This window comes from Coturnix japonica, chromosome 2 (assembly GCF_054131305.1).
Source record: "Coturnix japonica strain WE chromosome 2, WE-NBRP24, whole genome shotgun sequence".
Taxonomy (NCBI): Eukaryota; Metazoa; Chordata; class Aves; order Galliformes; family Phasianidae; genus Coturnix; species Coturnix japonica.
Genome location: NC_140664.1, coordinates 48,968,730 through 49,112,908, shown reverse-complemented (window position 1 = coordinate 49,112,908; position 144,179 = coordinate 48,968,730). Strand labels below are relative to the sequence as shown.

At 35.7% G+C, this 144,179-nt stretch overlaps 1 protein-coding gene across 5 annotated transcripts; it reads right to left on the bottom strand.

Moving 5' to 3' along the window:
* Nucleotides 1-33,196: 33,196 nt before the first annotated feature.
* Nucleotides 33,197-122,547, bottom strand: LOC107309986 (cadherin-7). 5 transcript variants are annotated; one of them, XM_015855215.3, is made up of 12 exons: nt 121,997-122,546; nt 112,837-113,232; nt 74,370-74,664; nt 66,906-67,025; nt 63,094-63,261; nt 61,606-61,793; nt 52,395-52,648; nt 48,137-48,273; nt 47,115-47,236; nt 45,192-45,309; nt 42,333-42,584; nt 33,211-38,810 (listed from the first exon to the last, which is right to left on the bottom strand). In XM_015855215.3, exons 2-12 carry the CDS (start codon nt 113,044-113,046, stop codon nt 38,317-38,319), a joined length of 2,358 nt encoding a protein of 785 aa, XP_015710701.1. In that variant the 5' UTR covers nt 113,047-113,232; nt 121,997-122,546; the 3' UTR covers nt 33,211-38,316. The 5 variants fall into 5 exon arrangements, with proteins under 5 accessions (XP_015710700.1, XP_085393659.1, XP_015710701.1 ...); XM_085537534.1 differs by lacking the exon at nt 33,211-38,810 and adding an exon at nt 43,261-43,309 and having other exon boundaries at nt 42,446-42,584; XM_085537533.1 differs by lacking the exons at nt 112,837-113,232; nt 121,997-122,546 and having other exon boundaries at nt 33,207-38,810; nt 66,906-67,043; nt 74,370-74,483.
* Nucleotides 122,548-144,179: the final 21,632 nt, after the last annotated feature.

The window sequence follows — 144,179 nt, the reverse complement described above, 5'->3', positions numbered from 1 at the left end:
AGCTCTTTATTTATATTCTGCCTTAAGCCACTCTGGATTGACAAAGTAATCCACATTTTCATTGCTGTCCAAAAAAACTGCTGACTTACTTAGCTTTTTAATATATAATAATTCCATTATAATCCTAAAGTCCAGTAGTACTAGTTGAATTAGCTAGATTAAAAGCAACACTGAATGAAGTGAAATTATTCTATGTTGGCACAAATATCAAAGGGTTTTAATTAGTAATAAATTAACAGAGCATGTGACAAGGAACTTTTTGATGACAAGGACAAAGAACTAAAAAAAAAAATAAATGCATTTTTATGATGCAGAACAGTAGTATATAATAATGTTTGAGTGCTAATTTTTATATTTGCTTAACTAATTTCCTGTTGTACCTGCAGTGCCTTAAACTGCTTTGATGGATCACAATCAAACAGCATACTAATATTTAGCTATATAAATAGTTTTACATTTCTTTTCACATGTCTAAACCCAATATATGGTTCAGTAGATCAGCGCCATATTTTTTAAAGTTAGTTAATGATCTATTAGTACAATTAAAGACAATTTATCTGGTTTTGTGTATATCCAATAAATAATATCAGGATTTTGTAGCTTATCTGCTTATTCTGTTTTTATCTATGCAGACTGAGTATCAATCTTACTTCGCAAGACCTCCTTTGTCTTTGAAATTTGCTTAACAAGCTGTTCATTCTTTGGTTGAATTCTAAGCACACAAAATGCCAGCCTGCTGATTTTCCCAGAATTTAAGCTGAATCAGCCATTGAAATAACTTTGACATCTACAATACTGGAAATATTATGTCTTGCAAATCCAAACTGAAGGCATCTTCAAGATTATTTTCAGTCTCAAGAATTTGATTCATTACTTTAATTAAATGAACACTATATTTCATTTGAAAATGTTACCTGGAGAACTCCCTCCAGCTTTCAGCTCCCAACCACAAGAAAGGAACCATCAAAAGACAAAACTCAGCAGCTGAGTTAGCCCACCAAGCTGAGCACAAGGAATACAAGGAGAGGCTAAGAGAGCTCTGCAAGTTCAGTCTGGAGGGGAAATAGCTTCAGGGAGCTTTTGCCAGCTTTACACTGCTGACAGCAACTACTTCATCTACGGTTACACACAGGATCCAAACAGACTCTTATTGAAATGTCAATGACAAAAGGCAATGAGTCCAAAGTTAAACATTAAAAATTGTAATGATTATTTTATTTTAGATGATAAGGGCCTAAACAGGTTCTGTTTTGAGGAAGTGAATCTTGAACACCTTTAAGTCTTGAGTCTAGAACCCTTAAGGTGTGGCGGACACAAGTCTGAGCAACCTGCTTTGACTAGGCTTTTCTTAAACATGGGGTCAGACTAAGTGGCATCTGAATGCTTTCAATCTGAATAATTCTATGATTCTACCATATATAACTCTTATTCTTAGATTCATCACATATGTAAATAGAAAAAAAAATACAATATCTTTCATACTGTACTAAGCATTGTTATTTGCTTATGACTCCTGTTTCAATCAAGTAACTGTACAGAATATCATCAGATAAGAATACTTGTTTGGCATTGTGCACATAACTTCCAGTAGAGTGATCATAGTGTACTGTTGAAAATTAGTTGTATTAAGAGCACAGTAACAAATGAATCCATATTTTGATAAAAGTAACTTAATTTCAATTCTTGGGTAGCAAAGATTATAGAATAAAAAATGAAGGAATCACAGAACCAACCTGTGCATCTGTTCTAGAAGCATATCAAGATAAGTGGCAGTGGACAACTAATGTCCTTAATTATGGGCAGAAGTCAGACAGCAAGATCTTCTGAAACTCATCTTATTGGGGTCAGCTGAAGATCCTGCAGTGTACTCAATCTTCCCTGCATGTCAGCAAAACAGAAGCAGGTACCATTCTTTCCGAAGATATTTCCATAAGTTTTCTTTATTTTAAGATACTATAGGTTTTGGTAGAGGGAAGGTTTTCTAACACAGTTCATATAGATTTTGAGGGGCTTTTCACGTAGAGTTTATAGTGAATTAAAAGCCAGCTAAGTGTGTTTGATTTGTCATTGTGTTTTATCTTGCATATTTTGTCTTTTCTATGGCAAGTAACTGAAACATTATCATCAAACACTAGTGCTCACTTTTAGTAGTATTTTTCATTTCCTTACCACTCACTACATCCTGCTTAGTAATATCAAATAAAGTTAAGGACAATAGAGGATAAAGTATTAAAAAAAAAAAAAAAAAATTTTAAAGTTACTACTAATAAAGATAATATTCACTAATAGATGCCAGGCAATTGATTTTTATGATTGATTAGGTATGGCAATTAATTCCTAGTCTGCATAGATGGCTACAGTTTAGTAGCTGACACAACTTGCTATTTATAATGACCACATTATCTTCTTTTGAATGTGGTAGGTATCAAAAGTACCAGTTATGTAGCCCAGCAGCAGCATCTGAACATTCTTGAGTAAAATGCAAATACTCTTTCTAATAACTGCTTGCTTATTTTTGCTGATTGCAATACATCCTGTTCAGAGATTTGGGAAGATTATGTTAGCAACTACTTGTGACATGCTAGTTTAACACTTAGGAATGCCATAAAAAGAAAGAAATGTGCACCAGCTTTCCTTTTTACTTTCAACTCCAGTGTTTGGAAAATTAAGTTTTTAATCAGCTTTGCTCATAATTGTTTTCTAGGGATTTTATTCAGATATATTTAACAGCATGACAAAATGTAGCTGTAAGAGGTATTTGTTGCCAAAAAAAAATTAAATTCTGACATATAATTATAGTTTACCTATTATCTTTCAATGCACAGTATGGCACTGTGCTATGCTTGAAGAAATAAGGAAGATAAGAGAATATAAAGAAGGAATGTCTCCTGTAATGGGATTACAAAATCAGACAGACTCTTATGTAAATTTACTAATTACTACAAGACCCTCCTAAAGTGGAATGTTGAAGAAAACCAATGATTGTTATGTAAGTTTCATTGCTAAATACTGTGTAAGTGTGAAAATTAAGACTAATTTTTAAACAATTTAGATATCTTAACATCATAGATTCTTTTGCTGTTGGCATTAATCATTGAGTCTTTTATTCTACTACAGTCCTATAGCCACTGATGTTCTACTTCCCTTTTCTAGTACAAGTACCTGTGCATGGAGATTGCATTTCATTCTTAAAATACATGTGTAGGGCATTAGTTCTGAAAAGGAGATGGAAGTATTGCTCTGCTTCAAAGGCTAAGTCTTTTTTAAAGAGTGTCTATTTAAATCCACCACAGTACAGTAATTTTCTCCAAGCTCACCTACTTATTGAATGCTTTCTAAATGATTACTGATGTTTCAATCAATGAAAAATGTCATTTAAAAAAAAATGCTTCTTATATGCTAAATGTGGAAATACTTATTAATACATATTGTATTAATATTTCTGATTCCAAATAATTTTTAATTCCCATAGCATTCATAAGCAATGAAACTGAGCCCATTCATAAAAGCTGAAGACAGTCTGTACAAAGAAATACTTTTTATGTACTTATTTACTTTTACAGAGAGTAAACAAAAGGTAACTAGCATTCTGTTCCTATGAGAAAACTACACTGGTTCTTCATTGGGCCCTGATTGGATGCATCCATGTGCACTGAGGTAGAGCTGGTTGCTGAACCACTCTCTATCATGTCTTGGAGAACAGGAGAGGTGCCTGAAGACTAGAAGATACCCAGGGTCAATTTGGTCTTCAAAAAGGGCAAGAAGGAGGATTCAGGAAACTACAGGACAGTTAGCCTCACCTCTGTCTCTGTAAAGGTGATAGAACAGCTTGTTCTAGACATTATCTCCAAGCAATTGGAAGAGAATATGGTCATCAAACATAGTCTGCATGGATTCTTCAAGGGAAAATCATGCTCAACTAAATTCGTAGCCTTCTATGATGGCATCACCAGCCAGGTAGAAGAGAGGAGAGCAGTGGATGTCATCAGCAGTCCAGAGCCTAGTTGGAGACCTGTGACTAGTGGTGTTCCCCAGGGGCTGGTTCTGGGACTGGTCGTGTTCAGTGTTTCCATTGATGACCCTGATGAGAGATGCAGCTGGGAGAAGTGGCTGCCACACCTGCGGGCTGAGCTGCCATTCAGCAAGTCCTGGGCATACTGTAGAGCTGAGATGATGTTAAATAAAATCAAGCGTAGTGTCTTGCACCTGGGAAAGAAGAACCACAAGTATCAGTACAGGCTGGGACGCTACCCGCTGGAGAGGATCTCTGCATAGAAGGACCTGGGGGTCCTGGTGGATGACAGGTTGTCCATGAGCCAGCAGTATGCTCTGGTGGCCAAGAACGCTAATGGGATTCCATGATGCATTAAAGTGGCCAGCAGGTCAAGGGAGATGATCCTCAGCCTCTACCCTCCCCTGGTCACGCCTCACCTAGAATACTGTATCCAGTTCTGGGCACCCCTGCAAAAAAACAGACATGGATTTCCTGGAGAGAGTCCAGCGGAGGGCCACAAAGATGATAGAGGGCCTGGAGCATCTCCCCTATGAGGAAGGCTGAGTAACCTGCGTCTGTTCTTGACTGCCTTGAGAGAAGAAGACTCAGAAGTGATCTTTATGTTTATAAATATCATAAGTGCGAGAGTCAGTGAGACATGGCCAACCCCTGTTCAGTAGTCTGTAGGGAAAGCACAAGGGAAAATGGCCATAAATATGAGCATAGGAAGTTATGAACCAATATGTGAAAGAACTTCTTAACAGTAAAGGTGACAGAGCATTGGAACAGGCTGCCACCCAGGGAGGCTGTGGATTCTCCTTCCCAGGAGATGTTCAAGACCCTTCTGGATACCTACCTGTGCAGCCTGCTGTAGGGAGCCTGATTTGCAGGGGGGTTGGACTCGATGATCTCTGGAGGTCCCTTCCAGCCCCTACAATTCTTTGATTCTGTGATTCAAGAGGGAAAACTGTGAACTGCAATACCACACTTAAGAAAGGAATACAATTTAAGAGTTAACAGAATTTAAGAATTTACAATATAAGAATTAACAGAACAGGGAAGCAGTTATCATGCAGGCTGAGAATTCCTTTACAGTGCCTGACAGCTTCATGTGTTTGCCTTTAAAACTACATTTAGGAATTTACCTCCCCCCAAAAAAACTATTACTTTTTTCAGCTTCTTGTTTTCAGTTACATTCATTTCCTCGTCCAGACACATTCAAATGTGTTTTAGAACCAGTAAGAATTCTTTTTCAGGATGAAATAGGTAAGTAGTGCCAGAATTTCTTTGCCCTATCTGCATTATTTATTAATTCTGGAAATGATTGTGATATATACATATGTAACAGTTCAAAGTAAATGGAAACTGATTTTAAAATATTATTGATAAATTTTGCTATTCCTATCACATGTTTTTTGGGTTCTTCTATGTCTTGCCTTAATTGGATGTAGGGTACAGTGTGTTTATCTATTTTGAGTTCATGTGAAGAACTAATTTATGTTGAAAACAGTATTCTCAATGTAAATAAATGCAATTAAAGAACATATCCAGATTTCTATGTTTCTAGTTAATTATTCATTTGCTCTTACATGATATTGTTATGTGTTCTGTGTATAGTTGTTATTATACAAATTCTTACTATACATTTCTGCAACTGTATCATTTAATACAGTATAAACTGTGTAAAAGAAATAATATAAGAAATATTTGTGCTAAGAAAACCAGCACTCTTCTGTCTGTAAAAGCATAATACATTTTATAGCATTGGCAAAGTTATGATATTTTGAAATATAAAAAATAAAATTTTCTTGTTATTCACCTATTGCAGTAGGGACTACATGGATTTGCCCAAATCCTAACACAGCATTAAGCAGTAATATGGCAGCCTTTGCATATTAACTAAGTTTTATTATTAACTTTTAGTTAATAAATAAATAAAATGAAATGAAATGTTGCTAATGCCAATGTAATTGTTTTGGAAAGAAAGGAGCAAATGACTGTGAAATTCTGGAAATAAACTAAAGATTTTTTCCATAATGTTCATATGTTTCAGATAGTACTCAAGTTCATTAGCTTGCTTTTTTCAAACCTATGGGTTTCAAAAAAATGTGTTATGCAGAAAGAGGCATTTGGATCATATAATTTAGATATGTAAAATCTGATAATTTTCTTCCTCACTAGTTCACTTTCACTTGGGCTTAGTAAAAGTAGAACTGCGTATCAAATATTCATTGTACAATGAACAATTCTATTTTTTGCTAATGCTTAATCGAAAGTGATTGAGAAAGGAAGAGAAATATTCCTTTCATAATGCAATTGGCTTTCTTCACACTCTCCAAAATAATATCAGGGCTTCTAAATTGAGGAACCCCAATCCATAATATGAAACAGGTTTCTAGTTTTATAATACTGTTTAATTATATTTTCTAGAATTTTAAATTAGTAATAGTTAATGAGAAGTTACTGAGAGTTTCCTTATAATTTAGATATATTAGTAGTCAATATTAGCTTAGGGATAGTGCAATAGTCAACTTTATTTTATTTTTTTCTGGAACAGATATTATTGATGGGAAAACTAGCATTAAAGACACATAAACTGCATCAATTGTGATAAAAAATGAAACACTGAAGAATGTTATTCACCTCATACATGTGAACTACAGATTAAACATCTTCTAACTGAAGATTTTTTTTTTCTATATAACTGCAAAAGTGCATTTCTCTGTTTTCTGATTTAGGGTCCTGATACTGTCAATTAAGTTAACGTGAGTTGTAAGCAGCAAATATGGCTGCCTGCCTTCTGCATCCTTTTTCCTCAGTATAGTTATAGCTTTAGACATCCAATTTGCTTATAATTATCACTATATTCAAGTACATATAGGTAATATTGTAAGATTCATATTAATATATCAGATAAGAGGGACAGTTAACCTAATGATAATAATGGAATCACAGGCATAGGTCAAGAATTAGTGATTGAAAATAGAAAAAGATTCACCCTTGAGTAGGAATAGGCAATATTATTAGACTGATTCTCTGTATTTTTAAGTGCCAGCAATAAGAAAGAATAATTAACTTGCATTCAGAAAATTTCTACTCCAAAAATTTTGTAATGGCCATGTTAAATTAAATTTGAAGCATACAATTTCTGAATATTCCATTCAATACTATTTAGGTTAAGGCTACAAGAATCAAGTTGTTTAATTTATTTCATACACATTGCTAGCACTTTCAGTATACACAAAATTATGCACTGAACTGCATTCAACATTTCCCATGCAAATGCTTACATGAAATAATTAATAAAAATGCTTATGATTTTAATATTTTCATCATGACATTTAGAAGTGTATAAACACAGCAAGGTTTTCAAAAAATGAATTAGCATGAAGTACAATTATTTTTAAAATGTCATGACCTAGTCAAATACTGTTTTCATTAATGAGATTGGAAATATACTCCATGCATCAAGGAAGTGAAAACAGAAAATTCTGCCATTTTAAACTAAATTGCTTTTATCATGGACCTCTTTTTAAAAGGAAAATGAAATGCAACAAATTTAAAAGATGAGATTAGTGGAGACAATTCAGATTTGTCAATGCAGTGTTTAAGAAAACTGAGTATTAATGCAAAATTTACCTTACAAAACACAGAATTATAGTGCTGGGCTATACTCTTAAGTAACACACTGGTTTTGTTTACAAAATAGATGGAAGAAAGAAGATACTTCAGAGTTAACACCAGTATCAATTTTCCTAGTAACAAAAAAAAAACGAAGAGAGAAAAACAAGAGCATAGAACTGGAAGGGACTTTTTGATCTGTCAGTTCATCTATACTTTAGATCAAGCACATATGCAAAATTTCTGCAGATTCATCTTGAAATGTTAGAGTTCTGTCAAATGTATTGAAAAAAATATATAAGAAATATTTTTCCCTCATGCTCTGAATTATCATGTAAATGACTGCTCTTGGAGTTCATAGCTAATAAATTTAATTGTTCTATGAAAGGAAACTTGTTAGATGAATCTAGCTCTATCTCTCTTTAATAAATTCATACTGAATGTTATTCTATCTTCCATTTATAACTGTGGTTTTAATTGCTTGATTTTTAGAAATTCTTTCTAAAATGTAGTATATGAATAATATAAAACTAAGTAGCCTTATGTCCCATGGATTAATTTTCTCTGTTTCTAAAGAACATTTTCCTCCCCTTCAGGACATAGTTATGTAAAATACATATGAGAAATTATGTGTTTTTTCTTTCCAAATCCTAAATAAAAACTAATACTTTTTTTTTTTTTGTCTGATTTATTATATTTTTATAATAATCCTTTTTCTTTTCATTCTTGATTTTATATATATATTAAACTTTTGTTGTTTACTATTGGACACTTAAATCTAAAACTTCTGTTATTTCCTTCATCTATCATTTTTTCATTCTTTTTTCTCATACTTAAAGTCACTATTTAAATCAATCTCTTCAATAATCACATCCTTCATAATGTAGTATCAATTCTCTAACATGTTCCTGAGTTAGTCAAATGTTTGCTTTTTCACCAGTCTCCAAAATACACTGTCAAACTCCCCTCTTTAAGAAAAATAAGATCTTTCCAATTCAATGTCACAGTCCTGATTTGAGTTCACAATTTTCATTTCCTGCATACATAGTTCAAGAATGTGTATTTCTTTATCTAGGCTATTGGAAGTTATTTGAGGGCGTATGTCACGGGTTACAAAACCATGACAGCGTATTAATTGCTTCTTAGGTATAACATTAAATTTTTCTATTAACTTTAGTCGTCTTCATGTTAAACATTATGATTCTTTTATAAATTTTTTTCTTTTCTGTATTTACTTGGTCATTTTTTTATCCACATTATTTGTAAACTTGTATAGACTTCAACACTATTCTATATAGCATTATTATTTATTGTGAGAAATATTTTTATTTTGATCTAAGACAGCTAACACAGAAGCCAATAGTATTTTATTTTACATTCTATTAGATGATTTTATGTTTTGAACAGTGTTCCAGCCCAAGAATAAGCCTGCTAAAATCCTCTTAGCGAAGAAAGGTATTCTTGTGTTATGTATTAAAAACAAACATAAAAAATATAAAAGCCTTTATCAAGTTACTTCTTCATATGTGAGTTTTAACTTTCTAGTTGAAGTTGTCCACTAATGAACCACTACACAAAGAAAGTCAGTCTTTGATGTGAGGATGATACAATATATCCTCTATTTTCTTTACAGTTAATTCAAGTCCATTCATAAAGTCTTAATAGAGTTCATTTTATTCATTTATTTGCAGGAATAAAAGAGTAATATGATCTGCAAATTTTAATATATTTGGAAATAATAACTTAGATTTCATTTTATTCAAGAATACTTACTGGGATAAGTATTCAAAAAGAAATTCCAAGGCTATCCATTGATGATGACCAGAACCAAATTTCTTAATAATTGATATATTTCTTTTTCTAACAAGACTCATGTTGACTACAAATATTTCTTCAATAATTCTGTAGTAGTAAAGAAACTTAATTTCATATTCTCATTATTAAACATCTTCAGTTTTGTATGCAATGCATAGAACTTTACACACTGGGGAAATCTTGTATTATAAAAAAATATTTTTTTAGAATTTCTGTTCTCAAAAATGAAAATGTGAAAAAACAAAATCCACATCAGTGGATGGCATCTGTAATAAGTGCGTAGCATTCTGATCAGCTTGATTGGCTGGATCAAATAATTCTTTTTGCTAGTCTCTGAGGGAATTTGTATTATACAGCCAGTACCCCACTTATAAAGCTGTCAGCGTTCACTACTTGCTCAGAGAGTATATTACACCTGGGCAAGGAAAAAATGTCTACAGAGAAATCCTATCTCAATTAATTAATTATTTTTTAAATGTGTGATTCACAATCTAAATGTTTTGTCAAGCTATTTTGTTAATAGGTGCAAATTACCATTAAACAAGCAAATTTATAGGAAAAGATGCCACCAAAAAATCTTGCATCACTGAAAAGACTTTGTGCTAAAGTACTAAAATGTAAATGTTAAGTAGCTAGAGTTCATCATCTACTATTATTCTGAACAGGGCTTTGCAATACTTAAAAAATGAGGTATCCAATCACAGACTACTCATACACTGCTGACCACCATAATTATGCTTCAGTTCTTTTCCATCTGGATGCCACCATGAACTTCTTTCTACTTTCCAGAAGCTTTTTTTGCAGATGAGACTCTTCTCGTACATAGACAGAATGAAGCATAATACACACAGGTTGTCCAAACACAAGGAAGCAGCAAGGGCTGATGGCTCCATGAAGACCTTGATGATCATTGAGGTGATACAGAAAAAATGAGTAATAGCATGGCTGGCAGGGCAGGGATCTCTTAGTTGTGAGATGTCCTAACACTGGAATTTTTTTGAAATATATCAAGAGACTAAATTCCTAAAGCTCCTTTAAGAAAAGCCGTAACAGCAACACAGCTGATGTGACTGGTAATGTTAGCGTTTTGTTAGTGACAGAATGCTGTCATTCTGGTTTCTGCAACAGACTTCCCCAAATTCCCTCTTCAGAAGAATGTCATGTGATTCTCTCATTATTCTTTGCTGTATCTGAAGGAAGAAAAAATGTGTAAAAATGCTAAATGTTAAATAAAAGCTGTGGCAAACCAAATCAAAATCACTGAGGAAGATGGGTTCTGAAGAGGAACTGACTTCTACTGTGTGATCTGTGATGATGTACAACACCACAGAAAGAATTTGGGAGAACAAATAAATAATGCCTAAAGAGTTTGGTGCAGAGAACTGTAAACAAGGACTAACTTTATATTTCATGCACAAAATTCACAAGAGTCAGAGACAGGAGACCTTCTGTCTTCTCCTGGCAGAATTCATGCCAAAACTCTCTGCATTATAATTACTTTCACAATAATAGTTATTATCATGGCAAATGGAACAGTCTGGTCTAAGTTACCCTAAAAATCATAAGTATCTGCTCAAACAAAATGAAGATAATGCATTTCCTATGTTTTGAGGACAAACAAAAATGCATTAGTCTTTAAGAAACTATATTTGAGGTTCCTAGTTCCTTCAAATGTACGTCATTAGGTAACTGGGTCATTTCATAGAAGTTAAAATAGATACACAGTATGGTGTATATTCAGATTCAGTAGAAACACAAATCTCTAATGGAAATATCTGTTGGCATAAGAGAAACAATATGAATCAAATTGAAATATAATGTCAATTTTCCTAATAGAGGCAAACAATGTGGAAGTAAGGTGAAAGCTAAATTAAAATATTTGTCATCCAGCAGCTCTTTTGATAGAATCCGTGCGAGCAGATTGGCAAATTTTTATATTAGACTTGAGTGGCTGAAACAAGATACTCATTTTCAGCAAATATATTAGTAAATGATTAAAAATAAAACATATTTTAATAGTGTCTCATCTCTCTTGGGTTGTAAGGGAGGCGAGTATTTTTTTATTTGCTTTCAATGAGGGCCATACAGTGGTGGGTAACTGTCTCAGCCACTTCAATGACCAGGGGAACACAACAAGATTCATCAAGCAGTTTATTCAGTATACTATCCTCGGTATTCTGTAACCATGAGAGCTACACAAAATTACAAGTTGGGAAAATCTGATAACAGTAAAAATCACACAAACAGCAATGAAATCACATAAAACTGCAAAAACAAGGCAAATTTGGTAATAGCAAAAATCACAAATAACAACAAGGCTTGTTGTATCTAATTAAAAAGAAATACATACAGTCACCACTAAGGGATCCGGTGATGGAGCCTTCAGTTCTTTGGTCTGAGAGAGGAAGGTCAAACTGGAGCCTTTCCTGAGACCAGCTCTGAGTTCTTCTGGGGGGCTCATTCATCACTTAGGTCCAAGGAATTCCTCCAAATGAGTAGGGAGCATTCTTCAAGATCTCAGGTAGTTGACCAAGAAGAGATCTACATAGGATAACTGACCTTTATTTGAACTTGTTCTTATGCATTTTCTGTTGTTTGCTTAGGGTTACATAAGCTGGCACCAGCCTTCAATAGTGCCCATTAACAGAAGTCACTTCCTCACTACAGAATCTGATTTTTATGTTTTGAGACAAGTCCCAACATGTTCCACATACCTATCCTTCAAGAAGTCATTGACAAATAGGCAGGGTTTTTTTCTGCCTTTGGAGTATTTTTGAATACATTTCTTAAACCAGATAAAATATTTGTAACTTCAGATGAATATAGTAACACGAGTTCTGAAGAGAGACCTTAGGATGCCAGTTACTCAAAAAAATGTCCAAAAAGCCCATTTTTGGACTAGCTAACACAGTTATTAAAACAATATATACACATATATTCTTTTTCAGAGATTTTCCAAAATATCAGAATATTTAGATGTTGCTTAAATATATAGTGGTTTCCACCGTGAGCACACAAATGAAGAAAAAAGAAGTTGTTGTAGTTTGCTAATTTTATAGCAGTCAATATGTTCATTTATTAACTTGTTTTTATTTCTCTTTTGAAAACATTTTTCACAAAGAAAATATATGAACCATGGATAAGCCCTGTATAGAAGAAGTAAATATACACATTTGATAAATGTAAATAAAAGAAGACTAGTTTATTATAAAGTTGTATTCCTCTTCCCTCTGTGATTTTTTCTGTCCTGACTTGAGCCTAGAAGCAGAATCAGGACATGAATATTCACGTATAATCTATCGTATTGTCTCTTTTATCACATCACTCTACTTATCATAGAATCATAGAATCACAAGGTTGTAAAGGACCTACAAGATCATCTAGTCCAACTGTCCTCCCATTACCATAGCTACAGCAAACCACTAAACCATATCTCATAGCTCCTCATCCAGACGCTTCTTCAACACTGTCAGGGACAGAGATTCCACCACCTACCTGGGCAGACAATTCCAGCACTTGACCGCTCTCAGAGAGAAAAGATTCCTTTTCATGTCTAGTCTAAAACTCTTCTGGTACTTCTCATGATTTAAATGAGTATTGGGCAATATAATAGGAACTAGTAGGTAATAACCAACTACGGGATGTCACCGTGATATGATCTGTTTATATTTTGTAGCTGAGTTTCATATGAATGTTCCCTGCAGCACTATCATATGATTTATGATTTTATTTAGCATGCTAATATTTATTTTTATGATTTTTTAAAATGTCTTCTTTAGCCTTCTTGTGCCCTTCTGTTAAACAAACAATCAAACAAAATATTTTTTGATAAATTGATACTGAAAGTTTCAAATTCAGGTTTCATATTCTGTGTCTGTGTTGATTTTGTTTCTTTTATATTCTGTTGAAATTCAAATTATTAACTGAGATGCTGAGGCGTTTGAAACAAAACCTTTTGAATTGTTAAGCAAACTACAGGGCAAAATCAGAGGATTCAGTGAAAGTTTGAATCTTAAAAAGACCAATAACAGGTACAACATTTTAATAGCCTTCCGAAGTAACAAATGCACTATTTTGTTTGACTTTAACCTTTTTTATATGCTTCTCTTTGGACTTTCGTCTTTAAGGCAGGGTGCCTCTTAACGACAAGGAGAAGTGATTGTTCCATTTTGGTGAAAATGAACATGGTAGTGTAAGTCAAGGAGGATAAATAGGAAGCAGTATAACAGGTTTGGAAGATATTGATGAAGACAGAAAAGGGAAAGAATGTGGAAATTGATAACAGTCTCCTGGAAACAAACAAACGAACAAAAAGTCATAAAAGAAAAAAACAGTCATGGTTTTATGGTCATTGGTATTCTACATCTTAACATCATGTAGTACACTGGGAACTAAAGTGTTAATGCCCCAGTTCCGCATACCAAGGAGAAGAAACTACATTCCCCAGCAGACTGTTCACTGTGCTATCATTCCTGCACAGGGGGGAATGCATGTAAGGCACTGGCCGGTCATCTGGTGTTCTCTCTTTCCTTTGGCTATCCTCCCTGCTGCTCGACTTGACTGTCGTGTCTACATCTCAGCATCAGCGTAAGGCCTTCTTTTTTTCAGACAGCCTCTTTTTCATTACATCTGATTTGGTCAATCCCAATTCTAATTAATATCTAATAACAAGCTATTATCATCATTGTTGCCACTTTTTTTTTTTTTTTCATATAATTTGGGGTCCCCTGTTTTCTTGTCTCCAGAGGTGTGGTTTCTGAGAAATCCCTTCTCCCCACTCATTACAGAACCAGGCCGAACCAGTCCATAAACCACTGACAAAGTCACTCCCCCAAAAAGTTATCTCTCTAACTTGAGAGATAATTAAATGGTCTAATTGTCTTCTCTGGAGAGTTTCTGAGAAGGCTTAATTTTTGAAGTTATTCCTATGCAAATATGTGTAGAATCAATGAGGAAAACACTCTAACATCACTTCAGGATTTAACACTGGGCAGGAAAATGTGGAAAACTGGAAAAATCTCACTGAACTGCTATGGAAATTTGTTCTGTTTTCTAGTTTGTTTGTTGGTTAGTTGGTTTCTCATTCAGTAATTCCAGCTTTTCTGTCTTTGGAGAGTCATCAGCTCTTGATTCATACTGTTTATGTAGTTCACAAGCTTACTGATAGGTTTGAAAATCTTAATTACTTAAAAGAGAAAAATAAAATTACATTTTTTTACAGCAGATTTAATTAGGAATTTCAGTGTTTACATGAAGATATTTTCTTAGATGATGCAAATGACCATAAATAATTTTATTTATTTTTATTTTTTTTAAACCCTGCTGTCGTTGTACATAAAAAATAAATGATAAATAACTGTGTGATACAATTGGAAATATGTAAACAATATGTCTATTTTCCATGGTCCTCTCTGCTTTGTGATAAATTTTTAATAGTTTTTTTGCACCTGGAAATGAGAAATTACCTGCTATGTGTTAATGTGTATAATGGAATAATTTAAAATTCCATTAAATTCAATTAATTATTTAACTAAAGATTTTTATATGTACTTATCTTCCTGAGAGCAATGAGTCAGAGCATTTCCAGTTTCTGACCAGAAACAACTACAAGTTATACATAAAGTGTTAATGTAGAATAAGGAATAGTTATGAATCTAGAAGTTAAATAGATGAGGGATTCAGTCACAACTGTAGATTTAGCTTGGCATATAATTATGACCCACTAAATTCAAAATATATCTTGAATATGATTTTGAAAATGAATCTGAATGGCTTTTAATTAGGGAAGAATTGACAGAAAGTCTGCAAAAATCTCAGTTCAAAAAACACCTCATCTTTATAGTAGGTTATTTTAATCAGTAGACATATATATATGTCCCTTGCTGGAATGAGTTACAGCACATAGACAGGGGAAACTTCATTATTACTTTATTATACTACCTGATAAGAACTTTTATTTACTTATCATTTTAAAGGACATCAATATTTAACTATGTGCATGGTTTACTTTTTACTATATAGGCTGGATATGAGACAGCCATGTGTGCTTTCAGTGTGGAAGGCCAATACTATCTTGGGCTGCAGAGGGAGGGAGAGGATTATCCCACTCTACTCTGCCAGTGTAAGATCATAGAATCATAGAATCATAGAATCATAGAATGGCTTGGGTTGGAAGAGACCCCAGGGATCATCAAGTTCCAACTCTCCTGCCATAGGCAGAGCCTCCAACCTTCATGTCCAGTAGCCAGATTGTCCCATCCAACCTGGTTGAATACCTCCAGGAAGTGAACATCCACAACCTCTCTGGGCAGCCCATTCCACCACCTCACCACTCTCTCTCTGAAGAACTTTGCTCTGATATCCATTCTATACCCTCAGTCCTTGAGATCAAAACCATTCCCCCTATCCTATCACTGCCTACCCAAGGAAAAACTTGATTCCCCCCCACTTTTAAATACTGGAAGGCTGCTAGGAGGTCTCCTCACAGCCTTCTCTTCTCCAGCCTGAGCAAGCCCAGCTCCCTCTGCTTGTCTTCATGGGGAGGTGTTCAGAGGGCAGCAGCATCTCTCATATGAAGAAAGCTTGACGGAGCTGGGCTTGTTCAGCTGGTAGAGGAGAAGGCTCTGGAGAAACCACATGGTGACTTCCAGTACATAAAGAAAGAGTGCAAGCAAGAAGGAGACCAATTTTTTATGTGATCTGGTTGTGATAGACAAGAAGGAATAGTTTTAAACTGAAAGAAAAGAGGTTTAGATTCAATATTAGGAGGAAGTTTGATATTCAGAGGGCAGGGAGGCGCTGACACAGCTGCCCAGAGAAGTTGTGGTTGCTTCATCTCTGGAGGTGTGCAAGACCTGTATGGGGGTCCTGGGCAGCTGACACTGTGAGTGGCAGCCCTGCCTATGACCGTGAGTGTGGAACTAGGTAGTTTGTATCTCCCTTAAACTATTTCTGTAGTATATATTCCCCAATTTTTTAATCCGTAAACTATGATATTTATAGTTTCCCAGAAGCATAGGTCACTAATTTTCTTTCCGTATCTCTGGGGCTTTTAAAGGCTAATCCAATCAATGGAGATTTGATTAGTTGAAAAATATTGTGTAAAATAATAATAATAATAATAATAATAATAATAATGTTAAAAGAAAGAAGCACAAGAATAAAGTGATAACAGGAGAAGTCTGGTTAAAAAAATACCTGCTGCATAGCTGTCCTTGCTGCTGTATGTATCTTGAAAGGTATGAATCTGCTATGTCTGATGTGGAAAGAAAAGGACAATAAAATCAAAAGCTTGTTAATAAAATTGTTAAGATGTCAGTTCCACAAAGGATAATTCTTTATGGGGAAAATAAATAAATAAATAAATTTGAATGAAAGGTGTTCCTGTCAACAGTAACTGATGAAATTGAGGCAACTGCTTACAGAACATTGTGTCAAAGGAAGAAACATGAAAAAAAAAAAAAAAAAAATTTAAAAAAAATTAGAACTAATATCAGTTTTTTAAATCAAAGGAATGAATGATATACCTAATAATAATTACAGCTATGACTCCATTTATGTTTTTTGGTTATTTTTAAGGAAAAAAAAAATAAATAAAAAAGTCAATCAAACAAAATACTAGGGAAAAAAAAAATATGTTTCCCAAAACCAGAAGTGTAAACCCATTTGAAATGTTAAACCAGAGCCACGTTTGGTAAAAATAAAGAGCTTTAAAGATATACGTAATCCAAAATTTCAAATTTCAGTGTTTGTTTTTTTTTTTTTCCTGGGGGGAAAAAAAAAAATAAAAAAAAAAAAAAGTATTTTTAAATATTTAAAATCTAAAGGTAGATGAATATATTCTTTTTTTACATATGCATTTTTTCCAACCCTTTAGCCAGAATAGATGTTAATGTTTCTCAGGTGATAATTACTTTCCCTGTTATGACAGTCTGTAATACATTTCTTAGTCTCCTCTTGTCTAACCTTTTATTTTGCTTAATACAAATTGAGTCTGAAAATATATTAAAACCAATAATCATAATGAAGTTAAACTCATGGTGTCATCTCCTTGAGTTCTTTGTATGTCAGTTTTTTCTTTCCCGAGGCTTATAATTACTTTAGACATTTTGGCTGATCTGTTTTCTATATTTACTTTCATGGTTGAGGTCTGGCCTTGGCCCAGTTCCCTCCAAGGTGTTGGGGCTGCCCTGGTATTCCCAGCTGCCCTGTGGGATGAGCCTGAATGCAAGGACCTGCACTAATGGACCAGGTTTCAGAAAACCAGAGCACACTGACAGGCTTCTACAGTGGACTGGGAATGAAACAGCAGTACATTGGCCCTGACAGCTTTCAACCTGTTCTTAGGCTGTGCTTCGGCTCTCTGTGGAACTAATATCAAAACTGAATAAACACTGGAGTACAAGAAGATGGGAGTTACTTAATTATTTTCAATTAATTTTATTCCCTGACATTTTAAGCACTAATTTAGTTTCCAAAGTTCTCTCCTCCTCTCTCCCTTGATGACACTGGGACTTCTGCCAGTTTTTTATTGCTTTGGGTCCTCACTGTGTTGTTTGGAAAAAGATAGCATTAGCAGGTGAAAAGTTTGAAATCTATTTTAGTCAAGTGACTACATGGGGGCAGGATAGCATTTGAAAGCCTTGCACTTTATTTGGGGAAGGTAAGAGAGACCAAAGGAGTCAGCTCATCTGCAGTAGACTGAAACTCTGCCAGATTTATGTATGTGTGCTATATATAGACTCTGCAGCCACATACCATGCAAATGTACAAAAAAGCCTTCGTTGCAATGTGAAAAATGAATAAATAAAGAAAAAGCCTACAGAGCCATTTGGATTAATAAAAAGAGGAATGTTTGTCTGCCAAAAAAGGAGGGCTGGTTGTTTTTCTTGCTGCTGCTGTTCTGTTGTTGAAACAGGACAAAGAAATTAAGATAAATCTTATTAGATGAGATAAAAAAAGGCCAGCAGACAGAACTGACAAGAAAAAAAACATGTGGAGTTTTAGATACCATAATCCATTTATAGGTACAGCCATTTTCGGATGAACGTTTCTTAAGAAGTCACTTGCAAACATTTGCAGAACTCCCTGCAGTTGTCAGCTAGATTGGTCCCAGGTACTCTTACCCTTCACTGCATAAATGCTGACACCTTACTTTTTTCTTAAATCCACATGCTATTAATTACTAACAACTTGCCTTCTGCCTCTGTGGTACCTTGGTAACTGAAAGATCTGTTCCAAGTTCAAAATTTGTCATCTAATGTTATGTCAGGGTTTTGCTGCTCCTTTTGTTTGCAATTTAATAATTTAAATATTACAGCTATCTGATCTGAATCAACATTTCTGTTTTGCTCACCATGTACAGCTTGAAATCACAGACAGATTTTTTGGTGCCAGTGTTTTCACCATTATAGTCAGCACAGTCAGTGACTACGCATTAGCCATCTCGATCAAAAACTTTGTGAATCTGTTCTTTTCCTGTCATATGGCTGAAAAAAACAAACTACTACTACTAATAATAAAAACTAGCAACAACAAAATAAAAACCAACAACAGCACAGCTACACACACGCACCAAAAAAACCCTACAACTCATGCTAAAACCTGCTGAATGATTTGTGATGAGTTCACTGAAAATGGTAGCAATTTATATTGATTTTCCTGGAAGGCAGCTTTTTTTATTTATTTTTTTTTTTTTTTTCAATAAACATTAATAAAAATTACAAGACATTCCTGTTTCAAAATCTTGCATTAAAACAGTTAAAAATGATCCTATCAAATGTCCATATTAATGGAAAAAATGGGCACATATGGAACTTAGATAAAAGCACAGCTGGATATTTATGAGGCATCAGTTTTCTATAAATATAGAAATTTGCTAATTATCACTTGTGCAGCTTGTGCAGTTGCAATAAGCACAGCTGGGGAATGCTGGTGTGGCTGTTTCATTGGCTAAAAATCTAAACTTCAGATTTACAGGTCTTTGCTTGTTCTCAGCTGCATCATTATTCTACATGGGGTGGAGTTGTGGAGTCAGAAAGATACAGTTCAATCTCTGCAATTAGTGGTTCATGTTCTAGGGCTAGAGGAGTCATCTTAACTGTGATCCCAGTCTATGCCTTGGGATCAAGTAATGGATAGTTTTCTGAATGGAATCACTTAAAAGACTACACAAAAATGTCAGCATGAAAATAATTTCACATCCCCTCCAAACTACATTTCCTAGCTATTATAATAAAAACCTGGAATTATCAAGTACTTCTTGCTTGTTTTATTGCTTATATCTTTGTTTCTTCTTTCTTCCTTCTTTCCTTCCTCCTTCCCTCTGTCTTTTTACTGTTTAAACTAATGGACAGTATAGTATTGAAGCATAATAAGTATAAAGTGATAAACAGCTAACCTGATATAATACGCAGGAGCTATAATTACTTTAAAATTAGCTGGCTACATAGACATCTGGTGGCTAACATTTAAAATTGACTCCTACTAATTAAATAGGATACATTCATGCTCAAACTTGATTTATAGCTGTGAGAGCTCAAAACAATTTGACTAGACAGAAATTGTAATATAGTTTCAAAAAAAGAGAGGGAGGGAGGGAGGGAGGGAAGGAAGGAAGGAAGGAAGGAAGGAAGGAAGGAAGGAAGGAAGGAAGGAAGGAAGGAAGGAAGGAAGGAAGGAAGGAAGGAAGGAAGGAAGGAAGGAAGGAAGGAAGGAAGGAAGGAAGGAAGGAAGGAAGGAAGGAAGGAAGGAAGGGAGGAAGGGAGGAAGGGAGGAAGGGAGGAAGGGAGGAAGGGAGGAAGGGAGGAAGGGAGGAAGGGAGGAAGGGAGGAAGGGAGGAAGGGAGGAAGGGAGGAAGGGAGGGAGGGAGGGAGGGAGGGAGGGAGGGAGGGAGGGAGGGAGGGAGGGAGGGAGGGAGGGAGGGAGGGAGGGAGGGAAGGAGGGAGGAAAGGAGGGAGGAAACAGGGAGGAAAGGAGGGAGGAAGGGGGGAGGGAAGAGAGGGGGAAAGAGGAAAGGGGGCGGGGAAGTGAAGTGAAGCAAATTGTTTGAAGTATTTCTTTGTAGTTCCTCTCAGTTTGGACTCCTGAACTAACACGGGACTAGTGTTATCTACCGTCCAGTATGCTGTAATCCTTGAAAGGGTCAGATTTGTTTTTCCAATACCTCCATCATGATCTGACACAATTAGCCTTAAATTCAGAATTGTCTTTAACTACATAATTCCTGTTCAAGTAAAGTTGTCTGCACATACTGACTGGAATTGTTGTTGCTTTATATTCACCTTTGAAGATGGCTGGCTGCACCAGGAACAGCTGAATACCAGACTGTGAAAATAACTGTAGATTTATTTCATTTTACTTCCTCTTCCCCTTTTATAATCAAGAGATGTGCTTTTTGAAAATTGTGTAGGTTCATGATCTGTGCCTTAGATCCATTTAAAACATTCTGCAAAATGCATGGCTGGAGAAGTCTTGTAATCACCAACTGAAACCAATCATACTTTTTTTTCACTTTTGATTACAGGGTCCTTTATTCTGATCCATGGTCAATCAATTAGCATCATGATCTGGTAACTTGATATATCTATCAGAACGTTCAAGGCTTTTTTGAATGACATCATTTTCTTGTTATCTAAAATGGCAATGTAGTATTTAAAATTGTTTACATTAAAAATGTTGCCATGTCTCAAAAATACAGAAAAATGTGGGTACTCTACATTCTGCAATTTCATCTAGTCATTCTTGTCACTTATTTGGTTACAAAACTTTAGAACAAAAGGGTATGATTTTTATTTTTTTTTTTTAATACCAAAAGGTATTATCTACCATAACTGAAAGGCTCTGCTTTCAATTTGTGAACAAAAAATATAAGAATGAATGACAAAAAAATTGTTAAGATCATTTTACAAAAGTATACAAAAAAAAAAAAAAGTTACAATAGAATATCTGCAGTCCTTTACTGTAAATTGCCCATAAAGCATGTGACAGACAAATTAAGTTCAGCAAGATAATAAAACCATAGAATCAGAGAATCCTTAGAGTTAAAAGGGACCTCTAAAAGGTCATCTATTTCAGCTCCCAACAGGGAGAATCACAGCTAGACCAGGTTGGCCAGGGCCTTATCCATCCACACCTTCAAAATCTCCAGGGATGAGACATCCACCACATCACTGGGCAACCTGTTCCCGTGCTTCACCACCCTCACTGGAAAAGATCTTTTCCTTAAGTCAAACCTAAATCTACCCTCTTTGAACTTAAAACTCTTTTTCCTTATTCTATCACCACAGACCCAGCTGAAGTCTGTCTCCTGCTTTCCTGTAGCTCCCCTATAGATTGTGAAAGGCAACTGTAAGGTCACCTTGGAGCTGTCTATTCTCCAGACTGGAAAGCCCCAGCTCTTTCAGCCTGTCCTGGTAGGAGAGATGTTCCAACACTTTGATCATTTTTGTGGCCTTCCTCTGGATGCACTCCAACAGGTCCATATCTCTCCTGTACTGGGGACTCCACATCAGATGCAGTACTCCAGGTGAAGCCTCAACTGTGCAGAGTGTAAGGGCAGGATCACTTCCCTTGATCTGTGTTGAATACTTTTATCCCTCAGCTTATATTGATAAGATATACTTAGAGACTATAAAAAATTAAGAAATAGATGTTTTGTATTCATTCTGTGCATTGTTGGATATTTTAGCTCACTAGTACTTTCAGCAATAATAACTAGATACATTAGAGTGCTCAAAAGTGATACAGAAAGAATCTTTTTTTCTAAACCTGTATATAAATTTAAAGTATATTTTCTGCACAGATTATTACGTTACAGCATGTAAAAAATATAATTTCAAGCAGTTTTAAATGCAGTGGCAAACTACTGGAAAAGTAATATATTTGAATATTTTAACACCTGCTTGAATTCATAATTAGAATTTGATTAATGCCATTGCAAACAGTGGATTAAAAAGTGATAGCTCATGCAAATGCATATGCTTGTTATTATTCTATAGTTTCTAACTTCAATATAGAATGTCCTTTTCATTTTCTTTCCTGGTCTGCATTCACACTGCCCTAGGAAATAACTATCTTATGTGCAAAGTGTTAGGATGATCAGAATAGCCATATTTTATACACACTCTGAAAAGCTGTAAAAAAAGTACACTGCCTTCAGGCAGTAGAGAATTGGATTCCCTATCTACTGAGCATTGTACACTACTGGCTAGTGCCCAGTTTCACAAAGGTAAAAGATGAACAAAAGATTTATTGACAGCTGTTTTATCAGTCAATGAAACCTTAATCAAATGCTTTCTCTTGCTCATCCCAACTTTCCAATCAACTCAGTTTTGTTCCTGTTTTTACCAGCATACAGAAACACAGATCATTCTGAAGGAAGCAAAGATGGAGATTGCCAGCAGAGTGCATTTATTTTCCTGGCAAACTTTTTCTTAGTTTTCTTAGTCTAACAAGCTAGAAACCAACTAAAATAACAAACTGCTGATGTTAGAAATGTTATGGGTCTGAATGACTTTCTGCACTGACTCATCCCTTGAAAGTTACACCTGCTTTTGGGAATTACTGTTGAGAAAGGCACATTGTGTTACCTCGGAAACAGCTGTGGCAGCATGTGTATATTTAGATAGAAGGTATTCCACTTCCTTCTCATTTCTGTTTGATATGCCATTTGCTTTTCATTTAAGCTGTTAATGCAGTCAGTCCCTTGCTATCACATCTGCTCCCTTATGCTCTTGAGTTTAGACAGCTGCAGAAGATGGTGCTGTAAGGATGTACATTTGGTGACACAGCACCATTTCTGTTATATCTAAAAGTTCTCCAGAAGAAAGAGAATTATATTATTAACATACTTAGAAGCAGAAAGAAAAATTGTACAGACCATCTTTAGAGGATATAATATTTCATCGAGACAGGTCAACTAATAACATCACACAAGGTGACTTCATTTCCTTTCATTTCACTTCACAATTGAGACCAAGGTTATTTGTCTATAAGACAGATGCTTGGCAGGAATGAGATCTAGACAGGAAAAAAGGAGACTGAAATTATGGAATCTTATTCCTGTTACTGGAATTGAATTGCTGTGTGGCCTTGGGTAAGTCAATTCAACTGTCTGTGCTTCAGGTCTCAGTTTCTTCTGTGTAAATCAAGCTGTATTATCTAGCTAGATGCAATTAAGCTTGAAAAATACTTTGAATTCTTCACTCAGAACATCCAGTAAAAATTTAAAGTTTAATCACAGACTACTATTCTCATTCCACATTAACCTTTCCCCAGTTAAGGGAAACAATTGTATTACTGATTTAAAGGTAACAGGTCAGAAAAAATTAATCTGACATTATAAAACATTCTACTTTCTGTAGATGAGTGAAATTTATTTCAAAAATACATACTTTGTAATGCTATTATGTGTAAATTTCTAAACACTGCTTCAAAAGAAAAACAAAAGAACTGAGAACATATGACCTACAATTCCTGTTACTTCCTTACCAAAATCAATCAGAAAAAGCTGAGGAAGAATCAAGAACTGAGAAATAATATGAAAGAATGGTCATACAATTCTGTATCCATAATGATTTATACTTTCTTCTTTTAGAAAATCAAATATAGGAAAATTGCTCATTGAAATTGTGAAAATCTCATGATTTCTTCTTTGGTATTAATAGTATGATTTGCCTTTGCTTAATCTCAGTTAATCTTCTCTCCTGCCCTCTCTAAACTTGCAACATTTGTTCTCCATTTTTTTCCTGAAACACTATAAAGAAAAATAATGGAACTGCCTTCTAAATTTCTTGTCTCCTATGCCATGCAGCACAGAATAGCAGCAGTTATAACTGAGTAATAAACTCTGTGCATAAATATCGTAAGGCAAGAACCTGTCAGAGTTAGCTGCCTTTTGCCAATTAAGTACTGAGAAAGTGGGTTTGAGTGAAATATAGTTTGAGTGCAATCATATGTTAATAGTAATCCTCCAGAAATGATATAAACTGGGAAACAGTATCAGTACTGAGGGAAAAAAATATGTGTGTGTGTGTATAAAGTTGAAATTGTTTGACTAAAAACAATTATTTGGAAGTTAAGTACACAAGCAGTATTCAAGACCCTCTAACAACTAGACTAGTGCTCTTTCCAATATCAATCTTGCATTTTTAAAATATTACATGTATTTTGTCAACTCTTAAATACTATTTATTCTCTTTATTAATGTTATTTAATGCCTTAAAAAACGAGAAATGAGGTAACTGTAGTATTATCTCTGTTATAAAGTTGGGAAAATAGTCAAGAATACAGATAAAAAACAGATATGGGAACAAATAAGGAACGAAATAGAATCTGTAGGAAAACAAACAAACAAACAAAACTATAGCTGTATAGTCTAGTGTTCATTATAATTATTATTTATACAATATTTAATTGAATGCACACACACAAAAAAAATCTGAATCTGAATGACTCACAAGTCACAACACAATCATTTCAATAAAACACAGCCTCCATTATTTCCATATGAGAAAAAAGCTACAAAATTATATGGAAATATAGCTAAGGTCATCATAGACATTGTAACTTTCTTATTCCACAAATAAATAAATAAATAAATAAAAATGTAGGCACTTGGTACATGAAACCAGGTAGCTAGGTAAACTGCAAAGCAAATGAAACCAGTGTTCCATTGTTTTCTGCCACTAAGCCTTGGCAGTGTCTTCTTGACAACTAGTTTAATGATATGTGATGATCACTGGAGTGTTTGAGCAAGAAATGACAAGAGAGTACTTGAAAAACTTTTAATATTGTTAGAGCTGCTTAAGAACCCTTTACAGTAGCCTTTGACAAGTCTACAAAAGGATGAAAAAGTATGGGAAAAAAAAAAAAAAAAAAAAAAGGTAACAACAGCAACAAAAAAATAAGTATTCATCTAGGAGGCAATCTCAGAGATATGTAACTTCTGTGTAAAGCCAAACAAGTAGGGTTTATATTTTTGGTCATTAAAATTTAAGAATTATTTCAGCAACCTTTGAAAATTTAAATGAGTTGAATAAGGTTACTATCATGATCATTAAGTTTGCTGTATTTTTTTTATATGCATTCCCTTCTTTGGTAATGTTTTCAATCTTTGTGTTAAAAGGAAAATTTTAGAAAAGGTATAACACAACTTTGTTTACGAACAGCCTTCTAATTATGAATTATTAATGACGATGTTCTATGCATATGGCCATGTACAGTGTTGTCTTCTATGACAGATCATTCTTGTTCTTTTTATTATATATATGTATATGTGTATATTTTTATATATGTATGCATATTTGCAAATAAAGTAATGAAGTCTCACTATTAATTTTACTATGTTTTCTAACACTATTTCCAGTCTCATAGTCATGCACAGTCTTCCTCTGCACCTAATGCAGGTTATTTGCACAATTATGAGGCGATTAAGACTGTGTGGAATATTTTGAGTATGATCTTGTAAACGCATTACACAGTGGGAGGAATGTTTTCCCATCACTGCTGAGAATACTGCAAGGCCACTCAGAATCTGTTAGCCTTTTCAGAGGCATGTCACATGTTCTCCCTATGACTCACCAGTGTATTTAGATTTCTGCTTCAGTTACATAAAATTCATATAATTTCTATTTAAACCTAAAGTACATATATTTATATATACTTTACATTATTTACTTCCATTATTTATTCCAGAAGTTCATCTGATTCTTCTAATTGCTGTATTGATTTTTCTGAGTATAGATAATAATTTCTATTTTGTGTTACCTGAAAACCTCAGACTACACATTTACTTCCTGAAGACAGGTCACTAATAAAATTATTAAACAAATGTACCCTAAAAATAACCACTGAGGAAAATCATTCTCTAATTTACTTCCAGTCAGGTCTATTTGATGTAACTGCTGCCAGTCTTCTATTACTAGCCATTTGTAATTTCTGTTGAGTACTGAACTTTTGAAATAGCATGTTCCATAGAGACTGTATCAACTTCTTTCTTAGAATCATAGAATCATAGAATGGCCTGGACTGAAAGGGACCACGATGATTATCTAGTTTCAACCTCCCTGCTATGTGCAGGGTCACCAACAACCAGACGAGGCTGCCCAGAGACACATCCAGCCTGGCTTTAAAAACCAACCAACAACCAACCAACAACAAAAAAACTTTTTTTTTTTTTTTTTTTTTTCCTTAAAGCTAGATAGGTTGGACTGATGGGACTATGATGATCTGATACATCAGCCGTTTAAAAATATGTGTATCTACATGTATTTACAAGCAGATGTATGAAGTAAACCAAATGTGATATCTCTTTAATGTAATTTTGTGACTTGTTCAAGAGTCTGGGAATTTCCATGGATTTGCCAACATTGTCTACAAAATATGTTTGTGCATTTTCCACATTTGGAGAGCATTCCTTTAAAATACATGACTCTCAATTTCAATTGATATCTACTTCAAGGAATAGATTTTTCATGAATAAAGGATAGCAGAGTATTCAGACTTTGTTAGAGTATGCAGTCTAAGCTTTGTCTCCATTTTCTCTCAGATATCCTTATTTCTATCACATCCTCTACCTTTCAATTCCTTTATTTATTTGTTATTTATTTTGGTTACCAATATTTTTCTCTTTAATAGTCACTTAAAATAAATAAATAAATAAATAAATATAAAAAAAAAACTAAAAATAAATCTGAGGCAGAATATTCCTTTGGCAGCTGCAATAGATTAATGTTGATCTGTAACCCTTTCTATTACATACTGCTATTACTTTTCTCTTTTTTCCACCCCATCCACCTTTTTCTATTTTAATCATTATCACTGATCATTGTACTTTTCCTTCAAAAGTTCAACTGAACTGGATTTTGACTACTTTCACTTTATTTTCAAAAACTTCTTGCAGATTCTTCTTTCTTTGTCTTGTCACCTTAACATTCTTTCAGAACTGTTCTTTCATGCAGTAAATCTCATACTTTTCCAATCTCCATTTTTATGCTTTCCTGCTTTGAGTACAAGCTCCTCAAGTACTAAAAAAATACATCTCTAATTTAATAATTATTTTTCACCTGATTTTAGTGTAACTGCTAGAAGTTTTGAAAGACGAGCATGGCATCTTTATAAATATCAGGAAGGTACTATGGCTGATCCTAACTTGAAATATCTTTGCTTAGCCTAAAATTTTCATTTGTTCCTAATGTCCTTATAATAATGTTGGATTAACAGTTTATTAGCATCTGAAGCTTTTGTTGAACTTGCTCTTTTACGGCTTTTGAAGGTTTCCTTCAGTGACATGACTAAAAGAAGAAAACTTACCTCAAGGAAGCATTTTGAAATTATATGGAAATACATTGAATATTTTAGTGTCTATGTTAATTCCATATTTTTCTTTCCTTGATGAGACTGCCAAAAAAGATGTTAATATAATAGTCAGCAGCAATGTGAACACTTATCCTCTGTGAACTTGTTTCAAACCAGAAATCATTTGATGTAGGCTCCTTGACAGACAACCCATAGGTTATGTCTTTTAGAAATTATTGACTAGCATCTTCTTTCCACTCATAACTGTTTACCTAGAGGGAGTGTCTTCCTATTTTATTATTAATTTCATAGAATCAAAGAAACTGTAGGGGTTGGAAAGAACCTCTGGAGATCAGCCAGTCCTACCCCCTGCTAAAGCATGTAATGTAGGGCAAGCTGGGCAGCAAAACATCCAGGCATGTTTTGATCATCTCCAGAGAAGGAGACTCCACAACTTATCTGAGCAGTCTGTGCCAGTTCTCTGTCACTCTCAGAATAAATAAGTTTTTTCTCATATTCAGAAGGAACTTCCTGTGTTCCAGTTTGCTTCCATTTCCCATTGTCCTTTCACTGGACAAGTCACATCCTTTTAGTCTAGCATCATGCCATTTTTCATGTACTCGCTCTTCTGTCTGATGGATGCAAAAATTGTGTTGTATAAGAGCCTTGGATAAGAAGGGTAAAAGCAATATTTTTTCTGTCTTGTAATGTATAGAAAATATTATAGCAAAAGTATATATTAAAAAATAAGATTATTCATGTGATATTACTGCTGTATTCTAAGCCAAGACATCTTGCTATTCTGTACTATGTCTCATTTTATGCCTGAGCTAATAATTCAGTCAAAATGCAAAATTCTTAAAAAAAAAACCAAAAAAACAACAACACATGAAACCACACATGAATAGTTAAAAACAACACAAGACAAAACAAAACAAAACAAAACAAAAAACTACCATATCATTCTTGTTGTAGCACTGAGAGCTAATTGTAGCCTTATTTGCTGAGAGACATCCTGTTCTCTGGGTTGATTCACTGCCATTTTAGTACAAAGTTATTGCCAGCATATTACACCAATCAATGGATGACAAATAAAGTATCCCAATAACTGCTGTAGTTAGAAAAAGTCATCTTTGAGTTCTTTGATCTTACCTTCTATGTCCTTTGTTGACTTTTTTTTTTTTTCTTTTCTTTCATGTTTTTCAATGAAAAACATTCTGTGAGGTTCTAAATAGAACTAAAATGGCTAGAAAATTATTTCAGTATCACAGCATTGGCATTCTTTGCAAGTCACTGATAGCAAAAATTTGAACAGTCCAGGTTTAGGGGCCCAAATCTTGCAAATTATTTAATATAAAACATTGTCAGAGATTTTGATCATGTTTAAAATTGCCAGTGTACCAATTTTGTTTGTATTAACTTACTTATATCACTTCCATCCACCATCAATTAGAAAAGTGACAGAGCAAAACCTATTTTGGTACTGGAGCTGATAACAGCTTACCTATGCTGCCTCCTTTGCACATACAAAAGTACAGTGATTCCTGTTGCATATGTGTAAGAGGTCATGCTTTTTACACTATTGTCTCAAAAGTTTGCTGAAATGGACAAGTTCAGGCAAGTCCTGACCAAGAAATCCCTTGTTCCAGAAATCCCTTTGTCTAAGGCAAACCTTAGACAAGAAATCCCTAGAAATCCCTTTGTTTGAGGGTGACAGATGGACATGTCCAGGAGCTATGAAAGGGAGATAAGATGCTGATGAATGGCTCTAAAATGGTCTTTTTGTGTGGGCTTATCTCAAGGAAGATGGCAATCTTTGAAGTACTTGTGTGCCTCCAGTGGCGCAGTGGTAGGAATGACGCTTTGCAACACCGGGGGCACGGGTTCAAATCCCCCCCCCCCCGTGGCGCAAGTGGTAGAAGTGCCGCTCTGCTACACAGGAGGCTCAAATCCCAGGGGTTGGACTCGATGATCTCTAAGGTCCTGACCAACCCACATGAGACTGTGATACTGTGATACTCACATGACTCAGTCCGAAGCTTCCAGGAATGTCTCGAAGGCTGGATAGAAATAGAATAAAAAGAGCACGGGCAAAACACAAAATTAGGTTTTCTGATGCCTCACTATGGAAACAAGGTTTTCTGTCATCAGATGCCTCACTACATGAACGCCTGCATGCTGAAGAAGATGCCTGCATGCTGAAGAACCTTTTAGGTTTTCTGACCTCAGATTCCTCGGTTGTCCTCCTACTGCCGCCAATGGACTCTCCTAGGCCTACTGTTTGAGACTGCTTCATGAGACCTCGCTACTCCGTGAGACCTTGCTACTCCTTGAGACCCCGCTGCTCCTTTCCACCGATCTGCTGCTTTTGGCTTGCCATTCTGCTGCTGCTCTCCTCTACACCTATTTTGGCCCGGATCAATGAAACAACGTGCAACGGGGCGCTGTTGCATCCAGGTGTTTACTATTCCCCACTTTTAAGCAAATCTTGCCTCTTTCCCTACTTTTTCTATCGCCCACTTTCCCGTCCCCATCACCCTAATTTTGATATTCATCGCTCTCCCTTCCCCATCCCCTCAGCTGTCCATTATTTCTAATAAACTGGTCGGATCAACATTTGAATGTTTTTCTTCTTAATCTCACACCGGGCATAACATATCAAAAGAACCTTGCCTCACTCCTAAATCGGAGTGAGACAACATGGTAGATAAATTTCAGAAGCATTATAGGATGAGGTATTCTATTCAAGACTGTAGGTTTTCCCCACATGTTGATTTGCCAATATAACTTGCTATTGAAGGCGGCATTAACTTCACATTTTCAAATGGAAATACGTATTTTAAAATTTACAAAACTATAGTTTTTTATGATTAAATGGAAATAGTGTAAATGAAATTTCCCTCCTCTGATGGAACTTCAAAGTCAATACACTTTAAATTTACTAATCTCTGATTGGTTGAATGTTAGACTTTACCAAAATACATTTTATTTTAGGAATATTCCATTGTTGAAATAAATTTAAAGGTAAAAATATGAACTTTCCAAAACTTTTTTGATAGCTTACAAATATGGCTTCTTCAACTGTAATACAACTTGTAAAATACTGGCCATTTTTTTTGTCCTGCAATATTATCACTAGCATGGTCATTGCTTTGTATGCATGTTTTCCTAATGCCTAACCAATTTCAGGAATGCTTGATGACTCCTTATACTCCCTTGTCATCTTATTATATAACACCAAAATTACATAGTTGCTGACTTAGGAGGTGTTTACTCCTGGCTTATTCCAGGACTCAGTTTTATCCATGAACATATTTCATAGTTACAATTAAACAAAACAAAACTAAATAAGAAAAAGACCACTGGAAAAAAAATAAAAATAATAATAATTACAACGATCCCACATTTATTATGTAAATATTACCATGCTATTTTTTTTCCTCAAAAATACAGGAAACACTCATTTCCTCTTCAGAGCTCTATAACGGGTGCTGAAGATAGATGAATCGAACAACCAGAGCAAAGCAGTGATGAAGCTGGGCAGATAACTTATTTTTCTGACTAACATCCACTAATGTCTCATTTCCCTGGCATTAGTAGTAGTAGTTGCAAATCTAATTTTGTTTATGTTTTGAAGATCTGACAAGATTCTGGAACTGAGTATATGAAGTACAATACAAAAATAATTCGATTAGATAAATCATTCGTCTTGGAATTAACTTGAGAAACAGGTAAATAATAGATGCATGAAGGAAAGGATGTAGAATGAGGCAGCAAGAGCTTGTCATTTTGCATGGTTTCCACACATCATCAGGCTTATGTTAACTGTACTGTAGGTGAAAACAGACTGACAGTCAACCACAGCTTTGGTATGTAGAATCATAGAATCATAGACTCGTGGAATTATTAAGGTTGGTGAAGACTACAAATATCATCAGGTCCAACCAGCAACTCATCTCCACCATGCCCACTAGCTCTCAGTACCACGTTTACATTTTCTTAAACACCTCCAGGATGCTGTCATCGCAATCTCCCTGTGCAGTCTGTTCTAACGCTTCATTACTCTTTCTGAGAAATTTTTTTTTCTGGTATCCAATCTGAACCCTCCCTGTGTGTATCTGCTCATGAGTGCAAGTTAACCAGAAGACAAGAAATGGTCAGGTTTTGAATTTTTGGGTTTTGTTAAACACAGAGACCACATCAGGATAAAGTGTTTTTTAACAAATGGTGATAAATGGCTAAATGAGCTTGAGTAGTTTGTGTCACTGAATGATGCCTCCCCTGTTTCTGTCTTGCTTTCAGTTGTTTGCAGTTATATTTACATACACATTCATTATAGATGTTAAACACAAAAAGTTTCCCTTCCTGTCTTCTCTGCATATATATCTACCCATAAACACAAACAAATATATATATATATATATTTGTTATATCTTTTTATTTCCAAGGAACTGTGCCTTTCAAATGTTGAAATAGTCCCAGATTTTTTTGGAGTTATTTATATTTGTAGGGAAATTGTTACATGAAAATTCTTTGTGCAGATGCCAACATTTTCTATGTTAATGTTGGAGTACTAATAAAGTATATTGACCTCTGTTAAGCCACAGTAAAAAAGAAATATTGATTTCATATATTCATACATAATATATTAATCTATTTCTCATGATGAGCTGTTTCTAGGTATCAATTTTTCATATTATTTTATTTTGCTATCATATAATAAGTTACAGTGAAAGATAAATCATAGTTTTACCTTGAAGCAAGTCTTTCAAGGTCATATAGCAGTAAAGAATAGGAATCTATTAATTTTTTTTTTTTTCTAATTCTTGAGCTTTGACTTTGATGCTAGATTGTTCTCCTTTTACCTTCTACATGTGACTACTACAAAAGATAATGAATGTGTACCCAAAACAGCAAAATGATTTATTAGCAAAAGCTTAAGTGCCATACATTATCTTTGAGGAGACGGAAGACAGAAGAGGATAAAGGAAGAGAAGTGGGGAGACAAAATGTTTAACTAAATTGTTTAAAAGTAGTTGTTGTTTTTGCTTTTTGTTTTTGTTTTTGTTTTTTTTCACTGTTTGAATGTTTACATTGTCCTTGGTAGCAAATATAAAGTACTTTCTCATACCTGCAGTTGTATTCTATATGTCACAGTAAAAATCTACTAGAAATTTAAGGGAAGAAAATTATGAACATATATCCAGGCACTCATACATAGATATGGTAACCACATCAATAGATTAGATATCATATGATATATCCATTCAGAAGTTCATTACACACAAACATTGGAGGAAAAAAAAAAAAAAAAAAAAAAAAAAAAATCTTTTGAGGAATAGCAAGCTACATATTAAGATTTCCACTTAAAATTTTTAATCTTTTTTTTTTTTTTTTAATTTAATCCTTATTTATTATCATTATTTATTTTTTTTATTTTTATTTTTCATTAAGATGAGCCTAGGCCAACTACTCTAGAATACTGGAACATATCCTTCCACTTTATGGAAATATTATTACCTCAGAGGAAATTATATTCCAGTAGCATCTGGTAAAATGTTATTTTTTACATCATTAGGTCATGTATGAAGCAATAAGAATACCAGGTGCTCTTAATTTCTCTGTCTTTTTTTTTTTTTTTTTTCTTTCTACCATCCCTTTCTGTGTTAGTAAAATCTCAAGAAACAGCAAAGCAACAGACTGTGAAACAGGGAAATTATGATCTGTTTAGGTTGTATCTACAGTCATGGACATAAATAAAGCTACAGATGGTCACAAAGTCATTTTAAAAAAGAAGCATCATAATTTGACTTTGGTTGCATGGAAGTTCTATATATCCTTATTTATAGGGAGGAAGAGCTATATTTAGCATGTGCACAGATATCAGAAACGAACTTTGTCAGCAAGGGTACTGTTTGCTACAGCAAGGTTGTGTGAACAACACTGGTAGAAAATAGTTCATACTATGAAAAAAAATATTCCACTAAGGTATTTGCATCACCATAAAAAGGACTGCAGCTCCTAGAAAGGGAAAGAACAGTAAGAGATTGTGCATAAAGAAAGAGCATCCCATTCAATTTGGAATTCTCTCACTTTGCTTCTGTCAGTGGTCATTTACCAGCCTCTCAAAACAATGCAGAAATCTTCATGCCTCTTGAAACTCATCTTGCCTGTACTTCAGCATGATCAGGATTTTACCCAGCATCTAGGTGCATCAGTAAACAAAATAATTTTGACAGTGTGATAATAATAAAGGATGTATTGATGATTAATTAACTATGAGAACATTAAAATTCAGACTGATCATTCTTGTCAGATTTAAATGGTCTGTAATACCTAGCTAGCTGTCATACATGTTCATAAATGAGTAGCTGGTCTCAATGTCAGGAAAAGATTATATCAATCTTTTAGGGAGCACTGAGGGATAGCAATGGTTAAAGTACAGTACTCAGTGCACATAAACACATTTTGAATGCATGATGTTTTACTATTTGTAAATATTACCCCTTTTCATATGGCTCGGGAACATAATATAATTAATAATGCCGAAACTTCTCAATAAAGAACCTGAATTATTCTAAAATCTAAGTGTGTAAATTTTACTGATCATAGTGGGATCAAACGACAGCATGTGTCAACTTGTAAGATTACATCTGTATGCTGATTTGAACAGTACCAATAGCAGATTTACTGCAGTGTTTGTGAAACTTTCATTTCACTGCAGTCTGCTGCTGAGGCATTTAACTTTTTCCCTGTAGTGTCTTGACATCAACAGAAGGAAACATTTTAGGACTTCCTTCTTTGCCATTAATAGAAGAGAAGGCGAGTTTCTAGTCAAGACTGCAGAAAAGTCAGGATATACTTTGCTACTATAGTTTTGACCAGAAGAAGAAAAAATAATTAAAAAATAAGTGTTAACTTATCCAAACAAAGGCCTTTCATCAAGAGTAACAGGTTTATCAGCAAAGAAAAAGCCCCAAACTGCAACAACAAAAAACATCAACATAAAATTTCATGGGTGAAAGGGGGAAGGAAGGGGAGAGGATGGGAGGAAGAATGGGATATATTTTGTTACTGATGTATGCTGATGCATGTAGAGATAATAGGATAAAATAATAATGAGGACATGTTCAATTTTAGGAGAAATCACAGTCACACCTACCTTTTGAAACAATTAAAAGAACAACATGCAAATGAGAATCAACAATACATTATTTTTGAATTCTTAGGAGTATATGAATTTTCATATAAGTATCTTGAAATTTCTGAAGTTCTGCAGTGGTTGTATAAGCTCAGTCAGAGGAATTATTATGCTTAGTAAGACGTGTTGTAGATAAGAATATAACTTAATACAGTAAATATACCACATTTACTAAATTAATTATTTTAAATTAAAAAAAATATACATGTAGATCAAAATGTCCACTACCTGCAACAGTGTAGCTCATTTGAATTTTAGAGATTTTACCCAGGTCAAAGCTGAGTCTTGACTTAAATCTTCATGATGTAATACATCTATTAGCTCTCTTAAAACCATAAACTTTTAAAGGGTCTTGGATGTTTCATTTTAAAAAAGACTGTTCAGTTGTCATAAAGAAGAAGGAAACAGATGATGGTATTTCACTATATGTTAGAAGTTGATGCAAAGTTTGAGAAATTAAGTAGGAACTGTGGCCTGTAGGTCATACAGGAATTTTTAGAAAGATCAGCTAACAAATAAAATGGAAATTCTTTTAAAACGGCATATCTAGTTAATTAGTTTGAATAATTCTGAATTTTTTCTTGGATAAGAAATATATTTCTTATATTTTCCATTATTTGTTCAGTAAAATATAATTTATGACATCACACTATCTGTCACAACAGTAAAAGAAGAATTTGAATCAGAATACAGCCCATTAAAACCCATATATGTGGTAAGTTACAGAAAGCATTATGTAGTGAATGTATTTTCATACCATATGTATAGGTATATAGTATAGTAACATCTGTCACCAAATATTTGGAATTTCTCTCTTTCTCTCTTACTGCAATAATATGTTAATAGGATAGCATACTTTATGTAAACAAACAAACAAACAAAAACTGGATTATTTCAGAACTGCGCAACAGTAAACAAGTATAACCAAGAGTTTGGACAGTGTTAAATGGACAGAAACATATCTTTTTTTCCCCCACAGAAAGCACATACATACACAAAAATAAAACCAGATTTAAATCTCCTCTGAGTGCTGTGTGCAAAAATCATCATTGTTGATTTGTAATCCAGATTAAGGAATTATCTTCCCATAAACAAAAAGAAGAATAAAAAACTGTTGTTTTGTTTTTTTTTAAACCTTCTTATTTAATGGTTGCTTAACTATACCTCACTCTCACCAAACTACAAACACATGAATCACTCTCCTTTTTTTTCCTTTGTTGTTTTTGTTAATTATTTTTTATTGAAAAATTTTACACATATGACTAAAAGTCATGGGCAAGATCTTTCAGTTCCATTACAAAATCTGTCATATATATATATATATACGTGTATATATATATATATATATATATTTATATATATATATATTTAATACAACTAGAAGCAAATCTACTGAATTGTGTGAATCAATGATTGTCTACAAAAATGTAACCCAAAATTAAATATCTGTGTTGAAGATTATTAAAATTATTTTGTTTTTCTCTGATGAAGCTGAAGGCCATTTTCACTTAGTTAACTGATACTGACAGGATACAAAAAGTCTAAAATCTTAATTTCCCTTTTCCCAGCCTTGTGTAACCCATAAGTCAGAATTTTAGTACAATAATCTTTCTTCCAGAAAGAAGTGCTTTTAGAGTATGCATCATTATTTTTGGAGTACATTCTATTAACAGATAAAATCCTACAAACAATTCTGAATACCTCTCAGTAATTGCTGGCAAGTCAAATCATTGCTAGGAATAAGTGAAAGATTTTTCAGGAGCAGAGTCTAACTTAGGAATTCATCTACAGATAACCTAAAACAAAACATTCTGAAAGAATACTTAAAAACACTAGTTTACTGGTATATACGCCTTATTATCTAATAATAAATCATGAAAGATGAAGTATAAATAGTCAGAATCATAAAAAAAAAAAAAAAAATAATAAAAAAAATCTTATTCTAAGAAATCCTACTTAAAATGATACAGCATTTGAAGCAACAGTAGTTATCCTTCTATTTTGGCACTCCTGAACCAGTGTAGAAATTATATGCATTGAGACAACACTTCTGGGGAAAATACATATGTGCAGCAAGATATAAAGTTGGTTTCTGGAGTTAATAGTATTACATTGCTTAACATAAGACAGAAATTTAAAAGTCTTTCACTGTGATTCATCAGCAGCAAAAGATAAAGGGAGGGAGAAAATCAGTCTTTGAAGCATATAGGATGTTTAACCTTGAAATTAAATCTTGCTTTAGTAACACTCCCAGCTACCTCTGTAGTCTTCTTCCCAAAAATGCAAAGTACAAATATTTTATTAAATGTCTCAGACTTTGAAATGGCTCAAAAGAACAACTGCATGTCCTTGTAGTTGCTCTCCTTTCTGAGAGATGAATGGTGGGCTCAATTTCTGTACTGTAATTTCTCCATTTCCATGCTTCATTTCCTACATTTATCTGAGTCTGGAGAAAAAATCAGTGTGTTCTGACAAGTCTAATACCATGAGGCAGTAAAATGGACCTGGATTTAGTGGAGATTAGAGCTCCAAAATAAATATAACGCTTTGTGTCAAATAATAATAATAAAGGATAAATTCTCCTGTACAAATCAGAAGAGATAATAAAAAATAACAAATAGATAGCAACGCCTTAACTATACCTACATGAGCATCACAAAACTTTTCAACCCTAAGGACAGGATATCCCTCTATATTTCTCATTTTATGTGGCTTATATAATACTCCATCATGTTGATGACAAATTTGGAATTCCGTAAAATAAATTGCAATTTTATTTTTCATAAATTTACGCAGAAATTTACTGAGATTTTCCATTAAATTGATTTGAAAGCATACAGGGACAAACAACAAATTATCAGAATTTATGTTTGTTTTCATGTCTGTCTTCTGCTTTTAGCTTAGGAAGCTGTATACAACATGGTAACGGAAATTTGCTAGAAAGTTTTCCTTTGCAAGTACTACATGTTGTAATGTACTGGGATATGTTTTTTCAAAATAAAATTCATGCTTTTAACACATATACCATAAACTTTGTGTTCTAGGCATAACAATACTGTGAAGGCATCTGCAGAGAGTAATTGCCTCATTGAGGTCACAGTGCATAGCGTACTCTTGAAAGTGAGTTACCTCTGCAGGTATTTAAGGGTTGCTATCTATTTGAATGTGTCTGAGCATTTCATTTTATTAAAAATGATATCAATGCTCATATACTTCGTGATCAGTGCAGTCTCTAGGACAAGTCTAATGAAGGTATGCTCCACCAAGGCCAAAAAAAAGAACCTAAAAGATTAAAAATGGAGAAGTATTTACAACTTTCTTCTGTCTGTAAGGTTGGGATATTTTGATTTAGTATTCTGCAGTGCATTTTCAGAGAAAGATTCCAAGGCTATGAGTACAAGCAGTCTGGACCACTCCCATACATATCTGCAAGCCTTTTAAAGCGAGGGCCCCAGTCACTGAGGTAATCATAGTTCTGATCAGAGTTTGAGCTTATTGAATCTAATGAACTGAGTGACTCTGCCACTGAGCCATTCCCTTCAAACGCATATGTCTGCAGGGAGTCGTAGGGTGGTGCACAAGGGTCCACATCAGCTTCTTTTAGTCTCTCCCAGATAAATTCCCTAAAAATGACATTATCTGGGATGCTTTTAAAAGTTGGTCTGCTCAAGAACTGAATCTCAGGTGTCACATCCCTCCTGGTCTTGGTGTCTCGGATGATGTTGAGGTTTCTTAAGGCAGCCATGTCAAAAGCCTCGGTGTCTTCTTCTCCACCACCCTCATCATCATATCTAACAATATTTTCTCTGATATCTCTCTCTTCATCAAAAATGAGGGGCTCTTTTTTCCGTCGCCTCATGGTGACAATCAGCAAGACAAGAACTGGAATACAAAAAGGTTGAAGTTTTAGAAATGTTAAAGTTTGCTCACATTTTTCATAGGGGTGGAAGCACTCATTAATTTATATGGTAAAGACAAAAGGAAATTGAAGGTAATTTATGCAGTTAGACTTCATATCTAGTAGGTTCTAAAGTGGCTTTTAAACTATGAGCTTTTTAGTTGTTAAAGAATTTATTTCCAAAGCCATTCTGAATTAATGTCTTCATTTCTAATTCTATATCCTATGTTATCTGCTAAACATAAATTTCAGGACTGATTCAGTCTCACTATACAATCTCACAGCCATGAAATAAAAAAGGGACCTTTTCTTGTACTCCTAATTGCCTAAGTAGTAAAAGCACATTCATAAAGTAACTCAATAGAATTTAACAACCACAGTTTGGGAAGTGTCTGAATTAAAGCATATGGGCAATCTCTTCTGGGAGAAAAAAAAAAAAATAAACCACCCACCACCCACTTTACTAGATCAGGGAAGACTGAATTGTTAACCCATGTGTAACTTAAGACTCTCTTACAGACATAAATTAAAAGAATCTTTAGATAAGACTCTACTTTCCTTTTTAAGTCCAAAGCACTGTACTTCAGGTATATGAATTATTTCTAATGAGATCTGTCAGCACTGAATTTTACTGGATCATCTAGCATAAGAAAAGGTAATAATTTTTAAATTATAGTTTTTAATATTTCCTTTTGGTCTAAAGTTAATGTTAAATATGGTGACAATCAAAGATACTGTGAGCAACAAAGTCAAGACTTTCCTTTTTCAAATACAGATTTGATAAAGAAGCATCATTAATGGCATATAAAAAAATGGAAGCCAGTAAAATTTTACTCAAATGTTGGACATGAATCAACCTCCTACAAAACAATTAAATTATCTTGTAGCATCAGAATACCATTTGCTTAGATTATACTTATAGAAAAGAGAAGGCGCTGCTATGATTGTTAAAAAAACATTAGTAACTTGAACACTAAGCATAATTCCACAATCAATTGATCCATTCTGATTTACTGCTTATTTTAATCTTAGGAATATTTTTCTATATGTATTCACATATCTCTGGTTTGACATCTATTCTTAGAGTACTTTGTTATGACTGCTAAATGCTTCATAAACTTCTGGAAAATAAAAAGCTCATTTAGATATAATCAAGTATGAACTTCTCTTGGCAGTCTCAAAAGCATCCTCTATAAATTGTTCACAGTTCACTCTAAAAGTAATACCTCTTATTTATTTACATGGAAACATCAACAACAGATGAACTGCACCACCCATCACCTCACTGTGCTCTCATTACGTTTAGTCTCCATACATGTTCAGCAAGCATTTATGAAAGTCCATGGAGGTATCCAGTGACAAGCCTTTTCTTTATGTGCACTTCCATGTCAGATGCTGTTCTGTCTGATTGCCCTTCTTCTGTCATCTGTCACATGACAACAAAATGTAATGGAGTACTGGTGGGAGGGTTCAACCTCTACTGCCATACAGCCAACATCCACCTCTGAAGTTGTGTTGATGGGTTTTACTTTCAGAGCAGCCCTTTTATAACACAGGACACCCTTGAAAACCTTTCTTTTCATGCAGGAATTTTTAAAAGCAATATCAATCCAGTTTTCATGAGTCGTAATTTAATGTGAGGATGACATGATTAGAATTAAACAAGTTATTCTGAGATGTTATGTGTAGAAATTCATGTTATACTTCCACAGACATTGTAATATTGTTTCAAATAGGCTAAGGAGAAAGCTGTTTAAAGGCAGACCTGCAAAACTTTTTATTTCCCTTTGGAGTCATGTATGTCTAAAAATAATTCTGGAAAAAAGTTTCTTTTTCTTTTTCCTTTTCTTTTTATTTCCACCTAACAAATATATATAATATATATTTAAGGCACAAGTCTAATGTTCCATCTACTAACTTGTGACTCTAGCCCACTGCTATATCAGCATCACTCTTTCACTTTTAGCACCTTGGCATCTCCTTGAATCATGTCTTGTCTATTGAATTAATACACCACTGGTTTAGGGCACTATGTTTCAACAACATTTACATAAGCAGTTTGAAAATATAGGACTTTTACCTTTAAAGTGTTTTTATGAAATTTTAAAATATTCTGATATTTCTAAAATAGAAATTGAGTAGTAGATATAACAGATAGTATTATTCTCATACTAAAGGTATCAGACAACAGATGCACTCTTACATCTTTTTCCTATTATAACAAATATTTTTAAGTGAAAGACAAATTAGTTTGCTGGCAGTGTTAATACACATTTAAGTCATAAAATAAACATTTTTTGGAGTATTTTTAATATTTACTGCCACAATTTTTATTGTCGTGTAGGTAAGAAGACAATCATTTTCTTCAATCAAGTGTAAAAGTGTTTTTCCACTACTGTCGTTCTTAACAATCTTCATTTGAAAGTTAAATAACTGTTAAAAAGTGAAAAAATATGAAGCTCTGTTGACAGGTCTGCCTGAAGGTGCAAGAAAAATCAAGATGCAATGAATGTTTTATGCAACAAATAATTCACCACTGGGACTGCCTGAATTTGGGAAGTCTTTAGCCTTCTCCTTCCTCTTGGGCTGACGTGTGAATCCAGTAAATAGCAAAATCTCTCCAATGATAGCAACAGTGAAGAGAATTCCTGTGTGCTGAACTGGGACAGCTGGGACATTTTTAATATCATATCTTTCTGACACCAATTGAAATTACACCTCTTCTCATCTGCATCCCACAGATGCAAGGGTGGTTCTTCATGTTTATTCCTTGATTTAGGCTTGTAATGGTATCATGCAGGCACATTGTTTAAGGATTTGGCACAAAATGAGAAATGCTAACTAACTAGCCTCTTGACAGTTCTTTACTGTTTGCATACTGATTGCTCCCAGTCTTTTATACAGCTGTAGTTTCAGTCCATAACATAAAATTCAACCATGCCTCTAGTTGCAAGCTTAACAAAAGATCATTCTGTATAAGATTTTCAATTAAATACAATGATTTTATCATTAAATTGTATCAATTGTATTTCCTGAGTGTCTTTTGTTCACTACGATAAAATAAATAAATAAATAAATAATGTTTTAAGAGTTATATCTCTGAAAAGAGCATACACTGATCTGAAAATGACCAGCTATTACACTAAACTGGAGAAATACTTTCATAAACTGTATTGTCTACTTCTTAAATAATACATTTGTTGCAAATGATCTTTTCCATCTAATGTTATTTCGTATATGCCTCTGGAGGCAGCTTGTAAAAGAAACAAAATATTTGAACTTGTAAATCCCAGACTGAGGATATTGTGTAGTTCATGATGCAAAATGCTGCTTGCAATTTTCTGCTCGCAATGTTATATATTCTATTTTTAAAAATGTAGTGGTTTTTTGTTTTTTTTTTTAAGGGGAAAAAAAAGGAAAAAAAAAGAACTGTATGTATATATATATATATATATAGTTATAGTTATAGTTATTTAAATGAAAACTAATAATGATGGAAGACTTACCTAGCAGTGTTAAAACACAAGCCAATATTGCTATCAGGGCTCCAGTGCTAAGTCCTGCAGGCAAGATGTATGCCTCTGCATTACATGTCTGAGCAATACCATCTGCATCGCAATCACAGACTCTTATGGTGAGGGTATTAGTGCTACTAAGTGAAGGTGATCCGCTGTCCACAATGAATATTGGCAAGTAGAAAACAGATTGTTCCTGTCTTCGAAAACCATTTCTTCTGGTTAATACAGTTGCAGTGTTATCTAGGTGAAGGAATAAAAGGATAAAAGTAAAATACTTGGTCTTACTAGAACATAAATATAAATAATACAGGCTTTCACTCAAAAGAATTTAGAGGCACATTCATATTATTTCAATAAACTTACATTTCCTGGTCATACATTCCTTCATCTACAGAGGCAGGATCAGATGAAAATTTAAGTTCAACTAAACTGAAATATTTCTATTTTTGGGAAAGACTGTTTCCAAATTGCAGAAGTCTATTTGGTTTTAGTTTGCTCGCATTGCCACAATCTTGATGTATAGTTGAAGAAGTGATTATTGTAAAGGAGAAGAAAAAAAGTCACACTCAATAATTAGATTAAGTATTTGCATATATTTCATGTCTAATTTCCAAAGTTCTGTAACAACTACTTGTGGTATAGATAGTATGGGAATCATGAGCACATTCATAGGTGAGTAGGCTCTGAAGACCAGTGGCTGATTTTTATTTTTTTTTTAAATGTAAAAAAGAAATTACCCAATTGGCAAACAAATACAAGTAATGTCACATATAATAAAGACATGCACTTGTTTTCCATCTCAGCCAAGATTCAACAAGTTGATTAATATAATCAGTCTTAAATGTGTGCTGCTTTGCTGCTCTGAGCTGGGTGACTAAAAAGTCCATGTGTTCCAGAAAATATTTGCAAAACTCACTGTGTTCAATACAGGTTGACCGCTCCTGAGAGGTAGGGAGATACATCTCCTAGAAATGTATAGAAAAGGTTGGTCGGTCGGTCTGTCTATCTATCATCTAGCTATCTGTCTTTCTATAGATAGATACCGATAGTCTGGTGGAGGTAACTTATTGTGTCATCTATTATGACCTTTCTGAAAAACCATACAAACATTTCTTCATATAGAACCATATGCGATATGTATAAAACTAAATAATGTCAGAAGAGGCAACTGCTGCACTGCCTTTTACCTCCACTGATTTTACTGTCATTAGAAGGATATCTATTACTGAACTTAGCATACTGTAAGTTTTTTGAAAAAGAAACTGTCTTTTTATTGAGTACTTTACAGTACTTGTAACAGTGTCAGATTTCTAGAAATATATTATTTTGATCATTATTTACAGTTCTTCGTTTCAAACAGTAAGCTTCTTGAATGAAGAACATTACATATGTTGGTAACTACATGCAAGAAAAGGCAATAAATAGCTGTGTGAGAAATGTATTTTAGGTCACAGGTACAGAGTGAAAATTCCCTGAAGTATGTAAAACACTACACTTTAGTCCACCATATGTCTCTTTTGTCTTATTAATAAAAATGACTTTGCAACCTTAGTTAGTACTGGTATGTGAAATAGCAATGCAAAAGTAAGGTAGTTTTTAGTTCTGGTCCAAAGGTAATGCCTTCAATTTTATTTTGTTGGTCCCCAACTTCTGAGGGGAATGTTGGTGATGTGGCAGTAAAGTTTGATCCTTCCTGTGAATATTTTGTTACATTTTATTGCCATGCAACACATAGCTGCAGAGGGGCAGCCCAACAAAATGCTGTTTGAAATGAAAGTGTGTATGAATAAAAGGTATGGAATTGAATGTCTTCATGTGGAAAAGAATGGCACCCACTCACATTCATCAGGGCTTGCTGAACATTTACGGAAGCCAAAACACAGGATGTGAGCATAGCTGAGGGAGTGAGCGGTGTGTTTCAGCAGTGGCTACAGCAACAGACATTCACCTCTGCTGGTGCCAGATTTTACAGGCAACGCACACAGGCTTTTGTTCATCACTAGCAAAAATGCTTAGCTGCTGGTAGTGGCTGTGCTGATAAATAGTTTTTGGTATCTGAAAATATGTTCTACCAAATAATTTTATTGTGCACTTTGTGTTGGTTGTATTTTTCATGGAAATAAATAGAAGGAGTAACGTTCATAGTGACAGAGTGACCTGTGTAGTTCTATTTGCCTCAGCTCATAGCCAAACTGACTCATAACCAGCTAGTGCAATAAGAGCACTAATTAGAAGCATGTTCTCAGATATTTTAACTAATAGAAATGTGATGTCAGTGGGAGTCTTTTCATAAGTCTGTAGGTAATGTTAGTGAGAAGTCTGCATAAATACTTCAGGCAGCTTCCATTTTCAAAATCATTCTTCAGTAGGTGGTATGCCTATTGAAAATGTGTGGGTTTTTTTGTTAATTTGTTTGTTTTTGTATTTAAAGAATCCCTGTGCACTTTTTTTTTGGTGTGTGTGTGTGTTATGCCTTATTTTAATAAAATATGAATTCCTGGACATTTTTCATTTACTGCCCCAAGGTAAAATCTGGACAAAAATGCATAAATACAGTGGGAAAATGTGAAAAGAGCAACTTCTGGGAAAAAAAAAAAAAAAAGAAGAAGAAAAAAAAAGAAGCTCGTGTTTGGCTCAAGGCTTTAAATGATGCTGACAACAGCTTTATTCCCTTGACAGATAGTCTACAGATAGAATTATTTAGGGGCTGATTCTGCTTTAATTTATATCCTTACCAGAACAGAAGTTTATATATGTCATAATCAGTACAATATATATTCAAAACAGAAGGTGTTAAAAATGAATATTTACTCAAATGAAAAGGTTCTGTTGCCTTTATATTCTTACCTTTGTTGTCCTGAAGTGTAAAATTATGGTTATTTGCTGCTTCTGCTGTTAAACTGAAGTAGAACTGATGACCATTTGGTGGGTCATCTTTATCAATTGCGCTGATTTTCTGGATGATCTGTTTTGAGATACATAGGTGTTTCATTGTTTGGCACTTGAAGGAGCATTCATACATGCACATTATATAACCTCTCTATTCCCTACTGAAGTGTCAAGTCTCTTTTGAATCCACTTTCCATTATGGTTTGTTTTTCTTAACTCCCAAGCATGTGTTCTTAGTATTGTTAACTAAAACATGACTTTTCCTTACTTTCCTTGTTCTTGAAATTTATTCAATAAAAGTAATGCTCTGCAGGACCTCAGTATAATTAATTCCTGTCATTTGTCAGTGATTGAAGTCATAACTGCCTAGTGGTGGAGGAAGCACTTCTGAATATCCAGAACACAACCCTCTTGTAGTTATCATTTTTTGCAATCAATATTGCACTGTAAAATTCTGCAAAGAAGATATTATTATTTTAATTATTTCTATGCACTTCCTTTTTTTTTTAATTTTATTTTAAAGAGAAAAAGAAGTATGAAAAAGAAAATGACAAGTCCTAAGCATAATAATAGTATCTTTTTTCTTTTTTTTTTTTTCACTTTTTAAATTTTATTTTGTAAAATTCAGTCAAAATTTCTCTCTAAAAGATTTTAATATTGCTTCCAATCCTTAAAGGAATAAATACTACGACATATGAGTTCTGACTGGACCACAGAGACAAGAAGCAAATACACCAGTAGAACATTCTTAATCTATTCCTGTGTTTCTCATGAGTGTGAGCTAACAAACATAGTTTTTTTTCTGTTGAGAATTTAAATTTTTCTGTACTTTCAAATGTTTAACAAACATCAGCAACATAAAGGAAAATATTCTAGAAGAAAGCGCAAAAGTGTAAAGCATTGCAGGGAGTATATAGGATCTGTGTGAGTGAGACTTCTACTAGCTTTCTGGGAGAGAGAAGGGAGAATTAGATGTCTTATGAATTAAAATGGAAAACTTAACATGTGACAGACACTAAGGATAAACAGCATCAGAGTCTAGGACTATGATGAACTCAATAAATTTACTTGAATCTAAGACTATTTGGCAGTTAAGTTAGGAATTAAAAACTAGAGAGTTTGCTCTTGTGAAATTCGTACTTTATTTTTACTTAGAATATTTTGGAATTTAGGAATTTTTACTTAGAACTAGGTCAGTGTTGGGACCACTTCCCAGTATAATAATGAGGAAGTAAGCGTTCTTAACATTATTTAAAACCAATAACTTAGCAAAATGTATTAGTTATGCTGTAAGGAAATTAGAACTTTTAAAACTACATAGAATATGTCATTTTTACATTTTCATTTTTCTCTTGTTGTAGAATAGAATCATGGAATGGCTTGGGTTGGAAGGGAATTCAAAGATCATAAATGTCCCACCCTCTTGCTGCAGGCAGGGTTACCAACCATTAGATCAAGCACTAGATCATGTTGGCCACAGCCCCATCCATCCTGGCCTTGAACACCTTCAGGGACAGGGCATCTACAGGGAACCCTGTTCCAGCATCTCACTGCCCTCTCAGTGAAAAGCTTTCCCCTGACATCAAATCAAAATCTTTCCTCCCTTAGTTTAAAAATATTCCTCCTTGTCCTATCACTACACAGCCATGTTAAAATTTGACCACAACACTCTGGCTGCAAACTTCCAATTCCTTATCCACCAAACAATACACCCTTCCACCCCAGGTAGGGAAAACTAAGGAAAATTTGCTTGTCCTGCACACCAAAGCATCATTCTTACTGCCCTAAGTTGATTCTATTTTATCTCAGAGCTGTCAGGAATTCAAAATAAATTACTGTCTAACTAATAAAAATAAACATTAAAAGTATCAAGAGCTATACCTGACCAGCTTGAGCATTTTCACACACAGTTGTCTCATACTCCATGGCAAACTCAGGGGCATTGTCATTGATGTCAAGGATAGTTATGGCTACATATCCTCTCCCAATTTGTGCTGGATTCTCTATTAAAAAAAATATAGATATTAAAAAAATAACCAACAATGAAATTAACTCTATGACAATTTTCTTTGGGTCAGTATGATTTTAATTTGCATTGTTTTGCATATACTTGCCAAATCAATTTCAAACCCTCTTAGAAAGTAAAGGAAAGCTTAATTTTCTGGACCAAATTAAAACAGCAATTGTGTTTTTCAATAGTGTCAATGAAATCAAGATTTTATTTTTTCAAGGCTAATTTAAAAATCTAACTCATTAATCAGACCATTGATTTGTATCATATGAAAAGATAATAGCAAAGTGATGTACAACCATCAGCAAGGGTGCATAGTGAGACAAAACAGCACAATTCATATCAGGAATAGCCCAGTTATTATGGATGAAAATAATCTTTGTTAAATTCAAATTAAGAAGTTAAAAACAAAGTTCTTTCAGCTATGTTAAAAACAAACAAACAAAAAGAACAATCCAAAAACAAAAAAGAAAAATAAACAAACAACCATGGGGGGAGAATGCAAATCCCAAAGTATTTAATGTGTATACAGAACTATACCTTCCAACAGTGTTATTAATTGATGCATGCTTCTAGATAAAATGTGATTTTGTGCAAGACCAAATGTCATCATTTAGTGGGTGGATGAACCTCAAACAGTATATATTTGGTAGAATAAAGGAAATGATCATCTGTGTATATTATATCAATTTTGTTACATAAAACTTCTGACTTCAATAGACTACCTTACTATTATTTACTGATTTTTACCACTTTTTTCTATTAGTGATGTAGCAGAAAAGGTACAAAATGCTGCACAGCAGCTGGAAAATGAGGGAGAAAATGTGAGATCCCAACTAAACCTGAAGTTTTGCACATAAGCCGTTCATCCAATCTTTTAATTATTACTTACGACTCTCCATAGCCAAGACTGTAATGTTATGAACAGCATTAGTTTCCCTGTCCAAAGATTTAGCAGTTGTAATGACTCCGCTGTTGGCATCAATATTGAAATACCTCTCGAGGTCTGTGTTTCGATCTATTGAGTACCTAGGTGAAGGATGAAAGAAAACTTTTGATTTATGTTCAATTATAGCTTGTAAAAATGTTTCATTGATTTCTCATTAAAAAGACAGAGCTTCCCCAAATTGAGCTTAGTTTTGTCCATTTTCTCCAGGGGTTTAAAAGAAGCAAAGCTGTAAGTAAAGGCAAGAGCATGCAGGCTAGTCAATGAAAGACCTGCCCTGACCATGGCAGGCTCTGTTACCTCAAGTAAGGCTATAGGATTTCCTTCTCTCTTCATCTCAGTCATAATGGCGATATTTACTTACACATGAAGTAGCATCCTCCTAAAGAGAGAGACTTGGAATTTTGCTACATGGATATACCAGCCAGGCTTTGCTCCCACAGGGTCTCACAGTCTGAGCATAAATCTTTCTGTTACCAGCAGAGCCCCTAAATCACTCAAAGCACTGGGGGCAGGGAAAAATAAATAAATAAAAAAATAAGAGGATGGAGAGTAGGTCAAGTGATTGTATGTCATGACATCCACTTTGCTATCTTTAGAAAAAAAACTTAAGTTCATGCCCGAGACTCTTTGGCTTAACATATTTTTTGTTTTCAAACTTGTTTTAGGGAGGAAAATGAGCTTCTTAGAAAACACCATGAGTGAAAAGGTCAGATTGCCTGTGGGTGTTTTGCTTATGTCCTTTTCAAGAGAAAGAGACAGTTGTTTAGGCAGTGTTAGATTTACAGCTAGAATATTCTTGACAATTGATTTAGTATTGGGTCAGAATCTTGCACTGTCATTTAGATCAAGATAAATTAAAATGTCTGAGTCAGACCAAGTGTGTTCATTACAATTACTGTCACACTGACAACATACAAGATTATTGATATAGCATTAATCAAAACCTTTTAAAAATGTGGAAGGAAAGAATTATGGATGACAGTGCAAAAGCAGGACTTTCCAGACATAATGGTATTATGGCATAATATGTTTGTTCCATTTTGAAATATACCAGCTGTTCTATTATGGGGTTGTATTAAATATACTCTGCTTTATTTTGGGATTTTATATGACCATTTAGATTTTAAAATATTGAATACAGCATTGCATCTCTGTATTATCTCACAGTAAGAGAAAGACATAAAGATTTTAATAAATACAATAATAGAAGTTTTCATGAATTTATGCTTTCCCTTTTTCACTCTAATTTTATTTCCTTTTTCAGTCAACTTGAACTGTACTTCAATTTTTATTTTCTTTCATGCCAGCAGTATTGTTTATTTGGTCAACTGTGCTCTTCATCTGCTTTGTTCCTGTCAAGCTTTCCCTAGAGACTGTGTCTGCGACTTCTCCAAAGCAGTCAGTTGTGGCAGGTTCAGTAGCAGCGATTCAGTCTCCTGTCTGCCCTTACATTTCCTAATTATTAACACTATTACTCTGCAATTTAAAAATTCAAAGGTCTTTCTTACAAAATTGTAAGAAATTGTACAAAGAGAGAAACAGAGAGGAAGAGAAAGAAAGACGAGAGAGAAAAGTGAGAAAGAGACAAACAAAGAAAAAGCACATAATCAATAAAAGAAAGTAACTAAAAGGAAGGGAGGGATTAAGGGAGGGATGAGGGGAGGGTAGAAGGGAGGGAGGGGGGTGGGAGGAAGGGATGGAAAGATTATGAGGGTCTAAAAAAACAGGTTATAGAAATCAGACAACAGATTGACAGATTGTTATGAAATAAGAATAAAACATTTTTTTTTTATACATAGGAACCAAGCAGTTTTGTTTAATCCTTGTTTACAAGTAATGTACTCATACTCAAATTCTGAAAAACAGTTTTAAAAACTTTTAATACTTTAATTCCCTGAAGCCATTAAAACTTGAAAATGTTTGAACAGCAGAAGTTTTAAACCCTGTATTTAAACTAGTTCAAACATCAATAATTCTCAGATACATATGAGTTAACCTCTTATTTTCAAACTATTTCTCCTTTCCTTTCCTTTCCTTTCCTTTCCTTTCCTTTCCTTTCCTTTCCTTTCCTTTCCTTTCCTTTCCTTTCCTTTCCTTTCCTCTCCTCTCCTCTCCTCTCCTCTCCTCTCCTCTCCTCTCCTCTCCTCTCCTCTCCTCTCCTCTCCTCTCCTCTCCTCTCCTCTCCTCTCCTCTCCTCTCCTCTCCTCTCCTCTCCTCTCCTCTCCTCTCCTCTCCTCTCCTCTCCTCTCCTCTCCTCTCCTCTCCTCTCCTCTCCTCTCCTCTCCTCTCCTCTCCTCTCCTCTCCTCTCCTCTCCTCTCCTTTCTTTCCTTTCTTTTTCCTTTCTGAAAACAACAACAACAGCAACAAAAAGACAAACAAACAAACAAAAACACCCCAAGATAATCCTCTAAAACCCTGTAACAGGGCCAATAAATTCATCCTTAGATTTTCACGAGTCAAAATCATACAGAGCATGGACTTAATTTATGGTACTGGATTTAATCCTCTCTACAGACTTCTGCAAAACAATATAATATACCAGAAACTAACATCCATGCCAGAAAACAAAAATTTCACAAGTCAATCCCTGCCAACTCATCCATCTAGGACTTTTTTACTCATGACAGGAAGCAGCTATTTTGAATTGGCTGCAAATATATATAATGGAGGAGAGGAGAGAACACTTGCATCACCTCTAGGAGTAAAACATATGCTTTACTTTTACAACTAGAATTCCTGCTTCAAAAATAACAAAGCTATCAGTTTCACAAAGTCATATTCTATACATGAAAGTAAAAAATTGGCATCACCAAAATAGATGACATCCAAATGTGATGTTTTCTTCTCTGTATGCCCTAAACAAATATTAATAACAAATGAAAGTTAGTACTAACTTTCAGCTGCATTATTGTCCTCTTGCTACAGATATTTATATCCTTAGAATTCCCCAGTCAGAGTAATACCATGCAGATACTTATGTGTTCCTCTGACAATTTTACTACTATGCATAACAAGAGCAATGAGTAACTCATTAATGTTCTAAATCAGATGATAAGTCTTTTCCTCTGAGAAATATAAAGTATAAAACCAAAGTTTTTGTTGGTGGTCATGGTTGGTTTTTTTTTGTTGTTTTTTTTGTTGTTGTTTTTTGTTTGTTTGTTTTGTTTTTTTGTTTGTTTGTTTTGTTTGTTTTGTTTTGGTTTGGTTTGGTTTCTTTTTGTCATGTTCCTTATGCTCTTGTATATTAGAATATGAATTAACTACAAGTTCTTCATGTATGAGACAAAGGAAAAAGCCCTTGAAAATAGTCATATGTCTATAGTGTTTTTATATGTTTCTAGTTTAACTGAAAATATTTAACTATAGTGCTACTACAGAAGCCAGACAATTATTGCCTTTAATCATCCTGACAAGTACAGGATGTGTCATTCTATCCATTTGTTTCACGTAAACAGTCTATTGTTATATATTTTTCCTTGTGAGTTTTCAGCTGGGGTTTACCATTCAAAAGAGTCCAAGGGCTACTACATTCTTGTGTACAGTGCAATTAAAAAAATGAAAAGAGAGAGAGATCTTAGCCATAACTGAACAAATGCAGCATAATTTGTTACAGATTATAACGCAGTCTTCCTAAATTTACAAATAAATTAATATAGGTAATATAATGAGAATTATTTTTGCTTTGGAATTCTGAATTTATATTTTTGCTAAATAATTTATTTATTTATCTCACCTACTTATTTTACAGATACTTAAATGTATTATTTTTTGAAATTTTATCAATTCGTGTGTATAAAACTGAAATTATGCTAAGAGTATATCTGTCTCCTTCTGCAAAGAAAAGAAAATATTGCTTTCAATGGAAACAAATAATCTCCTACTACAAAACAAACACAAACAAAAAACAGCATCAAAACAAAGGTTAAATAAATATACAATTAAGATGTCTTATAAGTTGCATCACAGGAGATTTAAATTGGATGTTAGGAAATTCTTCATGGAGAGGGTGGTCAAGCATTGGAACCAGCCACCCACAGAAGTGGGGAGTCCTGAAAATTTGAGTTTAAGTATTTAAGAGTTGTGTGGTTGTGACACATGGTTTAGTGATGGGGATCAATAGTTCAGGTTGACAGTTGGACTTGGTAATATTGAAAGTCTTTTCCAACCTAAGTAATTATGTCATCCCATAATTCTAATTACCTGACTGGACTATTTGAAGCATCTGGATCATGGGCAGCAACAGTTCCAATGATAGTGCCGACTTTTGCTGCTTCAGACACCACCATGGAGTATAACCGTGAAGTAAACACAGGTGGCTCATCAACATCTTCTACAATTATCTTCACTGTTGTCATGTCGCTGAAGGGTCCCAGACTTAGGAAACGAGGATCAACATGCATATTGGCTGCTTCTATCCTCAGGGTATAACTTGTTTTAGCTTCAAAATCCAACTCCTACACAGATAAAATTATTTTAAAATTTTATTAACCAATAATGTTGCAGCAAAACTCACAACAGTCAGAAAATATGAGTTTTGCCATTTCTACCCAAGCAGTACTTTTGTTTGGCAGAGCATAGTGTATGGCTCTTCTTTAGGCTCCCTCCAAACACTGCGTTTGCAGTGTCTTGCGAACATAACATAAAACTTAACTCTAACGACAATGACGTAATCATGAGATACTAAAGTTAATTTTCATTACTGTGTTAGTTCTGTTTAAAAATTGTTTAATTAACGTAACAACAACAAAAAAAAAAAAGAAAAAAAAAAAGAAAAAAAGTGGAAGATAGATAGATAATGGAATATTTCCATGTTTCATGTTGCTGTAGAAAAGTATGTGTAGAATTTTTCAAGAACACCCTATAGTTCCAATAAAATTAATTTTAGTGAGTATAACTCAATGATATAATGGGAAAGATAAATCTGTAAATTCTACCTTGTGAATGAAACAAGATTTCTCTGAGTTAACAGTAAAACATTTTATGACTTCAATGGAATTAAAATATTCCTTCATTATTTCATTCCTGTGAGTGAATTATTTTTGTCTCACTCATATTATCTTATATAGCATCGAATACAATATGCCATAGTAACTAGATATTAGAAATAACTATATTATCCATTGCTGAAAACACCTCATTTTGGTTTATTTTGGTTTTGCATAACATTGACATTAATTATCAACTATTTCTTGAAGCTCTGTGTAAGTCTGTAGAGATAATGTAGTAATCTATCAGACTACATTGTTCATATGACAAGACTTTTTTACTTAGAAAAAGCTTGAAGATAGTTTTGCTTTATTTATTAAACAAAATATTTTTTGTTTCTTTCCACTTTTATTCCACTCTTATTTTCTTCAGTTAATTTGGAGTCTCCTTTGGAATTAATACATTAGAATTTCAAAACTATCCTCCAGAACTCGTGGAATATCTGCGGTCTAGAGAACAGTACCATTACAAGAATTGTTTTGGAAACAAAACATCTTTTTCCTCACAGACACTGAAGGAAATTATCGAAGAAAAGCATTGTACTAATATTAAAAGAATGTACTTTACATCTAAATTCTTAGACTGTCAGCTTGCACCTAATACCTAGCTTAATATTTATTTGCATTTTCACATTAAGAACAGAAACAAAAGACCCAAGCAGTTTTGAAATTTCAAAAATTTCAAATCTGCAGTCTGATTAGTCTACTTTGAGGGTCTAAGTTTTCCATCAAGTTACAGTAAATAAATCCCAAATGAGCATCTTAAAGTCAATGCTTAAGCTAGCATTAGAATACAAGTGTAAGCAGCCTGGATTTAGAAATGAAAAATGAATTGCAACACATCATACTTGGAAACTTTTATAAACTTCGTATGGCAGCAAAAATCTTTTCTGACCAGGAATGTGTATGAACTTCATTTTATTCTAGCACTCACATCCTCTAATAAATCAGAGCTTAAGTTCTCTAAAAAGTGTTATGCCATAAAAGAAGGGCTATCTGAATACTGGGCAATATGCTTGATACAACCAATTACTGGTCACTGTTTGTTACTACTGACATTGTTTGAATCTTAAACTTGGTTTTATATTTAAATTTCAAAATATGAACTATGGAACACAGACTGCCCAGAGAAGCGGTGGATTCCCCTTTCCTGGAGGCATTCAAGTCCAAGCTGGACTTGGACCTGGGCAGCCTGTGGAAGTTCTGCCCACAGAAAGGGGTTGGGACTGAGTGGCTTTCAGATCCCTTCCAATTCAAGCCATTCTGTGAATCTACATTAAGATGAAAAATCTGTCAGGAAATAAAGCAATTGATGCTTCCAGATGAACAGCAAGGTTAGGGAGAAGACAGCCACATATGGAAAAATATTAAAATTATTTTCCTGTTACAGGGTTTTATGGACTACAGAATTGACATGAAGAATGTAATTGACAGAAGTCTGATATCAGAATTTGGTTTCAGAAACTGATTAATTGGCTGATGGGTCGGTCTAAGGGGATTATAGTAAATGGGGTTGCATTAGGCTGGCAGCTAGTCTAAGTGTTCAAATGAGCATTCATGTTGTACGAGTCAGTAGTATGCCCTGTCAGCCAAAAGGCCCAATCATACCCTGCAGTGCATGAAGCCCAGCACTTCCACTGGGTGAGGGGAGGGATTGTCCTGCTCTTCTCTGTGCTTTGCAGCCTCACATCAAGCACTGAATGCAGTTTGGCTGAATGCAGTTTGGGTGCCACAATATAAGAAGGGCTTAGAACTATTAGAGTGTCTCCACAGGAGGGCTGAAGAAACAGTGAAGGGGCCAGAGGGCAAGATGTATGAGGAGTGGCCAAGGTCCTTTGGCTTATTCAGCCCACAGTAGGCTGAGGGGAGACAGAAGGGAGGCCCACAGCTTCTTACTGGGGGAGTGGAAGGGCAATGTTAAGCTCTGCTCTCTGGTGACAGAGACAAAACCTGAGGGAATGGCATGGACAGGGAAGGGGCAACTGGGGGTTAGGGAAAGGTTCTGCATAGAGAGTGGTGGTTATGGAACAGTAGGCTGCCCACGGTAGTTCTCATGGTCCCAAGATGACAGAGTACGAGAAGTGTTTAGGTACTGCCCTCAGGCATATGCTTTGAATTTTGGGTGGACTTGTGTAAAGCCAAGAGTTGGCCTTATTGATCCGCAGGTAGGGATATTCTGTGATTCTATGATTCTCTCTGACATGGCAGACAGAAAATTCTGTGATAACTTAATTTTCATTAGAAACTGAGTTTTTTGTTTCGTTCTGTTTTGTTTTTAAATAGACATACAAGTGATTAGCCCAGTACTCTTGATACTGCTTATTTTCTTTTTCAACTTATATTAATATGTTCTATCGCATACCTTCTATTTTTAATATTCCCGTGATGCTTTGTGTAGCTCTGTATAACTGATAAATTCTACAGAAAATTTGAAACATTGCTGTGACACCTAAATATTCTAAACTTGGGCACATTTTCCACTGAATAAAAAGGAGGACCTATTGTTAATTTCTGTAACAAAATATGAAGGAGTAGCCAGTGCATGCCCAGTTGCAACGTAAAATAAGCTGTGATTTTTCCGCATAAATATTCTTACCTACATCACATGTCTTGCAACTCCAAGATTCAACACAATAGTATCACAAAACTTTTCCTACTCTGTGGATTGTTATATTTTCATGTTAATATTTTGATTTTGAAGTTGCATACACTGTAGAAGGGAAGTCTAACTCGTTTCCATTAGTCACTGATATCTGTTAAAATCTGACAGTTTAAATTTCAGCAATACTTAATCAAATCACCTGATCTACTTTCTTATGTCTGTTTTTCATCAGCCAGTAGAAAGTGAATCTCAATGACTGAAAGATGTAAACATCTGCTTTCTGTAATATGAATCCTACCCTTTATTTCCCTTAGATCTGATACCTAAAGCTGCTGACAGTTTACAAAAGTTGTAAGAGTTCTTTGTTAATGGAAAACAAAGAAAGAAAGAAAAAATCTAATGTACTCATATGCATATATGTGATATAAAACCACTGCTGATTAGAAGAGGTAGATAATATAAGGAAGAGGTTACATCATCACATGGTAAAGGGTTATAAATGGCAACACAATTATTATTTTCTTCTTAGTTCTCTACAGTAGAATTTCTTTACAGCAATTTTTCCTGCAGGGTGTGACAATGACTGTAAATCTGAAGTCATCATCCTCAGTCTACTCCAAGATAAAAATCCTCAAATTCTATGATTAATACAAAAGTACCAAGCTCTGATGCACATTCTGGTTTAGAAAAATAAACAAAATTTCTAAGACATGGTGAGTATGCAAACTTTCTTGATCAGAAGGAAATCTTTCAACAAATCATGCACAGTACAATTAAGATATTATGTACCACAGACTGAAAGACTGAAAATATTGAGAAGTTCTCAATTTTTTCCTTTCTCTTATCCAGTTATTACTAATGCTTGTTATATATTAAGCATCTTTCAACTATGGACTATACCGTTATTATTTCCTTTTAAAACAAAAGCACAGATTTCAGTAATGGAGTACCAAGTCAGCAGCTTACAAATCACTACGTCGCTGTGGAAGGTTAAAAGGACGATGTATACATCAGTTCATCAGCACAGTGACTAGATCCTGACAGCTTCATTAATATCTGTGCATTAATGTTCTCTGATTAGGTCCTGTGCAGGACCATTTATCTTTCTTTCAATTGCAGGCCTGTGTTCTTGTGTTTTCTTTCTGTTGTTTTTTTTTCTTCAAATTGGTAAAAATTTTTTCCTATGTGATGGAAATTACAAAACATGTCATCTATATTAAAGAGACTGGATATGAAGTTATCTTTCACAGGAAACCTATTTTCGTAATGTTCATTTTTTACTGTATGGTAACTTTGTAATAATGTACTTTACAGAGGTGAAAATCCCATTTTTAAGTCTAGTTGAGGTTTTATATCGAAAACCACAGTACATCAAACAAACGCATATTATCTCTCAAAGGAACCATGGAAGGCTCAAGTTCTTACACTGTGAACTCTGATATAGAATTGAAAGAAAAAATTTTAGCTGGAAAAAAAGAGAAATGGTAACACTAACAGAAAGATAGGTTTTCAGTAAAAGGCTTACACATAAAAACCCCATTTTTATAATTGCCATTATTACTCTTAAAATAAAGTCAGATAGTAGAATAATATCTTAGCAGACAATTTCTATGAGAAAGTACTTTGCAAAACTTATTTTCACATTTTGCAATATTACATTCCAATGGTTTGGTGATAGTGGTAGCAGAGGTGTATATTCGGGGAAGAAATGAAGACAAAGTGAGCAATAATGATACAGTGGGAAATCTTTATGCTTGTCATTTGCTACAGTAAGACAAGACAACTCTCAACTCTCAAAGAGCCTTCAGACTTTTTTCAGTGAAATCAACTAAAATTTCTCCATATGCTTCAAACAGCTTGAATCAGATATCACATCTTTCCTAAAATTTCCATGTGACAGATATAATAAAAAAGTACCATTCAGCATTTATACTTTTATCATTACTACATGAACCACCAAATAACTGATAAAGGTGTTGGTGTGTGCATATAATACACCAGATTTTATCTTAAGATGTTTTGCAACTCAGCTATTACTATTACTGAAGACTAACCATAGCCTGCAAGTTAGTAAATAAAGTTGAAATCATACTTTTATGGTGTCTTTCTCAGTAAATTATTTTGAGAAATACAGCTTTGGAAGTTCTGTATGGTCTGTATTGATGTGAAATGAAGCCAAAATTCCTTTTATTTCTATTATGAATGGGATTCTTTAAACAGTCAACATGAATTCAATTTGAAGTTGTATAAACATAGTTGTACAAGGGCACTATAAAATTTGTTACATTAGTTAACGAAATCATTATTCATTTTCATAAATGTTTCTTCAGTTCTAAGTGTGTTACTGTAGAGACTAATCAAACCCATAAATAAATAAATAAATAAATAAATAAACAAACAAACAAATAAATCTAATATCTCCGGAAAAAACTTCTTCCAAAAACTTTCATCACTGTAGAATTATTTATTATTCACATGCAAAAGATCGGCATCCTTATAAACAGAGTATTTATAGCAAAATGAGAATTATAAATGAAACCATAGGAAGGAATTAATCCTACTTTACAGATGGAAAATTGATTCACAGTGTGAATGAGGATGAAATTTTCTAATACTTTTGTAGAATATAATTATCCAGTTCAATTTTAAAAGCTGTATAAGATTATTTATTTTTTTTCCCCTAAAAGATTGTCTAATATTGATGTTCTACTAAATCCTCTGTTATGATAGTTTAGGCATCTAACTAAGCTTTACTTAGGAATTCACTACAGAGTGTGTGTGTGCTGAAGAGGAAGAAATAACTTGGAGCTAGAGAATAACCAAGCTGTTCCATTATTTGCAACGTCAGAACTCCAGCATGGACTGTGAGTAGGTGATATATTTAGATTGCTCTTTACAGGAGAAAAGTAAAGTAGGTGCTTATGTTTCAATTGACAAGTCTGAAACTTTTGTTTGTATATTTTATATATACAAACAAATTTATATACTTTTATTAATATTATGTATTATTATATTTTATATGCCTTCCTAGATACATGTTAGATAAATTATTTGCATGTGAAGTCAGTTAACAAATTTTGTATTGGAAGTCAGGCATTATATATTTAGTGCCATCAATGCAAGTAAAATAGTTCAATAATGTTTCTTTTGTGCTTTTGTTTTTGTTTTAATAGAAGCAGTATAAAATACATATTTCAATGAATATTGGCATTAGAATAAAAACATGTATATTTGTTTTCCCTGTCTTTTGGTGTTTTAAAGTCTCTGAGTCTTTGAGGTACAGAGGAAAAATTTGTGCAAATGCACATTACTGCTTACATCTTAAAACAAAAACTAAATTTGCAGTGTGGGAGTCAACTTTTCAAATTGTTTTAAAATGGTTACCCTTCTTGGAATGGAGCATAAAATCCTCAGCTTGTGTGTGAAGCTCTGATGCCAAACATCCTCCACAACACCCAGTACTAAAGTGGATGCAGTATTGCCTTCATACTGTGTTTTGGATGTGTGGTCTTTGTATGTATGATTGCAGAAAAAGTATGCAAAGTTAAAGAACATATTTGCGTTTAGAAAGAAGGTATACCTTTACAGAAGTTTTTCTGCTTGTTGTGGATGCAGAAGCTGTTATCTGAGTGTAAAAATATGCACAAGTTTAAAATGATGGGCAAACATTTTGAGGCTGAGGTATTTCTCAATGTCACACTTGATTTCAGGGGTGAAGGAAAGAACAAATGGCTCTCAGATATGTTCAGAACTTCATGTTGCTGATAGTAAAACATTTAGACAGTTATCATGCTACAGTTTCTGCCATCATTCCTTACTAAAAATTTCACATCATCATGCAAGTATAATGTCTGCCCAACTGTGTGTGGCCCTGTCAGGCTAGCCTCTGTAGTTGAAGCCCATTTAACCTCTGAACAATCAGTAATGGTCTTTCATGTGCATGCTTGCAACAAGAGAAGAAGCTGCATTTTTTTGTGGCTACTGTGCTTGGACTCTTACTTCTTTCTTCCCTCGCTGTCAACTCTGCACTATTTCATTTTCAAGGCTAATAGGAAAAATCTTTCATCCTTGAACAAGGTATTTAAGTTCCCTGGAATCCAGATAGAGGCCTAAGAGCATCTACAGATTTAGGAGATACCCTTCAGCATGAGGATTTCAGTTTGAATACAACATGGGAAAGGTATTTGATAATGGTAGGAAAATGAGAGAAAATTTATGTTGCAGAGGGGAAAAAAAAGAAAAAAAGAAAAAAGAAAAAAAAAGTCTGAATTATTGTGTAAATTGCAGCATCATTTACTAGCTTTAAAAATAATTTGCAAACTGGAGCATTTCTTTGGGTCAAAAAGTGCAGTCAAGTAGCCATTCCATAGGGAGATTCTTGGCACAAACACTCAGAACTGAAACAATCACTTCAGTTCCCTAATGAATGTGATTACAGAAATAATAAATGACAATTATTTTTCTGCTGGACAGTTATTGGTCCACTGGAATTAAAAGAGTCCCAGGAAAAGAATTGTGACTACAAGTACAGACTGAAAATTAAAATGTTTCTATAAGCTCACAGATTAGTGTGTTGACAATCCCAACTGTCTGTGTTGCTTTCTGTGACACTGATAAACACCCTCCCTCCAAAGTGGCCATAACTCTTCCAGATCCTTCCTCAAAAATCTTAAAATGAGCAAGTTTAAGTAGCCACACTGATTTGGCTGTTGAGCAAAGAATGGATTAATTTTTCATCAATTGTATTTCAAATGTGCTAAGAAGAAATTAGCAGTCTGCAAGAAGACTCAGACAATTGTTTTTCCCTTGAAGAAAATGATTTATATTACATTTATTAGAGTTTGATCTTTCAAAACTGCTGAACATTCTGCATATTCACTACCATCTACAGACAGTAACCAGCTCTCAGCTGGTGTTCAGGGCATCAGAGAATTAGCCCATTACTTTGCAACATCATGCAGTATTAACTTCTTATTTCAAAGATGTGATACTGAAATTTTAATTTTTTTAAAAAAGAAATTGGTGCATCGGAAAAAAAAAAAAAAAAAGTGGTTAATGAAATTTGCAAAGATTAAAGAGTACCACTGCAAGAAAAAATATCTAAATAATCAAATAAACCAGAACAATATGGCCTTGTTCAGGAATATACTAATTCTAAAATACTAAATCAGTCTTACATTTTACAGGGTGTTAAATAACTTAGGAGAGATAGGGCCATGTAGTTTTAGTGTTGTTGATGACAAATATTCACAACATGCTCTTTTGTACAGGATTTTCTTTGTTTTACTGTTCTCCTCAAAACTAAAATTTTCTGCCATTTTTTTTTTCCTCATACTTTTTTCAAAAAAGGATATTATTTAAAATGTGTTGCAGAAATACAAAAAAGTTGAGTTTTAATATTTTTATGTAAATTTGGGGTCTGGGGAATAATATAGGAAAAAAAAGATTTTCTTGCAAAACGGCTAATCTTACCAATAAATAATTTTATTGATAATCCTGTACACCATCTGGATGGTTAATCAAAGATAATTTTTCTTTTCTATAGTTATGTTTTGGATTCATCTTGGATTTTGACCTTACATTTTTACTATAAGACCTACATTTTTCTTTCATATAAAAACAAATGAGAGAAAATTTGAGATTTCTTTTTGTGCTGGAGAATTTTTAAAAATAAACAAATGGAAAAACATAAACCCCAATAAAACAAACAAACAAATAAAAAAAATGGTAACAAAAAATCACAATAATTTTCACACATAGCCTCACATTTCCCTCCCTTATCTTGCCTGGATTCAAGCAGAATCAGTCAGAAATTCAGAATTACCTTCTGAATTGTGATGATTCCCTCCTGGGTGTCTTTGTCCACAGAAATTTTGAATACTCCCAAACCATCACCATCTACAATCTTATATTCCATTTCAGCATTGGGTCCCACATCTGCATCTGCAGCTTTTATTCTGGCCACTACCGATGCCACAGGTAAAGACTCTGGGACATTATACTGATACGATCCTGCAAAATTCAGAAATACAATACATTCAGAGATTTCTGAATCTGTAAACTAAAAAGAAATCTATATTCATGCAACTGAATATTTACTCAGGCTACCAGAAAATGTGTTTTAAGTTATATATATATATATATATATATATATATATATATATACATATATTATTTCTTTTTTAGCTTTTTATTGTGATGGATCATTTACTTTTTTCTTCCATAAGAGAGAAATAGAAGACAAAGATGCATAAATTTTATTCAACGCTTAGTCATGATACAAATGCCTGCAATTTTCCAAGGCAAAAAATACTAGCTCTCCACAAATAAAGGAAACAAAGAAAATATATCAAGTTTATATTAAAATTAATATAAAGCCTGATCATATTACAAATTTGTATCTAGATTAGGCAGTTTATACTCCTAATATGACTAGAAACCAACATATATTCATTTCTTTAAAAGTAAAGTCACCACCTGCAATCTTGAATATTCCACCATTTTCATTCATAAAACCATATACATGCTGTCAAAAAATGATATCTGCAGTCAAAAAGCAATAATATCTTCACCTTCAAAAACAACATCTGCTATTCTATCATTATTTCAAATGATTAGTGGCAGGAAGTCTGATTTATATAATTGGAGTTGAGGGTGGAGTTAGTATATTCCACCATTAATTTAACTTAATTTTGCAAGGACATTATAAGATAGTGTAAATTATATATATATATATATATTTTAAAAAATCAAATCAAATCACACCAGACAGAATGTTACTAATAAAACTGGTATAATATTACAAATGTGTACTCCCTTCTTTGAATGGGATGATAGCCAGCTTGGTTAGAGATAGTTGGTTGGGGGAAGATGACTTTACAGATGTATAATTTCTTAGAAAACACTACATGCACAAGAGAGACCCTGCTGAACTAACAAAGAAAGGTTAAGGACTAATGGTAAAGACTAAATGTTGTTCATTCTGAAGTCTAGCTGATAGAGATGCTTTAAGGTGTTTATTTTTTATCCTTTTATGAGTGAAGTAGTAAAATACATCAACAAATGCACCTGCTCTATATAACTTCATTTCAACTAATCTGAAATAGATAAAGAAAAAAGGTTCTTCAAAAGTAGTAGTAACAGTATCAATAACGACAACAACAATAATAGAACTTGCTCTGAGTGGTTTTCAAAGTATTTAATAATACTTTAATTAAGGAAGCCAAATACTTTTATTCTTCATTTAAGTAAAGCATAAAAAGTAAATAAAGTAGCAGTGTTTAGAAATAATGCTACAAGTCATGTAACTTACGTCGTGGGAAGCGGGGTGGGTTGTCATTAACATCAGTCAGAGTGACAGTTACAGATGTCGTTCCTGATAATCCACCATTTTGCCCAACCATGTCCTTCGCTTGAATAACTAGTAGGTACTGGTCTTTGGCTTCTCTATCCATATTTGGAAGGGCAGTTTTGATAATGCCTGCAGTAATACAATCCATGTGAATGGTTGCAGAAGTAAATACATTGTGAAAATGGAGTTTGACCCTAAAGGGTAACAGCAGACCAATGACTGCAAAAAGGGAGGAAGTAACTTCAATGCCGACATCACAATAGTTTACTAGGAACTAAACTGCTATATTACAAGCTTACTTTAAGTAGTCACCAAAACCAACATGTTTTAGCTTGTAGTACATTCTTTGGGTCCATAACCATGTTCACTTCTCCCTGAACTAAAGTTACTTGCATGACAGTTCCTTTTCTGGAAGATATACTCTTCTGTGTTTGATTTCCCATTCTCTTATAGCTAAGAAGAACAGAATATTCTGTACTCTTTTTTAAGTTCAAAATTATTTCACAGTGTCTTGCATAGTCAATCATTTACCATATTAAGACTTACTAATATTGATATCACACCACACTTTGCATAAATATGAAATTATCTTATTTCAGCAAATATTTGATTAATAAATAACTATTTTGAAAGCATGAATGTGATTAAGATGCCCTGATTTATTAAAGGAAATACTGTAATATCTGAAGTAATTTTTATATATATCCATTTGATAATCTGCATACAATTTGTAATTATTTGATTTGAAATGTAAACTTGGAGAAAGCTCCATGCTTCATTCTTTCAGTTCTGTTGATATAGATCAGAAAATAAATATTGCTTCTCAAAATGTGATGACTTTATGAATATTTCATGCCTGGCACATAGTAGAACTGCTAGCTCTGATTTCCAGAGAGGCAGCTACTTACTCCAAAAGTGTTCAGTGTCAGCAGTAAAGGAAACATAAACAATCTAAATAAAGGAGAGGCACGTTGGGGAACATAACTCTTCATCTGATATTTGCTGAATGTTTAGTTACAGTTTTATTTCTTTCTTCCCTTCTGAATTCAAGACTTGCCATGGGCTGAAGCATTTACTTCACAGACTTTCTGGCATTAATTCACCTATTTGACAAAACTTTTAAAAACACAATTAACATGCAATTTCATAAGTTTATTGTCTCTACATTACTTTACCTAGCCCGTTTGTTTTTCTATTACATTCAAATTGCCAGGCAATGCTAACCAACCATTTGGGAGCTAAATATCATGCATAAAGGAAATCTGAGTACAACATCAAAATGAAAATGTATGCAAACATTTCAGTCTCAATTCTTAAAGATTTCCATTTAGCAGAAACTACCATAATATTGCTCAGAGGCTGATTGCAGCCGTTGTGACAATGTATGTTGTACACACATAAGGAGAGACAAAAAAAAAAAAAAAACCAATCATACTGTACATAATATCTGTTTGTGAGAAAGAAAGTACTATATATTCCTGTAGAGGATGAACTTTTTCATGAATATATGAATGTTTATAAACATATGAATGTATAAATATGTTAATATTTTGATACTACTTATTTCTGCAAGTTTGGGTGCTGTTAAATAGAGTGTGACCTTTCAGACATAGCATTAGGATTCAGGTCTGCTTCCCAGCAGTTCTTTTTGTTTCACTGGTTGTTTTTTAAATGACAAATAGGGTAAATATTTTGTTCCCCTTTTGCAGCAATTTATCCATCTCTGAAATACAGACTATAATTTTTCTCCACATAGGCTGAGATATCAGACTGAATTAAGCAAATTGAAAGCTTTTTTTAACACTGTGAAAAATCATCAAGCCACAGAATCATATTATTTATGTTGGAAAATACCCTTAGGATCACCAAGTCCAGCTACCAACCTCACATACTGAGTCTAATCAGTAAACCACATTTCAGAGAGCCACTTCTTAAAAATCACATTCTCTTAAATACTGTCAGGGACAGGGACTCTACCACCTCCCTGGACAGCCTATTCCAATGTTTGATCACATGAAGAAATTCTTTCTGATACCCAATCTAGATGTCCCCTGGTATAACTTCACTGTATATTGAGGTATAACAGGTCACAGAGGGACCTGGATAGACTCAGTCAATGGGCCAAGGTTAATGGCATGAGTTTCAATAGGGCCAAGTGTCAGGTCCCAGACAACCCTACAGGCTTGGGGAGGTGTGGCTGGAAAGCTGCCTGACAGAAAGGGACCTTGGTGTGCTGATCGACAGTCAGCTGGATATGAGCCAGCAGTGTGCCCAGGCGGCCAAGAGGGCCAATAGCATCCTGGCTTGTATCAAGAATGCTGTGGTGAGCAGGACTAGGGAAGTCATCCTGCCCCTGTACTCGGCATTGGTGAGGCCTCACCTCGAGTACTGTGTTCAGTTTTGGGCATCTCAGAACAGAAAGGACATGGAGGTACTAGAGCAGGTCCAGAGAAGGGCAACAAGGCTTGTGAAGGGCTTGGAGAATCAGCCCTCCAAGGAGAGGCTAAGGAAGCTGGGGCTGTTTAGTCTGGGGAAAAGGAGGCTGAGGGGAGACCTTATTGCCCTCTTCCAGTACCTGAAAGGTGCTTACAGTGAGAGTGGGGAAAGTCTCTTCTCACTGGTGACAAGTGACAGGACGAGGGGAAATGGCCTCAAGTTGCGCCAGGGCAAGTTTAGGTTGGATGTTAGGAAACACTTCTTTACAGAAAGGGTAGTTTCTGGAATAGGCTCCACAGGGAGGTGGTTGAATCACCATCCCTGGATGTGTTTAAGAGCTGTTTGGATGTGATGCTCAGCCATATGATTTAGCAGAGGGTTGTTAGAGTTAGGGTACTATGGTTAGGCTGCAGTTGGACTTGATGATCTTCAAGATCTTTTCCAACCTGGGTAATTCTATGATTTTATGATTCTGTGATTCACTTGTCATTGAGAAAAGGGACCTGTGTTTTCCTTGCTGCAACTTTCTTTTATTTAGTTATAGAGAGGGATGAGTTATCCCCTCAGCCTCTTGTTCTCCAAACAAAACACCCCCAGTTACCTCTGTTGTTCCTTATATGTCATGTTTTCTAGTCCTTTTACCAACTTTGATGCTCTTGTCTGCATGTGCTTGAGCAACTCAAAGACCTTTTTGTAGTGAGAGGTTCAAAACTGAACAAAAATATACAGGAAGGACAATGTTTGTTAAAACAGAGGAATAAAGACTGCATTTTCCTGTGGCTAACAATATTCACAATATTTATGAAAATAATTTTTAAAAGCGTTTAAAAAAAAAAAAAAAGTTTTGAAAGTAGCAGCAAAATGGTGTGTCAAGTGAGAATGGGAAGCACAGTGCTTTTATGTTCAAACATGAAGAAAAGATATATTTTCCACAACAAAATTCTATTTTAAAAAGTAAAATGAAGAGTCAGTCATGGCATAAATCTATACAGTAGGAAATCTGATGAGAAGGTGATATTTGTATATTTCCAGAACAATCTGAAAGCAAAACCTATTCACAGCATCTTGAATTTATTATTGTCCAGAAATACTTCAATAGACAGTATATCAGGGAGCTAGAAGATTGACAAGGAGATATAAATTTCCATTCCAAAACTGTAAGCTTATCACATAGCTCAGTTGTGTAGCTTTTATAATCTATTCAGAAATAGAAAAGATCAACAAAACTCTAATATATTCAGTTAACCAAGGGACTGCACTAATAAGTTCCTAGCATGTTTTAATGCACATTTTCTACTTTCTCAACATTACAGTAAAGAGAATTCATAGAAAATTACCTGTCTTTGGTTCCACAGAAAAGTAAGGTTGTCCTTGCAATATGCTGTAAACCACTCGGGCACTATTGCCGTAAGTAGGATCATCTGCATCAGTGGCTGTCACTTGCACCACAGAGGTACCTGCAAATGTTTAAGAAACTATTGTACATATAAGATCCACAGATCCAAACTATATTTAACATACAGTGCCAATGTACAACTGGAACAGTGTGACAAGTGTGAGATGTTCTTTTCATAACTTGTCATTTTTTCTGCTATTCAGGATACAAAGTAAGGTCCTATTTGTAAACCAGTAGTGTCAGTTATTTGAGAATTTGGACTTCCCAAATATTCTCAGTCTTTGACTCACAGCAATAAAGCCCATATCACTCAGCAGTTCACTTCTTTATTTCTGAATTAAGTTAGTGGAGAATATGTGAGAGAACTAAACATATCCTCAGTGACGACAAGGTCTGAAATATGTCTAAGTATTAAATATAGTGACAATTTCCCTTTGAAGTCAACATATTAAAATGATAAAGTATAAGCAGCTAGAGATTCAAATGTAACACATATCTCTGCATTATATCTTTTGATATTAGACACACATATACATTAATTTAATCCTACAAATTAGTCAAACTCTTATACAAGAGAAAGCTAAAGAGCTTATATTTCAGCTAAGACAGACCACAAACGTCTGAGAGTTCCCTCTAAATTCCTTTAAAAACTATTCACTTCACACTGGGACTGCAATGTTTTAGTACCATTTGTGGTAATTGTCTGTCATGTAATTTGTCTACAAGAAATATCTGCATGTTAATAGGAATCAGGAAGAAAAGATGTTTAGTTGCTTAGCAAGAGGTGTATATTTCTGAGAATCTTGTTCAGCATCCACCATCCACCTCCTGTTTGTTATATTCTCTGTGTCAGTTCCTTTTTTTTTTTTTCTTTTTTTTTTTTTTTTCCTCTTTCTCTGCATTGCTTCCATGATGAATGCTGAGAGCAGGATAAAAAAACACTTGGGAGCCAGGGCCTTGGCCATGGTCACCACCTTTTGATAGGCAGAAAGGATTATTATTTCTCACTGGCAGATTGTCTGGAACACTGAGACCTTCCACTCAACACTTTAGGGAACCATTTGGAGGTTAAGTTGCAAATTAATATTGTCGCAATTTGGCAGATGCCCAGTTTAGGTCTTCAGCAGAGGATCACAGGATTTAGTCAAAAGATTGGAGAGCAGTATTAGTCACAGAGAGTGTTCATTTTCCAACTTGAACACATTTTTTTACATGAATATGAGAGCAACAAACCCAGAAATTACTCTTTAAAAAGAAACTGCACTAAGAAGTGATCAGTGTGAATTTAATGTAAGTTGCACCCTGGTTTGTTTTATTTGGAAATATTCAGGAAAGTTTTGGAGAAAATTCTTAAATCTTTCATGCCTGATATAGCATGAGCATTATCTATTTTCCTCATCTTTTCCGTCCTCAGGTAAGTAGAGAATTGTAAATGGGTTTTGGGATCAAGCTGAAGGTTTGGAAAAAGAGAGGAATAAATGAGACCTTTTATTAAATAGTACAGATAACAAAGGATGAGACCTGCTGGGATTAATTCTGACCAAAAGTCATCCTTCATAAGATAACTTTATTCATTTAACTTATGACCTAACTAACCCACATGCCTGACCTCTTTTCCTGCAGTATCAATGACAAAGTATTATGATTGCAATTCTATCTCAAATTCTATTTTTCTCTCTTGTGAACTGTAATATTTTTGGACAGAGAAGGTTACTCTCCACCTGAAATTTACACAGATGGGAAGTTTAAAAAGAATACTGTTAGTCAATCCATCAAGTCATTTATCTCTTACATGACTTAAAATATATCAATTTTATGTTCACAAATAAGAGTTTGGATTCAGTACATCAAACTGATTTTACATGTTGCTTTTTCCATAATATAATTTCATACTGAGATCTATTTTAAACATTCCTGTCTCTTTTGAGTAGAAGGATATCATAATGACTATTTGACACCCTGTACTCTATGAGAAAGCCAGGCTTAACACATTTACAAAGTGTCTAAGTCAGTGAACCTGTCAGTGAACCTTACCATGTCTGCAAATATTGGGGAAAGCATTTATAAACCTCCTTGCTTTTGCCTCTTTCAAGAATTTCAGACCAACACAAAATCAAAGCAATTAAGGCTCTACAGTCTTAACACACAAACTTTGGAAATCCTGCAAGCTTAGATGAGCTTGTTTACTCTAAAAATCCACTGATGTAGCAAAGACTTTACCATTTGTGAGATGCATTAAAGCCAGTATCTGAATCAAATTGTCTCTCTCTTAAATTTGAATTTGTCTCTCTCTTGAATTTGCCAATTCAAACACATATATCCTCTAGAAACAAAAACAAACAATCAAGCAAACAAACAAACAAAAAATTAGGCAGAAATTCTAACTCCAAATCTTTCTGCACTCATCCTACTTGACTGTATTTAGCAACTAGAAAATGCTGACACTTATCTAATTCCTTTGTTCTAAATACTTTTTCTCAAATCTCACAGAAGAGAAAGATCTTTTAGAACAGCTACTATTATTATTATTTTTTTTCACTCAAAAACTTTGAGTTTATGGAAGTTCTATATTTAGTTAGAGATTCTTGCACAAAATATTTTTTAAAAGAATATACAAGCTAACACAGGGTGTTTTAGCTATGTGAATAAACCTACATGAAAGAAATTAGTTGCAAAGAAACATAATGGACATAAACAGTAAAGATTTCCAGATTTTCCCAGAGGAAGAGGATGTGTCTTGAAGAAAAAGCATTCCTTCAGAGGATCATCATTGCAAAACAGAGATGTCCTAATTTTTCTAGTAATAAAAATAGTAATTCAAATTGTTATTTTCTTTAAAGAAAGCATAACCAAGAAAACTGTACAGATACTATTGATAGTAATTTTATGGGTTGAGGAAAAATGGTCAGTTACATCATATTTCCAAATACAAAATCATTTTTCAAAAGGATAGTTCATGTTCCATCCATTAAATTGTATTCTTCTTTACTGCTGGATATTTTCCTCAATCTTACAACACAGGCAGTCATCTGTCATGCATGTGTCCAACCTTAAGGCTCAGAGATACCATTTGACAGTCTGCATACAGGACCAAACCTTCTCTTCATCCAACAAACACTTTGATCCAGTACATCTTGTTTACTGCAGCATTCTTCACAGCCCTGGGCTGAGGTGTAAACAGAACACAAACCCTACATTGAACTTACATTAATAAGCGTTTGGTGGACAAGAAGCAGGACGTGAGCCAGCAGTGTGCGCTTGCAGCCCAGAAGGGCGATCTTGTTCTGGGCTGCATTAAAAAAGGGATGGCCAGCAGGGAGAGGGAGGTGACTGTACCCCTCTACTCAGCTCTTGTGAGGAACCATCTGGAATACTGCATACAGGCCTGCATTATGGGAAGAACATGGAGCAGGCCAAAAAGATAAACAGGAACGATTCACTGAATCGTTTCATTTATTTATTTTTATTGATATTTGCTAATGACAAACTGACTTTTTAGTGGCTGGCATACATTTCCATCTTTCCAGAATGCCTAAGCTGTCATTTTTAACCTAAACTTTAACACGTACTGATAGATAACAAAGAATCACAATCATCTGAGAACTTGAAATATTCCAGTTCTGATATTAGGGCAACAGAAAGGGAAAACTTGTGGAGAGGATCTCTAATTTGGAATGATATTTATACTTTAACTTACTTAAGTCAAGATACACTGATTTTTTGGACATGTTGCAGCTATTGCCCTTTTTTGTGATGTGAACAAATAAAGGCAAGATAAGAGTGTTGTTCAATTTATTTTGTGTTAGCAATTCCTCAAATGGGCCAGTTTTAAATCTCTGAATTTATTGTTTTAGAAACTTCTGCACAGAGCTTTTAAAAAACCTTGTTATTACAGTGCGTGACATTTGATCAAAGTTTTAAATAGGTCTGTATAAGAAATATGTGTGTAACTTCAGTTTTTAACATTTAACATTTAACACCTTGCCAATTTTTGAATCACTAATATATGAAATGACAAACTCCCTTAAAACTGAATTGTAACCACATTAACAAATTAAATATAAGTGTTTAAAGACAGCCAGTTAATGAAGACATATTGACTAATAGAAGTATTATATAATAGATGTATAGTGCTCAAAACACTTCTATGTTGTCTCCACATTTTTGAGTGGTATTAGCTACTACTAGAAGTAATAAACACCATTACTCTGAAGGTATCCATAATACCTCCTTAATAATTACATGCAGTAGCCAAGCCATGTTCTGATCTACACCCTTTGTCATTTCTGTGCTTCAGCCTCTGGCATTCACTCAGATCTCATGCAATTATACCTATAAATCCTTTCCACTCTAGAAGCACAAAACAGAACACTCTGAGACAGACTTATGCTCATTTCTTCCTCTTCTTCCCCCATAGCCTCTTTAGTCTTCCTTTACTCATGGATAAAGCCCAAGTCAGATAAACAGAAACAGATGTTGTTTGTGAATATAGAGCATCATTCTCCACTAGACACTGGTACCAAAGACTTAAGTATGATGTAAAGTATTTCCCTTTTCCTCTCCTCTCCTCTCCTCTCCTCTCCTCTCCTCTCCTCTCCTCTCCTCTCCTCTCCTCTCCTCTCCTCTCCTCTCCTCTCGTCTCCTCTCCTCTCCTCTCCTCTCCTCTCCTCTCCTCTCCTCTCCTCTCCTCTCCTCTCCTCTCCTCTCCTCTCCTCTCCTCTCCTCTCCTTTCTTTTACATAAATATGTTTCAATCCACCTCTATCAGATATAATATTTGAAGCAAGAAAGACAGGTATTTCTCCTATTGAGTGATAAGCAGAGCTGCTCATATGTGTGGAGAGTCTTGAAAATGACATAAAGACAAAGCTTTGTTTGGCATTGAAATTGTATTTCCAGTTATTATCAAAACAAGCTATTTTTGTGTGTAACATCACAGGGACTCTTTTAAGTATAATTTGCAATGTTTTTCTTTTTTTTCTTTTTTTTTTCTTTTTTCTTGTGTGTGTGTGTGTGTAATATAATAATGTCAGATTTTTTTAAGCAAAAGGAATTAAAAAAAAAAAAACACGAAAACCAAAAAACAACTACAGTGATCTTCAGAAAATACATATCTTTTAGGTTCTTGCTAAATACTGTAATAAAGAGTCTACTCTCTTCTGGATAACCAATATAATTGGACCTGACCCAAACATAATTTGAACCTGACGGGTCATTTCAAATAATAGAAAAGATTGGCCTCAATTATCCTTAGATAGTATCCTAAAATATTTGTGAAATGTAATACTGAATCATTTTATTTCCACAACCACCCTTTTGGTTAAAGGTTATGGTTCTCCAAGCTTTATGGCTAATTTGGGTTTACAATCCTGTGATCTCTTTCATTTTGTTTAATATCCAATTAAAAATCCTTGTCAATGATACAATTTCATACTAAATAAAAGATAATTCCTCCTTAATATTTCATGAATGCTCTAGGTGGTTAATTATAAATTGTGGTATATGAATAAACTATGAATCTATGTGACTATGAGACGACTGCCACACAAGAACTTCACGGTAATCCCTAATTCAGTAATCAGTAGTTGTGTAATACAAAGAGTGAAGTTGTTTAAAATGTAGTGTCAAAAAGACTCTTAAGATGAAACTGTCCTTAGTCAACACAGATTTAGATGATGCACAGTTACAATTAACAATAATTTTGCACAGTGTTCCATCTAAGCTGAATACATATTTGATGCTGCAGTGTACATGGGACAGACTTTCTTTCAGTCATTTATACAGTACAGATTTAACAAAATGTGCAAAACTAGATCCCTTAAAGACAGTGTCCTTGTGTTCTCCATTGCAGACTGTGCACGTTAGGGCACGGATCTGTGCATGTAGGTAAACCTCAGATATTTATAGGAATTTTTCATACGTCACAATATTTGTACAAGAGAAGAAAGCGTTAACTCATCCAAGAAGGATATGTAGAAATATTATTCCTTAGAGAGCTAAACAAAGCTGTAAAATACTAATTATTCATATGTTCTACAGCTCAGTTAATCTAATCCTAAAACAAAACATAAATTAATATTTACAACATGTTTTTCAAGTGCTGAACATTTATGTTTTAATTTTATGTATCTGATTGTATTTATTTTTCCCAAGTGCTGAAGGAATTTCTTGGGAATATAAAAACTTCATTTCATCCCTGATCTTTCTCAAAACCTGTGGTGTCTATCCTTTCCAGGGCCATCACTGCTTCTTCAGACATCCACAATGTATTTCAGTAACAATGAACAATTTGAACTCTCAAATGAGAGAAAGTAACAAATTTTCACTGTTTAGTAAAATAAATAAATAGAAAACTCATTAGCACTGCTTTAGATATATTCTATTGGCTCCCAAAGTGAGATTTGGATGTAAAATGTAATGATTGCTCCAGAATGCACAGGCAGGGGAGAACATTTTTAGCTTTCTAGATCTAATTTAGAGGCACTGTTTAGTATGCAAAAATACAAGAAATGGAGTTGAGGACACCATAGCAAATTCAGCTTTACCTAAGAGTATCAAGTTTTTATATGGTCTAAAATCAGTCAAAGCCATTCCTAATTGCAATCACCATAAAACTTTCTCAGCCTGAAGATCAAGAACCTGAGGCCATATATCTATTTATAACTTCGAGTTAAACTAAAATTCAAAATGTCTCTTCCCTGGCCTGAATCAGACATCTTTTGATGGGACACTAGCACCTACCAGCAAATAATTATTTCCTCTCTTTAAAATGAAGAAATGGTGACCTTAATGTTGAAATTCTTCCCTATTTTGAATTTAGGAATAAAAGCTTCTGAGAGGGTTTGAAGCTTCTACCAGCCATTTTTCTCTGATTCCATTGGAATATTATCAACTATCTTCATCTGTAGCCCCATGTTTTCCACTTGTATATTCTTTGCAGAGAGCTAGATCTCAGCACTGGGAAAGATTCACAGTATACTAACTGTTAACAATATGTACAAAACTTACAAAAATATTATGTACTAGCAGGAATTTGAAGAGTTTGTTAAGGACAGACTTAATCTGAATACAATGATGTATTAACACCTCAGAATATCATACTATAGTGTGAAATTTATTATTGTTAACGAGAATTATAAAGTAAAGCCTCTGGGCACTGGAATGAGAAATACATCATAAAATGCTTAACTGCATCTCTACATAGCTATTTGAGTTTCACAAAACTTTGAAAGGGATAAATACTTAATCTAGCATGTTATTTCCAGTTAAGTCTTGAAATATCTAACTGTTACAGGTGGCTCATAGATAATTAAGTAGCTTAGTGTAATACAGTGAAAAATAATGAAATTTTTAAAAGGCAGTAGTAAAAAGTTTCCCAAAGCACCAACAGTCTATTTTGCACTTACCCACAGGAGACATCTCAGGAACTCCAGCAGTGTAAGGACCATCCAGAAATTTTGGCTCATTGTCATTGATGTCCTGAATCTTAATGACGAACTCAGACTCTGGTTCCACGGGTTTATTAGTCAGCCTATCTAGTGCTTGTGCTCGGAGTGTGTAGTAGGCCTGCTCTTCTCGATCCAGCCTCTTTGTAGCGTGAATATCCCCTGTGTTCTCATCAATAATGAAAATGGAACTTGCCCCTTCGCCTGACAAGATGTATTTGATGGAACCATCTCCTTTATCAACATCAGAGTGAAGCTGGTGAAAAATTGATGAGAGATGAGATTAACTTCCGAGAGAGTCAGTGGCATGGAGATATGTAAAAATAATTATGTCAAGCAGTAGTACATGAAATTTTATTGTTCTTGGGAAGATAAGCTGAATGTTTATTGTGCACAGCTCACAGGGGACCATTTGCAACTGTCAGCTTGCTCTTCTGAGCAAAATGATTTCGCTCTTTTCTATAAAAAAAGGTTTTTTGTATCAGAATTTTACACAACCACGCACATACAAACCTATACACACATTATTATTAACATAACCTCTCACCGAAGTGTAATTTTTGGTTTTTGACTGTTATCTACTAAAGGACTTCAAGCAAATGTTGCTATAAACTTGATGTTAGTGTTTGTTCCTGTGTCGAAATGGGAAATTACGTACTGTTTTCCCCATTGTTTACTGTATAGTTCACTAAAATATTTCATACGACCAGAATAGAATGGTCAATGTTTCGGTTTCTCACTACTATGTAGTAGAACAGTAACTGCACTTCCATATATTCTCCATTGCCATCCAAATTAAAAATAATACAGAGTATGAGAGAGACTAAGAAATGTCCTAATGCTGTCTTAACTACAGCATTAAATGCCAGGTGTAGTTTCCATGGAAAATATGCAGCAGACTCAGAAGAAAGATATTCCATTAAATCAAAATTTATCTTTGACTGGAAAAGCAAAACAGGTTTAGAGAACAAAGCTTTCTTCCTCATTCTGCAAGCTCTTTTAAGTCACAAAGATTCCACATTTTTTGTAGCTCTTCTTTCTCTACTGAGCCACTTTCCTGTTGCAGAATCCAGAGTTATACAAACCTCATTCTTTTCAGGCTTGTATTAGAAACAACAGGTGCCCCATTGTACTTTTTAGCTAGCTAAAGACACAGAATTATTTGTAAATAACTGAAGACAACATTCTTTGTTTCTTTTATATTTTCATTTTGCTCTTTCTCCATATGGTGAGTTTGGAGTTAAATTTACTATCAGCATTATTACAACATCCTTTTATTTTTATATTTATTTTTTTTTTTTTTCTTCCTCAGTTGGAATGTTGGAATTATCATTGAGAGAGAAGTCACTTCCAAAGTAAACTTGCAGAAAATTGGTATCTTGAGCATAACTTTACACAGCTGCAAGGTTTTTCCCTATATATTAGAAGGAGAGAATTGGTGACCAATTCTGAATTTTTCAGATGGATAAAAAATCTGTCTATTCTCCACACATTAGCTCAATTACACTGTTATTGTATCTCATAGTTTTGCAATTGCAGGGTACTCCACCTTGCTGTTAAGACAGAAAATGAATCTGAGCTTTGGATTGGATTGAGAAAACAGTACTGGGGTGCCTCAAGCAGATTAGGGTACATTATTTCAAAATGTAGCTTATCCCATTTTGACTGCTGTGTAACTCCTGAGATACTTAAAGAAGTCTGGGAATGCTTTGGTGCATTTTCTCAAACCTTTAAATTCTTGTTTCTCAGCACACTCAAGATCAGTTAATGCTGACACTGTGAGCAGATCAAGAGAAAATATATTTCACACCCAGCTTCTTTGAACATCTACAGAACTGCCTATTCCTCAGCCATAATATTGAGTTAATTTGATAAACTAACTATACCACTGATTATGTCACAAATCTGGCAGCAGTGGCTCTTGCTAGTTTTTCAGACTTGACTGGAAGAAGTAGTCATTTATTTATTTTTACAACAGCACAGTGATGTGTGTGAGTAAGAATCTATTCAGCTTTTTCCTATGCTGTATTTCAAGGTTTTTCTATGACCTAAACGACATCATATTACTCAAGAACAGAAGCTATGAGTTACATAGATTCAGTGTTTTTATCTCCTTGAAGGGAGTCAGTGTTTTTTCATTTCTCATATTCTAGTAGAGCATTGGTCTTTTTGTGATGTGTTTCCTGTAAAAAATAATTCCTCATTTTATGGCATAGCTAAGGATATGCTAGATGAGAGAAAGAGCAGATGATACGAGCATACTCAGCTGTTTATCAGGTAAAGCAGATGCTTGCACATTAAAGATGTGCAAGTAGATTCTTCAGGCAGAGATGGGAACTGAATCCACATCTCAACTTGCAGAGAGTAACATTAGCTCTCTCTCCTGAGGATGAAACCTCATGCATCAGCACACCACTGTAGCACTCACACCTGGATTTCATGTTGTACATCTGCACAGCCTCCTTTTCACCTTGTATTTAGATCAAGACACCCAGACTAACATTTTAACAGGACTGTAAAAGAAAAGAGAGCTTCAGAGGAGAGACTAGAACTATAAATCCTCAAAGATACACCAAGACTTTCACATACTAGAGAAAAAGGAAAAATAGTAGTTTCAGCGTTTCCCATTTACTCATGTAGTAACTGTCTGATTAACACATCATGTTTGAAGGAGGTCCACTCTAAAGGCCATGAATCTTCAGGAAGGTCATACTACAGTGGCCCATGCTCTAAAGTGGCACACTGAAGAAAAGCCACTTTTTGAAACCATATCTTGGTAGATAACTGCTACTGCACAGATTATTAAAGGGGTTAGTGATGGAATTTGTTACTCCAAGTTTGAGGTTCTCGGAGTAATGGTGAAAAAATAAAATTGCATCTTTTATTATTTTTTTTTTCTTTATAAAAAATCACTAGCCCTTGCTTAAGCAAGTAAAGCACCCTTCTTGACCTATCTACCTGTAGGAAAAATATAAATAAAGATTTATTTAGTCTAAGGCAATATAGAGCAATCAACTCTCTTTAAAAACCTCTCAAGTATTTGATTCAAAAAGTGTGTGTGTTCTTTTGCCATTGTATGAGAAAACTTAAAATTCAAGAGAACAAAAATAAAAGCTATCCTGACAAAAATAGGTGACACAACATAGGAAGAAGATAGAACTGCTAGGGAGCATCCAAATAAATGTTTTGAAGCTGGTAAAGGGTCTGGAGGGCAAAATGTATGAGTGGTTTGCTCAGCACAGAGCAGAAGAGGCTGAGGGGAGGCCTGATGGTGGGTGCAACTCTTCATGAGGGGAGTAGAAAGACAGACTTGATCTTTGCTTACTAATGAGAGCCGCAAGACCTGAGAGAATAGCATGGGGTTGTCTCAGGGTAGGGTCAGGTTGGTGTTAGGAAAAGGTTCTGCACCAGATGGTGGTTGGGACTTGGAATAGGTTGACAGGGTAGTGGTAACAGCCCCAAGCTGCCAGAGTTCAAAGAATGTCTGGACACAATACTCACAGACACAGGGTGAACCTGTGTGGAGCCAAGAGTAGTACTTAATGATCCTTGATTTTTCCAACTCAGAATATTTTTTGATTCTGTGATTTCACCTCTGCTACCACCAATGTGACTTCAAATTACCATACTTCAAGCTACATAAATTAATATTCTAGGACATCTTCATTATAAATTGTCTTTGAGAGGGTTTTTTTTTGTTGTTGTTGTTTTTTTGTTTTTTGCTTTTTTGTTGTTTGTTTGTTGTGTTATAAATAAGTATATTTAAGATTGAAACCTAGGATTAAGTATATAATCTTATTTGTTCCCATGGTTGTTCTGGCACTAGCTATAGAAAATGATATTATTCCCCAGCACAGTTGCACTTCACAGAATATCTCCATAAGGAAGGCTGTGCCATCTACTATCTTGTCTATTACTCTTATCACTTTCTACAAAGAGATTCCTTTAGGAGACAAAAGTGCAGCTCATTCTTTAGCTGCGTACAGAAACACTGACTTCAGATACAGAGAGGAGAAAGAAAAACTGCTTCAAATTCTTGTTTCAAGAGACATGAAAGATTAAAAGATTTGATAAGTAAATCTCATCCGATCTCATTCTGTAATATCCTAGAAAAAAATTATTTCAGAAGTTTCCAAAAAAATATTATTTTCTTATCTTTGTGCCCCTCACAGGAACCCCTAAGAAGATATAAGTCTGGCTCACGTATGTTCATTTCTCCTGCCACTTTCTGAAAGGGTAGTTCTAAATATAAAGACGTTTGCAGACTTACAATTTAATTTATTAATTTCCACCTCCCCAAAATTATCCATGATAGTTACTGTCTAGTTTACCTTGGCTACCAACTGAACTTATCCCTAATATGCAAGTCATTATGTGATTATTATATGCTGATTCAGTTGCTTCTTTGCTACATTCAAAATGCAATTAACTCAAAAATTTTGTGTGTTTTCATCTTGTGCTCCCTGAAATACACCACATTTATGAACAAGTACAGACAAGGGATAGATAAAATAGCAAGCTTCTGTAGAGATTATCTATTTCTGACAGGAAGATAACTTTGAAGTTCTGGAAAGGTTAACACAGAGTGAACAGTTTTAATAAGTAAAGCCATCCAATAAGCTTTGTGGAGGTAGAGAGGATGCTGGAAGCCAAGTCCCAATTCTCCTAAATTTAGAAAATGCATATTAAGGTATGTGTGAGAGAAGGAAGCAGACAGCTTCACTCAGTAACAAAAGCACTGCTACCCTCACTTCCATGATTAATAAAATTTTGTTATCACATATATTTTTGGTCCTATGGTAGCAAAAGCTCAGTATAGTGTCTCATCCAATGCATTTATACTTATTTGGACTCAGAACCATGATTATTCTAGAGAACACTGAAAAGTAAGAAATACATTTTGTTCAGAATCCCTAATACTCCCTAAAACTAATAGTTTCTGAATTTAGTCTATTCGTAGTTACAGATCTTTTCATCACATGCCATTAAATCGTATTAAAGCAATATTTTCAATAACAAATGACTTTTTTTCTTCTTATTTATTTATTTATTTATTAGATCAGTAAGCAGAGGTACTGCACTGCATTAATAGCAATTTATCTGGTAATCACTAACCTGTCTGAGTTCTGAATGAGAGGTTTGTTATTACACTGATTTTCAGTTTGTGCCCCCTTAAAGCAGGTGCAACATTCATATGCTTTTTTCTTCTTCCAAGTTCTAGCTTTGTCGATGTTCCTATCTGTGGGCTAACATTTCAGTGCAAATTATACACATTTGAGTCTGGAGCCTTGAAGAAAAAAAGCTCAGGTGATGGAACATGAGGAACTGATAGGTTTTCAGCAGTAGCAGGATCCCAGAGTAATGATGATAGTGTAAAGACACAGAGAAAACTTGAGGTATTTCAATGCAGCCCAGATCCATAGCTTACACAAGAAGAAACATGCATATGTATGCAGAATAACTAAAATTTTTTCTCAAGCTGGAGTTGCCCTGCCTACACCCTTTCCTTCATATGAAAGTAGCTAGAAAAAGGGGAAAGAGAGAACTCTGTTTTGTAACTTACTATAACACAACAACAGAGAACTTACTATTTCTAGATATCACAAAACAATGGAGAGTTGACTGTGAAGGAAAGGTATCATAGTATCATAGTCTCATGCGGGTTGGAAGGGACCTTAGAGATCATCAAGTCCAACCCCCGAGATTCGAGCCTCCTGTGTAGCAGAGCAGCACTTCTACCACTTGCGCCACAGGGGGAGTACAAAGGTACTCCTACCTGCATATAGAACATGCCCCCAGGAAGACTTAGAGAAGGAATTTGTGTACAGATCAAATGTGTAATTGCAAGATAAAGGAATCACAGAATTGTAGGGGTTGGAAGGGACCTCTAGAGATCATCGAGTCCAACCCCCCTGCCAAAGCAGGCTCCCTACACCACGTTGCACAGGTAGGTGTCCAGGCGGGTCTTGAATATCTCCAGAGAAGGAGACTCCACCACCTCCCTGGGCAGCCTGTTCCAGTGCTCCGTCACCCTCACTGTAAAGAAGTCCTTCCGCACATTCGTGAGGAACTTCCTATGCTGTACTTTCATCCCATTATAGGACAGTAGTCCTATCCCCACGCACTACTGAAAAGAGACCAGCCTCACAACTATGGCTCCCACACCTCAGGTATTTATAAATCTGGATCAAGTCCTCTCTCAGCTTTCTTTTCTCAAGGCTAAACAGACCCAGTTCCCTAAGTTTCTCCTCATAGGGGAGATGCTCCAGGCCCTTCACCATCTTAGTGGCCCTCCGCTGGACTCTTTCCAAGAGATCCCTGTCTTTTTTGTACTGGGGAGCCCAGAACTGGACACAATATTCCAGATGAGGCCTCACCGGGGCAGAGTAGAGGGGGAAGACCACCTCCCTCGACCTGCTGGACACGCTCTTTTTAATACACCCCAGTATGCCATTGGCCTTTTTGGCTACAAGGACACACTGCTGGCTCATGGCCAATCTGTCGTCCACCAGGACACCCTGGTCCCTCTCAGCAGAGCTCCTCTCCAGCAGGTCTTCCCCGAGCCTGTACTGGTGCATGCAATTATTTCTACCCAGGTGCAAGACTCTACACTTGCTTTTGTTAAACCTCATCCGGTTTCTTACTGCCCAGCTCTCCAGCCTGTACAGGTCTCGCTGAATGGCAGCACAGCCTTCAGGCATGTCAGCCGATCCTCCCAACTTTGTGTCATCAGCAAACTTGCTGAGGGTGGTCACTATCCCCTCATCAAGCTCGTTGATGAAGATGTTGAACAAGACCGAACCCAGAACAGACCCCTGGGGGACGCCGCTAGTTACAGGCCTCCAGCCAAAACTGCACCGCCAATGACAACCCTCTGCAGTCTGCCAATCAGCCAATTCTCGACCCACTTCACTGTCCACTCAAGGAAAAGAAGAAAATTACAAACTAAGACTTCATTTGGCCATTTCTTGTTCATTACATCAACCAACTATTTAAAACCTGTTTTCTCAGATTTAATATTTACTTTAGTTGAAACTAGGATTTTTTTGAAATCTTTTTTTATTTCTTTTGGATTATCGCTGTCAATAACAGCATTTTGAATTGAATTGTGATAACATCTAAATTAATAGATATATGTATTATCAGATTTTTCATTATTTTATTATAATTATTTTTAATAACACTGTTAGCTATCAGAACAACTAAGGACTCGATACTGATGATTTAGAAAAATTTCAATATAAACAAAAATTAATATTTAAAATGTAGCACCAGTCAGTGGAGTAAGCATTAAACTAAAATACAGCCTTCACACTCACCAAGTTTCTACAATGTGTAAGGGCATCAAAAGCATTAGTTATTGATATTATTGCTGTTTTCAGAATTAACTGTGAAGCTCTCACTTTTGTAAACTGTAATCATATTTCATTATGAACTGCTTTAGACATTTTTGTATTTTCTTAAAGGTCTTGTTGCAAAAGTAATGGAGGACAGAAACAGATTCTCAACATTATTGATGTCAGCAAAACCTTGTGATTCATGATTCACTTCACACCTAAGCAGTAGTGAAAGTACTATTGCAGCAGGCAATGATTTTTGTTGTTGTTGTTGTTGTTGTTTTGTTTGTTTGTTTTTGTTTTTGTTTTTTTTCACCAAGAGACATTGAGAAAGTGATAAAGAAGTTCCCAAATGGTTTTTGTTTGGTTTTGGTTTTATTCATTTATATAAAGATATAGCATAAGCCTAGTCTCAATAAGAAATATGTTTGTCTAAATTCTGTTGTTTGGTTTTTTTTTTAGCTCGACAGAATATAATGAGGACAAGAGATCATGTAAACATAACTGTTTATATCCAAAATTCCTTATGTCCGTAATTAAAGGGAGATTAAATTTAAGGAATTCGGGGTATACATTTTATAAATCTGCCAGAATTTCCTTGTCCCAGAAATATTAGCAGTACTGTAGGGAACTGACACAGACAACAGTGCCACAGTGGCAGTTTTCTACTTTGACATAGTAGCAATTCCACATACTGCTTTGTTGCCTCCAGACTTTCTCCTTATCAGGCAGAAGCAAAAACAGACATGTGGGAACACAACAAGGTCCCATGCTGTAGACCACAGCATAACTACATTATTTTTATTTAATACATGGAGCTTGTAGCAGTCTAACTCAAAACCCTGTCCACCTAGCTAAGATTTTTTAATTATTATTATTATTATTTTTTTTTCTCTGTGTTGAACTAAAACCCTCAGAATTTAATCTAGAGTGTCAGGAGCAGACTGAAGACCCAAAAGCTTCTCAAGTGACTGAGGTCCAAGACATTCCTGAGAAGTCTTTGAGCCTCATCCTTACAGGTTGCCTGAACGCAGGCTGTCTCCAAACCCTTTTACCTTGCAACTGATATCACTAGACAGCTAAGACTGATCACCAGCTAATACATATATACCCAGAAGCACACAAAAAGAACTGGATATTGAAATATTTAATAGCCCGTAAGCACATTTTGCATTCAAAGTGTGAAATAAGTGTATTTCACATTCAAGCTTGTACTCCAGTTTGGAGTTCCAGATGTGTCACTCCACAGCTTGTCCCAGTTTGTCCTTCTTGCAAACAAATTTCATGTTCATGTTTTTGGGCCTTAGAGATCTTCATATTCAATAGGGTGTAATATAGCCAGTAGGAATAATATTTTAACTTTTGTGTATTCACATAAATGCCTGATTAAGTCAGCACTGGACAGGAGAGAGAATAAATAAAAAGATAAAGATGGAAGAGATGAAATGTAGATTTAAAACAAACAAACATGGAACAAAAATGTTAGCAGTTCTGAGACCGCATTCATAGGAGACTTCAGTAAATAGTATATAGCCCTTATACTCCCCATTGACTGATAGTTCTCTAGGTGGAGAATAACCCTAATGACTCAGCCGCAGAAAGTGAAGTGAATGTTAATTTTGTCAACCCTTTGAAAAAGGAAGGTGATGCAGGAAAGAGAACAGAGAAATTGTTTAAGCCCTTGATGATTATCATTCAAACAAAATTCAAAATAGAAGTAACCATATCTCTAAAATTTATACTTCGTAATATTCCAGTTAGTTTCTAAGTAAGCCCTCTAGGCATCTAAGTAAGCAATAAAGTTTCGATGGAAAAATCCCCTAGGAATAAGAGACATTGTTGTTTAAGGGATAGTGAACTGAACAATTAATAGGAAATAGTGAGAAGTGGATGCGCTAAGATCATTCATGTCACATTTTTCACATTTTTCTTTCAATAATGCCCAGTTATGTCCATAGCTTCTCTCTGTACACTTCTATTACAGCTCCTTATAAAGACAAACAGTGATCACATACATACAGAAACATATGTGCATGTATGTATATATACACACATGCTCATACACATATTGTATCCTTATTGTATCTTTTCCTACATCTTCAGATGCTGAAATACTCATAAATCTGTGCCTACCCGCACCATGCTCCTCCCAATTTTTATAAGAGCACAAGATGTCCTGTAGCAACAGAAACTTGTGCAGGTGCCCATTAAGATCAGCACATCTACAGGAAGAACTCAGAAGCAGTTGCTGCTGTAGATTGAACTGAATGGGCATATGTAGCTGACAGTGTGTTCTTGAGGAGTTTTAATGGATGATCATCACAGCATGTCACACTCTGAAATGACTATTTGTCATTCACTTTCTTAAAAGACTGTTTGGCAGCTTCAGGAGCTAAATCTCATCTGTATACTATGCATCATCACATACTAATTGCATAGAATCAGCTTGGGGGGAGGCACAGCATTACTGTATTGCAGCACCACCAAGAGCCTGCAGGCAACATAACACATTCAGAAGAATGGAAAGGACGTTTTTTCCCTCACACACAAGTTTGACATTTATCAAAATATACCTGTTAGAATTTAGAATGGGTCAAACAGAGCACACTGAACTAGGCCCATACTATGTAAACAGTATGCATACTGCAATTCTTTCAAATCACAGTCAGCCCCAAGTAATTATTCCTTGGTATTTTTGAGTAGGAACCAAGATACAGAGTAGTGAATTTGCCTTCTGACTTACTATATAAAAACTGCTTCCTTTTTAGCCTACATAGATTTTTGATGAAAGAAAAAAGTCTGGAAACTCAATTGGTTTAGGCTCCTGCATAAATAAGTCACATCAAAATACCACTGGAGTAAAATTCTATTTACAAAACCCTGAAAGAGTTACTCACAATCAGGAGAGAGACTAAATTCTCCTCTGTACATATCACTAGTATTTTCACATGATCCATACCACACCATACTACTTACTATTACCTACTAAAATAACGCATTTACTGGTTCAGTGATTTGAATTATTTTGTTACCAAGAATCACAGAAGTCATAAGAAAAAAACTCTCCTAAAGTCACTATTCTCTTTCAGCAGAATAATAAAACTGTTTGAGGATGATCTCTTCCTCACATATATCTTTTATGAAAGTGAACAGGCTTAAGAAATGCAACACGACAAATGGATATCAAAGACCCTAGCATACTCCACAGAAGAATACCTCAGGGCTAGGAGATGTCCATGAGCTTGAAAAGGCTTATGCATGTGTAGCAGCTTACAGAAACAGCTATCAAGAAACTTCACTCACTGTTCTTCTCAAATTATTTCTTCACTATATATCAAACAATTCCTACTGACACTATTAATGTATAAAAAGAACTATTTATTGAGTATATACTTTCTTTAAAAGAAATAAATATATTTATAAAGCATGTATCTATATATGAATATATATATATATATATATAAAGAGAGAGAGTAATCTCAAAACTTTCTTATAGCATTGCACATTATAAGAAAATTCATGATTTTAAAGTCTTGGATTTTATTTATTTATAAGGGATCAGAATATATATGAATGCACTTCAAAACTGTACAGGAAATGAGTGAAGACAGCAATGTTAGAATTTATGTATTGTAATTCAAGATGAATACTTTTTGTTGGTTTTTTGTTTGTTTGTTTGTTTTGTTTTCTGTTCTTAGAAATTAGGGAAAGAACAGGATAAGTTGTTTTGCCTCTATCAATTGTTCTACTTATCTGTGATAATTCAGGTCTGGCATTTCAGTCATAAAAGATGAAAGCATGTGAAAGGATCTACTTTTTCATCTCTATGTCTAAAGAATTAGCTGTAATAGCACCAAAATGGGAAAATAATCACACATGCTTCTTGTTGAACTATCCTTATCAATAATAACAACTTTACAAGCAAAAATTCATTTGCTATTAAAGTAATTTCTGAGATAAGGTGCATACTTATACTGAATGTCTTTATTTTAGAGAAGAAATAACACCTCTCATATTGCCTCTTCTTTATCAAACTAATGATCTATAGTGATTACCTTATTTCTGCCTCAACTATGCAAAATATGTTGCAGCACTCTTTGGTTAGTAATGATTTTTTTCATAGAAGCTGACTTCCAAAGAAAATTAGTACCAAGAAACAAAATCCTGGAGGATTTAGAGCTTTCTTCTACTCTTCTTTTTTCCAAAAAGAAACAAAACACACACACACACACAAACAAAACAAAACAAAAAAAGCCAAAAAACTTTCTTACATTTCTTGGAAGTGAAAGTAAGGAGGATATACGGGTGGTTGATGTTACATGGTACCCAATCTTGAAATTTCATTTGCTCTTGAAAATTAATTCTACTAAAACATCCCTTGTAATCTTACCTTGTATTTTAACAGGACATACTAAAACCCTATCAGGCTAGAAGACAATTGTAAAATGTAAAGCAGTTGAAGAAATTACCATAATTAGTATTATGTCTGTAGAAGCTTATAGAGTGCTGGACTGTGGCAGACAGCACAATCTGATCATTTTAATTACGAAAAATTTACAATATATGAAAAATTGTTGGGGTCTACAGCCAGACTAACCTTTAATTCTATGAAAACAGTTAAGTATTTGCTAAATAGAACTTATGAAATTATTAAAACAAAACAGAACTAGTAGATTGGTATATGGCATTCTTTTTACTCAACATACATGGCAGAGAATCAGCTTCAGTTATTATATTTTGCTTTGTAAAAATTAAGTTTATATTGTCTTTTATAAGAACAGCCAAACATTTTAGAAGTTTAGACAAATGCAATTTTTAGTGCTATATTTAGAAAAGATTTATAGTCATCTTGAAATGCTATAGAACAGTCTTTCATATGATTACATCTGTTACATGTTATAAAATAATTCATACTACCTAGATGTTTCTCAAAGCATTACCGCAAACCAAATTATGTAAGTATTCCTTCAAAGATTAGTGGGACCATTCCTAGATTTGAAGTGCAAAATTAAGAATTTGATATAATGCCCATATCACATGTAACTAATCCCTGGAGTGTTATGCAGAGAAGACAGTAATATCTGCTTAAAGTTGAAAGTGGGTCAAGGAAACAAAGAAACAATACAAAATTTTTAACATAAAAAAATTACTGCAAAATTTTAATGAGTAAATTTTACATAAATGAACTTGCAATAAAAATCTACAGTAAAAACTGATTTCTTTTTTCCCTTATTTCATTTAAGTTTTTGGTTTATCCTAATTGCTTTTACCATTAGTGTCTGTAATATACATACCTATCCATTCATTCATATATACTGGCTAGTTAATTAACAGCTAATTGTTCAAACTTTACTCCAAAGGACAAATAATAAACAACCTCATTAGATCAAACTAAATCTGCAATTTATTTTTTCTAGGTTAAGAGAGCATCCTCATTGATGTCATGCTCATGCATTTCAGGGTTTGCTTATTGTTCATGGAAGTTAGTACTGAACATATGCCTAAGCGCCTTTCTGAACCAGAGCCTTAATCCCTGAGCAAAGAAAGGGTACTTTAATAAACAGCAATGTGTATTACATTGACTAATTGTAAGAAACAACACTGAAAGCTTAAGTGATTTCATTATATAAATTCACACTGTATCTGTTCAGTATTCAGAACAAGCTGGAGTAGAGTATGCACAATAAATACGGACCTTTGAAAATCTGTTGGAAATTGTTCAGATAATTTAAAGTGATCCCTTGTGAATAAACACTTTAAAAGTTTTGGTTTCTTCTTAACTCTTTTTTTTTTTTTTTTTTTTTTTTTTTTTTTAAACTATTAAAATTTGCAGGTCTAGGAGGGCTGATCTCAAGATAGTAATTCATATTTTGATAGGCATTTTCACTCCACAGGATTAAGGCTGAGAAATAAATGTTTTTAATGCCTGTGTTTTATGCTGTTTTTCTGAAAACACTTGAGGGAAAGGATAATGCATTAGTATTTCAAAACCATAATGAACTGCCTTTACATGAACAATGCTAGGTTAATTGTACATAAAACCTTCCAGCTTAGAGGGATTTTAACAGCTGTATGTAAAGGGCAGTGATCTCCTGATGCCTTTTTCTATTTTGGTAAGGAGAGTTTAATGAAGACGATCTAAGCAAATTCCTATGCAGTCATTACTTTGTTTTTTTGTTGTTGTTTTTTTTCCTCCCCCTTAAATCATATTTTGACATTTAAAATAGTGACAAATTATTTATGGATTAAAACAGAATTTCACCCATTGCTTTTTCAGAACAAAAAAAAATTCCATGGATATGAATTTTGCCCTGTTCAACACTAATGCCAGCCCAGGATTTGTCTGTTCTTTGTATTCTCACCATAAAAGACTCTTGCTATATATCTTAGTCACTTCCATCAAATGCTGGCAACACAATCAATTTATGTGATATTGATGAATAAATGATGTGCATGAAGCAAGTATTATTTTATGTTGGTCACGTGCACTTGCTGTCTCTACACTAAAATTCAAACTGTGCAGAACTGTTTTTAACTTTGAAAACCACCTGTATTCTACAGAAAACGTTCAAAATCTTCTTTCAAAAAACCCATTCCTGAAGGATTCAGTACTTCACATATATTAAGAATTTTTTATTTATGTAAAGACTCCTTTAATTATCTAATCTTTTAAACACTCTGAAAGTTTTTGCATTGCTTACATAACTCAAATTCTCACCTGGTCACTGACAAAATTAGACCTTTTTATCTAATGATTATTTGCCCTTTGTTTTCCTTCTAAGTGTAGTGTTTAACAAAAATGGAACAGACAGTGAGTTCCTTACAGGAACGCTCCCTGCATCTGAAAAAACAGCCACCAACATGAAGGTGTATGAACTGTTAGCATTATTTATTTTATCAACTGCAAACAACATCAGCCATCTTAATTTATTCTCATCTGCCTCCGAAGTTTCAACTAAGATGATTGTTACTAATTTTCCTGTACCACCAAGTACCTCCTAAAGCAGTCCTTTATTATGCTATCCAATTACTTTCATTCCATAAAGATATCTGAAAACAATGAATTATTCTTGGAGATTAGATTTTAAAATCACTGTAATAAACGCCTTCAGCATCTAAAACTGATCTTTGCTACGTTTCACTTCACGCAGCATGTAAACTTCTTCACCAGATTGTCTGAGCACTCTCAAAGCTTAATTGATCCAATTTGCATGTCTCATCTTAGCAGAATAGTGCCTCACTTCTATCTTCTCGGACTAAGTGATCACAATCTAATCATTCTGTATACAATGGAGATAGAAAGTTTCCAGCTCCTTTGTTGTCCCCTTCCATACACCCATATTTAAAAAATTCTATTTCTATATGAAATCTGATCTTTCTGTATTTTTATAGGACTACTGTCTCACTGATTGGCCTTCTGTCATCAATTGTAGTGTGCAGAACTTCATACTCAAAGCATTTTCAGCTTTTGGCTTACACATGCGGCATGGTCCACTCAAAGAAAACAAAAACAAACAAACAATAGAACCTTAATTTAACAAGCTACGCAAAATGTTCCCCCTTAGAGAAGTTCTGCAAGGTGCATTTGTTGTTGTAAATTAGAACAGTTCAGTTGATTGTAAGGAAAGAACAATTTCAATTCATTGAGGATCTGTTCCTTCACTGTTAAAGAAGGACAAAATAATTATAACCCACTCATGAAGTTGTGAGCCTTGTACATTAACACATACTGACATTTTGACAAAATGTGATAACTTTCAGAAAGAAAATATATATATTATTTTTTCAATTCAGTGAAAAATTTCCAAAAAGCAACTTTCTGCAAATGAAAAAAAATATTTTTCTATTCAACAATTTGCAAGTTGTACTCTAAATACAAAAGCAATTTAGTAAAAAATTCTTATACTACTTATGAATTACTGAGATCTAGCTTTTGAAAATAATCCAAATAAATAAAAACTTTCATAAAGAAGTAGTCACAAGCAGATCAGTCAAACTAATGAAGATTAAGGATGTAAAGGTTCAAATATAATTAAAATGAAGCATTCTGAAGTAAACAGAAAGTTCTGCTTAATAACTTCACTCGTAGTTCACAGCTTGAATTTGTATTCCCCACCTTTCTCTGATTTATATATACTTCCAAATATAACTGTGTTTCTGCAGCCTTACTTTATTCCTCACATTGCTAACTGGTGAACCCTAATGTCCTCCTAATGATTCCACAGCTCTTGCCCTTCTGGAAGTTACTGGTTGGCTAGTTGCCTGATTGGCTTTTAATTTTTCTGCATATATTCATTTCTGTTTTGTTTTCTCTACTCATCTGCACTCACTTTGTTATCAGCAAATTGAGAGGACATACAAAGATTGCTTTATTTGTTTTCAGTGAAGAATACATGAGAAACTCCAGTGCAAGTTGTCTACAAAAGTGATCAAACACTGTTAGTCACTGACAGCACTGGATATGGAGTATCTGTCAGTCTTCTCAGCAGCTACCTTTATAGTAGGTGGAATACACAAAAGACAAAAACAATAGCTGTATAAAAGGAATCAGAATGCACTATCAGCTGCTCCAATATTATCAACAAGAAAGCATACCAGTTGAGTAAGAGCTGTGTTCTGTTTATACATATATACACCAAAAATGGTAGTGCAAGATTAAGAAAAATAGTTGCTCAATATCAAATTTATTGAATTAAAGTTAAGTGAAGAAAAACAAACAGAATTAATAAAGTAAACTGATCTTATAATTGGGGGGGGGGGTAATCATCAAGAGAGTAGGAAGACTTTCTACTAACATGCTATTTGCTACAAAGTGTGATGCTACAAAACCAATAATGCCTTTCTGCAATTTGCATTTCAATTTCAAATACACTCTGGACAAGACACATGCAAGCTGCCTGCAGCGGAGACTTGGTTGAGTCTTGTAAATACAAATTCTCATTCCACGGGTTGAATGTTGCCTCTTGTCATATAACTAAAACCCCTGCTATCTTACAATTCTTGTTCTTATCGTGAAAATGTATAGTCTCGTGGCTTACAGATGGGTTGTGCAGGTGTAACTCAGAAAAACACAACAAAAAAGTCCATAGATGACACTCAAAGAAGTAATAGAATGCAGTTTGCTGACTGTCATCTAGCTTAGCTCAGCAGGACTGATAGCAATAAGTAGAACAAAATTGTCTCCAGAAAAGACAAGTGCAACTCGCACATGGAATTCATCTACTGACAAAGTATAATTTGGTTCTCTCCTTTAAGAACAAATTTTCTGCCACTCCCATAAGCAGACACATATCACACTGTCGTATTATACTTTTGTGACCACACTCAGGGCGTGGAGATTCTTGTTCTTAAACTATATTTTCCATATGGCATACTGCTGCTGCTTCAAGTAGTCCCACCATAAAGATATTTAAGCCTTCCACTGGGGTTAAAAAGAAACTTTAGAAAGATTGTTTTCTTTGAGTTCAACGTTAAACATTGTACCTAAAGAGGGCCTACAAAAAGGAGGGGAGCAAACTCTTCAAAGGAGTAGATAATGGCAGGACAAGTGGAAATGGTTTTAAGTTGTAGGAGGGAAGATTTAGGCTGGATTTCAGGAGAAAGTTCTCTATGAATAGAATAGCGAGCAGCTGGAACAGGCTGCCTAGAGAGGTTGTAGCTGACCTGACCCTGGAAGTGTTCAAGGCCAGGTTGAATGGAGCTCTAGGCAGCCTAATCTAGTATTAGATACAGAGGTTAGTGGCCCTTCATGTGGCCAGAGAGTTGGATCTTGATTATCCTCGAGGTCCCTTCCAACCCACACCATTCTATGACTCTGTCATTCTATGATTAAAGAAAAACATCAGGAAAGCTGATTGTAAATGTCCATAAGTAATTGGACATGTGGCATCAGAAGTATGAAGAACAGAACAGCACTTTGCCTTTCAAATCATCACTCAGAAAATAATGCTGTCTTCTACACAACATTATTTTAAAAGCATCTCAGTGATTTAGAGTTTAAGAAAATCTATATTATTTAATACCAAAATTTCTGTTGTTACCAATAAAAGTGTAGTTTGATTTCAAGAACAAATTAATATTCAAACTTACCATTCATCTTTGTTTACAAGTCCAGCAGATCAAACTAATAATGGGGGGGGGAAATACAGAAAAAAAATTGTCTGGCTTCCCACTAATCTCTGTAATAGCACATCTGAGCCTGCATCAGTTCTGTTTAGTCCTGCTTTCAGCAAAGGTTATTTAAACAAGAATGTTGGACTCCAAGAAAATCTGTATTATTGCTGAAAAATTTCTTCACTGTAATAAATGTAACACTTCTGACCTTGATGGTTAAGCTGCAGCATGTTTCCCCTGTATCATGCTAATTACCTTATGAAGTAATTTTCTGGAGAATTGAATCTGATCCACAGCCTGTTAGCTCTTTCTGCTACAGTCCACAACTATATTCCAAATTGTTCTTTGCAGTTTAAGAATTGTAACAAAGCATGCACAAAATAGCCTGAATTAGAAAGTGAGCTGCTGTATCTCAATATACAGAAGATACAATCATTATAAATTCACAATTCTGTAGTCTGCAGATACAGACCCTATAATCTTTAGAAAACTGAGGAGGACCTGTCATCAGGATGGACATCTTATTGTTCTGTATTCCTCAAGCTTTTGCTGCCTGCTAGCAGATATTTTAAAAGCAAAATAAAGCAGCTGGGATCTCAACCTTCCCCATCCCATACGAAGAACAATCATTGATTTATTTTGTGTTTCTAGAAGTAAAATTAGCACGAATAGCCTGAAAAAGATGGATTTTTTGTCTTGTCCCATTTAGTTTGTCTATGTGTTTATCATGTTTTAGGCTTCTTCAGGTCAAATTCTGAGATCTCTGCCTGTCTGTAGTAGGGTTTCATAAGAAATATTTACATCCATCTTTTTCTATCCTTTTCTTACCTTGTTCAAAGAAAAGGATATAATAATGCTTTTCCTTTCCTTCCCTCCACCCTTACTCCCCCAGTCCTGACAGTATTTGTTTCTTGTTTCTGCAGCTGTTAAGTATCACAGATTACCTAGTCATACAGTATTCTCCTTTCTATAAGAAATGAGCTTTACTTACCTTTATGTCCATTCCAACTGTATCTACTATTTGGCAGTCCTAGTCTTCTCCACAACTGGAGTGTGACTAGATCATTGGCTAGCTCCCCTCATTTCCCATCTATTTTAACAACAACTAAGTCACCTAGCATTACTACTCGTAAAGCACTGTTTCCAGGATAACTATGTGGTAGATTAACGTGACCTAAAATAATGTTTGCCCTGTATTAAGGTATATAGCATAATTAGTAAAGAACAAAGAGAATCAAGACCTATAGTTATTACTTTTGTATATTAATTCAGTTAATATTTTAACAAGTGCTCTGGTATCTTCTTCAAGTTTATGTCTGTTTCTGGATTCAGGAAAAATATGCCATATTCCTTCCTCTTGGTTCATGGGTTTCTTGCACCTTCTCTTCAGGAACAGATTTTTCAAACTAATTTTAGTTTTATCAGAACCTTTACCATTTCTCTCTGTCTTAAGATAAATCTGAACTGAATAAATGCACCAGTCCAATTAAAAGTTATTTTTTGATGTAAGCTGTCTCAATTGTTTCTTTTAAGCTTTCTCAGTTGTTTCTTTTACATACACACATATGCACATATCTACATATACAGACCACCACTAATATCATTCCTGCTGGTTTCCTTCATAAAGCCTCTTTGGACCAGTGTATGGGAAATTAGTAATCACAGCCTGAGCTGCTGATTAATCAGCTGAGGCAAGTGTTGGGTCAGCTGTGGGAGCACAGGTGAGAGTAATTTAGCTGTGCTCCCGGAAGGAGTGGAGCTTGTGAAGAGTGAGCAAAGCCTCAAAATGGTGGTAAGGTAACACTTTGCTATAGAAAGGGAAAGGGGAACTTCACAGAAACCAAGACAAAGGGTAACTGTAGATAGTTTACATTTAAAAGGGCAGGGAAAAGGGGAATTACAGACACTTAGTCAAAAGAAAACCAGAGAAGAGGGCAATAAAGATAAGAAGAAACTGTCCAGAGACCTCTGACAAGAAGAAGGATTAGATACCCCCGGGCAAGACGATGCTTACGTCAGAGAATGGTACCAGCAGATAACACCAAGAAGAAAACAGAAGAAGAATTTCACCCCAAAACAACGGCAAGGGTCGCGGGGAATGGGGTCAGGGGGAATGAGGGAATGGGGTTGCGGGGAACGGGGCCATAGGGAATGTAATGAATATGTAATCAAACTGAGGAGGAGACTATTGATTATGTATTAGCTTAACCTATATCTGTAACACACTTTTCTCTTTACGGTGTGCAAGTTTGGAGGAGCTATCCCCCTTGCACCCGGCGCTGCGCAACGCTGGAATAAACATACCTGCTTTATAACCCATCTCTGGATTATAGAGTTTGATTCCCCAAGTCAATTTGGCACCCCAGATGGGACTACCTCTGTTTGGCTGCGGGACCAGCTGAGAAGGGGGACGCCTTTGGCGCGCCCCGAGATTTCTCGGAAGGACTCCCCTCCCTCATCTGATCACTGCAGGAGCAGACAAGAACCATCTGTCGGCGGAAAGGTATGTGAAACTGGGAAACGGGGGTCCCGTAAGTCGTGAGGAGACGTCCTACGCAGGGCACAGTGGAGTCGGCGTGCTCCCCCCCTAGGGACGTGAGCTCACGGGTTAGGTTAGGTTGCCGGCTGGGTTAGGACTCCCTAGGGAGTGCCTTCAAATTGGCCAGTAAGTCGTACGCATGGTAAAAGAGCTATTGCTCACATTCAGGTGATTGCTAATTGGGCAGAGCTTGTCTGCTTTCTCTGGTACAGGGTGATTTGTGTAATCCTGGGATAATTGGTATCGTACAGCGCTGTCTATATAGGTGGCCTAAGTCAACAACTAGCACCGGTGTTCTTAACATCTTTGGTTAAGCTTAACAAATGATATATTTTAATTCTGTTTGAATTGTCGTGTGAGTGTGGTGTGAGTGAGACGCAGCACAGCTGCGGGGCGAGTGCGGAGTCCCGACCCGCGGTTCCGTCCTCCCGCGAGGGAAACGGCCGGGGACGGACGAAGCGAAAGTTGTCTCCAATACTTGTTTATCTTTGTTTTAATACGTGTTTATTTTGTATTATTAGTTACCGGTTGTTGTAAAGTACGTGGTCATAAGTCATAACGATACTGTTGTGTCAGAAGTGGTTTTACTTATAAAAGAATACGATTGTTTATATTAAGTTACGATGGGGAAATCACAGAGCAAAGAGGTCCCTGAGCGCACACCCCTGGGTTGTATACTGGCACACTGGCGAGATATTGCTGGGAAATCAAGAGGAACCCTGAGTCGGAAAAACTTGATTAAATATTGTAATCAATGGTGGTTGGTGTATAAGCTGGAGGAAGGGGAGAAATGGCCTCTAAATGGAACAGTAAAATATAATACAATCTTGCAGCTTATGTTGTTTCTGAGGAGAGAAAATAAGTGGGAGGAGGTAGCATATGCAGATATGTTCTTCACCCTCCGCAACCACCCGGAATGGCAGAAAGAGTGTGGAATGGGACCGCCACAAGATCCTTTTGTACTAACTATAGAAAAAGTACGGCGGGAGGCAAAAGAAAGTAAAATAAAACGCTGCTGCTCATCCTGTAGTATCGGACAGCAGTGCACAAAGACAGGCAAGGTTAGGGAGCCTGAAGAATTGTCGGAATATCTCCAGGTTCAGCGGGCAATAAGGGTGAGAAATGAGGAAATCCCACTAGATCCAGAAATGCCTTCTCTTGAGGATTCTAATCCTCCTTCACCCCCTTCACCCCCGGCCCTCCCTTCTCCCCCTGAGCCTCCTGCCTCCCCAGTAGCCTCACGTACCCGAAGCCAGCAGCCGTTAACAATAGCTCCGTTGAGGGAAGTGGTACGTCCAGAGGGGGGTACAATGTTAGTTAAAGTTCCGTTCTCTTCATTTGACTTAGAATCTTGGAAGGAGGTTTGTAAAAACTACCGAGATGACCCATCAAAGGTAGCAAGACAAATGCAGTTTTTAGTTAGACAATTTGAACCAGACTGGAATGATATTCAGTTGCTGTTGGATCAACTGACCGAAACAGAAAAACAACTGGTTCTAAGAACAGCACAAACCCTGCTTGAGGATAATTTGCGAGGAACAGATGAAGATATTAAAGACTATTTCCCATTACAAAACCCTCGCTGGGACCCAAATACAGATCATGGGAGGGAGCTTTTGGAGAGATACCGAGAATGGGTAATAAAGGGAGTAGAAAGAGCTATCCCTAGAACAGTGAACTGGTCTAAATTATTTGAAGTGAAACAGGGTCCCCAGGAGACTCCCTCGGAATTCCTTGAAAGGCTGAGGAATGTAATGAGAAAACATACCTCCCTGGATCCAAATTCAGAGGAAGGTATTCATCAGTTGGTGTCACTATTCACAGGGCAGTCTGCAGGGGATATAAGAAAGAAGCTACAAAAATTACCAGCACCGGCCAATAGAAATTTGGAAAGTTTGCTAGAAGTAGCTTGGAGAGTGTTTAGCAATCGGGAGGAGGAAGATAGGAAAAAGGACAGACAGATACTGATTGCAGCTTTGCAAGGGACAGGGAGGGGTGAAATGTGCAGAACAAGAAAGCCCCTGGAAAAGGACCAATGTGCCATCTGCCGGAAAAAAGGACACTGGAAAAATGAATGCCCACTGAGAAAACAGAAAAGGGGGGCATGGACTAAGTTCCAAGCCCCCGTAAAGGAGGATTGACTGGAACCGGGCGAGTCTACCCTGGCGGATTCACTGGTTAAGATAAAGCTAGGGAAGAAACAGAAGAGTGTAGAATTTTTAATAGATACTGGTGCGGCTTGTTCAGTACTAAATGAAGAATTAACTCCATTAAGTAAAGAATTTATGACTGTAAAAGGGGCCACTGGTCAACCCGAAAAGGCTTACTTCCTTAAACCTCTGAAATATAAATTGGGGAAGCAGGTAGGGATACATCGATTTTTATACCTACCTGACTCACCACATCACCTCTTAGGACGGGATCTCTTAGAATTATTAGGGGCAGAAATAAAATTTGAGGCAGGAAAGATGCGGTTTAAAGTAAGGGATGATTCTTTAATTGAGGTACTGAGCCTAGCATTGATCACAACAAATTCAACTCCCGAAAACACAGGGATGCCCGAAGAAATCAGTAATCAGGTCTATCCAGGGGTATGGGCAACGGAAACCCCAGGGCGTGCAAAAAACGCCCCTCCTGTGGTAATTAATATAAAGCAAGGAGCTCAACCCCCACGAATTAAACAATACCCCCTAAGGATAGAAGATAGAGAGGGAGCACAACCATTAATTGATAAATTCATGAGACATGGGTTATTAGTGGAATGTGAATCTAAATACAATACCCCGATACTCCCAATTAGGAAACCAGACGGGAACTACCGTATAGTACAGGATCTGAGAGCAATCAATAAAATAGTAGAAGATTTATATCCCCTGGTAGCAAACCCATATACACTGCTTACAAAACTATCTAGTGAATTGGCTTGGTTTACCGTACTGGATCTAAAGGATGCATTCTTCTGTTTACCCCTAAGTCCAGAGAGTCAGCTATTATTTGCATTTGAGTGGGAGAACCCTAAATCCGGCAGAAAAACACAACTGACATGGACAGTGCTTCCCCAAGGGTTCAAGAATAGCCCAACTATTTTTGGGAATCAGCTAGCCAAGGATTTGGAACAATGGGAACGCCCCTCTGAGAAAGGAGTTCTGTTACAGTATGTAGATGATCTATTAATAGCTACTGAAACGGAAGAAGAGTGTGTAACATGGACTATCAGTCTACTGAATTTTCTGGGGCTTAATGGGTATCGAGTCTCCCCACAGAAGGCCCAGGTGGCAAAACGACAAGTAGTCTATTTGGGCTACGAAATCACAGCAGGACTAAGGATGCTGGGAACAGTGAGGAAGGAAGCCATTTGTCAGACCCCCGAGCCCCGGACTGCAAAGGAGCTGCGCACATTCCTGGGAATGACAGGCTGGTGTCGACTCTGGATCCATAACTATGGACTTCTGGTAAAACCACTCTTTGCACTTTTAAAAACTAACCCCAATATTCTCACTTGGGATGGGGAAAGCAGAAGAGCTTTTAAACAGTTAAAGCGTGAGCTCATGCAGGCTCCTGCCTTAGGGTTGCCAGACACAACAAAACCATTCTGGCTATTCTCATATGAAAAACAAGGAATAGCCTTGGGAGTCCTGGCTCAGAACTTGGGGCCTTATCGAAGAGCAGTAGCATACTTTTCTAAACAACTGGATGAAGTAAGCAGGGGGTGGCCGAGCTGCTTGAGAGCAATAGCTGCACTGGTATTAAACGTTCAGGAAGCACGTAAATTTACTTTAGGGCAGAAAATCACAGTCTTGACATCTCACACTGTTTCAACTGTGTTAGAAGTGAAGGGTGGGCACTGGCTCTCACCGCAGAGACTCCTTAAGTATCAAGCTATCCTGATGGAACAAGATGATGTGGAAATAAAAGTAACTAATATTGTTAACCCAGCATCCTTCCTTAGTGGGACCTCGGGAGAACCAGTACTGCATGATTGCCTGGAAACCATTGATGCGGTGTGTTCCAGCCGACCAGACCTGAAAGAAGAACCACTAGAAGATGCTGAGGACTCTTGGTATACTGACGGTAGCAGCTTTGTGCTGCAGGGGGTACGCAAAGCAGGCTATGCTGTGACAACTACAAACAAGGTAATAGAATCAAAAGCCTTGACCCCAAATACCTCTGCACAAAAGGCAGAAATCATAGCTCTAACTCGAGCATTAGAGCTGGCAGAGGGAAAGAGAATCAACATATGGACAGATTCAAAGTATGCTTTTAGTGTGGTACATGCCCATGGAGCAATATGGAAGGAGAGAGGACTATTATCAACACAAGGAAAGGGCATTAAGCATGCCGAGGAAATTTTAAAGCTCCTGGAAGCAGTTCATCGACCAAGAAAGGTGGCTATTATGCATTGCAGAGCACACCAGAAAGGAAAGATGCCGGAAGAAGTAGGAAATGCTTTTGCAGATCGAGAGGCAAAACGAGCAGCAAGGGAAGACCCGGTGGAAATGCATTCTTTAATTCCAGACGGTAAAATCCAAATTGATAGTGAACCCAGATACTCAAAGGAAGATAAAATTCTCATAGAAGATCTAGGAGGGCAAGTGGGAGAGGGAGGATGGGCCACTACCCCACAAGGTAAAATCATTATTCCCACGGCTATACTGTGGGCAGTGATAATGGCTGAACACAGAAAAACTCATTGGGGAGTGGAGGCACTGCATAAATATTTAGCCCAAAGAATAATTGCCCGGAACTTGTATTCCACAATTAGGCAGGTGACACAACAATGCGAGATATGTTTACAGAATAACCCCAAGTCAGGTCATAAAGTCACCCTAGGGCAGATAGGGAAAGGGAATTACCCGGGACAACAGTGGCAAATTGATTTCTCAGAACTCCCAAGAAAAGGGGGGTTCAGATATTTATTGGTATTAACAGACACCTTTTCGGGATGGCCAGAAGCGTACCCCTGTAGGACTAACAAGGCTCGAGAGGTAACAAAGGCTCTGTTACATGAGATTATTCCGAGGTTTGGGGTCCCTGCAGCAATTTCATCAGATCGTGGCCCACACTTTAATGCTAAAGTGGTCCAACAAGTAAGTTCACTATTGGGAATTGATTGGCAGCTACATACACCATACAGGCCGCAGTCCAGCGGTCAGGTGGAAAAAATGAATCACCTAATCAAATTACAGATAGTGAAATTGGGCCAAGAGGCTGGGATACCCTGGCCTCAGGCATTACCACTGGCACTCTTACGAGTTCGTACCAAACCCCGAACCAAGGAAGGACTGAGCCCATTCGAAATCCTTTATGGGAGGCCTTACCCTGTACAAAAGGGAATCTCTATGCAAACTGGGGAAGAAGTATTGAATGAATACATGGTAAATCTGACAAAGCAACTAAAGAAAATTGAAAAAACAGTACTTGGGGCCAGGGCACGGGGCCTAGATAGCCCAGTGCATAATATACTACCAGGCGACTATGTTAAATCCCTCTCAGATTCACCTCTGGAACCAAAGTGGAGTGGGCCCTACCAAGTGCTCCTGACCACCCACACAGCAGCAAAGGTGAAAGGACTGACGCCTTGGATACACCACACCCGCCTGAAGAAAGCTCCCAGACAACAGTGGACGGTGAAAGAGGAAGGACCACTGAAGATCAAAATCCAAAAACATGTATAACAGCTTGGTAATTTTTAGCATGACCGTGACAACAGTCGTAGCCTGGCATGGGAACAGCTACCTGAAAATGACTGAGAAAATTGGCCAGGCTTTCAATAAATCTTGCTGGATATGCACGGCCCTCCCTAGAGGAGAGGGAAGAGTACCTATGTATGGGGTGGCAACACTAAACTGGACAATTCCAAGCTGGGTGGAATATGGGAAATGTAAGTTTGGTCTAGAAGACAAACAAGACAAACCACAGAAAGGTCCTAGGTTTGAGTTGCTAATCTTAGATTCTACTAGGTCAATCTTTGTAGATAGAAAATTTGATAAGGGGGTGGGGGTGGGATGGCGAAACTTAACGGGCATAGGGTGTAGTTGGGAATATGGGAATTCAGGAATAGTAACAGGGATTGTTAGAATTGGGAAATGGGCACAAGGCACGGGATGCGACCCTAGAACAGATGAGGCATCATACTGGGTCTCAGATAAGAATATTCTCGGAATTGCAAGGATGGCTACATCATTTGCCTATCAAGAAAAGATGCCCAAGCCATGTAAATTACCAAATGGGTATTGGTGGCTGTGTGGGGATGGGCATGCTCGAAAAGCATTACCTATAAATTGGACAGGGACATGTACTGTAGGATATTTGGTACCTCAAACTACAGTACACGAAGACACTCCACGAGGACTTTTAAGAACTCCCTGGATTCGAACTAGGCGCACATACAATCCCTTAGTGCACAGCACAGGCTTTCATAGCTTCTTAAGAATTCTCATTCCATCTCTAGGGGTGACACAACTAGAACAGGCAATTGTGAATATCTCAGCTACTTTAGAAATAGTAGAAAATGCCACAACAGATGCATTGCGAGCAATCCAAGAAGAGGTATCCTCCTTATCCAAGGTGGTGATTCAAAACAGGATGGCACTGGATATATTAACAGCCAAAGAAGGGGGGGTATGCACAATAATAAATCAGAGCTGCTGTGTGTACCTAAACAAAGATCTAAGAATTGAAACCGACTTGAGGAAAATTTGGGAACAAACAAAGGTGTTGCACAAGGCAAGTCAGGATAACATAGGTTGGGAAAAAGGATTGTGGGATACACTCACTAGCTGGTTACCAAATTTAGGATGGGTAAAGCAGCTCTTTTTGGTCGGAATCATTATAGCCATCTTGGTGCTGTTAATAAGTTTTACCTGTATAATAGTAAAGTGCTCTATGTGCTTGTACCAAGGTACCGGAAGGGAATATGAGGTTTGGAAGAGACATGAGCTGAGACAAAAGGTAGAGAGCGGAGCCTATTTTGAGACCCATTAAGAATCTAGCAGGTAAAAGCCTGCTAGATTAAAGAAAAGGGGGGAATTGAAGAGTGAGCAAAGCCTCAAAATGGTGGTAAGGTAACACTTTGCTATAGAAAGGGAAAGGGGAACTTCACAGAAACCAAGACAAAGGGTAACTGTAGATAGTTTACATTTAAAAGGGCAGGGAAAAGGGGAATTACAGACACTTAGTCAAAAGAAAACCAGAGAAGAGGGCAATAAAGATAAGAAGAAACTGTCCAGAGACCTCTGACAAGAAGAAGGATTAGATACCCCCGGGCAAGACGATGCTTACGTCAGAGAATGGTACCAGCAGATAACACCAAGAAGAAAACAGAAGAAGAATTTCACCCCAAAACAACGGCAAGGGTCGCGGGGAATGGGGTCAGGGGGAATGAGGGAATGGGGTTGCGGGGAACGGGGCCATAGGGAATGTAATGAATATGTAATCAAACTGAGGAGGAGACTATTGATTATGTATTAGCTTAACCTATATCTGTAACACACTTTTCTCTTTACGGTGTGCAAGTTTGGAGGAGCTATCCCCCTTGCACCCGGCGCTGCGCAACGCTGGAATAAACATACCTGCTTTATAACCCATCTCTGGATTATAGAGTTTGATTCCCCAAGTCACTTGAATCCACCTCCTCTAGACCTCATTTAAGGAAGTTGCTCCTTGGTGGAGATTGCCTTGGTGGTTCCTAGCAGACTGAAGGCTTCCATGTAGGTAAGTTTTTCCTGTAAATAACATTTTATTTTTTAAATGATATTTACTACCATCTTTTCATTATTATCACTGTACAGACCAGGCTCAATTCAAGTTGTTGTTCAGAGATGACTTAAATAACTTTTCACATTTTAATAATTCCCTTGCTTTTCACATTTTTTTAAAAGCCACCCACAGTTCAAATGTGAGACAAGAAGAGAAAAGCAGTAAAGCTTTAAGATCCATAGAGTAGATGTGGACATGAGCTTCCAAAGAAAGAAACATATACGATTAGTCAGCAAATAATAGTTTCACTCTGCTTATTTCCTATTCAGCTGAAAGGATAATAAAGTATTTTTGTACCTGTGCTTTTTATCATCAGGAATAACAGAAGAGCTGTAAAGTAACAAAAGACTGAAAAGCTTTCACATGAGGAAAACATCTAAGAAGGAAAAATGTGTATTGCTTTTCTAAGCTACAGTTAGAGTGGTTATAAGGAAGATATGTGTGTAAAGGACAAAAGCCTACACTTATATGAAGATTACAAAAATCAAAGAAGATTATTTGTTTTAAAGATTTGATGTAAACAACATTCAAGAAGCTAAAAAGCTAACAAACAAAACAAAAAAAGCACAAAATATGTCAAGTTTTTTTCCCAAATGCTTACTCTAAACATATGTATGTGCAAATTGTGTACGAAAGAGAAGTTAAATGCTCAGCTTATTTCCAGTATTGCTATTATACCATAATTACAGAAAAATTTAGAAACTACCATCTGTTTTTCACAACTGTATTTGAAAACTTTTAATTGTTAAGCTACAGCAAAGTAAATCTTTCCCAATACAGTACCTTTGAAGGAAAAAAATAAAATAGTGAGTTTCTTGGTTGCCAAGTCAGAAGGTTTACAATTTGATATGTCAATACAAAATATTTAAGTAGCTTATCTTCCTTACATGTGAATCCAAGTGCCAGATTTTCTGTATTTTGGAAATATTTCAGACGGAAAATAATTTCATGGGCTTAGTCCTTCACACATGAACCCCACATCAAGAAAATTGTATGTCTCTCTGGTCCTCAATGCAATTTCTCATGATTGGCTGAAATAGGAAGAGTAAATGGGATAGTATGACTATGGTAACACCTCATGGAATCCATGAAGAAAAATCTTATGTTACCTGGAAAATGACATTATGTTTACTTATTTCTACTCAGAAAAGACCAAAGGGTCTCTTGTGGTACAGGTGGAACATTATGATTCACTATTCTTAGATTTTTGCAACATATATCCTATTTGTCCCTATGAAATATCATAAAGTAGGCTTTCAGTTCTCCACCAGTGTATATAAAAAGAAAGCATTTTTTACCAGAAAAATGTGGAATATGTAAAATCTTGTCGATCAATCCTCAGTATTCCTCTTTTAATAAATGGAATAAAACAACAGCTCAAAACTGAACTTAGAATAGTCAGATGATTGAATTAAAAAATTGATAATCTCAGATGGTTTTCTAAGATTGATAAAGATGGTCTTCTCAACATTGTGGATTAAATCTTCAATTACTCAATGAAATACAGAACTTAACAGACCATATGCATTAATAATAAACAAAAACATAAAATTGCCTTTTTTTCAACTGTTTTAAAATGCCATATCCCAGAGGAACATCCTGAAAAACAGAGCCTGAGACAGTATGTCATATTTTGTATTTTCTGGTACATGAACAGCTTCACGTGAACTATTAAGTGCAAAAGATCAGTATTTGTCTTCGCATTCCTATTTATCTGGAAGATAAAATGTTTATTCTTTGCTATATTGTTTATGATTTATATAGAGCTACTACTGTACCATGTGTTTCAAATCAGTATAAAGAGCAAAATTACTTTTGCAACAGCACAGACCTGCAAAACCAGCAAAAATTGTACTTCACTTGAATATGGAAGGCACTACTCATGATAGCTATATTTAAGCTGAGTCGTGAACATTTACAAGAATTAATTCTAAATATATAATTTTATAAGCATGTTTACATTATTTTGATTATCAACATGATGTGTTTCTCTTTTGTCTTCAGCAGAGCAGCTTCATTAGATAAGTCTGTGTCAGCAAGTAGTACAATAAAATGGAGAGTGAAATAGTTGGTGCTGACGGACCAACGTCCCTGTTATGTGTTCTAGGTTTTCTCTTTGGTCTCTTCCTGTTAGAAGCTCAGTAGGTATATTTATGAATCTCATAACTCTGATTTAATTTTGATTAACTGGAGTCTAGAATAATCCACTCAAATCCCACTCCACAATACAAACTTAAATATAGTAAAAAAAAACAAAAGGGAGATTCATTGCAGAAGTGTACTGTTGATTCATGCAAAATGCTAATGCAGACACATCACTGTCTTTTTTAGTTTATCCAAATGGTTTTATCTTAGCAATGAACAGGAGAAACACACAGTAATAAAGCCTGTTATTTTTCATGCAAATGAAATATGTATTAATAAACAAAACAGATATTTTCTGTACCATTTAAATTATAAAGTTGAACATATAGAAATAATGACTAATGAAATAAGAGTTAAAACCATGGAAATACTTAAATTTGAATTTCAGTCTTGAAATTACAATGCAAGAGCAATGTCTAGTTTCTATATTTTCAGTGTTTGATAACATAAGTAAAATTTCATAAATAATATGCAATAATCAATTTTATTTCCTTTACATTTATCATAGCCTCAGGATACAGTGAAGTATGTGCTTGCTGCTATTATATCATACCAGCTCTCAGAATATAGCATAGCAACGGCATATTTATGCAGTATATTTTTGTTCAAAATTGAAAGCTCTACCAAAAAAAAAAAAAAAAATCTGCATGTTTTTGTTGTTGTTTTTTTCTTTCAAAGCCACTGCAAAAATGTTGCCAATACCATACAATCTAACTGTAATAAAATCTGATCTTTTAAATTTGACAAAGTACAAGGAGATTTCCAGTTTTTAATAATCTAAATTCAACACTACAGTGAATCACACACACAAACAAACAAAAAAGAACACTGTATATTCAACAAAGATTGCATTGGTAGTATCTTGGGGAATAAAGGCCACTGATTGTCCTGAGCTCAAACATGACTTCTTGTACTAAGAAATCATAACGATGTTCCTTTTCTCTTGAACTACCATTTTGTAAAATTAAAATACGAAATTAAAAACAATTTTCACAGTGTGGGCTGGTAGTCATATTCTGGACCACCAACCACTTAGAACAGAATTAAAGTTCTCTTAACAGCATAAATTTCCCTGTTTTTTCTGAGAGTAACTTGTCTGTAATTCACTTTACCATAGGTGTTCCTTTCAGAGCAAAAAGTAATAGAGAACTTGCTGGTAGTATAAAGCAGCTAGTAATTACTGTGACTAAAGTGTCCAGCCTATCATATTCACTTAAATCTCTCAACTCTCCAGCTTTAACACTTTGTTCAGACACTCCCACCACTGTGCATTCTGTTTAGATAAGGATCTGTAAGAGTTAAGAGATTTTTCTAGTACTCAATTACCAGTATATTTAAGAGCCAACATGCTGCGTTATCATTCCCAGTACTTCAAGATCTCTAAGTACTGAGATATCAGATATGTTCTCTGGCCAGTAAAAGCAAGCAACCAAAAACTGACATACATACATGGGTACTGTTTTATTAAATGACTACTCAAAAAAGAGACAAGGAATTTGAAAAGCGCAATGTGTTGATAAAAAAAATAATAATAAAATGTGTGGAGCAAAGAAGAAAAAATTGTGACAAAGCAACAGTAGACCTGGATTAGAAAATACAGAGCAATAGCAGACTACAGGATGTAAAATTTTACAAATACTCCTATCGTTTGAAAGCAGAGGAAAGATTTCCTTTATTTCCACTGGTCTGAAAGAAGGTGGTTTTTGTTTTTGTTTTTTTACTAGTAACCTTGTACAAATGTAAGTATCAAATGGATCTGCACTTACAACTTTCTATCAAGTTGTCACCCACAAAAGATGGAACACAAAGGCAAGAAAACACCCATGTTAACTGTTCACTTTGTTTTAAATGTAGTGTTTATACTCATTTTCAGAACAACAGAACAACAATATTCTGTCTTCATGGTAGTGGAAAAGAGTGATCTATTGTTCTCAAGCTATTTTATGGATGTTGATTGATATCTCCACATTTCACTGGATTCTGTTGTTCTAATCTGCTACAGTCTCTTGTCCTACAAGACTCCTGTCAGAGGACACAGGGTTGTGTTTGCTTGCACTGTGCCTAGTACAGTGGGGATTTGATTCATGACTGTACTTCATTAGCACTAGAATAATGCAAATATTGACAATTCATGGTAGCTCCTGTTTTAAAGACATGTTTTTCCAACACATCGCAAGACTAGAAGACTAAAGAACAGAACGGCAATAACACAGACATTACAACTAAAAGCAAGCTTGGCACATTATAAAAAGAAATGTTAGAATATGACTTGGGGGGAAAAAATAAAAATAAAAATTAGGTTAAGCAGCATAGCAGCATGAACTTGACTGATATCAAAACTCTAGATCTCCTCAAGCTCTCATGAAAATTTGGCATTTTGTGATAACCTGTCAAGCACACAGGAGTCTTCCATCTACACATTGTTGCAAAATTACCTTTTACACTTGCTTTTCATCAGAGGAACCTATAAAACATAGTTTTAAATAATGCTCAAAAAAATTTCAGAGTAGAGCACTGCCGGTACAGCCTCTTAGTCTACTGAAATACATAACTGGCATTACAAGTTTATAGAAGTAGCCTAGCTCTGCCACTGAATAAAAATTTAATTCACAGATGTTGTCATCACCTTCACTAACCTTCCTCTTTTGTAATGCCATGTGTTAAGGATCAATGTTCTATATTATAGTAAAAGATCAGAAAGCTCCATGTCCTAGTTCAGTATCCAACCATAAGACTCTCAACTCTATTATCACTTCTAATAATGAAATTACATATAAATTGTCTTTTAGTGCTTGAACATGTGAAATTGTCATCACTTTAAATCCCCTGCATAAAAACCATTTCTGTATCCATTCAACTATGTGAGCAAGACAATGACTTCTTACAACGAGGGAAAGAGGAAATTATAGTATAGCTGTGCAGACTAATGAAATAAACCAGGGAAAAAAAGCAGTAGATTTGGGGTTATCCCTTTGGATAATTCTTGCTGTGTGCCTTAATCTCACTGTTCTCCCCAGAGACGCTTTAGCCCTGCGTGCTAAGTAGAAACATTCAGATTGTCAGTGAACTCCATTATTCAGGGTAATCCAAATAAAATAAAGCATGGAGTATCACAGAGACCACAGTGACTCTCCAATGAAGAAAAATCCATTTCACTTGTGACTTTATTTTACAAGCCAAGCTGCTAAATTCATACCATTTCTATGTGGATGGGGCACCCCTTTGACAAGACCTATTCAATCCAGTAAGCAAGAGGTACTTGAGTATTTTGTTTGTTCATTTGCAGCACTTGTGGTGGAATAATATTGACAGAAGAGGCAAGTCCCATTTTACTTAAAAGGTCAACTATTATCAATGTTCACAGCACAGAACAACAAAGTCCCTGAGATGGATAAATATCAGAAACACAGTAGATTTGCTTTTTCAGTTTTAAGAATGGACTTTTGGGAATTTATAAAACAGTGCTTTAAAGATTTTTCTAAAAGTAAGGATAACATTAACAGAAAAGGAAAACAAATTTTTATATAACAGTGACAAAGGAAGTTCCTCCGAGTTATTGTGCTTTGTTTTCTATGTAGTGCGCAGAAAAGACGAGGAACTTTATTTTTTCCCCAGAATTATTTGATCAAAAATACAAGTTAGTTCATTGCAGAGCTGTAGCCATTCTCAGCTAGGTGCTCACCTGCAGTTTTTCAGAGAAGGTGTAAACATTAATCTTACTGTTTGGAGGGTTGGAAGCCCAAGGCTGAGAGACATCTCAGGTCTCCGTGGATTGCCTCCACAGTCAACAAGAGGAAAATAGTTCCACAGGGAATTGCACCCAATCCACCTTCTGCTCCCTTATACAGAAATGCGGTAGCATCCACCCTTTTGTCTACATTTAGCCTTCATAATTTCTTCTTTCTCTCCATTTCCAAAAGAGACAGTAAACTAGGGGCAGTGGGTTTCTAAAGATTATTTCTACTGAGGAGGTCTTCACCTATTTCATACACTGATGAAATTCCTTCTGTTTCAGTGGCTGATATTCAGCATATTGCACTGAGTTTGACTGGGGCCAGTGTTTCCACATTACTCACAGCTTTAAAGTATCTTAGCAAAGACGCATATTATCCAACATAATACAAAAGTCAACAGATATCTGAAAAAAAGGCAAGCTATAATTGAGAAAAAAAGAGCTCTATTTCATCACTGTGTCTGTATGGCTTGACCTAGGGACACGCAAGAGAAAAATATCATATGTGAATAAGTGTCACCTTACGAACATATACACTGATTAGATTTACCTATGCCCGTGACACACCTTAAATAAAAACAAAACCCCAACAAACAAAAATAGTATTCTCCTCTCCTCAGCCATCACCTCTCCAAACTTTTGAGGTTGGAATAGACATTCCATGCTATATGCCAAATGACAAAATACACGTTTGGCAATTTACCCCTTTTAGTTTAGAACCATTTCCTCTTGTCATATCACAGCAGGCACTGTGAAGAAGTTTATCTGCCTTTAGATACTGAAAGACTAATATCAGTTCACCTCAGCATCTCCTCTTCTCATGGCTGGAATACCCCAACTCTCTCAGCCTGAAGTTGAGTTTAGAGACCAATTTACTTGAAACTGTTCACATCTATCCCTAAATCGAGAGCTGCTGGAAAAAAAAAAAAAAAAAAAAAAAAAAAAAAAGACAATTGGTCTACATCAAAAGAAATAAGCGAGATTATCTGCCAGCCTTCACACTGAATAAGTATAGTTCACAAAGTGAAACAAGGCTGTGAACACTAAGTTTATTTGTGGGCTTCTTTTGATTTGTTCATCGTTTCTTGTTTGTTTGTTCCTAAAGACAAAAGTATTCCTAAATCTCTGTGCCACTCTTATGCTTTCCAGGAAACAAACACTCTAGCAGCCAAACACTGATGAAACTAAAAAAGACCAAACAAACCAAAATAAGTGCACAAAGCCACATTATTTGTATGTTTGCTTGGTTGTGTTACAAAATAAAATAAAATAAAAATGACAGAACAGCTAGAAAATATATTAACAGACTCATAAAGTTGTAGTTTAGCTGCATCTCTTTTTGCCTATGAATGTCTATATATACACTTTAATTATATGGATACATAAAGATTAAAAAAGTAAAAAAAATTAAAAAATAAAAAAATCAATACTGTTGCATATAGTCCCCAGTTTTAAGTGTTTACATATTTAGTCATTTAAACTATTCTGGACTGTTATTTTATTTGCCTAAATAGATTCCAAAGTCCTTTATATGGAAAATACATAATAAGGCATTTTACAAGAGATATTAAGGAGAAATAGTAAACAGATTTTGGAAAACAGAAGACAGTTATGCTTTCAGCTACGTTAGTATCATAGTTAACTGCTTTATCTCCTACATGGCTCATATGAAGATAAAAGGGCCTATATAAATAGGTAAATGAGCTAAACAGTTAAATGTTTTAGCCCTTTCAGTGAATGTAACATATGCTCTGCTGACAGATCGAGAGAAATTGTGTATGAATCAGTCTGCAATCTGGTTATATGCTAAGCACCTCCCAAAAGACACTTGAATTTGCACAAGTTTCAACCCAGAATGATTAAAATTTATACTATGGATAGAAAAGACTAACTTGGAAGAAAAGAGAAAACAAAAACAAACAGCAACAACAAACCTCCATTATCTCTCATTCCTATGGGTTTCTGCAGAGAAACTGAAGAAACAAGCCCTTGCTCCCTCAGGAAGACATATACTTTTACAAAACCAACCAAAGTGCCCACCACTCACAATAAATAGGTTTCAAGGATGCAAGAATCTATACCTATTGCAGGATATATATAAGAAGTCTTAGTATGAAAACATAAAAAAAAAAAATTAAAAAAATTAGGCTGAAAAATACTTTAAGCAAAAGATTCACCTATCTGAAGTGAATAGGAATTCTATTATAATTTAAGGGGAATAGGATTTCAACCCACATATTAAAGATTAAAGTGTCGAAATGTATGCACCCAGGATGAAAGAATTAACGACAAACATGGAATTAACATTGGTATTTCATGACTTTTGAGTGATTTGTCATGTAACACAAACATTTTCCAAGACTGACTTCCAAACAACCGCCCAGGGCTTCTTGAAATAGGATAGTTGCAAGAAGAAAAATATCCCCTAGGATGGCTCCATTTGTGTGTTTCTGAAACATTTTTTTTCTCTCCCAGACCTTCTAAAAACTGGAGGAAGGTTCCTTGTTCCTGGAGGTGCAATCAGACTGTCATTCCATAAAGCATCCTGAACTTCTGTTCAGGCAGTGCAGGACTGACCTCCCCAGGAGCAGAGTGCTTTACATAATACAAGGTAGTCTGGCTGCTGTCTCCACTTCATTTGACCAGAAAATATTATGCCAGCTCTTCACTTTCCTTACCAAGGGGGAAAGAAAAAAAAAAAAAAAAAAAAAAAGACTTTCCTATCCAAATCTTAGTCTCATCAGTCCCTAACCTGAAAGGTTTGAAACAAGGACAGCAATATTTTTAGGAAAGGAAAGAGACTGCTGTTCACTTCAGAGTGGTGCTACACATAATATGTTAACACGGAAAGAAAAACCACTTCTTCACCTCTTCGCTCCTCTGCATGGGAATGCAGCTTCGGTCATGATTGCACCTCAGGAATCAAATAGTAAAAAGCCTCTCCAGTGTGAAGGTTAGGAACTGGGCATGCCTTATCTCATAAGATGCTCAGCAAGGGCTCTGTTTCCAGGAAGACAGGTTTACTTTTGCAAGTGCAGATTTTTGTCTGCTTTTCCTATAAAATGAACTGCTGGTACAAATGTGAGTTCTTGAGCCAACAATTCATACTGCTGATTAGAAAAAAAAAAAAAAAAAAAAAAATAGAAAAAAAAAAAAAAAGACTGCTTGTTTTTCAGAAGATATCTGCTCATGAATATTAGGACTCCTGTAAAGCACAGGAAAGAGCGGACTGTGAAGCTAAAAATAACCTCATAGATGAAAATACTATGTACTCTAGCACTACCACTGTACATTTGGCCAAAATACAACAATCAAATGAATATAAGAATTGCTATAGAACCAAACATCTTTCAAATACTTAGAGACATTTCCTTTCCAGGAGACTAATTCTAATTTGTAAGGCATGTATACTTTTCTATCACCAGGCAGAAATGCCAAAATGTATCATTTTTCCAGAAGCACAAGAGAAGCTCCAATCTGAGAATGATTTTGCCTGAACAACAAAACTTACAAAGCCAAGTAGTAGATGCATGGCATCAAAATGTAAACTGGTACATACTCTCCAAATTAACTGAAATATTCGTGAGCATTGCAAGAGGAAATGATTTTTGATTCTAGCACTTATTTCCTAAGGTCTCAGTACTGCAAAGTAGTGGCCCTAGTTCACAAAAGCACCTAAACACAATCAAAGCTTTAATCATGACAGCAGATCCCCATTCAGCTTGATTATTCAGATGGCATGAATTAAATTCTAAGTGCTTAACTGCATTAACACAAACATCAAGGTTTTTGTCTCAGTAGGACAAAACAAGTATGCTGAAATTCCCAGCACTCATACATATGAACCATTTGAATTCAGATTACTTTAACTATTTTTCTGTAAGCATGCCATTTTGCCAAAAACTGTCTCTCCTGTGTTTTCTATGCTTTTGCTCTATTTCAGTGAGAAATTCTATTTATTGATTCTGATATTACATAGAGAAATGAGTTTTTCTTTCACTAAGATGATTACACGAAAACATTGCATAGAAACAAGAGGGGCTTTTTTTTTTTTTTTTTCCCTCAATAATTGCTGAAGGAAGCACACTGCTCACTAGCACAGCACAGTGAATGAGCTAAAGCTAGTGTTCGCAGCTGTGCTCAGTGTGCTCCACATGCAGCTACAGATGCTGACAACAAGACATTTGGGATGCCCTGATGCAAGGGCTTGTTCTGTGTTGGTCTGGTGCCCATCAGAGGGTGAGCAAAGCCACAGGGCTGTACTGTCTATGGAGGGCAGCAGGCCCCTGAGGTACCATTCTGCCAGACAAGCAGAGCTGCAGATGTGCCCTCTTTTCCACTGTCACACCCCCAGATGCCCAAATCTTTCTCTCTCTACCACAATACTGCTGGTCTTTGCTCAAACAGCAAAACAGAGAACAGCTGTTTTCTGTGACTAGCTTTTAGTCTGTATGAAAGAATATCTTTATATTTCTCTACTCCCATGCATATATATAAATATAACTAATATTAGTAATAAAGTACTGTCATTGTATCAATGATGATAAAGTATTATCATCACTCTAAATCAGCACAGACAACATATAAAGCTCATAGAAAATTGCAAGGAATCAGAAACATAATGCATTGCTTGCTTGGAAGTGCTAAAAGGTTTTTGTCTTTGCTTTTCCCCAAATTGTATAACTTTGCCCCATCCCAGTGTATTTCAACCACACTGACTGAGTTACAGTTTTCAGGGTGTACCTTATTATTTCATTGAAAAGCAGGCATCTGTACCCTCCAAGGTTTCCTTAAATCCCCTACCTTTCCTACATAGAGTGGGTCTGAGCCCATGTATTCTTCCAGCACAAAGAATTGATTCCACACCCAGCTGCGTTTGGTTCTTGTCCTCCCAGATTGAAAATAGGGCTTTGACCTGGACCTCGAGGGTTCAGCTTGATTCATCCCAGAAAGACACAGGAAAAGAGCTATTATCTGCAACAAATGGCAGAACTCCACTTTGCCCAACTTCATCTTTTTTTTTTCTCCCGTGTAAGAAAAAACCTTGATGAGAACGGGCACAATTCCAGTTGTCTCTTCAGCTCTTGCCTCCAGCAGGGTGTCAGCTGGGAGTCCAGAGATAATAATTTGTGGAGTAGTTGACTGGGAGAGGTCAACGCTGCCGAGCAGCCTTCACCAAATAAAAGGCATAATAGGTACCTATTGGGAAAAAAAAGCAAGAACAGTCAGAATTATATTTCATTTAAGAATGCAGATTCTTTGTCACATTCACTTAATGCGGGAATGTTAATTTATAATTTTTCTAATCATCAGTACAGTTGAGTTTACTCCTAAGTCTCTCAGAGCTTAGACTGTGTTCCTTGGATTGCATTACTATTGCTGATAAATCTGTATTTGTAGTTACAAGATTTCCTTATGGCTGGTTTTTTTTGTTTTTTTTTTGTATATCAGTTTCCCCAGGACAAAGCCTGAATTTTCTTCTATTCAAAAAAAGCAAAACAAGTGTAATTATTTCTCAGTTATTTGTTTTGGGTTTTGTTTTTTGTTTTTTTTTGTTTTGTTTTTGTTTTTCCCCTGCCTACTATACTCAGCTTTACTTGCCATTACCACAACAATTATAAACCAGCTACAGGCAGGAAGCTATATTAATGGAAAGGATATATGCTAGCTTAACTCTCTTATCAAAAAGTAAAAAAACAGAGTATAAAACAAAACAGAACAATCTAATTGATTCTTAGTCACAGCAGACCAGATGTTTGGATTTGCAGTGATCTGAATCTAACCAGCTCAAAAGCTCTGAGAGTTCCCCTGTTATTTTTTTCTGTGTACATTCCTAAAACATGATAAGAGGCACATTAGACTAGAGTATGTAATTATGAACACATATGATCAGAAAACAATTTGATTTTATGTTTTCATTGCTAACTTACTGTAATGACTAATGATATTTCAGCAATAACACACAGAATTTTTATCCTTCTGTGTATCTTGTCCATTTACTTTTCAAAATCCTCATCAATTAGTAACTGGTGGAATTCAGTAAAGATTAAAAAACCCTCTAACACTATTTAAATCAGTCTTTATTTCTGTCTCTTACAGTTAAGAACATTCTCCAGACGACTAAGGATATATTAACATAAGGATTATGAAAGCATACGCTATGTTAGTCAGAAGGAAAATGCAGCTTTGCATTTCAGGGAATTCACCTGCAGTAAGACAAGTAAGCAATGCTCTCTGAAAGAGGCATTTTTCTTGTCTGAGCAAGCAGTGAGGCAGATAACAAATATTTAAGAAGTGCCAAACACAAGGTGAAAATAAGGATGAAATTAAAACTCATAACAAAGCTTTCAATTAAGGTGAACTGTTGCCACTTAGGAAGTCACAGAAGAATGAAGACCACATCCTTTGTACATTGTATTAACCTAAAAAGAGACATTAAATCATGTATGCATTAAATGTTCTTAGATAGATTATTGTATCCATGGCCATTACTATTAAAACTGACTGCAATGTGATCTCTGATATCTGTTTTCAGTATGTCAGGCTCTTTAGCTGCAGAACTACGTATGTGCTGCCAAAGCACCTAGAGGGCAGAAACATGAAACAAATAAAAAGCTCTTCTGATTATAGACTGTATTTAAAGCCTTTTTATAATAATCCCTTCTGTGGTACTGACCTGTACCAGAAAGACTTTGCTTAGAGACTAGTGGGATAAACCACAAACCCACGGAGCAAGTATGCTAAGCAGCAGCAATTTGAAAGCTCCCATATGTGAAAATCTAGTGTCTCCCCACAGGCAGAAAAGAAAATAAAATAGAAGAGAACAGGAAATATCTAAAGATCCTAATTTTCAAAATGTGATGCTACTGTTAAAAAAGGCACCTCTCCGACACACACCAAGATTCTTTTCTCAGCAGTGTTAACATGCAAGCGTAGCAGAGTCCAGTTTAAAATGATATATCCCAAAGAGTTGTAGCTCAGTTTTGATGTGGGCTGTTGGGTAAATCATGACCACATGACATCATAATTACTAGAAGGACTACCATAGATATCAAGGACAACAACTCAGCACTTCTAGTGCCACTTGAAGTTTCTTCCACTCCGCTCAGGTAAGAAAAGCATTGACTGTAACAGGGGCTGTTTGCCCACCGCTTAGTTTTCCCTCTCTGTGTCTAAGTTATATTAGGTTTAATACATCTGATATTGATAAGCTGTCAGTTTATTTCAAAGAGGCAGCAGACTGTTACTTAACAGAGATAAAAATATGAAATGGGTTTTCTTAAGAAATGTCAGTAAAACATTTACAATATGTTAAAGTCTTTCCACTAAGCAGTTTGAAATGTCTTGTTCTTGCTCTGAACAGACATTTCAAACTTAGAATTGCTCTAACCTTTATCTCAAAGAGTATTCTCTTATATCCTTTCTTTTACACCTGCAGGGAAGTATGAAAGCCACCATATGGAGTGCCATGGTCCCTAGCCACACACCACAGCATGGAACTGAAAAACGCACCCAAAATACCAACTGAAAAACAGTCCATATGCTAGACAGCACAATATGATGAAAAACAGAATACTCACACCCCATGGAAAAAAAAAATAAAAATAAAATAAAATAAAAAAAGTTGTCATTTACTCATTCTCAAATTCTTTCATCACACAGTCTCCAGAATCCCAATTATTTTTGTTTGGCTATCTGGCAGCACTCTACTCTTTCCCTTCTTCAGAATAAATCTTCCCATCTTCCTATACCTCTTAGAGCTTTTTTTTTTTTTTTTTTTTTTTTAAACCTTTTTCTATTTGGGGAAAAAAATACTTACTATGTAGAATTTCATCATTTTTTGTATTCATAGATATTTTAGGTATTTTCACGTTGTACATATTTATACGAAGCTTATATGGTTATACATAAACAAAAGAAAATGTTCGAGCACAGCCAGCACTTCAACATCACCTTCGCTGTGAAGTTTGCAAGTACAAAAATGTAATACACAAGCAGCATCACAGCATTCATGAAACTGAAAGGAAAGCTGATATGTTGGTATTTTTCTCCCCATCAAGGTACAAATTTAATTTGAGGAGCACTTGCAGTAACAGATATGACTAATAATGACAGTAGTAGAGGGGATGGAGTTCCCCGATTTAGGTCCTTTATCTATTATCTCTATTTACAGGCTTGAGTATGAAGTGAACACAAAACTGACCTGCAATTACTTTGTATTTAAATATACTCTGCTATTAAATGGTATCCTGTTCTGTACAAATTAACAACAGAACTCAGAAATATTTGCGGTTGCAATTAATATCATTCATTATTCTAGCATGTTATTGCACCTTTATAAAAAGGTACTTCACTCCTCAAATGGGCCAAAATGCAATCATGACTCCTCAAGACACACCTTCTTAAAAAGCTATTTAAGTTTTAAAACTTAAATTTCACTAGCCTCTAGTTTCCACATAAAAGCCTGTATTCCCTATTTACTTTGCATATAGCCCTGACATTCACAAATATGGAAAAAAAGAAAAAAGAACAGCCAGTATATAATTCAAAGATTGTGTTCTGTGATCTGGACTATACGCGGTGGTGTCTTTTGCTCTATCAGTAACATGTTAAGTGAACAACTACAAGAAATCCCACCTCATTCCACACCCTCTAACAAAAAAATTAAAAATAAATAAATAAATAGAATTAAAATATTCATCAAACATCTACTCTTTCATGTAATGTTTCTAAATATCTGTTTGTTCTATGAGATATTAAGCTGTAGAATATATATCTGAAAAAAGTAATAAGCTCTTTATTCAATATAAACCATAAAATTTACATTTTCTCCCATCTGTTGTATAGAAGTTGGGCTGTATTTGACCTATAACCTTGTTGCATAAGTTTTCTGGTGAGCACTTCTAATCTGAAAAATGTTACTACTTTACTTTACCAAAACAATCTGCTAGTGTCAAAAAGACACCATTACGCATGGTCTCCATGGGACAATCTTGGTTTGATGAAAGCATTCAGATCATGAATAAAATCCTCAGCTTTAAGGAATAATTCCCCTTGTTGCTAGCAATTAAGGATCATTTACACCCACTGAAAATCTCTCTGAATATTTTGTTTGACTCAATAATTTCTAAAACAACACACAAAGACTAGTCCATGTTATCTGCATGTAGCCATGAATCTCATTAGATACGGACAAAAAAATGTCATCAGCCTCCTAGCCATCCTTGCAAAAGTCCTCTTTTCCCCACAACTGAAATCCCTGCAGCCTTGAAGTGTCTTTGGTGAAGGTTCACGATGACCTTCCTTTTTCTATTATCACCTAAAATTTGCAGTCAAAGTACAAATTCCTACAGACTTTCACTCACATACTGCTACTGGTGTCACAGTTTAATATATGAACCATATTATTTCCTTGTCAACCTAACATAGAATTTTGTCCATCATCTTATATTGTTCTAAAGTCTTTTCAGCAAAATTCTTCAAGCAGAAGTAGGAATCCCAAATCTTTTCCATTACTGAACTCCATTGGGCTGGATTATATTCCTCTGTTTTGAAAGCTCACTTTCAGATCAGAGCATCAATTTAAAGTCTAACTGGAGTGTTTTTCAATCCTCTTGCTTCCTCCACCCTCACTCTCCTCTTGTAAGATTGCTTCAATCTTGGATACCATAACAAAACTCACTGGTTAGACTTAGATCTCACCATCTCTGGAACTGCAGCCCAGAAAACACCTGCCAGTAAATCTTGTTATAGCTTGGCCAAGAGCTCACAGTTATCCTCCCCCCACACACATTCATTTTATACATCCAAGAAAACAAGACCTGGTGTGTTGAGATAATTCTGAAAGTAACTGTTGACACTGGATCTTGAACCAGGATTGCTTAAACAAAGTTGAACTAGCAGGTGAGCCCCCTAACAGTCTAAGTAACCTTGTTGAAATATTTATGTTTTGACATACAGTTTAACAATACCCACTGGAAAGGGTTTCAATTTCTGTGAAAGAAAACATTTCCCTCTGAGGAACCGCAGACTCATAGTAATGTTACACATCCGAATATCACAGGAGACTCTTCTGCAGGCATAGGAACTCAATGACCATTGAGACAAAGGGTTTGGAAATGAGAACATGTCTAATTATGGTGTAGATTGCACTGTCTGGTCACTATATATACATATGTGTGTGTGTATATATGTATGTATGTATATATTCCCACAGAAATACAAATAAATAAATAGTTTTCCCTTTTATAGGAAAGTACCTTGGAGCAAGTGAGGTGGGGACCATTCCATGAAATGAAGGCCTGGGAGCCAAAGCCAAATCAGGCCTCTTAACTCACTGTGCCAGATGACATTACATCTACAGACCACAACCTCCTGCAGCTAACTGGCCTAAATATTCACACGGGAGATCTGTAAATGAAGTGCACATTCTGCAGTCTGCATCTGGTTATCAAGCAAGAAACTACCACAGCTCCAAACATATGGCACTGTTACACTAAGTTGGCTCCAGTACCCTCTGACTCAGGTGGAACAACCTGGTGAGACAACAGGAAAACACCAGGCACACTTTGATAAATGATATGGCTTCACAAAAGTGCAGAGAGAAAATCAAACTGGTTTTAGTTTTTCACAGTGCTCTGCAGTTAATCATAACACAGTATGTGACTGGAAAATTCAGTTGTTTGAGCTTCTTCCCCAACCCCCCTACCAACCAACTCTCTCTAGGTATATTGACAAAATAAATAAATGTTTATATTATTTTCTCAAAATGAAAATGCTTTGTTGGTTTTTCTTCCACCTTGCTATGCTATATTTAATAGATCCAAGTTGCTGGAAAGGATTATGCTAATTTGATCCGTTATTGAAAAGAAACAGCAGCAGTATTTGTAATTCTGTGACCAATCAAGTCAAATATTTAAATTTCCTCAAGCTCAATTTCTGCAGCCTCATTTAATTTGAGGAATTTCACATAATACCTAGGGAAAGAAATGACTTAGTGACATTTCCTTGCAGAACCACTGAATTCCCAGAGGAGGCACTCCTGCATTACTGCTCAGAGTTAAGCCCGATTTGACAGGCAGGACAGAAGTAATCGTCATGGATTTTATTCACCCTTCCTCAGCTAGAATTTAGTGAACTTTATTGCTACAAGGAAACAATACCCAGTAGCAGTGTGAAACAAAACAGGAGAGGAAAAAAAATAAAAAAAATAAAAAAATAAAAAAAATTTAAAAAAAAAGAAGAAAAAAAAAAAAGCATGCTTGATAAATTGAATCAAACTGGATTGGATGGCTCAGGAAAGCATTTGTTGAAGAACCACTGAGCTGACCAGACACTGAAGTCAATAGCCAAAAAAAAAAACCACAGTGAAAGTTGTTAACCAGCCCATCACTAAAACAGTCTTCTGAGTAGTATATTTGTCTGCAGAGCATCTGAAATTAAAAATACCTTCTATTTTCATTGACACTGAAGTTTGTGTGTCAAAAACCTTTGAGGAAAGGCTTAGCCAAGTTTACAGCAAAGTAAGACTTTAACTTGGAGTAAAACAACCTCAGGTTTTGCATTAATAATGGCTTTGAGTCAAGTGTCTGCTAGAAAAAAAAAAAAAAAAAAAAAAAAAAAGAAAGAAAAAAAGAAAAAAAAAGAAGAAAGAATACAGAAAAACACAGACAGAACACTCAAAGTTATACATGAAAAGGATCTGTTCTTCTCATCAGATAATTCACGGGTAATCTGCAGCTAAACAAATGATTTACTAATATCCTTTTATATGGGAGGATAAGAGTTCTTTGCTATTAAATCAAAGACAAATAATCAAGCATGCTTTGCTATTATATCAATAAAAGTAGACTTAAAAGAGCTGTAAGGCTGTCATCTGACATTGTTAACACATTTCTAATGACCTGCAGCAGACTTTAATTACAATAAAGTCTCCCATTATTAGGGTGAAATACCCTCTGATTAAAAATCCAATCTTCAGTGGCTTTTGCAAGAAAACAGTCCACATTACCAACGATCGTAGGTTTTTTTGTGAGTTTTTTTTTTCTTTCCTTCACATTAGCTCAAACACATTTCTAACAGTGCAGTGGTCGCCCAGATTATTAACTTGGATATTTTCCTAAAATACCAGGGCATTTTACATCTCTATTAACTTCACAAACCCAATTTTTTTCCACATGCTTAACATTAAAAATTGTCAGAATCAGATGCTTTGCTCTGCTCTACCTTCCTATGGATTTTACTGTAATTATTTTTAAAATCTTACTTAGCCTTTCTCATTGCCCCTAAGAAAGAAGAATGCCTAGATGAGATCCCCTGCTAAAACACAGGCTGGGAGAGACAGGGAAGTGCATACAAGGACTTTAAACAGGATTCCACATTTGGTCTTCAGGGAGTTGGGTTAGACTTACATGGTGTTTTTGCTATTAATTTTCTCCCAAATATGCTAACGCCACTGTCACACTAAACTAGTTATAATGAGGCACACAGATTATTTCTAAATACTCTGACTTCACTTTTACATTTTTAAAACTGCTTTGATATTAATAAGAATAAACTAGCATCATTTCACAGCTCATCCGCTGACCTGTAGTACCTTCGGAAGCCATAATCTAAGTAAACTTCAATTACTTACACAACTGTCATGCTGTTAATGTAACTTGCCCATCCATCTGAATAACTCTTCACATGTGATTATATGAACCTATCTTCACCAGAAACAGGATAGTTTCTACCCTATGCTAGTAGTAAACCTGTGCAAACTTCCCATGAGCAATTAGTAGACATGATAAAGTCACACACCACTGACAAGGTGAGACTGTTACAGAAAGACATGTCGGAGTTTGGTTCCTTTATCTATTGATTTTCTGATTTCTTGCAGAAAGCAATTTATTTTCTACAAAACATTATGATCACCAATGTTTTTGCTGAAAAATGGCACGGCACTATGTCTTGTTAGAGAAACTATTAAGTATATGCTACTGCCCTTTCAATCTCTGCTTTGACTTGAGAAGTTATCTATCAGAATATGAGATTTATTTTTTTTTTTCTTCCAATAGGAAAGAGATTAAAGTATCATCATTTCAAGTCCCAGAATCAAGTGTCTCACTATTCTCTGCCCTCCCTTCCCTCAATCCCCTGGTTTGCTGGGAAAGCCATCATTCACAGAATCTTTGCTCACCTGAACTCTCTCAACCTCTGGAAAGCATGAGTATAAAGGCTAAATCCTCTATCAGAGGAGGGTATTTCCTTCTGTTTACCAACTACAAGCTGGATCCAGATCACAAAATGCTTTCTACCAGTACACACAATCTGTTTTTTGAGCTTTTTGTGCTTAGATGTATGGATAGATGGGGGCCAGGGCAGAGGGAAGGGTCAGTGCCAAGCACTGCAGAGCAAGCCCTACCAGCTGAATACTAATCAAAGAAACAAGCTCCCACCATTTCCACGTTTGCAAACTCCAGAATATCCTTGACATAAGAGGAGGAAAGCTCTGGGAAATAACTCCAGAGATTTCCCGGCCTCCTCAATCTCTTGCTGTGTAGCATCAGCGCTGAACTCAGAGCTCCAGCAAGACAACGGCTCCGGCAAAGAACAGAGGACTTGGTGCTTGATGCTGACTACGCTGTGTAGAAGTCCATAGTCCTCCCTTCCCCCATTCCATCTCCCCCCTGTCCGCGAGACTTCTCTAAAGAGTCAGGAGATGCCATTGTTCCCTTATTCTTTTCAGAAGGCGCACACACAGGCAGAACATCGGCGCTCGCACTTCCCGACCGCAGCCCGTTCCCGATGTTCCCACTGCCCCTTTTCCACTGTCCCCCCGCACCGCGGAGTGGAAACTTGCCGCGGAAAGCCGCGTAGAGACACGGGGAGAGGAGCCTCGCTCAGCCCTTCCCGCAACTCCTCTGACCTCCCTCTGCCTACACGAGGGTGAGGAAAAGGAGCAGGTGCGGGCAGCACTTACCTGCAGCCCCTCTCTCTCGGCTGACCGGCTCACTGAGTGCTTTAATCCCAAGGGCCAGCGGTGCCCGAGCGACAGAGCGCTGCCGGGGTGCTCCAAGGCGGGGGCTGGGCTGCGGGCGGCGAGCGCCCGCCTGGCATGGGGACTGCGAGCCCGCCCGCGCACTGCCCGCACCCGCGGAGGCACGAGCGCCGCCGCTGCCCCGTTCCTCCTCCTCCTCCACTCACTGCACGGCGCAAGCAGCCGCTGTGAGCACGGAGCGAGAAGTGGGTGCCGGTGCCAAGCCCAGCTCCGACTGGGTGCGGATCCTGGCTGCGGGAGGAGGAGGGAGAGGAGAGAGGGAGGAGACAGTGGAGGTGGGGATGCTGCTCTGGGCAGGGGATATCACCGCTCAGCGGCCGGTGCCGGCTGCCAGCTCCCTTTTTGGACGCGGAGGAGGCACCGCGACTTTTTGTACCTCCCGGAGACCCAGCGGTTGCTATTGAAAAGGGATCCAGAGTGTGAACAGCCTGCCCGACCACTCTCCCCCCGCCTCTCCTTCTCCTCCTCCTTGACAGGATATACAGATGGAGCCCTTTGGATAAAAATCAGGAGCAGGGCTAGGGGGTGGGGCGCTAGCCAATCTATCTCCCGATTTGTGTTTGAAAGCATGGAGATGAGGCAGAAAGTTTAAGATATTTTTTAATCTCCCCTGCCCCATCCCCCCACTCCCAACACACAAGCATGTCAGCCGAGCACCCAGGGCGCGAAGACAAAGTAGCAAAACTAATCCGAAGTATCCGGGGTCCCTAATTTACAATTTTGCCCTTTCGATCTCCCCAGGATGCCCCTGTTCCCATCCGCAAAGCCACCCATTCGCACCCATATCTTCCTGGCAGGAGCTAGGGAGCTGGGAGTGGCGGGGCAGCTGGTGGGGACCCGGGGCCCCCTTTCTGTGTACCCTCTGCGGGTCCCGGGCCGCTGGGCGCTGTGCGGCTTCCCCGATGAGCAGCACGGATCTGTCACCGCGGACGGCAGCCCACTCACTTCTGCTGCCCTCAGTGCCGTCGTCCCTCCTCCCTGGCTCTGTTTAACAGGAGGGGGGGAGGGAGGTGGGAATAGTTGTAATAAAAAAAGTATTTCTAAAGAGCTGGAATAAATAAAGCAGGTGCTCCCATAGAACAAACGGCTCGAGAGGAGGCCGAGGCACGGCGGCGTGCTTGCGCCGGGTAAAGCGCTGCTCACCGGGAAGGAGGAGAAGACTCCGTGCTAGCTGGTGCCTGAAGCAGCCACGCACAGCCCCACATCTCCCGGGGAAGATTCTTCTCCAGGAGCAGCAGGTCTGAGAGATGAATCTCTGCTTTGTTTGGGGATTGGTTCGACTGGGAGAGCAGCAGTACAAACTTTCTACCTCGTTTCAACACTGCTGAAGCTTTTTTTGGGTCTGCAGCAGAAAGGAGGTCCTCCACTGAAAGGCAATAGCCTAGGAGTCAGGTCTCCTGCAAAAGGCAGAGAGAAGTTCCAAGTGCTGGCAGAGCTGCTGAACTGACATTTTCCACGGACAAAAATATTTTTAACACCTACTGTTTTTAGAACAATGGATCATACCAAGGGCAACCTTGGTCAATGTCTTTTGATTTATAGTTTTGTGAGAAAAGCATTCTCAGCCTACTATGAACCAACTAAAAATCTGTGTTTAGAGATGAATTCAGTTCCTCATATATATATATACTGTGAAGTGTAGTATCAACAATAATAATGTGAAGACAAAATCACTTCTTAAAATAGAAAAGTATTTATATCACAAATGATCTTTCTTTCTTTCTTTCTTTCTTTCTTTCTTTCTTTCTTTCTTTCTTTCTTTCTTTCAACTTTTATCATTTTACTTTCTGGATGTGTTTCTATCCTTTGAATTTAGTAGTATCTACATGTATGCATATTTTATTGATGGAACAGGTGAAAGCTCTGTGTTTATTGCCTTATAGCTTCATTCTCAGATATGTGATTTCTAATATCACCCCTATACACAAGGGAAGGCAGCTCAGCATATGTCATTTGTGGACAGAAGAGGTGGTTTAAAGAGGGCAACTAGAAGCAATCTTCATTCTGGAAGTTATGTAGCATCTGAGCGTGTGGTTACGATGTAATAGGATGTATTCAGGCAAGAAAATCCTAAAACATGATTGCACACAGTTGCTTAAGATTGTAATTAAGGACTCTTCTTTCTTTTGTCCTCTTACTCCCAATCCCTAATTCATCGTTCACAAACTAATCAAAATAAGACTCTTTGCACTGATCCTTGAAGGACGAATTTCAAGGACAAATTATGTTCTTGCTCACTAAATAACACAAATACCCTTCTGTCATCTTCTTTCAAATTCATTGTCATGCAAGCAGTACTGGGGAACTTTACTTCTTCATACATATTTTAAGAGCTATAACTTCAATCATGAAATATATGTATATATATTTGAGGCAATTTATATATATAAGTATATATAAGATTTATTTATTTATATAAGAACATTTTATTGTTTGAGAGTGGGATGAAACAAAAGAAAAAATATACAGGGGCAGTGATCTTCATAGATGTTACCCACCACATTCTAGCTCTTTCTTTGTTCTTCAGATTCAAAATAGGAACAAAGTAATTTTACAGTCACTTGAAATGTTTAGGTTAGAAGGATTATTTTTCATTAATTTTGATTCTTATATTACTAATTAGAATTGGAATAGCCAATTATCAACCAATTAAAAAACTTTCATATGTAGACCCTCATGGAGTATTTCATGACGTTCTTACTGACTTAGTGGACCATTCTCAAGGATGTAGTTTGTTTTCCAAAAATCTATATTCTTTCAAGCAAAAACCCATCATTAAAATGCATGCTTGTAAAACATTTGAACTTATTTTTACAGAGTTGAAAACAGGATAGATATTTCTGTATCTTTTATTATTATCATTATTATTATTATTTCCAAAATGCTTACCCTGTCACATCAAAATAAAATGTATTAAACCTTTTGACTTTTACTGGGGAAAAACAGTCCAATGACTCCAAAGAAAAAGTGTGACTAAGCAGGCCAATTTAATTTCATTGCCCAGGCAGAATCAAACATAAAGAAGCAATTATTCTTAGTAACTTTTGGCAATCTACCACTTCTAGTAACACAAGGAAATGTATATATATATATATATATTTATATATACAGTTTGTTCTGGACTGTCTTCTTGGTGGGTTTTTGCCAGTGAGTCATTCCATTCCAGTACACTGACTGGAAGATTTTGGCTGTAATCCACACTTACAGTGCTGCTGTATTTCTTTCTAATATCTTTTATAGCGCATTTAGTCATCCTGAGAGTTATGCGTGTACCATTTGCAGAGGAAAGCCTACAGTTGGTCAAAAGAACCACTAGATCTATGTCTTAGCTAGGCCCTGCAAAGGTCAACCACAGGCATCAAAGATCCTGTTGTTCCTGACTCCTTTCCTTTGACTTCTGAAAGTGTTGTGGGTGTTCCTGCAAAATCTGAGTTGAAATACAGTACTGTATACGAGATCCGTAGGCAAATCTAAGACTGACCAGGAAGCACACTCTCACACTGTCAAATACTTAGACCATGAGGGCTTTGGTGTCTACTGCTTAGGGAACATTTTGACTTGAGGCAAAAACAAAAGAGCTTTATTGTTCTCCTCAGCCCCTTAGGCCACTGTCAGTCTCTCAATATTAACATTTCCATCTTTGTGATCAAAGTATGCATTCAAAAAAACAGAGTCTGGTGAACAGGATACTGTTCACTATCTACCACTATGTCTCTGCTTTTCACTATCCACCCAATTATGACTTAATTCTCTGTTTAACAGAGTTTTTGAGTTAAGTGCATTGTTATATTGCAGGAGTGTTTTCCAACCCCCATGGAGCCACAGTAAATTTGGAACATACCTAACAATCCCAAAAGTTCAGCAGCCTTCTCTATAGAAGACTTTATGTAGAAGATTTGGTAGGTCAAATTAGATAATAATGCAAACTAAAGTGTAGCAAATAAAAATAACAGTGATTCAAACAGTCAGTTTATTAGATCTCTACAGTGGCCTATGACACATAAGAAGCAATTTTACCAATTCAGCATTCCCATCATGGCTCTAGCTGTTCTAGCTCTTGTTCCTCTGTACTTTGTCTTGGCGTGTTGGGCACACACACACTAGCACACGTGGTTAGCTGGTATACTCGTAAAAATTATATTCCTCTTCAGAAGTAAATCTAGTTAATCTAAGGGGTTATAACTGTAAAAGTAATAAGAAGTTGGGAAGGTGAAAAATGGTAAGTAAGCTGTCAGAAGGCTGTAAAGAGAAATGGAGAATTTCATTATGACCACATGGGGATGGGTAATTAATGCAAGCAATGGTAGATGGCTTTAAAGGAACCTAAGACCAGAATGTAGTCTGTGTGGCCAGGCTCCAGATGTCATTCGTCATATTATATGTGGATGTACCAAACTGGCCAACAATGAGACAGATAGAATACAACAGGACAAAGCTGGCACTGTTGTGCACAGAGCATTCTGCAAGAACTGTGGGTTACCAATAGGAAAAAAAGTCAACAGCCAAAGAAAGTTTCTGTGGATAAAAATGTGAAAATTATTTTAAAAACATTAGAATTCATAAAACAAGAGCTAGGACTAAGAGATAGGAAATGAAACATTGTAATCAAAATTAAAGAGGGGGAGGAATGCCGAAAATGTAGCTCATGAGAAGTGTAAACAAAGTGCCACTTATTCCTGTTTTCTTGGACCACATGATAAAACATTATTACTGCAGCAGTACAGAGTATGTTAAAACATTTCTCTAACAGACCTCTCAAGTAGCTGCATTTATGGCCATCTCTAAAATACTGATGAACATAGTAGTCCAAATTGTAAACAAATACATCCATAAACGCTGGGGTCTCAGATTGATGTTTCATGCTAGCAATATCCTGCTGGTGGAGAAGAGGCATCAACATTTTTATAATCAGCACTTCTCTCTTTTCTGATGTATGCAGAAAAAAAATTAGGTTAGATAAGTTTCTGCTGGATATTAAGCTCAGTTCTGCAGGGCATTCACACTGTGGCAAAACTGAGGTCAATTTTTCAGGGGAATTGCACTCTAGACTGAGAGCATTTGTCTGATCCTATGAAAAGTTAAACACAGGAAGTCCAATTGACTTCAGGGAGTTCTGCACTCTTCAATGAGCTGCTTCTGTGTAACAGTCTTCTGAAAATCTACAGCTAAGTTACTCCTGGAAAAAAAATTCCTATGCGCACACAACCAAATCAGTAAATGGTCATACACAGTAGTATTTTATATCACTTTGGATCAGGGTCTATATTTTTCATCATCCACACAAAATTAATGTGAATAACTTCTTCACTGACATCTAAGCCCAAACCAGTCTTCTATGTTCCAGTGTAACTTGTCACTACAAACTTGCATATTTTCTAGAACAAAATCAGACTTTATGTCTACAGTCTTAGAAAACTTTTCTGAATAATTGGACCATGCCATAGACAATGTTTCATCACAACTAATATTCAAGATGCTCATAACCTTCCCTGTATGAACACATCAAATAAGTAAGCAAATGCTGACCATAGCAATAACTGAACACATTCTCTTTCTCCCTCAAAAAATAAAAATTAAATCTAACACGACTAATACTTACGAAATGTACAGAATAAGCCCTGGAAACACAGTGAGGAAGGAGCATGCTGGTGACCCTTTTTCACTTTAAAACAGGAAAACTTTTTGTGTATGAACGATAACCTAAATGCTAAATTTTAATACCTGAATATTTATGAAGATAGAATTCTAAAACGTCATGAAAGCTCTTGTATAGAAAGCAGATATAAACATTTTGTAGATGAGCTAGATAAAATAGTCTATCTTCATTGTATTGAACTGCTCACTGTAGTAAATAATTGGTGTGAATGCCAAAGTAGATGTGATTATATATATCAATTTTTTACCAATCTAATATATTCATCTTTTTTTTTCCTTTTGTTAAAAGTCACAAGACCTCACTTTTGTGCTTAAAATGTTTAAAACTTTTTAAATCCTTTAATCCTACATAATTTCTACCTGTTCATGCATTCATTAAAACCAGAGGGAATAAAAAAGAAAGAAAAAAAAATGGAAGAAAAAAAAAACAGTTTGATTCAGTAAGAGAATGATGATTTTATGAAAAATCCAAGTCTTTGTAAATTAGAAGATTAGCTCAGGGAGTGGAATACAGCACTTTGCCTCACTCTAAAAGAAGGTGGTAGAAATCCCTTCTCATTCTGAAAATGCACATCCCAGAGCAATATGTCAGTAGTTGTTCTGTCAGAATCAAAACTGTGTGTTACTAATTCTACTTCCTCCTACATCTACCAATGCTTATGCAAGGAGAAAGAAAAGGGCTTCAGGTCAGGTGAAAGAAAATGACAGTTCTCTAGAACCTTCCTGCTCCCACATTTAGGAGGTTAATAGTGTACTGCCCTGGCATCAGAATCAAAAGCCACTCAGACCCCTTCACTCTTTTTGAGTGTTTCCTCCACAGTATGGCCTTTGGAGACATTAGACACTAGTCACTAGGACATCACGTCTGATCATTCAGCAATACTGACCTTAGTGCTACAGTTCTACATGTTTTGTTTTCTCAATAGAAGTACTGCATTTGATTTTCTCTGAGTCACTGGAGTTTATGTCCTGTGTATTTCTGCTGTGAACTTTCCAAGACAAGACTTTTCTAGATCAAAAATTTCTGCAAATGACAGAGCCCAGATAGAACATAAGAACATAAGCAAATGATCACTTAATGAGAAGTACCATCATTGTTGGGGTACTAGGTTGTCTTTGTAAGGATTCATACAGTAGTTCTGAGTAGATGGAGTGTTCTAGAATAGCTGAGTTAGGCCTTTAGGTTAAGAGTTAGTGGGCGGGGGGTTTAGGTAGGTGTGTGTACAGGTTCTCTCACGTGCATCAGGTTTTGCGTAGCAGGTGTACACGTCTGTGCAGGATTTAGGACAGTATATAAGGAGTGTGATGCAGCAATAAATTGAAAGAAGACTCCATGGAATCCATGTTTATGTCTCTCTCTCCCGGATGGTTGAGGTCCTGGGATAAGTTGGGTTAATTGGTGGTTACATCACACCATATGTTAATAATTTACTACACAATACACATGTATGTCCATCACTTTAGGTCATCTGATGTCGTGGAGTGTATATCCAGTATTCATTCATCCACACATTTAATATATGTTCATTCACACATATTCATGTTTCTTTGAGCTTATTGACCATGGTCCAATCAATCCAAAATTCATTGCAGGAGACACTGCAAGATGTCTTCTTGAGGATTCTAGCACTACCTTCTGCATCTAAAATTTTGTACTTATGTAAAGCTTTGTTGCTTAAGTATGTAATTGAACAACTCTACTAGACTTATTTTGAGGAACTTTTATTTCATTTACTGTGATTATCTTCAAAAGAGTGGAAAGTGATAGAAGTGGCTTCATGTATGAGGTGCAGTATACATCCTCAGGCCCAAGGCCAACAAAAGAATAGGTACCTTTTCAGAGGCAGATGTCTGCAAGAAGATAATATATCCACCACTTACTCAGCTGCTTCATCTGTCATCTTTATGAAGACATGTCATGGTTGGACAGAGTAAAATTGCCTGTGAAAAGCTATGTGAAGAAAAAAGGGAGACAGAAGCAGGTAACTGCCTCTTCCTAAGTGCAGAATGAAATCAATGCTTAGGGAGTGAGAGTTTAGGCAAGAGAAGGGAACATATGGGAAAACAAACATAAGAAAAGCTTTACAAAATATATGTAAATAATATCAATTATAGCTACAGCATTAAAATAATGTGGTTGCTTCAGCATTACTATTAGCTTTTTTTAAAAAAGAAATTAGATGGTAACAGTTGTGAAACAACCTTAAGCATAAATTCCTTCACTCCTGTTATTAAGCATGGTTAAGATTTCAGTTTTCAAACACCCTCTAGTTCTGAGAATAAAAGCAAACAAAGGAAAATTTGACTGTTCTTTAGCATTGTAAGTTTACTGAGCTCTGTGATTTGAAGATTTGTTTTCCGACAGTTTCAGTGGAAAAGAGAGGTAGAGGAAAAAAGAAAATTGTTTCTCCAAAGGTATTCTGACCCATGAAAAGACCCAACTGTGTGTGTTGGGAAACATGTCCAAGCTCTCCTCTATTTAAGGCTTCTTTTCTCTTTTAATAAAACGTCAGTACCTCTTTGAATACATATTGTCCTTGATCAAGACCCTAGTGAAAGGCAACAGATGTTGCTAAGATTGTGCCCAGGCTATCCTCTATCATTTCATTTCTGAAAGGGAGAAAGGGAGAAGAAAACTTGCTTTAAATCACTGGGCCATTTTGTACTTCAGCAAATCTGTTTGCACATGCTCGACTGGCCTCACAGAAAGGGCTGAGCCTTTTGCTTTCAGCCTGAGGTCAATCCTAACACTCTTTTCAGTGGTCCACACTCCTTTCACACAGAGCAGCTGCCTCTGATTGCTAGAACAAATTGAGGTGATTCAGGCCACCAGCAGGGCCATGGCACATGTGCTTTTCACCAGAAAGGGAGGGAAAGCCTTAGAACAGGACCAACTGGGGCTGCCCACAATAAACCGTAGGATTAGATTTGATACACTCAATATTAAGACATGCTCTTGCTGAAAAGTAGGCTATAGTGACATAAACTACAAGACAGTTGGACTGGGAAAAGAGGGGAGAAAATGGTGTTCAAACATTTATTAAGTTACACCTAATTATTTAATTGGGGAATATTTAAAACAGTAACACTGTCAGGTCAAGATGGGGAACAACTTGATGTTTAACTGCCAGCAGAATACTGTCAAGGAAATGTGATTCCAGATAAGCTTCTCACCCCTATAACATTCTTATAAACGTCATCTGCAAGTTCTCTAAACCATTTCTGCCATCAATCTCAGGAGAAGAATAATCTCAATTTCAAAGTATTTTCAACCTGTTTCAGTAACTGAAAATTGTTATAAGGCTGTTATCCAAGGAGAGCAGGGGAGAAGATAGAAAGGAAGAAAATTTAGTATTTACCTCTTTTTAAATTCTTTCTCATCTAGCAAATGAGATAAGAGCACACAATAGGCATTAGCAGTGAAAGATGAAGGCATAACCCATCCCATGATTCCCCCCCCCTCTGGCCTTTGCTAGTTCAGTCGGTTTCCTGCAATTATTTGGTTCAGTCCCAGATATCAGATCACAGTATTTTTGGCTGTGTAAAGGATCAGACCAATGGCTCTCTGAGTCCAAACAAAGCAATTCAGTACTACATTAAACAAATGATACCAAGAATTTACCACTTCAAAAGGATTAACTCTTTGGTGCTTTTGCCAGGAAAGCAAAATTTTTATGCAAATACAGGTAATTCCACAGATTGGACAAAATAATAAAAATTAAAAAGTTAATTTGTAAAACCTTGGGTTTACAATCAGAGACATTAGGAATTACATTTGCTCTGGGTCTGCATTCGTATAGAATGGCTGAATATCACACATGGCCTTTGAAGTACAGTTATCTGTGAGGTAATTTAATAAACTGAAGAAGAAAGGAAAAAGATGTGTTTACTCAATTAGCAGTTAAAGAAATTGAAACTGGGGGAAAAGATATGTAAAATTCTGCCTGATGACTTAGAAATTTTCAGCTGTGGAACAGGAAGCACAAATAATAATGTTTATAAATAATTAACTAGGAGAACAAAAAAAACAAAACAAAATATGAATTGCGATCAAAATTTTTTCTCAATCTTCTTTTATTAGTATTTCATCCTATTACTTGTAACTCTTTTCACAGAGAAATCAGGGGGAAAAAAGGTTGGATATTCAAAGAAAAATTTTAGCATAAAGTCCAGAAAGAGTTCATATCTCCAACAGAAAATTCAGTTATTTTGCTGGTTAAAAACAATAAGTAAATAAATAACATGTATTTTCATAGTTCTTGTTAAACCTTTGTTTTCTATAAGACACTGAAAATTGTGAGTATAAGGAGTTTTGAAGAACTACATCCGAAAACTCACTTTCATTTGTTAAGATAATATACAAGACAACATAGGTTGTGTACAAGATATAATAAGTAAAGGTTGATTTCAATTATGCAAGATGTGGAATTGTGTGTTTCAGAGCCATTTCTTACTATAACGTTAGCTGGAGCGACATCACATAAGTAAAACTACGTTGTAAAGTACACTACTCAGTGATTCAAGCTAAATCAAGGCCTTTTTTAAAAAAAAATCTTCTTGTTTTCATCTTTCCAAATCAATTTTTAGCGCAAGTCCATATTTTTACAATTGGGCAGGATAAAAGATACGGATGGTAGGGCAGAAACAACCATTAATAACACATTCACTGTACATGTTCTTCAAAAACTTCTTACTTATGTTTTAGGGAACTTCAATATAAAGAGTCAAAGAGTCTTTGAGCTTATCTGATGGTAACTGATTGTGGTTTTTTTGTTGTTGTTGTTTTTTGTTTTGTTTTGTTTTTTTAAATCTCATTCTTTTATTGGGTTATATACTCTTTCAGGTCTATTCCCAATCTTCTGCAGTTATAATTTCATGAAGTATAGCTATTGAATGAGAAAGGGGAAGGAACAGAATCTTACTAAATTTTCTTCAATGGCAAGTTTTGGAGATGGAAATGGGGCCTTCTGGGAATAATCTGACAGAAAAGATCAGTCACTTCAGCATGCTTCTGCCTACACTTGCCAGATTTGTACAGCATGTAAGCAGTAATGTATGACTGACAATGTCAAACTCTGCTGAGAACACCAGCAGAAAGGGTATGGGTATTTGCCAGTTGTCAGTCCGAAGCAATATGCACTTTAATAAGCTAGGCACCAGGGAATTCATGTTCTGAAGGAAACAAATAATCACATGAACTTCTGCACAGTTTCTTTCTGCGCATAAGCCAAACTAGGCCAAACCAAGCAACCAAACAAAAAGCACACAATTTAATGTGTAAAAGCTTGTGCTTTCCTTTTCTTAGAAATGAATGAAAGTCAATTTAAGCTTTCAAATACTGATATTCAGGTGTACAAAATTAATTGATGATATCTAAGTAATTTGATAATATCTAGTCATATACATAAAGACCTCAGCATAAAGTAGATTAAAAGCGAAATACTCTAACCTTTAAAATCTTAAGAACCTCAGCATTACAAAAAATTCATAGATGGTTATTGCTAGGTCATGTTTTAATAGAAGTTCAATCCATATCACATGTATTATATTTCAGACACTTTCAGTACTGACAGGAGCAAGAAAGACCTGTGTGGAGCTAAGTCTGATCTCCTGCATGTGTCTTAACTAGCATTATTCACCAAAGGTTCATAAGAATCTCTGTCAACACGAAAAAACTCTGCAAAGCTTATTGTTACAGAAACTTTTATATTATTAAAGGTTTATTATTTCTTGGTATAGTTAACAAAATACATAATAGAAACAGGAAATATAACTGACTTAGAAATTCAAGAGCTTTTTGAAAAATTCCTTCGTTTGAGGTTGTTGAGTGATGAGAGGTGATGATGCACAGACATAACAGTCATGTTATATATATAAAAAATAATAATAAAAAATTTAGGAGTCATAAAACAGAGTAGTATTCCATCTCCCAACCCAGAAGTGAGACTTTTTCCAGAGCAGTGCCAGTGATAGCTTTACTTACAGCAGACTGCATTGAGTCTTCTCCACTATCCTTAAAAATCTAAGGAAAAAAATAAAAATAATTTTAAATCTTGCCTTTTTCACATTACTTTAGCACTGGATATAATACAGAAATGTTATAAAAGTCTGAATGATAGTATGTGTCACTGTCATAGTTTTGTAATTTTTGCCATTGGCATTCCACATCATAACATCATGTGGAGCACAAAGAAGAACTACACATCCCAGAGGATCTCATGGTAAGAGAGGGAAATATGTCATGGAAGTGACACTCGCTCTCTCTCTTATTGCCTAGCAGCGAGTGTGGATATGCTTCCAAGCCGTGGTGCCTTCAGTTTCAAAGTAGGCTTCTCAGTCTTCAGAAAACTCTCTCTCTCTTATTTTACTTGATTTATTAGCCTCAATTTCAATTAGATTGTATTATATTGTATTATATTGTGTTATCTTGCATTCCAATATAATCGTTAGTAAAATATGTTTTCCTCCTTAGATAATTGCTGCTGCTCTGTTTGTTTATTTGAGCCCAGATCCCATTCCCCTACCCCTTCCCCTTTTCCCTTCCCATTTTTGGGGTGAGGGGGCCCATGGGCCTACTGCTCCCCTGTCACAGACATAGATTGATCCAGATAGTTTCAGATAGTTTTAAAATTAACAAATAATCTTTAGGGAAATTAAAAATTTTCACATTATATATCTTTTTCTACCTGAAACAAGCTGTTGTTAATCAAAGGAGATGGTTCATTCTCTATGGAGGCTACAGTTTTCATTGTCTGTTTTTGGCATGCAGCTTGCTCAAATTGTTAATTTAGTGCTTATATTAAATAACTGCATTTGATTGGTTGGCAATCTTGGGTTAATCAAAGACCATTCAGAAGACTGGGCAGTAGTTCAGAGATTTAACCCACTAATGGGAACTCTTCAGGTCAAACTGTGCTCATTCTTTTCATTCACAACCATTCAAGGGATTCACTTCAGTTACGATTATTCAATAGCCAGCATCTCCATGGCCAATTGCATATGGCTGTTCTGAAGGGACAAGTAATACTCATAATAAGGTATAAGGAAACACCATGGTGACTGTATAGCATAGCCCCATGAGAACTCATTATCCCAGTTTCATTCAGACATTTCATTCTTTTGTCCACATGGGACTATTAATTGCAGTTATTCTTTTCGTAATGAAATTGCAAGCCTTAAGTAACTTTACTACGAAGTAAAAAGTTATCTACTGTACTGGAAACTACTGTCCTCTACCTTGTTCAATTTGAATAGAACCTGAAAACAGATATAATGAAAATATGGACTGAAATACCAATAAATTAGGAATAAAATTCAAGTTTACACAAACTCTGTATTTTTATGTTTACTTTTCTCATTCCCATTGCTCAGAATTCTTTTACTCTCTGGACTGAGTAGATAAGATCTATCAACAAAATTATTTAAATCAAACAAAAATTGAATTATTCTGAAGGCTTATGATCTTGATTTAGTTTTAAGCCCAGAATAAGGAAAAGATTATGAGTGAAAGGATTAATACCTACTGATTCTCACTAGGCACTATAGTCCCCAGATAGTACAATAATAACTCAGAGAAGTAAAATCAGAACATGGACTCAAATTAGTTGACTGAAAATGAGATTATGGTGGTAAAGATGCTTTTAGGGAATTGAAATAAGATAATGGTTGGAGTTTGTGCACATCACTGTTCATTCAGTATCCCTGATTACAATTATTATTATGACAGCCATGATAACCTACTGGTTCACTTTGTGTATAAATGCCATTATTTTTTTTTATTTTATTTTATTTTATTTTATTTTATTTTATTTTATTTTATTTTATTTTATTTTATTTTATTTATTTTATTTTATTTTATTTTATTTTATTTTATTTTATTTTATTTTATTTTATTTTATTTTATTTTATTTTATTTTTCTCTATCCACCTCTACATGGAGAATTTATTTATTTATTTATTTATTTTTCACAAGAGATAGAACGAATGTATACACTGAAACATACTGAAATACTCTCTGCTTTGGAACTCAAATAAAGTTTGCAACAGCCAAAAGTCAAAACTCAGACTGTATGATATGAACAGATATGGAGAGATCTCCAGGTTTTTAAACTATCTGATGCCAGCCACTTTCTTAGGGTGGGGGCTCAGGATAGGCTTTGAATCCCTTTGTAGTTTCACCCTGATGTGCAGATAAACTCCAACACACTATTCTTTCACTTCTCCTCCTCAAAGAAAATAGAGGAGAAAATGCTACAAGTAAAGGGCTCAAAGGTTGAGAAAGGACTGGAAAATCACTCACCAACTAACCACATGGGCAAAATAGACTCAACAGTGGGAAATTAGTATAATTTATTGTTTATACTAATAGACTAAAACAGTGAAAAACAAACAGAAAACTAAACCACCTCCCCTATCAACCCTGTTCTTCCTTTTCCCAAGCAGTGTAGAGGAACTGGGAGTGAGAACTGCATTCAATCTGTAATGCTTAATCTCTGAATCTCTTTCATCTTTAAGTTCTTCCTTTGCTCCAGCATGGGTTCCCTCCTATGGGATGCTGACATGCCTGAACTGATCACATGTGGACTTCCCACATAATGCAGCTCTTTAAGTAGTGCTATAACATGAATACATACGATAGGGCCCATTCTTCAGGAGTAGATTACTCCAACACAATGGTTCTAGAAACAAAATCTCTTCCACTGCAAGAGAAGAGCAAATCAGAGATTGTCTCATGAAACTGAATGTGTAAAAGTATATGAGGTCAGACTAGGATCCTGGAGTAATCTGCTAATGTGACTGCCAAGACACTCTCCATCATATCTGAAAAGTCATGGCTGTCAGGTGAAGTCTCTGGTGGCTGGAAAAGGGAAACTTCACTCCCATCTTTAAGTAAAGGATAAGGGAAGACCCAAAGAAATACAGGCTGGTAAGCCTCACATCTGTTCCTGGGAAATTTATGGACTTTTGCAAGCCATTTCTTGCTCCTGTAGTATGTTTGTCTCTAAATTTGAGAGTTATGGATATGAAGGCAGGAGTATTCAATGGATAATGACAGGAAGAATTGTACAAGTAAAGATTTAGTATAAAGTTGTCTCCACAAGGTAGTGCTACTTGAGCCTGAATAAATGGCACCAGGTTGCTTATCATAACAAACAAGAGGAAGCTCCCTTCTAGCCCAGAGGCCTTCATTAGTATCTTAATTTATACACAGTATATTTTCCCTCCATACATTTTCTGGTACTTCTTTGGATTCTATACACAACCTGTTGGATAGCTGTATGGATAAGCCATGCTGGTATCACATACTTAGAAGAACTTAAGCGAAAAGTGCATGGTAAGATGTTAATCAAAGCCTGACAAAAAGGAACAGGAATAAATCATAGTTTAGGCACACTACAATCACTTGAATGTATTTTTGAGTGTAAAATACAATCCTCACATAGGAAACCTTGAGTATCAAAACAAATATATTCATTTATTTATTCATCTTTTTCCCATGAAATTGAATTCTCACTTTGGCTTGTATTAGAAAGAAATATTTCTGAACATCCTCAATCATTTTATGTAGGCCGGTATCAAGAAGATTTCTCTGTAGGAAGCAGAAATGTTTTTTTAAAATTCAATGTGGTTTTTTTTGGGTTTTTTTTTTTTTTCTGTGGTAGAAAATTCAGTTTTGAGGAATCTGAACAGTATGTTTTTTAGTATAAGCCACTTTATGTTCAATAGATACAAAAATGTTAACTCAGAAATATTCGCAAATAGCACACATACTAAATTTATTCTTCAGAAGTATAGTGGATACACAGAGTTTCTTTGTCCCAAGCATGATCTCTAATTAGAGAGATTATGGCAAAGGTCATTCCACTACTGCTTGTTACAAGACCCTTCAAAAGAAAATGCATTTTAAAAGAACATTTTTTCTCAAATGAAAAGAAGAAACAGCCTGAAAAACTGATGTCTGGTGAGGTTACTACTTTCCTAGAGACATGAAGGAATTGAACTGGATATCAAATTCCCTCTATACTTTTGAAAATCATAGTCATCTACCAGACTTGGAAATCTATAAAAAGCAATTCAGTGCACTCATCTATTTTGCTGTAATATGAAATGAAGAAACCATGAGTAAAAACACAAGACTAAGAAAAATGATTTCAATGTACTATAGAGAGTGATAGGGGGGAGAAAGAGGGCATCTGAGGGCGTTTCCTGATTTACTACAGATTTATTTAAAAAACAAACAAACAAAGAAAAAACCCACTATAATAGTAGCTATTATGAATTTTTATGTCTGTGGTTATAAAGAAATTATCAGTGCAAACCAAAAAGACTACATCTCATAGCCTTAGCCTATGTGAAGAACTTTACAACATGCATGTGAAATTGTGTTCAGTTATGACTATTATTAAAACTAATTTGAATTACATATGTATGTAGTACAGTGGGCTTATTTGATAAACCTAAATCTCTGTCCTTAGCAAAGCCATCTGTACTCAGAGAAGTTGACAGCAAGAATCCCATTATGATAAGAATTTAAGAACTGTGAATGTGCAGATGATTCTTTATTTATTGAAATGAAACACCAAGAGCATTCTACCTTTAGTTCTTAAAATATAGCTTTATATCTGGGTCGCATATTGATGGATGTTGGTATCAAATCTGAGAAAGTAAATATGATCTGAAAATAAGTGCAAGAATATGACAAATTCAGTTTGTTGTTTGGTTCATCTAATATTGACCAGTGGTTCTGAGACATAATCAGACACCAAGATGTGTGCCTCCGGTGGCGCAGTGGTTAAAGACGCCACTTTGCAACACCAGAGGCCCTGGGTTCGAATCCCCTGTGGCGCAAGTGGTAGAAGTGCCGCTCTGCTACACAGAGGCTCGAATCCTGGGGGGTTGGACTCGATGATCTCTAAGGTCCCTTCCAACCCGCACAAAACTATGAAACTATGAAACTATGTAAATCCACTTTCCAAGTCAATTCACTTGGTTTTGAGGAAAAATGCATGAAACTGATCTTCTGGGACAGAGTAAGTTAAATCAATAAAACTATACTATTTAAAATTACTGTGAGTGCTGGATCAGCATAAGCTCTATTAAGATGAGTGTTGAAAGATTAAATTAAAATGCCTTTTATACAGTGGATTGTCTGGCCTGTATATATATATTCACAGAAGGTTTTGAATTTCTTATAATTTGTATACTGAAATAACTGCAAATTAATGAAGCATTCTGAACTCATGCCATTTTAATTGTGAAATGTGTAAACTTAGACATTTGTAAAGGACCATTGAAAAACACTTTCTGACTTTCTGTGGTATGTGAATATTTTAATTTTGGTTATATTTTGGCACATATATCAAATACCTTGACTGTCTGGAGAGATTCTCTGCTTTTCTCTGAATAGTCCTCCATATAACTGATGAACATAAAATGTTCTGCTGGGCACAGATCCCAGGTAAGGAAACACAGCAAATTAAAGATTCAGTGATGGATAGTACCTGTGTTGCAAGCCATCTACAGGGTCAGTTGTCTTTGTCAACAGCTAAGACTGATATGAATAAAATGTATTCTTTACTCAGCTCTCATTTGCTAGCATTTGAGAGACAGGATTGTAGCTCTGTAAATTTAATGAATCTCTCCTTTAGAAAGGACTGCATAAACTTCACTTAACATGTCCTTGCTGTTTTTCAGAGATTGCTCAATAACTTATTTGTCTTCCACTTTTGTTCTGACTTCTACTTTTGTGTTGATTTTGGGACATTCTATTGAAAAATTCACAGTGATCCTTTCTACAACAGCATGTGCTGTATCTGAACTTGATGAAGAGAGTGTACAGTATATAGGTCCAGGTCTGATGTTATTGCTGTGTTTCAGATCATACAATTATGCTTTGAAATAGCCTTAAAATCCTTATCATAATTTCTTGGATGCCTTAATCAGGATCATCCTTGTTTATGGGAAATATCAGTGGTCAGTCAACAAAAGTTTCCTAGCACATATTGTCTTCACAAGAATGCTATTTGTTTTAGCTCTCCTCTCCGAGTCATCAAAAAAGACTTCACTGAAACAATCATAGAATCATAGAATCACAAGTTTTGAAAGGACCTACAAGATCATCTAGTCCAAATGTCCTCTCATTACCATAGCTACAGAAAACCACTAAACCATATCTCGTAGCTCGTCTTCCAGATTCCTCTTGAACTTTGCCAGGGATGGTGACTCCACCACCTCCCTGGGCAGGCTATTCCAGTGCCTGACCACTCTCTGAGAGAAAAAGTTCCTTCTTATGTGTAGTCTAAACCTCTTCTGGTACAACTTGTGGCCATTTCCTCAAGTCCTGTTTGTTGCCTGGGAGAAGAGGCCAAGCCCCTCCTCATCACAACCTCCCTTCAGGATGATGCACAGTGCAATGAGGTCTCCCCTGAGCCTCCTCTTCTCCAGGCTCAACAATCCCAGCTCCCTGAGCTGCTCCTCGTAAGACTTGTGCTCCAGACACCCCACCTATTTCTATTATAATAGAAATAGTTCTATTGTCCTTCTCTGAAAATGTTCCAGGGCCTTGATGTCTTTCTTGTAGTAAGGAGCCCAAAAGCGAACACAGTACTCGAGATGCAGCCTCACCAGAGCTGAGTACAGGGGGATGATTACCTCTCTGCTCCTGCTGGCCACACTATTTCTTATACAGGCCAGGATGCCATTGGCCTTCTTGTCCACATGGGCACACTGTAGGCTCATGCTCAGCTGAACATCGATCAACATCCCCAGGTCCCTTTCCTCTTCACAGTCATCCATCCCCTCAATGTGTTCCTCTAGCGAAGCTGTGGGATGGCTACCATGGTGCTTTTATCATGTTGTGATTAAGTTCTTCTGAACCTGAATGAGAAACTGGAGGGAGAAAAGACATCTCAAACTGCATTCACTACATTCACAGTCATCAGAGGAACGTATGATGTAGCACAACAGATCAGTCAGGACAGGTTAATGCATAATGAGACATAATCTGGATAATTTATCTAGTTTTGACTATTTTTAAATATGAATTTGGACACTATTTTGAATTATGTGTGTCTTGAATTGTTGAATTAACAGATTGTTAAAAGAATCTTTCTTTAGTCTTTTAGGAGTGAAGGCACTCCAGTGGAGGAAGCTTTGGGCTAGTGCTGTATTTCAAACAATTTGGTGTATATTCATAAAAATTCCAATAATGTAAATAACCTTATTCAGTTTTTATAAAAATGAATTGAGTCTAAAAGTCTTGAATTTCTCTGATATCACCTTAAACAAAAGAAAGTTGAAGGTATTTGTCAGTGTTTTACAAGAAAAAAATTAAGTATCATAGCGTATTTTTTCCTACTACAGAAAAGATTATTTCACATGCAATATACCAGCACATTATATTTTACATTCCCACTCAGAAATATACACATGTACTCACTCTCACAAGAGTATACAGTAGCTACAGTCAGATTTATGTCCCTGTGGAGCAATTTGAAAGAGTGTGATCCAGAAACTAAGCTGAACATTAAGCCTGGAGGAGCTGTTAAGCAACAAGGCTTTGCTGATTAAAACATGAACTTTATTTTAGTTTATTTAATTCATTTTGCATTTGGCTGTTTTATGTTAATTAACTCTTATGCAATTTTTATTAAATTTACTTTAGGCCTTAAATGAATATTTCAAGTTGCTATTGACAATAGTATATTGAATGTCAAATCCAGGTTGCCACAAATTCCCAACACAATTATAAAAAAGGAGCTGCAAAGAAGAGTTTTAAAGTGGCCTAAGCCAAGGATGATAGGGCAGTAGATACACATCTGGTTACATTTACACTGTATTCACTGCACAGGCTGGAAATGTCTCAGCTATTCTGAATTTGGGTCATGGCTGATTTTTGGAAGACAATCAACACACAGGCCAATAGAATGCTAGGAAGGAGGATACGCTAGTTACAGTATGCTCAAGCCAACCGTGAGTCCTTGCACTGAACAAATTTGAAAGACTTTTTCTGTATGAGTGGTGGATAGAGAACATTACCCAACAAAGTTCTAAACTTTTATTTCCATATCCTCATTTTGAGTTGAATCAAAGCTACCTATGTCTCTGAAGTACTTTAGAGTTTATTATGCTTTACAAAGGAGACTCAGCTTTCATATAAATAGATACAGTTTGAATGTCAGTTGTACTACAACAGTATGTAATCTTTTAAGTTATAAGTATTATTAGTAATGACATTTATTAAGAAGCACTATTATCTTTGCTTTGCAGTGCAAGAAAATTTCTTGGAGTGGGAAGATGTTCTTGTTTTTACAGGACAGAAGTTATGATTTATATGTAACATCCAGCTTTATTACACAATTATTGGGTGAGCCTATGGCAGTGTCCCCGTATTTGAGTCATTCCTCTTCCTGTAAATCTACATATATGGCTAACTTTTTCCTTTTCTTTCTTTCTCATTATCACAGAAATAAAATTAAAAGGCAGTAAAGGTTCCACCCTCCTGGAATCTTTCAAAACACTCCTCACAGTACTGTACTCCATCTATTACTGTGGACAAGTTCACAGTTATTTGTGTTTTTGCTGTTTCACTTTAATTTTTGGAAAAAAAAAAATAAAGAAAGAAAAAAGAAAAAAGAAAAAAGAAAAAAGAAGGAAGAAAAAAGAAGGAAGAAAAAAAAAGAAAAAAAAAGTAAAGTTGACAATGATGGAGATTTAAGTTCATTTATCCACATTCTAGGTACATTAAGAAAGTGATGTGCATAAGACAATTTGACATTTGCAAAGTAGTACATCTCTCCAATATCTCTTATTTTAAAGTCACTAACAGATAGCAACATCTGTTCTAATTATTTTTGCTGTTTGCTATGCCTGACTAGCAGGAAACAGACTGAAATCAGCAGTTCATTTTGTCGGCCAAACACTGCAAGTAGAAACACATCCAGGTGGTCAGTTCCTCTAAAAAGAGTTAGATGAAACAGTCCTCTTTAGGACAAGAATGACTGGTAATTTTGGAAGATAGCTACTTCAGCTGTAGGAAGTTAATCTAATCAAGATATCTGTTAAAGAGAGAAAGCTTTGAGGACAGCAAAAAATGGTGTCAGTCATGGAGATAAATAGCTGAGGAAATGCAATGGCTTTAACTATTAGAAAATAAGATGCAGTGCTATTTTCTCCCTCCAAATATGTTTCTACATTATAGACTGTCCTGTCTGCTGCTCCCAAGACTTGTGTAAAAATAGTAAGAAACTTTATAAATTCTGGAGACTTTCTGGAGTTTTAGGTAGATGTTGTCAAGAAGAAGTAGAAAAATAATGAGGAAAAATAAAATATATATCTATACATTTTAAAGACTATATCTGAATAGGAAGGGTAATGTTATATCTTTGATTCAGTGCTTGGACAACTTAATGTGGATCAGTTTGTTTAGCTAATTTAGAATACCTCAGTACATCAGTTGTGTTATAAACAAAATGTTTTGTTTTTTTAAAAAATTTTTATTTTTATTTTCTTATTGTACTTCAGGAATAAGACTGGAAGAGATTAAATATACCTGAAATATCTGTCCTGTTATTCCTTATGAATTCTTAAGGGTTCGAAGAATTCAAGCTAAATCATAGAATTATAGAATCACTCAGGTGATCAAGTCCAACCATGACCTAACCATACTACTCTAACTAGCAACCCTCTGCTAAGTCATGTCCCTGAGCACCACATCCAAGCTGTTTTTAAACACATCCTTTCCACAGAAAAGTACCAAAAGAAAAGTAGCTCTTGGGTAAGAGATCTTTTTTTTTTCAAGGACCTCATGCAGAATAGTCAAGTTATCACTTGAAATAGACTGTAGATCTGAGTATGGGTCAGGACATTTATAAGAAGATAAAGTCATGCCAACTGTAAGAGTACAGCATGCTATTTTGAATTAAAATCATGCTCATCACTAAAAACATATACATATTCTTTTAGCATCTCAAAATACTAAGCTGAGAAACAGGAAAAATGTAATTTGTCGAAATATTACTCTCAATAAGAACTGTGATAAAATTAAATTCCTACTTGATATAATGGACTGGTTAAACTTTTCTCAGTGAACTATGCCTCAAAAAGTTGAGAAATAAACTATAGCGTGCACTTAAATGCTTACTGTCTTTGAAGGAAAAGTCTTCATCCATTTTATTCAGTGAGTTTTAAAGTACTTATTTTATATACGTGTGAACCGTCCCCTGGAAAAAGCACTGGAAAAATGGAAGATTATAGATTGTGAGGTAATCATATTCATAGTCTTATAGATAGGATTCTTTGAAAACTCCCATCTGGAGTATATCTGTTGTATAATATTGTAGAGTAATAAAAGCAGTAAATAATTGTTTAATGTGTAGACACTGAATTTTCACATACTTGGGAATCTCCAAGCCACCCTTTATGGGCCATGTTTTTGATTTCCATGTCCTGT

Coding starts and splice junctions, on each gene's coding strand:
- LOC107309986 (XM_015855215.3), bottom strand. CDS start 113,046: ATGAAGTTGGGCAAAGTGGAGTTCTGCCATTTGTTGCAGATAATAGCT. Junction 45,310..47,114: donor AAAATGCTCAAGCTGGTCAG/GTATAGCTCTTG, acceptor ATCTCAAAACAG/ATCATCCAGAAAATCAGCGC. Junction 38,811..42,332: donor TTGTGTTTTAACACTGCTAG/GTAAGTCTTCCA, acceptor TTTGTATTCCAG/TTCTTGTCTTGCTGATTGTC.